At 44.4% G+C, this 124553-nt stretch overlaps 3 protein-coding genes across 10 annotated transcripts; 1 reads left to right on the top strand and 2 right to left on the bottom strand.

Moving 5' to 3' along the window:
* Positions 1–3520: 3520 nt before the first annotated feature.
* LOC143023039 (pumilio homolog 2-like) lies at positions 3521–80817 on the top strand (the record flags this gene model as incomplete). Of its 8 annotated transcripts, none has more annotated exon segments than XM_076181494.1 (15): positions 3521–3617; positions 53035–53112; positions 54771–54830; positions 56434–56630; positions 56741–56899; positions 58531–58627; positions 59645–59788; positions 60136–60625; positions 69057–69157; positions 69369–69584; positions 69939–70012; positions 71898–72066; positions 74924–75072; positions 75750–75918; positions 76126–80817. In XM_076181494.1, coding segments are annotated over 15 exon segments (2286 nt in total), but the record flags the coding sequence as incomplete, so codon positions are not given.
* A 2612-nt stretch (positions 80818–83429) lies between these two features.
* On the bottom strand, positions 83430–90530 carry LOC143023040 (uncharacterized). The gene is made up of 2 exons (XM_076181502.1): positions 90394–90530; positions 83430–89700 (listed from the first exon to the last, which is right to left on the bottom strand). Exon 2 carries the CDS (start codon positions 84673–84675, stop codon positions 83674–83676), a length of 1002 nt encoding a protein of 333 aa, XP_076037617.1. The 5' UTR covers positions 84676–89700; positions 90394–90530; the 3' UTR covers positions 83430–83673.
* Positions 90531–97668: 7138 nt separating this feature from the next.
* On the bottom strand, positions 97669–120079 carry LOC143023038 (uncharacterized protein F13E9.13, mitochondrial-like). The gene is made up of 5 exons (XM_076181491.1): positions 120074–120079; positions 114648–114847; positions 107502–107629; positions 105526–105646; positions 97669–98321 (listed from the first exon to the last, which is right to left on the bottom strand). Exons 1-5 carry the CDS (start codon positions 120077–120079, stop codon positions 98222–98224), a joined length of 555 nt encoding a protein of 184 aa, XP_076037606.1. The 3' UTR covers positions 97669–98221.
* Between the last annotated feature and the right edge of the window lie 4474 nt (positions 120080–124553).

The raw sequence follows: 124553 nt of genomic DNA, 5'->3' as shown, positions 1-124553 counted from the left end.
TTCATGGTCAGTTCGCTGAGATCTGTACTCCACCAAACTCCTCCAGAAATCATCCGTGACAGACAAGAATTAACAAAGGTCACCTACGCTCAGGTCACCACCCAGCACTATACCAACACAGAAGACGGCCTGGTAACAGATACCAATTACCCAAACACGGAACGCCCAATACAACGCTGCCTTTCACTCGCTCGCTCCAGACAGCAACACAAAATATCGTCCTGAAAGAGAGAACTGGGGAAATGAATTGATTGATTGGTTGATGGATTGGAATTAACTTGTCTTTACAGTTACAATATATTGCAATTACAGTGGAAATGTTTTTCGACAGGAGACCTTTAGGACATGACTGAGGCCGGGTGCAGTAAAATAAACAGTTGAACCGATTAACTGCAATGCATGATAGTATATTGTTCGTATTTAATTCTTCATAAAACTCGAACTGTATTGGTAATCACATCCGCATTATAAGCGATTGCTTCTGCGGTAGGTGAGCGTCTCCCAGAGTAACCTCTTCCTTTGTGTCAACTCGAATGGGCCCGGTGCTTATTCTGTACGAATCGCTGAGGCCCTCAAAGGCCAGAAGATGCATATATACTTCTCAACAACATTGAGGAATTTGAGACTTGACTCCAGTAATGGAGGACGATAGAGCTAAATGAAATGCTTCTGACCTCTGAAGGGTTAAAATGGAATCTTAAGACTCCCCTGTTCGTCTCTATTAGGACTGTCGGTGTGTTCAAAGGAAAGTGTGTAAGGTGGAGTTCCTTGGATGGGAGTGGGAATTAGGGAGGGAGGGAGTATGTGAAATAACTGTGAACACCGGAGGAGCCCCGCGTGCGTGATCGTGTGAAAGGGAGACGCGCACCTTGTATTCATCTGAAACGTCGAGTTTCTGAGGGTTTTGAATATTTGCTTAACGCCCTGCACCTAAAGCCGCATTCAAGCTTACGCCCCAGACCAAAAAATCGTATTCAAGGTTGGTCTTAGGAGCTAGACGACCGAGCTTCAATACACTTGTGGGTTCTTGTCGCCAACACTTGGCCCGTTTCCACCTCCTTTTCGCCCCGGATTCTCTCGTGTTTGTTGATACAGGAATTATAATTCCGGCGACGATGTCCGGGAAATCCTCATGTCCTGTCTCACCGCCACCCGTCCGTGCACTTGACACATCAGACACTTTTATTCGTTCTGCTATTATAAGTATTATGGAATAAATCGCTGGTGGTAGTGATGTCTTTTCAAGTAATTCCAGGCGTCGTGCTGAGAGTAACTATTGGTAAAGATCGCCCTTGGCATCCACCCGTCTATCGTGCTGCATCCAGTCATGATGCCATTCTCTCAGCAGATAATTTTATGCTCTTTCTGATATGCTTCGATTATCACACACTGTAGGTCTCTCCTCACTTCCTCTACCCTCCTGTTTTGTCTACGACGGTACTCGTTCCTGCGGGTTCTCGTTTGATTCTCCGCCACATGGTGCTAACACCATTATGAATATCGGGAAGGGGGATGGCTCTAAATATAGCAGAGGAAGCTTTTTTGCTCCTCAGGTTATGAGGCGGGAGAGAGAGAGAGAGCGTGGTAATGTTGAAAAGGGAAGGTGCTTCTTGGTGGGATTTTTTTAACACTATTTGGAAGTCGCGTTTCTTCATCGACAGAAAGTGATGTGCTGGGAGAGGTGTGCTAAACCGTGTTTCCTTCTTTTACCATGGGACCTATAAAGGGTTGGGACCGGAGTCAAAGAGCAGTTGTTATTGCATCTAAGCCGAAGTTGCATCCTGTCAGGAGTGAGCCAACGTTTTTGAGGATGTATTGCTAATTAGATTTGTAAGATTTACTGCAGTGTTAGTGGGGGTATGTGTTTGTGTGTGTGTGAGAGAGAGAGAGAGAAGCTTTGCCCAGTGCATATTTGATACGACGTTGATTGCGAGAAAGTGCGTGCAAAGTAGAACGTAAGCGACGGAGAGAGGAGTGGAGGAGGGGGAGTGAGTAGTGCGAGAGAATCGAAGTGAGTAGCAGCAGCAGGACCTCGAAGTGGATTTGCTTTCAATGTGGCACCGGTGAAGCGGTCGGTCGGTCCGTTCGTCTTGCTTCTCGCCATGGTTTTGATCACTTGACGCCGGGCTTTGGTCCGTGTCTGCCCGGCTATTGTGCGTCTGCTATCCCCTACCCCCCTCGCCTACGCGCCTCGAGTCTCCCATCGTGGCCATCTTGAGTGAAAACTTCTTGCACACGTTTCCGAAACCGTAGGGAGATTATCCGCCGAAGTGAATTAAAACCCATTGAAGTCTGAATACTTGTGATCAATGATGTGACGTAACCTGTGCTTGATTGCCTTCCAGATGACCAACCCACCAGTAAACTATGGGTATCAAAGTATGAGACGGCTGGACCGTGAACCTGCACGCTAGCGACTTCCAGTCCCGCAGTGCCTAAGTTATAACCTATCACATATCTAGTCAGTGTGCCTAAGAAAACACACACACTTCGTAGCGACAGCTCGTCTTTGGAAAAGGATGGCCTGATGCTCGTTCTTCAGGCAGTATCTCAGTGAAGCTTTGTGTGATCGGAAACTCTTGTTAAAAGTTGTGAATCAACGCGTAAACCCGGATCACCATTGACGCGGATGTGAAGTCACTCAGTGGTGTCGCGTTCTCCATGTGTCCTGATTTTTCCGGACTCTTCGTTCGTTGTCGCGTGTGTTCTTGTTGACCATCGTCGTTCGCGTTCGATCTCACGAGTGATGGCGTCCCATGGAACAGGGTAGCAGTGAGTGAATTATACGCTTGATTTAAGTGTCTCTGTTATGTTGTGATCGTCTCGAGTGGAGCCTATCTCCGTACCAGGAAAATGTACCGTTGTCAGTGAGAGGTCAGTCAGTGGTGGTGTGAGTGTGTTGACGTTTGGAACCCAACCACGCCCCTTATTCCCCCGGCAGGAGCACGCGAACAGAAGTGTGGTGGTTCTTGAGGCTGCCTCCGCGAGCCCTGCAAGGAATCTCTTGCTTTAGCCACGGCAGGAGGAGCAGCAGCAGCCGGCAGGTGTTGCGGCTGTGCGTGGGGGTTCCCGCCGGAGTTGCGTACATTGTAGTATTAATAGTTTTAATAGTAATAATAAACTCGTCACGATGAAGCTCAAAGAGAAAAGGTACAGTGTTCATCTGGACATCACCAAGTCCCTCATCGATTACGACGGTCTCAAGCTCAAGAAAATCTCTCGAAAGAGGAACGACGCAGCCTGGCTTGGGGTGCTTATGATGTTTTTATACATTTTAGTCTTAAGGATGGGCTTGGGGATGAAATACTCCTCTCATGGGTCGGAGGTGGTGCTATTTATTATTCAGTTGATTCGTGTGGGTTGGGGGAGAGGTTTTTATTAACATTACTCTCATGTCCATGTAGTTTAATGTTCGATACTGGTATTATTAAATTGTGTATTTGACTTGTGTGATTTGCATGCTTCTTTGAATATAGTACTTTACGTCCCTGACATGGATTTTTTCTGCGTTTTTTTGCAGCAGCTGTTTCGCAGCGCCCAGCAGACGCAGGGAGGTCCTGGCCCTCAGCAGGTGCAGCTCCTGACACAACAGCAATACCTGGCCGCCCAGCAGCAAGGTAAATGTTCCGCCAAGTTGCCCTGGACCAAAATCAACACATGGCTTATCCCTTTGTTACCTGTCTCCCTTTGTTACAAAAAAATCGTGGAATTTATGGTCACTGCTTGGACCATTGCTTGTTTGGTTCAGCATTGCAAAGCATTTAATAACTAGTAACTAGATATGGAAGTTGAAGAGACGAAATGAAATGATGGACTGAAATGGGCTTTGACAAGTCGAAACCCCTTTAGTCCTCATAGAATCGTATGACGTTAGCCAGAATAAACCGTATACTGTATGGCGTTGTATGGAAGGTGTTAAATAATACATCATTTGTAGGGGTGCTCGAAGACGAAAGCAGTTGACAAGCGCGCACGCACGCACGCACACACACACACACACACACACACACACACACACACACACACACACACACACACACACACACACACACACACACACACACACACAGACACACACACATATACGACTCGATGGCGTAGTGGTAACGTTCGCGGGCGCCACTACGGTGGTCCGAGTTCGAATCCCGCCAAGGGCTGAAATAATTTCAGTATCGCTGCCCTGCGAGTCGTTACTCCAACTCGGGCAGAGAGTTAGGGGTGTGTGTGCGTGTAAGGTCGCATTACCCATACGTTGGTCATATATGAGCTCTGAGCTCTCTTCCGGGAGGGAAATAGCTGTCGATCACGAGTCCAACACGTGATCCAAGACCATGTTGAATCACACGGACTCACAACAGGGCCTTCATTTCTCCTTTACGAATGGGTTATCCATTCAAGTGAAGTTTTGCAAAGTTGGTCTCGTGATTTTGTAAGACACGAAAAAATCAGTTTCAAGCATTGTTGTAGATATCAACCCACTCGCTGCGGCGCCCTATTTGTGGTGTTTGTTCTGGCTAATGACTGACGGTTTTATTCAGGTGAGGCGCTTTCTCCCGAGAGTTCACCACTCTGCTGAATAAAACAAATTAATAAATTCCATTAACTGAAAAAAAATCTGAAGTGCATTGTTGTGATAGATCTTGAGTGCATGTGTGTTCATTGTTGTCATTCAAATAGTTATTTCTTTATTTACATCACATGTCCGAAGTTTCAATCTGTGATGAATATTTTTGGGACATCGTATGTACTGCTCGCATATCCGTAGTTTTGTCCGAACTTGTGCCTTTCGTTGTATAGTTTAGTCTGTTCTAGAACGGGTTATCAGTATTCACGTCTTGGATTCGACCTCGATGTATGGGCCATAATTCCTCGTGGGAACACCCTTTATAAGACCGTTTGGCCTCATAGCACCTCGTGCAGGGCCAACTCGGAAGGGGATCACCTGGGGTCACCCTGCACGGGAGGGTCACCTGACACAGGGGCTACTGCCTGACACAGAACACCTGTACGGGTTCTTCACACACGAAGTAAACAACACGCAACCACACCCCTTGTACACGCACCCGAAGCGAGCGGAAGAATACCCAGTGTGTTCAAGGTCAACTCACCAGGCCGCCTCATAAGGAGTGTACCGTCGGCGGGCCTCCACTTAATGCATGGCCGCTGGTAGACCTTCGGATTACACACTCACACGATAGAATAGGAAGAGGTGCTTGTTTGTGCAAATCTTTCCCGCTTGTCTCGCTGCTAACCTGCGTCCCAGCGTCACCCTCGCCGTCGTTTTCAGGGATGGAATGGGTGGGAGTGGTTTCTATGCCTTTGTTTTTTGGCTACCTCCCGTGTAAGGGGGAAAAAGCCTTTGGTATATGTATTTATGTACAGTTTTCTTTCTATACCCATGACTTGGATTCGTTTTCCGCCTCCATGATCATGCAGTATGATTCCGCCGGCCTCCCTTTTCTTCCTCCTCCTCCTCCTCCTCCTCCTCCTCTTCCCGTCACCCCCGCTATGATATCACATTTGTGGCTGTTGCCCAGACTTGACCCCCAGTTTCCCTTTGTTGTCCCGCCCAGTGTCAAGTAACCCCCCCCTCCCCCCTCTTCTCACTGTGTCTGCAGCACATCGAACAGAGGATATGATTACCGGGAAGGAAAAGGAAGAACAGAGACCAAGATTTTCGTTGTAAGACCTAGATGTGTATGGGAGACACCTTTACAAACGAATTTATCTGTAATTCAGCGAAGCCGCAAAATCGGTATTCCTTATGATTTATCTTATTTCCCCCCGTTGTTCTAGTACATGTTTTCATTACACAAGTGATATGGAACTTGTCTCACTGAAAAGAAAATTGATAATGGAATACCTCCACTAAAGAGGCAAGTACTCAGATGCAAGGCATATAATACGACCCCAGGTGACAAGGAGCTTCAGAAGAAAGTGGCTTCTTCGCAGCCTCAGTGGCAGCCTCATCCGCCCTCACCCCATTAACGGGGGTGGGCGGGGGACGTGGGGGGGGGATAGGTGCCGTCCTCAGCGCCAAGTTCCGTATTAGCTAAGTGGCAACTCCCGGCGACGTGACGTCACTCACCATTTTGTTTTTACCACGGCGGGAACCGCTTGGTGTCGGTGATAAGGTGGTGGTGGTGGGGGTGGGCATTAGCGCCAAGACGCATTTGCATATCTGCGCTGAGTTATTTATGCTTCTGTGTTGATGACGACGGCGCTCCTAATGCGAGCGCTACGGCGCCGCCAGGGAGCAATCTCGGATCCTCCAAAGTGGGGTAGTGATGGGGAATCGGTATTTTCTCGGTCATAACCAGTGGTTCTGTCCTCGGGGACAATATCGCACCGGAGAAGGTGGTGGAGAGACTTAAGGCGGGCAGTCGAACAGAGTGATAGTAGAAGATCAGACCGATCTTTTGAGAGGAGACCGTTCTCCGAAAATGAAAGAATGCTGAGTGACTGGTCCGTAGGAGTGTTACTCGAGTCCTTAAGATATTAAATAACTATGCAGTCAATACCAAAGTGGGGTACCTGGAGAAGAGAGGGACGTTGTTGGTGTAGGTAAAGCACCACACCACCGACTCGATCCCCGCCAACGATCCCATGACTGAGGTCCTCCCACAGGTGTCAGGGAGCTCCTTTATCTCTCTTGAGAAACAAGCGAGCACTCCCTGCGAGGCGCTATGGGTCTGAAGAAGACACAAAACTCGAGGCAGGTGGGTATACACCCGGAGGAGCAGGGAAGGAAGGAAAGAAGGCGGGCGGGTTAGAGTAGCGGCATGGGCGGCTGCGGCCATAACTTTGGCTTTTGATGGCGCCAGGCTTTTCCCTAATGCATGATAGTGTTCCTCTCGTGGTGGCATAGCCATGGAATGGATGGTGATGGTGGCGGTGGTGGTGATGGTGGTAGTGGTGGTGATAGTGGCGCCTGTGGAGGTGGTTCAAAAAACCAGCACGGTAGGATTCAAGTTATGCAGTTCTCCTGATCAAGTTATTGATATTTTAGGCAGTATTGTTTATATATGAAAAAATACTGTTGATGGGCTATTGCGAGGTACCTGGAATGGTCATTAGATGTACATGGGATAATGTGGTTAGTAGTAGAACAGGTGGTGGTCTTGGGACACCGTTTTCCTTCGGTACATCCAGGTGGAAGCTCGCTGGCTGAGCGGATTAGGGCGTCGTTGCCTGCGGCGAAGGTTGAGGGGATGACGGTTCGAATCCTACCACCGGCGAAGTTGAACCAAGGGCATGGTGTATTAAATTCCACGCCACAAAGTCCTCTGTAAGGGGCACCGTCCAACCCTTCCGATTGGAGGAGTTTGTGACGTTAAACCACATCACATCCAGGCTCCTCCTGGCGGCAAGAGAAGGAGTGCTAACCAGGGTGGTAGGGTGAGGTTTTGTGGTGGTCACACCTGTGGTTGTCGCGGTTGTCCCCAGGTGGGCGCGGCCAGAAGGTGACCACTGTGATGATTATTCAAGGAAATAGTGTTGGTTTGGAATGAAACCCTGGAAACCCACGTAACTGTAATCTCATGACTTGGTTTCGGTTTAGGTTGAGGAATTAATTGTCTATTGATTAATTTTGTTGTAAAGTTATTATATTTGTTTTGTTGACTTTTTGTTATAAATTAAATTAGTTATTTATGTTAACTTCCGTTTGGATTTGCCTTAACCACATCAAGGCCACAAAGTACGAACCCCTCCTAGACATATTTCCTTATATCCTTGTGGAAGGCATAACAATAACAAGAAGGCGCTGAGTAGCTGCAACTAAAGTTTGCGCTTTTGCCATATTAGGCGCTTTAGGGACTTGAGGGCAGGTAACACTCACTGATAGGAATTAGACTCGAACCCGGGGCCAGGAGGCTGTGAGACCTGTATGCTTCCAATTGCGCCACCAACTGGTGCGACACTGGTGTGGTGGAAGTAATATTGGGGAGTATGGAGGGGGGGGGAGAGTGGCGACAATTCGGCCGCACGTCGGTGCATCATCTGGCTTGATGGAGCAAGGTTCACGGGTGAAGATTTGCGAGCCGCCACGTGGCACCGGTGCGCGTGCGCGGCCCGAAAGTGCGGGTTGCCTTCTGCGGATGGAACGTCGTAACTTCGTAGTTTGTAACCCTTTCCTCCTCCTCGTTCCTCCTTCAACTCCTCCCCCTCGTCCCTCCTCTTCGCCCTCCCTCGTTCTTCCTCCTCCTTGTTACTCCTCGTCCACCCTCGTTCCTCTTCGCCCTCCCTCGTTCCTCCTCCTCGTCCCCCTCGTACCTCGCATGTCTTCCTCGTCCTCGTCCCCACTCGTTTCTCCTCTTCGCCCTCCCTCATTCTTCGTTCTCCTCGTTCTTCCTCGTCCCTCTCTTTCCTCTCCTCCTCCTTATCCTCCTTCTCCCCTCCTCGTTCCTCCTCTTCTTCGTTCCTCCGACGTGGCAGTTATGTCGTCTCTCGGGCGAGCGAGCGAGGAGGAGGAGGAGGAGGAGGAGCTTACAAGGCCGTGAAATGTCGGCAAATTTTGACGATGGACCCTTGTGGCCTCACGGCTGGACTCGATGCAGAATTAGGTTTTACCTGTTCGCCCTTCAACACTGCGGCATACTTCTCATCGTTTGTTCTCGCTGACGCTAGACGGTCGTAGGCAGTCAGAGGTCGTCACACAGTTGAATGAAATAGTTCGACAGATGCCGTAGTAGACTGTGAGACCCGTAGAAGGGACGCCGGGAGGCCTGGACAAGGCACCTATGTGGGTCACACTCGAAGGAGCTACTGCCGACCCGCTTGAGGTGCAGGTGATACAGAGCTCCTCCTCGAAGGAGCAGGGCGGACCCGCTCGGTCGGCCCGGTGGTGACAGGGAGATGTGGTGCAACTGGATGTTGTGTATCGTCGGTGTTGCCGCGAGATGCAGCGGGAGGCCCAACAGAAGCCGTAAAAGGAGCTTTGGGAGACTAGGTTGAAGGCATGGTGGTGCAAGAGATCACACACACACACACACGAAACTCGGTGGTGCGGTTGATAGAGCACTGGACTGTCAATACGGAGGTGCCCCCAGTACCTGGTTCGAATCCTGCCCAGGGCCGAAATGATTTCGGTATCGCTGCGCTTCGGGTCGTTACTCCGACTCTCGTGGGCGGGGAGTTGTGTGTGTGTGTGTGTGTGTGTGTGTGTGTGTGTGTGTGTAAGGTCATAGCATTACCCACAGATCGGTCATACGAGCTCTGAGCTCTCTTCCGGGAGGGAAATAGCTGTCGATCATCAGTCCAACACGTGATCCAAAGACCAAGGTGAATCACACACATACATACATACATACATACAAACATATGCACATTCCGCTCAGGTGATGGTGTTGGTGGTGGTAGTAGTGGCGGCGGCGGTAGCGGTAGAGGTAGAGGTAGCAAAGTTGTTCCGAGGCCGGGCGAGATGAAAGGGAGATGACAAAGCCGCAAGGCGAGGAGGAACCATCGCACGAGGAAGTTCCTCATTACGGGCCGTGGCTTTCGAGGTGCTGTTGGTGCCGCCGCAGTCGCTTTACCTGAGTTCGACACTTCCCTTCCCTCACCAGCGTCTCGGGGGGGGGGGGTCTGCCACCACTTCCGACCTATCCACCTACCTACTTATCTACTTACTATCAACATACTCCCCTAACCTGACCTGACCTGATCTAACCTAACCTGACTTATCCTAATCTGACCTGACCTAACTTAACCTGACCGAACCTAACCTACCCAACCCACAATCAGCGCCCCCTACCTACTGGTCAGCCGACCTAATCACCTCTCTCCCTGCATCAATATATGGCACATGTCCATTAGACCACCTACTTTTTGACAAAATTAACGCTGACTACATTTCCAGTCAGGCGACCCTCCGCCAACGTACCTAACTTCGTAACTGCATGTCCTCTCTCTCTCTCTCTCTCTCTCTCTCTCTCTCTCTCTCTCTCTCTCTCTCTCTCTCTCTCTCTCTCTCTCTCTCTCGTCCCACTCTCTCTCTCGTCCCACTCTCGCGGTCGTCGACCCAACCACATACGTATCTACTGACCCATCTTCGTGTAGACCTACCTACCCGCATACCTCCCTATGTACCCGCCAACACATCTACCTACTAACCCAGCTACATGACCGTCGATCACTCAATGAATTAACTCCTTCCCCACGCCTAGTGAGATGATGATGAAGAACTCTAGTGATTATCAAAGTCGAAGTTGACGGGGAGTGTTCGCGAAGGCCAAACTCTGCATTTCCTCAGGGCCCGTCCATCCCAAGGGTGATCGGGGAGATGGACCTTCCCCTTTTCTACTTAATCTCCTCTCACTACTAGCTTACCTGCGTACCGAATTACTGACCTGTCTGCCTTGTTTTTTTCAGTGCAGACCTTGTTTCTTACATACCCACCTACCTGCCCCTATACCCGTCCATCAACTTACCTATCTACCTGCCTGTCTGTTTAGCCTTCTGTCATCTAACCAATCTTCATATTGACATACTGTTATCGACGCCCTACTATCGTTTACACTCTGGTATTCTCTCTCTCACTCTCTCTCTCTCTCTCTCTCTCTCTCTCTCTCTCTCTCTCTCTCTCTCTCTCTCTCTCATATTTCTACCAAGGTATTTCGTGTATAGAAAATTGTCACATAGTTTGCAACAAACGTGGCATTTGCAGTGGTGAAAGGCTACAGTACACGAACTGTAGACTTGGAAGGTGTAAATGTACTTTGGTTGTTTTCGTTACTTTTGTCTGCAAACGGTGACAATTTCGTTGTTTTTCTTTGTAAACTTGTCCCGTCGGTGTCCAGACTCTTCTTTCAATTGGGAAAGTCATAAATTCAGACGTCACAAATATTCAAGACAAAAACTTTTGAAAATATTGAAAAGACCTTCTGGTAATCATTGTCTGGATTTCGGAACTTTGTTCCAAATATGGGAGAGTTTCCGAATTTTATATGACCAATAGGAAAAACTTTGTAGATGGTGTTATTGTATAATATACCCTCTTTGAGTGCGTGAAGGTCTTTCTGTAGCTGAATAAAATCACATGGTGACAGCCAGAATGTTAAAGTGGAGCAGCACATTCAGAAGGATAATGTAATGTCGGGTGGTCTAGTTTGGACATACTCGTTCTCTATACGTAAATGTCTTTATGGAGATGGAAGTCGCGTATATAGAGGTAGTGGCAGCATTGCGGAACATTTTAGCGGTTTTCGCTTATGTTGTGGATGTTAGGAGGCTTGAGTGGCAGCAAAGGATGCAAGACTTCTGTTGGAGTTGTGTGATGGCTAAGGTGGGCGGGTGGGAGGAGAGGTCGTTCCTCCCGCTCCGTGTCCCTGTTGGGGGTTCAGTTTAGTCGGCAGATGATCGTTCGTGTTGCCAAGGAAACTCGTGTGCGTGTGATCTGGACGGAGCTCGCTGACCCGAAGAAAGGGTTTGATGAAAATGACGTGAAGGTAATTTTCTCTCTCTCTCTCTCTCTCTCTCTCTCTCTCTCTCTCTCTCTCTCTCTCTCTCTCTCTCTCACACACACACACACACACACACACACACACACACACACACACACACACAAATTAATGAAATAATAAAACCTTTTCCATTGCGACTTCCTAGATTAGGTTTTGACGAGTAATAGACGATTTTATTCAGGTGGGTTGGGTGGTGGTGTGTGGGGTGTGTGGACGTGGTGTCAGACGACCTCCATCGGTAGAAACCCACCTTCCCTCCCCCCCCCGGCTACCGCCTCCCCCCGTGCAGTGTAATAGGGGAAAAATTGTCCATAGTGAAGTGGACCTCAGCATGCTGAAGCTCCAGAGGACACTCCACATGTGGACCCCTCTCTCTCCTTCCCTCCCCCTTCCCTCTCCCACCTTCTCCCACTCTCCCTCTCCCCTCCCCCTCCCCTCTCTCTCCTTCTCCCCCTCTCTCTCTCCTTTTTATCTCTCTCTCTCTCTCTCTCTCTCTCTCTCTCTCTCTCTCTCTCTCTCTCTCTTTCTCTCGCGTCTACTCTTGCCTTTTGCGGTCAGCAGACAGTGAGATCCCATGGTGGGGTCAGAAAGCGGAAGGAATGCGTATATGGCGGATATGACGAAAAGCCTTGCAGGCGGGCACGGCGAGGCTGAGGGCGCACGTGTGGTGGTTATAGCGGAAACGTTTGTGACGGATATGATGAAAGCCTCTGTTGCTTGGCTGGAGCAGACAAAAGGAAGCCAGTGATCATTTTGCAAGCATTCCAGGATTGCAGCATTCCAGCATTGCTGAGCTGTGCGTGGGAAGGGGGGGGGCGGGGATGCACGCTGGAATGTAACGTTGCGGCCTCGTAGGGCGTCAAGAGGTGACGAAGTAAGGGAGCTCTCATGCTACGGAGTCCCACGAGCCCAACGCCTCGGGTGTCGGTGACGACACACAACAGGTGCGGGGAGTTGGGAAGGGAAGGTGGGTGGGGACGATAACGCGAGGGGAAAGAGGGGAGAGCTGGGTCAGGAAAGGATAATTGGGGTGCATGTGGTGGGAATGCATCCTGTAGCTAACTGTATCATAACAGTTTTGCTGTGGATTAGTTCCAGTAGATCTTAACCCTCTAGCTCCAGAAAACAAGACAGGTTCGCGATTATCTCTAAACCTTTTGATAAGGAGGGGGTTTCCTTCAACTGCAAAAATATGTAGTCTGGTAAATGAGAGAGAGAGAGAGAGAGAGAGAGAGTGAGTTACATCCTTCATGTGAACGGTTTTGAGGCTATGGTCGCAACCCGAAGACTTTCAAGAAGGAAAAAATACCGGACGAAGTCGATAACGAAGGAGGAATCCTGGATGGTTTCCACGCCACCAATGACACGCACGCCGCCGCCGCCGTCGCTCTGGCCTCGTTCTTGGTGTCGCCAAGACACGATCACTAGGATCTTCCGGGACCTGACACCCCCTGCCGGGAGGTATGGGGTGGGTGGGGCAGTCCTGAGTGTCGGGGAGTTTATGCAAGGGGATTGGGTACATGCACACACCACTTCTCTGTTGGAAACCCTTATGGAACTTGCAGTTGTTTTCTTCTTCTTCTTGTTCTTCTTCTCCCTCGTCTTTATCTTCTTCATCTTCTTCTTCGTCCATTTCTTCGTTGTCCTGTTTCCGGAGGAAAGTTTATCGCAGTGTTCGATCGCCGTATTTCAGATATTGAAACGTATTTAGCTCTGTATCATTTCAATAACCCAGCAAACCCCTCCTCCGCAAGGTTTTCTCTATATGCTGACTAGACTTGGCTTGTGTGCCTTCGTTGGCTAACAGGTCGTCGTCGTCGTCGTCTTTCCCTCTTTCCATCCAGTTAATCCCTTCAGTCCGCTTTACATTTTATTGGATTGATTGGTTTATTTATTTATTTATTTATTTATTTATTTATTATTAGGCACCCCACCCCACCCAGCTGATTAATAATCACCTGACGTTTCCCAGAACGAAGAGCTGTCTTCTCTTGGATACCTTTACAGAATCGGGTTGTGGTGAGGTCTCTCGGTCCTGGGCGGACTTATCTCAGCTGAATAAAATGGCCTGTCGACAGCTGAAATGAATAATGAGGCAAAACACAGCAAGCAGGAAATCCCTACCGATGGTTTTCCTGCAACTGAATAAAGTTGTCTGGTTATATTAGAGGATATATATATATATATATATATATATATATATATATATATATATATATATATATATATATATAAGTCGTAAAAAGGGGAATGGGCCTCTGATCTGTTTCCATGCGGAGTTGATGCATTTTATGGTCTTTTTATTCGTTTTAGTGATGTTGGCTTGATCATTACCTCGGACCCGTATGGGTATTGCCTGTACTAGTTTTATCCAGTCTTTAGTGTAGGGACTTTAGTGGCACCTCTACGGACCAGACTCAAGTAGCTTTATGATCAGGCTACTCCTTGTTCAAAAGAAAAAAAAGTGCTGATTTTACATTAAGCTTGTAGCATATATCCGTTCTGGTAATGTCAGAAAGGATAAATTGGGTTCTTCCCGATGTTTTCGTGAACTTACTAAGTTAGCGAGACTGTCGAGGAAACCTTGAGGGATAACCCTCCCCCCCTTCCTCCTTCAGTGTGTTCTCTGCCAGACAGATCTTGTCCGTCTTCGCCCAGCCATACCAGGGCACCATCGTGAAGATGAAGAGCCTACGGCAAGAGGCACTTAGCTTTACCCAGTGTGTTTGGGTAACCAGGACAAATGGCATCACTGGAAGTTGGGATTAAATCCGGCACTCACCACGCCATAACGAAGATGCCAGCGTTTGAATCCGTTGTGTCCAGTTTGGAGTCCACTCCTTCCACTCTCACCCACCCGCCGCGGGCGTGCTCCCCGGGCGTGCTCAGCCCGGTTCTCCTTTCCCTTCTGAGTCTCGCTGTCCACATGCTTCCATTCCCTTTAACCTCTGCTTTATCGCCACTGTTTCCGGGTTGGTTTGTTCCCTCCCGTGAGAACCTCAACCCCTCTTTTCCATGCTCTGCCCTCTCCTCCCCTTGGTCTACACCTCTAAGCTACTTTCTTACGATGTGGTTTCGTTTCAGTGCGAACACAGCTCAGGTAGCGTTACGCCCATATTTTTTTCAGTAACAGTTTGGTTCAGTTTGGTTTCCGTTCATAACTGACGCTTCGATTCAGAAACGGACACTATACCATCCCCCAGCTTCTTGGTGAGCAGGTGCGAGTGTTGGCGAGGCCTTGCACAGTTATCAGGAACATAAGTCTTCAGCAGCGGACGAATTGTCCAGGGTCAGTGTAGTCGCTGTATTGATGATGGCAAGATATTGGACAGCAGATGGCATCATGGTCAGATTTCCTTGACCCCAGTAGGGTATATACGTGCTCTCATCAGCGAACTGAATTGGCTGGCGTTATTGGTTGCGTGCTTGCTTACGTTTAGCATGTGCTGTGAGAATTGTGCGTGTGTGTATATGTGTGTACGTGTGTGCATTCACCTTTCACATTGGTCTTTGGATCACGTGTTGGACTCGTGATCGACAGCTATTTCCCTCCCGGAAGAGAGCTCAGGGCTCGTATGACCGATCTATGGGTAATGCTATGACCTTGCACACACACACACACACACACACACACACACACACACACACACACACACACACACACACACACACACACACACACACAACTCCCCGCCCACGAGAGTCGGAGTAACGACTCGAAGCGCAACGATACCGAAATAATTTCGGCCCTGGGCAGGGTTCGAACCAGGTGCTGACGCACCTCAGTGCTGACAGTCCAGTACTCTATCATCCGCGCCACAGAGTCGTGTGTGTGTGTGTGTGTGTGTGTGCATGTGTGTACGCGTGTACGTGGTCACTATAGCACGTTGTCAGGATCCCAATGTGTAACCATGGCGCGCGTGCCTCCTTTGATTGTGGATGATACGACTTCTTCGTGCCTGTCCTCGAGTTATCTTGATCCGGACTTTGTCCAACCGTGTCCACCGCACATGATTTGATTCTTGTCTCGTGTATTCAGTGTGTCCATGAAACGGGGCCCACATATCGGAGCAAGAGGATTCGGATTAGAAATAAATCGGAAGTGAAATTTCCACGGCCATCGACGTCGCCAATTGGTTCAGGAGCAACCCGTTTTCTTTTCGGTCACAGCAAACTGCAACGCAGTAACTAGCGAGTAACATCTAAAAGGAAGTAATCCTTCCGTAACCTTGGACATCCCTAACCTGCTCATCTATTCGCCCTTTTGCATTTGGCTTAGACTATAGGGTCCCTCTGGTGTAGGTGTACTCTCCTCCTCCTCCTCGTCCTCCTCCTCCTCCTCCTCCTCCTCCTCCTCCTCCTCCTCCTGCCGCCTTTTGGGGGGCGTGGTGCATCGCTCGCCCATCCTTACGACTCATTGGATGCCTGGAAATACGGTTGAAGCCTGGAAAAAATGTTTGTATTGAAATTGGATTTTGTGGAAGGTCTAAAAGGCAGCCTGGGCTGCCCACTGCTTATAGCCTCACGGTTGGGTGGGTGGCCGAGTTAGTAGAAGAAGTTTGTTGTTGCTGGTCGTCATCGTCGTCGTCCTTTCCCACACTCTTCATCCTCCTCCTCCTCTTCCTCTTCCTCCTCTTCCTACTCTACATCCATCCTCTTCGCTTGCTTGGTGTTTGGTATGCACAGTTCTACAACTGGACGCACGCGAGGTGCAGTTGCCACCAGGGTTGACTGCTGATTGTGGCGATGGGATGCGGCACAAAAGGGCGCGGTCGTATCGATGCAGGTATGGGGAGCTATTGGTAGGAGGCAGGCACACTGCGATTGTGTAAAACAAGACCTCGGGAGTTGTTCTCCAGTGGGCTTCCACCTGTTAAAAGGCCTCGTGTGCATTCGGGTAAATTGTCCTCTCTCACTCTCTCTCTCTCTCTTTCGTCTCTCTCTCTCTCTCTCTCTCTCTCTCTCTCTCTCTCTCTCTCTCTCTCTCTCTCACCCTCTCTCACCTCTCCCCTTTCTCGCTCTGTTTCGTCTCTCCTTTCCCCCCTCTCTCCCACCCTCTCCCCCTCTCTCTCCTTTCCCCCCTCTCTCCCACCCTCTCCCCCTCTCTCTCCTTTCCCCCCTCTCTTCCTCCCCGCTCTCTCCCCCCCACTCCCTCTCCCTCTTTCTCCCTTTTCCCTCTCTCCCTCTTTCTTTCCCTCTCTCTCCCTCTCCGTCCCCCTCCCTTCCTTTCTCCCTCCCTCTCCTTCCCTCCTCTCCCTCACTTTGTTCCTCTCTCTCTCTCTCTCTCTCTCTCTCTCTCTGAAATGTGAAAACGCGAAGAAATGTGCGTTGATAGTTGATTTGGTCTTGTCCCGCACAGTACGTAGACTCGTGCTACGTGATGTGTGCATATCTACCGGTACGTGTGTTGGTGTATGTACGTTTAAATCCAGATTGCACGGTTATATGAATATTTGTACGTGTATTGTATGTTTAAAAATGCGTGTGCATTTGTGTGTGTGCGTGTGTGCCTGTGCGTGCGTTTCACATTCGTCAAAACTGCTGATTGAAATCGTCGTGTAATAGTCAGAATAAAATACTGAAGGGGTCTTCATCGTGGCTCGGGTTTTATCGGGGTAATCATGACCCTCCAATCTAAATTAAATCGTTTGCCGTTAGACAGAATGCAATTTCTAAAGGGAGCCGCATCGTATCGAAGGTTATGCTGTTTTTTGTTCCAAGAACATAGGCCTCCGCTGTGAATTACAGGATTGTTCGAGAGTACGATTTACTCAAAAAAGAGGGAAACCCATCCTGATTTTTTATTATTATTATCAGTATTCGTGTAGTCCATTGACCTTACCCATTTTTCGTTTTTTATCATATATTTTTTAGTGGTTTAATCATAAGTATCGTCACGCGATTTAATTTAGCCCGGGGAGGTGGGTCTAAATTCATCGTACATTTGGGTTAAATGTAATTCCCTGCTTCTTAAGCCTTTGAAACGGGGAACATTGGAAGGTTAAAGCCTTGAGCGACTCTGGGTGTTCCATTGTACTGCTCCGACTTTTTTGTTCGGCTTTGTGTACACAGGCCACAATGTCCTAATTAAGTAGAAGCTTTGGCTCTGTCCTCCAGCGCTACACGTGCCTTTTTTTTTTTTTTAATATTTAATGTCTTAGTATTGGTGTTTTCGATATCCCTTCTCGCTTCCTTTGCTCCGTACATACATACATACATACATATATGAAGTATACACACGCTCAAACATGCATATATACAAATGTACGTAAACTAAAGGTCCCTCTTCCATTTATAAGAGAGTTTCCCAGCCAAGAAGACTTACACACATCCTACAACCAATGAGCAATTTGTTGTCACTCTTATCTTAGCTCCTTGTGGATGAAGGGTCATCCCAGTCCCCACTGCTGGGGTCAGAAGCAGTGCAGCAAAACACAGTTTCCTTTAGTAAATTGGAGAAAAGGCTGGTATTGTGTGGCGTAGTGTCTCGACCTGCCCGGTGTGGGGGCTGACCCTTGGCAGAATCAGACAGTTCAGCGTTCAATTGAACAAAGAGTGTACTTGATGAGGCGGCTTTAACACAGGCTGTGCGGCTCTCTCTCTCTCCCTCCCTTTCTCCCTTCCTCTCTCCCTTCCTCTCTCTCTCCCTCTCTCCCTCCCTCTATCCTTCTCTCCCTCCCTTCCACCCTCCCTCTCCCTCCTCTCTCTCCCACTCTCTCCCCTCTCTCTCCCCTCTCTCTCTCTCCCCTCTCTCTCCTCTCTCTCCCCCTCTCTCTCTCTCTCTCCCCTCTCTCTCTCTCTCCCCTCTCTCTCTCTCCCCTCTCTCTCTCTCTCCCCTCTCTCTCTCCCCTCTCTCTCTCTCTCTCCCCTCTCTCTCTCTCTCTCCCCTCTCTCCCTCTCTCTCCCTCTCTCGCTCTCTCTCTCTCTCTCTCTCTCTCTCTCTCTCTCTCTCTCTCTCTCTCTCTCTCTCTGTGTGTGTGTGTGTGTATCTCTTCTCTCTCTCACTCACTCACACACATGCACACGCAAACATACCCTCTCCCCGCTGAATGAAATCACTTGCCGGAAGGGGGTTTCCGGGTTGTTTTTGAGGTGGGGGGGCGGCGGGTATTAAGGTGGCAGCGGCGGCCGTTGACTGGAGGGATGGAAAGTCGGGCTTTTCCGCGTATTAGCGAAGCCCTCCTTCGCTCGGCCTTGATTACATTTTCATGGTTGTGCAAGATAGATGAACGTTGATGATATTAGTCAGCTGCTTATACTCCGGGGGGCGGCTCCTTCCCCCAAAGTCAGGGAGATTATCATGCAGATTGCCTGCCGCCAGCCTTTTTTAGGCGCGAGGCTAGTGGGTGCGCATGAAATGGTAACCGCGGTAATCAGCTTGCAGGGTCGGATCCGTGTTAGTTGTGATACACTGATACACTGACAATAATACAATAGAGTAATTATATGAGTAATACGCCTAGTCTAAGTTTGACAGTGATACCCTGACAATAATGCAATATAGTAATTATATGAGTGATATGCCTAGTCTTAAGTTTATGTGTGTGTGTGTGTGTGTGTGTGGCTGAGCATCGCCAACCTTCGTCTGCAGTAGAAGCCCCACTCTCGGTTCTTACTTAAACTCAATCTTTTGAGAATTTAGTTCATGTAGGAGTGTTCAAGTCCTTTTTTTCAGTTCTGTCAAGTGTTCTTACATTAGCCAGAATAAAATGTTTTCACGTGGAGACGATTCTCAAAGGTCTAGTGTATCCTTCGTTATTTTTCCCTCCTCCTCCTTCTTCTTTTTTCTCTTCTTCGTTGTCATTTCTTCCTCGTCTGCCTCCTCTTCTCCATCTTTTTAATGATTCCATGAGCGCTGGTATTAGATATGACATTGCGTCAGTCAGAGGAACATTAAAAGGCCGGAAAGTAAGCAACCCCTTCCTTAAAAATTTCGTTAAATTTAAATTAATTTATTCAAATTTAAACGTTGGTTCGGTTCAGTCTGCTTCATTGTAGTCGCCAACTCAAAAGTTTCATTTATTGAAATAATGCTAATATTGTAATTCTGTATTTTTAATTGACTTTTAACTTGTGCTATCCGTTGGTCTGTCCACCTGAAGTCTCTCCTTCATCAACTCTGTGACTTCAACTCTGCGGTGCGATAGTACTCCTGAGGATAGAAACGCTGGAGGTTGCTACGTGTATGCGTGTGTGTATATGCATTTACTTGTCACTACAAATTACTCAGGATTCGAACTTCTCGCAGTCGAACATGCAGCTGACGAATTTAGCCTGACGAGAGGCATGAAGGAAAGGAAAAAGGGCCACCGGGTAGGGAAGGAGGAGGGACCATCTGAACGACGTAATCGCCAGCAGCGTTTCCTCCTCCTCCTCCTCCTCCTCCTCCTCCTCCTCCTCCTCCTCCCCCCCCTGCGCACCGGCGTATATTGTGTATGCGGAATGTAATACTAATATAGGTGTAGGTGAAGCCGGTTGGTGGTTTAATTTCTAGGCCGACTGGCGCCACATATCCGGATCAATATTATTATTGTTGTTATTATTTTTTTTTTTGGGGGGGGGAGGGCGCTAGGTTGACACAGAGTCGCCACCTGGGAAACTAACACACACACACACACACACACACTCTCTCTCTCTCTCTCTCTCTCTCTCTCTCTATATATATATATATATATATATATATATATATATATATATATACCACATATTATCCCTGTGTATGGCACGCAAACGTCTTTACTGTTACTTGTTTATGCTTTTCAGTTTTCCTTTATGCAATATCTTCGTATCGTTCACCGCACCCTTCCTATATCGGCTCTCTGTTGATTTTGTAGGAAGGATTTTACATCCTCCTAGCCCACCTCCCCCAACCCCAACCCTCCATTTAGGAATCTTTCTTTGGTCCCCTTGCGTCGGCATTTTTGTTTCTCTTCCAAATGTTTTCTTTGATTAGTGTCATCGTATTGGATTGTAACCCGGGCCCGGTCGTGATCCTTCTCGCTTCCTCCACCGTCCCCACCTTTCCATCTCCCGACTTGTCTTTCCCGTCCTCGTCCGCCTAGGTCCTGTTCACACTAGCGGTTACAAGTGTTGTGGTTCAGTTACAGTGAAAGTCAGTGGAGGCATTCACACACAACCGTGCATTTTCTTTCTTATTTATGCGGTACCGCCGCGGTTTCCGCGCAGTTCAAACCGCTAGTGTGAACAGGGCATTACTCTTCCAGGTCGCCCTCGACTTTGGTTCTCGGTATTCGAGCTCGCCATGTTAGTGCTGACTGACCCAGTACCTGGGAAGGTCCCCCCCCCCCCTTGCACGTTCTTTCTCATCTTTGGTTGGGGGGCGACTCGCTTTTCAATCAGAAACGACGAAGGTGGTGTCGATAACGTGATAAACATTTCTTACTGAATGGGCTATTATACTGGGCTGTTTTTCCTCCCACTTCCTACCTCCAACCTCTGTTTGAATAATTAGAATAGGACTTTGCTAACAGAAATCCTCTAAGAACATTTCAACAGTATTATGTCTAACATTCGTATGGTTTACAGTCTCGTAGTTCATCATTGGGCTTTGCTATATATGACGGAAAGATTATTTGATATTTGGAGATTTGAACAATAAAATATTTAAACCGAAGTCGTTTTTACTTAAACGGACTCTTAACAGTCGGCGCTGGAACCCCGTGGAAGCTCACTTTGGTAATTCCTTGACGGAAACTCCACCTTTTCATGATGGCCGCAATAATCCCCATCACTGTTGCGTCTTTATTTCCAAGGTAATTATTCTATTGAACTTTGTGTGTGTGTGTGTCTCCCCTTGGTGACACAGTGTAGAAGCAGCAGCAGCCCAAACGACAAACATGGAGTTACATGTAATATAGATTCCACTATTTTTGTGAAACGTCACTCCCCTTTTCTCTGAGATTACTTTTTGCAAGTCTCATGTTCTGCCCCGGTTTTCTTTAACCGAGAGGCTCTGGAACTTTCTTCTCCCTCATGCTTTTCCACGCGTATTACTTCGAGTCATCACATGGGGTTTTCAAGACTTTTTAGGTTGTTCTTAGAAATGTGTAAATAATAATAACACTAATAATGAAAATTATAAAAATTCCTATTACCCTATCCCACCGCCACCTACTATCACCCACCATCACGTTTATCTTCATCCGGTACTCGGTTGTGCCTCTTATCCAGCATTCAATTGCCTTTGGCTCTCCCGTTCTTTTCTCTCGTTTTTATTTTCCGTTTGGTCTTCTCCAGGACAGTTTTCTCACCCTCGGTGCCCTGCAGCACAGGTGCCGCCAACTCTCGCACACGATCTCTCTCTCTCTCTCTCTCTCTCTCTCCTCTCTCTCATCTCCCTCCTTCCCTCCCTCCCCACCCCCTCTTCGTTCCCCAATCCTTTTCCCTCTCTCCCTTCCATCCGTTCTCCCCTCTCCTTTCCCCATCCTCTCTCTCTCTCTCCCTTTCCCTGCCTCAATCTATCAATCTTTTTCTCATTCTCTTTCTTTCTCTTTCTGTCCTTTGGTCCTTTACTTCACTACTCTGACGTAGGCGAAGGGCACGTTCCTGCTTTGATGGCTGGGACTGCTCAGGCATGGCATTCTGGGCCTCCGGGCCTGCCTGGCCTGACGCCTGGCTTCCCTTCCTCCTCCTCCTCCTCCTCTTCCTACTCCTACTTCTACTCCTCCTCCAAACGATGTCTCCCCGTCCCTCCCCTTGCCGTTTCCACCTCTTCAACCCTCCTTCCACCTTTATCTCCCTCTGCCCTTCCCTCCAACCCCCTCCTCTTCCCTTCATCCCTTCCCCCCTCCCTTCCCCTCCTCTCCCTTGAGGCCACCTTGCAGGTTCTCCTTGCCCTCCGCCCTTGCCGATACTCGCGTCCCTGCCGCCTCTCGTCAGGATGGTAGTCTACTTTCCCATTGTCTTTGATTGAGTTGTCACTGTGTGCCTCCCTCTTCCCTCCTTCATCACTCCTCCTTCTCACCTTTCTCCTAGACAGGAAGTTTTATGACCAGCTGCCGTTCTTTTGCGCGCACGCGTGTGTGTGTATGTATGTGTATGATTCTCCCCAGTTTGCTTCGAGGCAAGGCCTTATATGATTGGACCAAACTTTGTATATCTCTGATGAAATCTAGCTTTCACCTCCTCCATATATGTGAATTTTGTGCAAGTTGGCTGAGGGAAGATTGATGAATTCCCTCTTGGAGGAAATTCAACAAAGGAGCAGTGCTGGGTCATGTGGACCCATCTTAGTGCTCGTGTCGAGGACCGAATGGTTCTCTTATGTTAGAAACGACGGCTCCTTCTCAGGAATCCCCAGAGGCGGACAGGGACTCCTTCGTCTCCGTGTACCTGGCCATTTTAGTAACACTGCGTCCCTCGCAGACCATCTCCAGCGGCCATGCGCCTCATGTGGGTAGGTGCAACAGCCAAGATTTAAATCTTTACTCGGGTTTTTTATGCATTAACGCCAAGTGAATGACCCATTGTAGCAAGAGAGAGAGAGAGAGAGAGAGAGAGAGAGAGAGAGAGAGAGAGAGAGAGAGAGAGAGAGAGAGAGCAAAAGTGGACGAACAGGGTCATCAGCTCGGTAGACGTTCATATTACCATTGGGAAATTAGCTTTACTATTTGACCCGCACACGTACAGGTACGAGGGCAGTCACAATCACTGGCAGTGTTTGTTCTCTCCGTTTGAACTGTGTAATACTTGCCTCAACGATGAGATTTGTGTTTTAATTCCTGAATCATGGTCCCGTTTGCGACGTCCTGGGAAGGGAGCCCTCACGTCGTTAGGATGGTCTGTTCGAGCCATGTACATGTGTAAATATACATGTGCATACACGTTCATATATGTACATGTATGTACTCAACTCCAGTGCTGCCTTTGACCCTGCTCGTCTCACAGAAGAGGTCACACGCACAACTGAATGGAAGGCGGCAGTCAGAATAGAGGTGAAAGGGCCACTCGGCACGTAAGGTAAAAGGTGCCAAGCCGCCGGAAGGATAACGGGGGCAGACCATCATCGATGTGGGAGAAAGGCGCTGCGTCACTTCATTCTCCTGAAGGAGGAGGAGGAGGAGAAGGAGGGTTTGGGATTGACTCCCTCTCGCTGACCGGTTATCGGGAGCGAGGAGGAGGAGGGGGTAGGGGTAGAGGGCGGTTGATGGAGCTAGGGATGAAAGGATGGCAGAGAATCAGGGACAGTGAGGGAGGTGTAAATTAAAAGCAGATACATAGACTGCTAGGTTCAAGTGTGTGTGTGTGATTCACCATGATCTTGGACCACGTGTTGGACTCGTGATCGACAGCTATTACCTCCCGGAAGAGAGCTCAGAGCTCATATATGACCGGTCTGTGGGTGATACTATGACCTTATACGCGCGCGCACACACACACACACACCCAACCGCCCACGAGAGTTGGAGTAATAACTCGCAGCGCAGCGATACTGAAATTATTTCAGTACTGGGCGGGATTCAAATTCAGACTTCCGTAGTGGCGGCCGCAAACGCTACCACACAGCGCCGTCGAGTCGTGTGTGTGCGTGTGTGTGTGTGTGTGTGTGTGTGTGTGTGTGTGTGTGTGTGTGTGTGTGTGTGTGTCCTCTCTCTCTCTCTCTCTCTCTCTGTGTGTGTGTGTGGCTTCAGGTTCTGGTGAAAGTGTGAGGTGTGGTGGCTGCTGCAGGGGGAAAGTTGGCTGATTTGTGTTGTGGATTTTGAAAGAGAGAAAAAATAATTTGTGTTGCGTCTTGAGGTTTCAGTCTGGGTTGCAACAATAGTTTCGTAAGCTGTTGTGATTTATTATAAATCATGTATTATTTACTTAATTAATTCGTTTATTCTTTTAATGAATAGAGGTAGATTGATTTCAGATACTATTTGTAATTTCTTTTGAACGCAATATTTTCCTAAAATCATCTGAGGTCAGTCAGACGAAAATCCAGTGTACAACAAAGAATTCCCAATTGTTCCAAATTGGGTTTCTGGTGTGTTATGAACTTCATCATATATTTGAGAGGCGTTTTGGTTAAATGGTGACATTTTGTATCCTGTTATTTGAGGAGAATAAGTAGAATTGGAACCCTGAGCCAATTCTGGATGCTTAGGAATTGTTATCTTGTGAAGGTTGGGCTTTCGGTGGGATGGCCGGAGAGCTTGTGGGTTGGTAACTTCAGGAGGACGGCGGCTGTAGTGCCCGTGGTATCAGATCGTCGTAATAAGTGCCGGGGGACTTGCCTTGCGTAAGGGGCTTTCCCTCTGCTGAATAAGATCGCCTGGCGGCGGTCACGATAACGGTGTATGGGTCATATGTCACCGGGGGAAAGGTAGAAGTGGAGGAAAGGGGGTACGCCGTATTTTTGGTAAACAGTCTTTTGAGTTAGCTAGCAAGTAAGCAGGGAAATTAATTCCGAAGAAGGCTGTGAGAGTCTGTGTGTGTGTGTGTGTGTGTAGGTGAAAGTGGATTCTAGTTGCGGAAGGAGTTGGCATTGTTGGAAAGTGGAAGTCGGTGTGGTGGTGTTTGTTTAGGTAGGGGGCGTTCGGGAAGAGAGTAGAACTTATGTTGATGCAAGGCGGGCAGGTTTGTATGAGAACAAGAAAGGTTGGCCAGGATAGAAGTGTGGCGAGAGAGGGCGGGGAGATCAGAGAGAAAACGCGAAGGGGGCGGGGGATTTCGGGGGGGGGGCTGTTGCGACGTCAGTGTCGTTGGTATACATTTGTGAGGGTGCAGAAGTCGTTAGGGTTATTTTGCGCTGTCAATAGGAGTTTCTCTCAGTTGGTTTTTTGACCACAAGTCTTTCAGTTTTCCCCGGTGTTTGGCGCCAATCACGGGAAATGGCTCTGAAGAGGGCGTAAGGATTGAAGGAAAGTACCTCGTAGAAAAAGAAATTAATTAAGAAAAGGATTCGAGTTAGTGACTTGAAAGAATTGGATCATGCACGTTAAACAAAGGATAATTTATTTCACGAGATATTGCATGATGTTAATGTCATTATTTGATGATGTTGTACTGACGGATTAATGGACTTGGTAAACGAGTAGTTAGCGTGAGATGGATGAGCATAGATGGGAGTGTCTGGTGTGGAGTTCATTTCTGGTAAATGTCACTGGGGAGTGAATGGAGGAGTTCGCGGGAGTGAAAGCAAAGTTCAGGCAAGACCGAGCGACACTGGCCGAGGATGGCGCAAGTGAAGAGGGCTGCGCAGGTGCGCGTTCGGGCGAAAGGCGCAGGTTGGTCGTGGAGCCGTCAATGATTCCAATCGTAGTCGTGCCAACTACTGTAATCGGTTTTGTTAGAAAGAGTTTGTTGAAGATATTCGTGAAGATGATAAATTGAGATGTGCGGGGGAGTACGAAACTGGGGGGAGGGTTTCCATGGTGCTCTCATCCCCCCATCCTCCCCGTCCCCCTTCTTCCATTCCCCACAGATGTGCAGATGTGCTAATTCCAGTTGTAATTACCCAATTGCGGTAAACAGGAAAGAAGCAACAGTCTCCAGTTATCACACACAGCTTAAAATTCACATATGGTTCCAGCTATGGAGTGGGCGAGGGTGTGAATGGGCATGCTTATGTTGGGGCCTTGTGTTTGGGGGTCCATTAACCCCCCTCCTCCTCCTCCCTTCCCCCATCCTCGTCTTCATCATTGTGTTGCAAGGGCTTCACCCCGGCGTAGTGCTGACAGACTGACCTTTCGTAGTTCCGATTCGGCACCTTTCTGGGTGGGAGTGCCAGTCCTCCTAGCAATAGCCTCTCACCCTCTCACCCTTCCCATATCCTTCCTCAGACTCATCCTGCCCCAAGTCCACATGTGTTTCTGTCTGATGAATCAGTCCTCTGGCGATGCACGCCCGCATCTGGGAACAGGGTGGAATTTACCGGGGACTCTTTCCTGACCAAGTTTGCCCTTTGGGCGAATTGGTTGTGGTAATGGTATGGCACCAGGATTTGTTTGTGGCAACGTCAAGAGTTCTCTAGGCGTGTCTTGAACCCCGTGGTGGTCCGAGGACACCTCGCGGCTGAGCCACATTATCTCTTGACATCTAGACTGAAATAACATGGAAACCAGTTGGAATGGGGGTGGGAGGAATTCGTAAACGGGAATGAGATGTATGGTTTTACCCATTGCCGGACAGTAGGCATCTCCCCCCCCCTCCAGGCTGATTTAAATCGTTTTACGACACACAGAAAAAATGCTTGTTTGGTAAGAGGTGACGTGGAGGTTTCTCTGTACAAGGTTTGCTGTGTGCCGGCATCCATGCATTGGAGTTGTATTCAACACATCTTCAAAACTATGACGTCATTTGTTCGATATGGGTTTTAGATGTTCTTGTCCATAGGGTCGTGCTTCGGGCTGATAGGGTCCCGATCCCTTGAAGCCCCCTTCAGTCCGGGGTCGGCTTGGAAGCTGCAGAAAATTGCCTCTTGTAGGTATGACGCCATTTTGAAAGGGGTAAACAGTTTTACGACCGCGAGCAAGAATGAGCTGCATAATTCATCCAGGAAGTAAAAGTTGGGGAGGGAGAGGGGGGGGGAGCTCATGTAACGACCAGCAGCTGCAGTGGTTGTAAGAGTGAAAGTGGGAAATGCAACAGCAGCAGCAGCAGCCTAAGGTGTGGAGTAGTCTGTGTGTCAGCTGTTTGTGGAGCTGTCATTTGGCCTTTCGAGCAAACCGCCTCCGGAGTGACGGTGAGCTGTGGAGATTCGCCCCAAACGGATGATGGGGGAATGTGAAAGGGTTATCACATTGGGCTATTTTCCTACCAACCTCCGATGTATGAGCAATACCGTCCACTCTCAGAACTTTTTCATTCGCCGTTAAATCACAAATTGACAAAAAAAAAAAAAAAAAAAATCATAACAAAAATACATAGAATGTCATTTTGTATGCTGGAGACAAATTATTTTTCTCCAGCATACAGAAACACATAGAATGTCATTTTGTATGCTGGAAACAAATTATTTCCCTCCAGCATATCAGTTTCCTTCCAGAAAACCGCGAGCGGCTGCACATTTGCTCCAACAGTCCGAGAAAAATTAGCATAGTGTGATACCACCTTCACCCGGAATTATGACCAGCTGAGGTAGACGGCCAGCTGAATGTGGAACAATCACCAGCTGGAATAACCGTCGGTGGGAAACGTCTAGGTGGTGCACCAGATGGCTTCAGTAGACATGCAGCTGGCTGGAGAGCTCGTTAAGTATTTCAGGCTAGATGATCTGAAGGGAGTCGGGTAGGGGTGGGATCAGCCAGACATACTTGTTCATACAATACATCTGCGCATGCGTGCTAGTAAAGGTCGTTTAAATATTGGCCCCCGTGCAGGTCGAATTGCTGGAACGGAAAGTGGAAAAATACAATTCTTTGTTGAACTCGTTGCCTTTTTTTCAGTTTTAAAATATTCATTCCCTTTTTGGATGAGATTCATAGTGGGGAATTTTCCAGCGCCATTTTTATTCCCCCATTCCGTATCATGGGTGTTTCTGTTGGAGAAGCACATTCCAAGGCACTCCTCCCCCACCCCCCTCCGTCCCCCACCTCTCCCTCTCCCTCCCCCACCTCTCTCTCCCTCCCTCTCTCTGTCTCCCTCCCTTTCTCTCCCCCTCCCTCCCTCTCTCCCTCCCCACCTCTCTCTCTCTCTCTCTCTCTCTCTCTCTCTCTCTCTCTCACCGATTTTATCATCTTTATCAAATGGCAGAGTATTTCATTCATCTCAGGAGTGGACCCCGATCCGAAGAGGTCACGTCTTGTCGAGTGTTAGCCAGAACAAGATGTACAAATATTACCACTCAGGGAAGTATGATAAGTTACATCACAGGAACGTTGCCGAAATAAAGATGTACTACTCAGCTGTTTGGATTTCCATTATTGGGATTGTGGGGGTGGGAGTGGTGGCCGTTCACAGCAGCAAGGTGTTACTGGACACTAGACCGACCGGACCTCCTCAAGGAAGTGGTGAGGAGAGAGGGGGAGAGAGGAGAAAGCGACGGATGACTCCAGTGTTCGATTCCTTCGGATTGGATGTCAGGCAGACTTGTGGCGTGGAAATGGCTAACGATGCACAGGCAGAGCGAGAGCAAATGTCCAATACTCCCTCCCCTTCCCCCCCCCCCTCTCTCTCTCTCTCTCTCTCTCTCTCTCTCTCTCTCTCTCTCTCTCTCTCTCTCTCTCTCTCTCTCTCTCTCTCTCTCTCTCTCTGTGTGTGTGTGTGTGTGTTGTGATTCCTTAACCTCTCGTTTTACCTCTTCCTCTTGACTTCCCTTGCCCCATTCTCGTTCTCTTTTGACTTCGTCGGTACTTCCCTGACTACTTGTGTGTATTCGAGGAAACTCCCCCTCCCCCCCTGCCGTGACTGGAGGTACAGTTGGTGTGTGAAAAGTTCGTCTTCCCACACAGTCCATTGATCCATCGCCTTGTGGAGTTTTTTTCCAGCTGAATAGAATTGCCGGTCGCGAGCCAGATGCCTATCCTGAAAGGCGACGATATTCCACAACTAGTTAGCAAGCTGACAAATGTTGGGAGTTTAATTTCATCATGTTAAATCGATTATTAAGGCTCTTTAGCTGTTAGGAGTTTGATTACGATATTGGATGTAGTATGTTAGAGAGCCACCGTGCGATGTGATGGCTGTCATTTGTTCTCATTGGCTACATGCCCATAAAACGGCCCCTTGCTTTGCTTTGGATGTTTTATATTTGTTTTATTATTATTATTATTATTTTAGGTCATACCAGACAATTTTATTTTGCTGGGAGGATTGAAACTTGAGTTATTTAATTCACCTTCGTGTATTGGGGAAGGAAGGGGTTCCTCTTGGATCAGCAGGATACCACGGTGGCACCCTCGCTATGACAGTGTTCTGGTATACTGCCACACGATTTTATTCAGCTTGGACAAGACGTACTCTTCATATTTGCAAGACTTGTTCCTTGTGTAGAATATATATATGTATTTATATATTGATAAAATAAACTTTTTATCCCACAGTCGGAGAAAAGAAGACACTAATGTCGAACGTTCTGACCCAGAACGTTCGACATTAGTGTCTTCTTTTCTCCGAGTGTGGGATAAAAAGTTTATATATATATATATATATATTTAAATATATACATATATATATATATATATTCCGTTCTGCATTAAATTTATAGTCGCTGACAACCATCCTACACAAAGACCTACCCCCCCCCTCCTGAAGTCGTTGCTGATTGGCCGAAGTTATATTTGTTATCTTGTATTAAGTTAACATAAAAATTGACGCAATATCGTATCGCTGTGTGGCAATCTGCAAATATATCGGGATGGGAAAATAAACCATGAGAACGTGGAGAGGGAAGGGTTTGGTAAGGAGGAGGTGTGGCTTGTAGACGGTCGTGCTGGCGGTGACTAAAAGGACAATACCAAATGCGCCGCGTAACCAGTTATCCCCCAACAAGCTAGCCATATAAGGTGGCGATCGGGATCAGTACAGAGCCCGTGAGTTGCCAGTCCCGGGTAGACGGTAGATAGCCTGGACAGCGTATTATATTAGGGCGAATCCGTGCTTGGTGGTGGTGCCTGTCCGTTTGCCTGAAGTATCGAGACCACAGTTCCCAATGGCATAGAGAATGGACGGGCGGTGACTTCTGGCTCGTACGCAGAGGGCTGTTGTACTTTGTTCAGTTGTACTTTATGCCCCCCACCCACTTTTTTTTTTTTTTTTTACCACTGGGGCCTCCTAAATTTTGTAGCCTACAGTACATTCTGAAGCATGTGTCGGCAGCGGCGGTGGTAGCTCGCTTTGCCACGAGCATCAGGCCTGTGATCCCGCGGAACTGGTGAAGTGTTCCAAACTCTGTCCAATTTTCCGAGCTTGGCAACCCCCGGAGGCTGTGAGTAAACTCGACCGTGCGCAGGCAACCCGTCATCTGTTTTGGGAGGGGGTGGGTGGTGCTGCGAGCTTGTTGCTCACAGGCGGCAGGAGTCAGGATAGCGGAACAGACAAGACACAAACACAGCTTTGAGGCAACCGGGATCGGGTAGCGTAGGTTGTATAGGGCAATAGTTCCTCTCGTGTATCCCCATATTTTATGTATTGCTGTTCCTTAGCATCCTGGAGGTCATTTGAGGAAGTGGAACAGAGGAGAAACAAACACAGCTTGGAGGCGATCGAGTCGGGATGATGGGGTCGTATAGGGCAAATACTTCTCTTCCTTCGTGTATCCCCATACTTTATGTATTGCTGTTCTTTAGCTTCCTTGAGGTCACATCACCACTGAATAGATTTTTCGGGTGCACAGACCCCAGGTGGAGAACTAGTGGTATAGGGGTTCGTTTGGATATTACGAAGAGAGACACATCGAAGTTGTTACTGATGACATGCCTTTACCAGAAGAAACCATGTTTTATACGAAGGGAGGCTTCGGGCTGCATGTCAGATTTATGCTTTAATGCCTTGAGGGTAGGGCGAGGAGCAGCAGCAACCTGGGCAGAGTGGAAAGGAAAGGAAAGATACAAGGTGAGGTGACAACAAAAGAAACTGCGAACAGACAAACATCGAGTGAAGAGAGATGATAAGGGAAGAATGACGGAAACGAATCGAAAGCATAGACAAATTAAGAAAGCCCTCCCTATCTCTCTCTCTCTCTCTCTCTTCTATATATATATATATATATATATATATATATATATATATATATATATATATAGAGAGAGAGAGAGAGAGAGAGAGAGAGAGAGGTTGTTTGTTGATCGCTCTCGTGGCAACCGTCTTGTTCTCTGGCACCTTTGACCCACACTCCGCCAGCACAAAGGACTCGAACCGGGTTCTGGATCCCGCTTAATGAAGGCGGAAATATATACAGAATGAAGTGGAGTGCCTCATTGTTTAATACTGGCACACGTTTCCAAAGGACCGAACTGTAGTTTACCAACGCTTCTATCCTTTGTTTCCAAAAGAAATGTTGTAAAAGGCTTATTGTATCGGTGGGGGCGTTTGGCTTTGTACTTGCTGTACACAAATGTGCCCTACGCAGCGCATTGTGAAAGTGACCTGGTATGACATTAACGTGTTCAAGGACCACTGAACAACCGAGAATCCCTGGCGGTAACTTCCCCTCTGGTGGCCAACGAGAACAGTGTCTCATAACCTAGGGTGCTGAAATCAGTTTTGGGGGGAGCTGGGAAGTGAATAATGCGCTATAGTATTTAACTTCACTTTCCTTTATCCTTCTAGTAATAAGATATTCACCATAGTAAAGGGAATGCTAAACTACCTAGACCTGACTACTACAGGGGTGCCCTTAGGGTCGGGAAAGATTAAGAAAAACTGCTCAAGAATCAAGAGCCCCGTTGAGTACCCTGAGAACGAAAGTCCTCCATCCTTGGAGACCCGTTGCAAGATAGGAGGACCCGCGGCGGTGTTCCCCCTCGGCGGGAGACCGGAGGCCTCGAAGATCGTTCGCCGTCTCATTGACCCGCTCACCACGCTCGAGTGAACTTTCCTTGGCAGCATCTTCAAGTGGAAGTAATGGGACAAAGAAAGGCACAGTTTAAATTCCCACTCTTTTCCTGTTCCCTCTCTCTCGTTTATTCTTTGTTCATCATTCCTTCTCTTTCATTCTTCTCTCTCTCTCTCTCTCTCTCTCTCTCTCACACACACACACACACACACACACACACACACACACACACACACACATATTCTCTCTCTCTCTCTTATTATTATTATTATTATCATTATTATTGTAATAATAATAAATAATAATAATAATAATAATAACCACCCTAAGGTCGCTTGGAGTCATAGGTGCTACTGGTCAGAGAGGGCCTTGGGGATGTTGCTTGGTGTTTGCTCGCCATGGAGAAACAGTACATGTTTATATCATGCTGAGGAAAATGTTGCTCTGTTTCTTGAAAAGTGCGTCATCGACTAAACGCCTTCATCCTTCGTGGGGATGAAGATGTCTTTTCCTTCTGTAGGTATAATGACCACATAAGTACAGTCATTGCTGTATGGGAAAGAGAGAGTGAGAGACTTTTTGTGTCACCCCTACGGACCAGATTCATACTGCATTCTTTTATGATTGGGAACTATTATCCACTCAAAAGAGAGCTATCAATTTCAATTTACTGTGTCCTTCTGTTCCACCACTCTCCTTAAATATATCGGCGCAGTGTTGTCCTCAAGAATAGAAGCGTTGGTTATCGATGACGAAATAATACGTTCCAGTGTTTTCGACCCTGATTGGCCTGTGATACTAAGAGCTACTTGTTTTCATCATAATTGTGATTAGCCGAGGTGGCTTCGTCTTCGATCCTTTTACTTGTTCATTTATATATTTAATATGGTTATTATTTTATTATTTTTTTCCTGCTTTCCTACTTCTCTAGATGGTGGTTGCATGTCCTTACCCCTCCACTTGAACCACCACCATCTCCCTTACCACCACTTCCACTTTCATCACCACCATCGTTGTGGCCGCGATCTGGGATTGGGTCTCTCCTGTCGTTCCCATTGTAGAATGCTCGTGTAGAGCACTGTACACGTTTCCCCCTGGTCTCTTGCTTACCCACGAGTGCCTCAGCACCCAGTTGAGAGTCCGAGTGGGGTGGGAATCTTTGATGGGGAGTTAGTGTGATGTTTGCTCCACGGGGGGGAAGGGGGAAGGGGTAGGCGGGGGGAGTGTTGGTCGCTCTGCCGCCCTGGCACAAAACTGCCCGTGTGTTGGCACCCCAAGATAATAAACAACAAACATGAAAGCAGTATGCATACAACCCTATTAGGGATTGTTTTGCATATAAAAAGATAGAACGAGGGGGTGGTGGTGGGAGGAGCTGTTCACATGCTTGCTGGCGTGTTTAGGTGTGCAGGCGTGTGTAGATTCCGTGTTTTGTTGCGTGTCTGACTCGCGCTACGTTGTCTGGCCGGGCCCTACACGCCTCATTGTTTTGCAAGTGGTTGTTCCGGGTTTGGCCGTGCTGTCATTCCATCAGCATCGGATGGCTGGCACTGCCAGAGAGCGAAGCAGAGGCACGGGGGGCGAGAGGGGGGGGGTAGGGCGTGGTGTGCGCACCTCCTCCCTGGGAGTGGGTGGGACCAGGGGGGAGGGGGGCACGGTATGGTCCGCAGTGTTCCACTCCCGACCTGCATATTGCAGACCTTCTTAGTGATGGCGGGATGTTGCAGACATAATTTTCCACACCAGGAGTAGAGCCGTCTGGCTGATGTATTCTTGTCAAGTGTTGGTGCCGCTTGGAACGAGATTTGAAGGCGTTGCTCCTCCTTACCCCCCCCTCCCCCCGGCACCTTCCTCCCTCAGAGTGAGTGGAATGAGAAGGGTAGAAACCTGTTCCCTTTCTTTTGTAGGGTGGCGTTGACCTACAGATTGAACTCCTCCAGAGTTGAAATTTCGTGTATTTTTTCTCATAATTTGTACCTTCAATGCTCACGTATGCATACATGTATAACCTCATACCACGGGCTGAATACCCGCATAGAGCCCAGGGTAGAAGCAGCAAGTGGCCACCATTAGATTAAAATCTGTTTAACTTTAATCTGGTATCAGGAGAGTTTTGTTATCGTTTCAATCTTAGATTTATAGTGTATGATTGCAGATAATCTGAGCAACGAATTCTTTCAATCTGTCTTTTTGGAGAGCAAAAGCGCACAGCCCAACACTTTAAAAGAGAAAAAATCAGCTCTTGTTATAACAGTAACAGCGTAATCAAAATAGAATTTTCCTCGCTTTCATCCCGGCGAGTAAAATGCATCGGGAATATATACGGTGTATTTTGCTGTTGAACCTTCAGACCCAGGCTCTTGTTGTTGCACAACAAGAACAACAGCAGCAGCAACAAGAGGGGAAATGAATTTAGATTTTTATGCTGCTAATTAGGACGGTTTTATTCAGTTGAGCGTAGGTCCCCGGCTTGAACGAGACCATGGTTGGTCGATACCCAGCCCAGACCGTAGTTTGACCTCCAAAAGAATAAGATCAAGTGGCGTTTGGCGCGAAGTTCCCATTGCTTTACCGAAAGGTCTTCAACAACGAATCACAAAGATTGCGCAATACACCTCCTGACACTTTTATTTGCTCTGGCAAATCCCAATAGATTCTGTGCAGCTGAGGACAACCCTGTGCTGAAGGGGTTGTTACACACACACACACAGACACACACACACACACACACACACACACACACACACACACACACACACACACACACACACACACACATATATATATATATATATATATATATATATATATATATATATATATATATATATTAATATCTGGGGAGCAGATTCTCTTGCATGCATGCATATATATATATATATATATATATATATATATATATATACATATATATACACACACGCGCGCCCGTGCGCGCGCGTCCTGGGGTCTAGTTTTTTCTCATCCGAAGCGTCGCACGGTGAAAAGTCAACGCTGGTTGGTTAGTTTGGTCTCTGCCACTTTCATCGCAAATGTCAAGAATTTCACTTCAGGAACCATGGTGATGTGACGTGCACACTGAGGTTGGGAATTGGTGCCTTTCGACCGGTTGCTGCCACTGCACTGTGAAACGTGGACAGTGCACTGGTCTGCGTCAAGATGTTCCTGGCAACATTCCAAGGCAGATGAAAGGTAGACCAGGCTACCACAAATGTAGACCTTTATGAAAATCCATACAAACACGCATTAACACTGCATATTTCAATACAGGTTCGATAAACACACCTCGGGAGGTCAGTATATAATACTATGTAACTGCAGAATTCAAGCTTAATATTGTTAAAACTATCCTGATTATGTTGCCGATGGCTGCTCCATCAGGCAGGAGGGAGGGATTTTGAAGATAATTTGATTTTTGGCGACGGTGATGTGATTAAGTAATTATATTGAACTCTTGCGATTTCCACCTTGCGACCTTTAAAGAAGAAGAATTGGGAACGCACGGGGGTGTTGCACGTGTCAGGACTCTTGGAAATCATCTTTGGCTCTTTTCCATTCGCTTGTTTGCAAGTCCGATATTGTTGGAAGATCCGCCTCTACATTTCCTTATTTTTCTCAAAGTTAATGTGCTAATTTTACTTTGCACACCTGTTCAGTTGTTCATTTTATCTTTGTAAATCTTGCGTCGTTAAATTAAGTATTTTGTTAGCAATCACTGGCGCTTCTATCCATGGGTATAATATAGCACCCAAGAGGTGGAGTCCTAGAGGAAGAAAGGGGAGCTGGAAGGTAACATGACGGAGAGATACCAGTAGAAGATAAAAGTGATTATATAAACAGATGGAGTAAACCTGAGAGACAGAAATGGCTTGAGAAAGAGAGTAGGAAATGTGTGTGCAGAATGAAACGGCAATGCAGGATTATTGGTCCTTCAGTGTCCTGTTAGTCAATTGTGGACGAGGGTGGGGGAGGGAGTCGGGGGCAAGGACGCCATTGTGGCTCCTGCCTTGCCCTCGGTCGCTCTCGCACGCCGCGCGCACTTCAGTTGCTGGGCAGACCCAATAAGGAATGCGGCGTTGCCCATGAGAAGCTTCGTGAACGCTTTACATACGTTGTTCTGGCTGCTTAAGGATCTACTCTGAAGGAAGGGTGATGTGACAGCCGGGCCGGGTCACGCCATAACATGTCTTGAGAATTACGCCACGGTTCGGCTGCGGTCTGCATAGGTATCAGAATCACTCAGTAAAAGGGACCCTTGCTGCTGGCTGCAGGTCGTCAGTTCTTTTAGGGGATAAAAAAAAAAAAGTGGTTTTAACCTTTGTCTACCGTGTGACCTTGTGCACTCCAGTCATCTACCTGGAATTTTTCCCCCCAAATATTGCTCTGGTCCCTCTTCTTCCTCCTACTCCTCCTCCTCACCACCACCCACGTTCTCATCCAGAACAACATCGTAATCATTCTGGTCTTTTAACCCGCAGACATCTTGACACACGTTTACTTGTGGGTTGTCAATTGTTACATATTCAACGTTATCTTCGTTATATATTCATAATACGAATGCATTAGTCTTTATTCGTATTGGCATGGGTCCCATTTCTTGTGCCCTCCTCCCTCGTTGGGTTATGTGTGCCTTGCACTCCGCCCTTGTGTGTTGGCCCGGGGTTCTTCGACCAGAGGTCCTGTTGCCCCATGAGGACTGACGCCATGACGAACTGGCTGGTGCAGACTTGTCATTGGGTCACGTGGTGACCAGGCCCTCTTAGCATCATCATCATCCAATTCCTTGGAAGCTACATTGCCTTGATTAGATAACAGGGGAGAGAGATACACGGCAGTGCAGTGTAGACGAAAAATAAGATATTGATGCAATGGGAGTGCAAAATTTATCCAGAAGCAAAGTATTTGTAGTCCATGCCGTCCATGCAAAAACTAAAGGAATAAATGAATATATCAATAAATGAAAATTGCCGGAGGCAACCAGAATGAAATAATCCTCGACTCTCGGTGGGGCCTCATTCTTGGCGAAAAGAGGTTAAGTGGTTGGCTCTTAACTAGAATATGTGCCCGACACCAGACACCGAATTGGGGTGAACTAGAAAGATGGTTTTGGTAACGGGGCTATATGTGGGACAGCAAACTAAAAAATATTAATTGAGACGGATCACGGAGACTGTCTTATTTTATTTATTTATTTATTTACTTATTATTTTTTCTTCTAAAAGAATGATCTATCAGAACTGAGGGAATAAAGAACGAAACACGACAGACATGCGTCTGGCAGAGACGCCGCGGTGTGCAACAAGTGCTGCTGTGACGTCATGGTGTGGTTGACCACTGTTGATGGAGTGAGGTTGAAGGTGGTGTCGACTCACTGGTGGCGCGGGTCGTCCATGAGGAGGAGGAAGAGGAGGAGGACGAGGAGGACACGGCCATCTGGTAGTGTGGTCTGCGAAGTAGTCTGACAACAGACGACGAGGCCACTCGGGACAGAGGAGACGAGTGAGTGCCTTGGTTGCATACATGTCATTAATGAGTTGCTCCATCCCGTTTTATGGCTTTTCTCGTATGGTTCGCGGATTTTATTTTGGTTATGTGGCCGTAAAGGGTGTCGTGCATTTTATGTTTATGTAAATGGCGCTATGGTGTTTATTGTATGTGAAGTGAAAGAAGTAGACGTTTAGGGTGCAACAGCAGTATTGTAGTGATATACTCGTACATTCTCTTGACATATATTTATAACGTACGTATGTGTGGTGTGTGTGTGTGTGTGTTTGTGTTTACCTAGTTGTATTTTACGGGAACAGCTGTTCGTAGTGACCCGTCTTTGTATCTTTCACCATCAAGTTTGTTCTTAAATTCTTGTATAGTTTTTGCACTCACTGTTTCCTCATCCAATTTATTCCAGATATCCACCACTCTGGGAAACTGTTCTTTTTCGGATCTCTTCCATAACTATCCTTTTTAAGTTTCTTTTCATGTCCTCTTGTTTTTATTTTATCCCACTTTAATAAATCATCTTTATCGAGGACTTCCATCCCTTTCATAATTCTGTAGATGATCAGTAGATCTCCTCTTTCACTTCTTTGTTCCAGGGTTGGTAGTTCGAGTTTGGACAATCTTTGTTCGTATGTCAGTTTGGAGAGTGTTGGTGCCATCTTTGTCGTTGCTCTTTGAATTCTTTCTAATTTCTTTATATTCTTTTTAGCAGTGGGTTTCCATAGTGTCGCAGCAGCGTACTCCAATCTTGGTCTTATCAATGTAACTAATATTTTCTTTACCATTTCATTATCCAAGTAGCCAAAGGCCATTTTCATTGATCTTAGTAAATTGAAGGTTTCTCCGACTATTTTGTTGATATGTTTGGTGCCATGTCATTGCTGATAATTACTCCTAGGTCCCTTTCCGAGTTAACTTTTTTTAACTTCCTTTGTACCAATTTTATGTTGTCCCGATATTCTATTTTTACTTTTTCCAAATTCCATTATAATACATTTCTTGATGTTGAAGTTCTATTCTCACTTTTGACTCCATTCCCAGACTTTATCCAGGTCTTTTTGTAGTGATTTACAATCTTCCTTTGTACTTACTCTCTTTAGTAGTTTTGTATCATCTGCAAAGTTCATATAACATTCCACACCTTCATCCATGTCATTTATATATATGGCAAACATTATCGGAGCCAATATAGAACCTTGTGGGACTTCACTTATCATTTCTTCCCAGGTCGAGTTCTTGTCTCTAAGTACCATCCTCATTTTTCTTCCGTTCAAGAAATCTTCCTTCCATTCCAATAACTTTCCTAGTACTCAACCTATTATTTCAGATTTTCTTAGCTTTTTGTGTGGTATTTTGTCAAATACTTTTTGTAGATCTAAGGCACAATCTGCCCATCCGTCCCTTTCTTGCATTATACCTATTAGCCTAGAGTTAAAACAAATCAAGGGGCACATAATCTTCCATGTCTAAATCCAAATTGCTTTAGATTTGCATATTATTCTCTTCCAAATAATCCATTTACTTTTGATAACTTTTTCACATATTTTTGCTATTGTGCTTGTAAGGGAGACCGGTCTATAGTTAGTTGTATTTTCCTTGTCCCCTCCTTTATATATTGGTACAATATTTGCATTTTTCCAATCTTGTGTTACTTTTCCTGCTTCAAGAATTCAATTATCTTGTGTATTTTGTCCGTTAGTTCATCTATACATTCTTTTGATATCCAATTTGCAATTCCATCTGGCCCGCGTGTGTGTGTGTGTGTGTGTGTGTGTGTGTGAGGGAGCATGTGAAGGGAGTGAAGAGGGAGATAAGGGTCCTGAATCATTTATGGCTGATTGTACAAGCTAGTTTCTTTGGGACCTTTGTTGCTCGCGTGGGAAGATGGTTCCGTCTTTTCCCTCCTTTTCTCATAAATTTGTCCGTCGTTTCCAGACGTAAGGTAGGTGGTGGATGGATGAGCGATCACATTTTGTAAGAAGGGGTACTCTGGCCAAAGGGGGGAAGACGGCATAAATGCACGAATGTGGGAATGCGTATATTACCATATATAAATTAATTGTATATTTGTAGTTCGGGGATTAGCTTCCATAACTTATGAGAAAAAGTCAGTTACTGCGGTTAAAGGAGGTTGGGATAAAATTTCCTCACCACACCGACATTTCCTGACGATCAAGAAGCCCTTTGGGTCATTGTGAACACCTAACACCTCAGGGGGCTTGGGAGTGGGCAAAGGTACCCGTGGTTCGAATCCAGAACCCTGGACCGTTATCTCTTGCTGGTTTTGCTTTCATAACATACCGCTGCCTCTTGGGTATGTGCATACATGTGCTTGCCCTACCTTATTAGTTCCCGTGTATCTCTCTCCCTCTCACACACGCGCGCGCGCACACATACACAACTTCGATTTCCATCTCTTTCTCTGACATCTGACTAAGGTTTGGTTCTTATTTTCCTTGAATGCCTTGAATATCTTTGCAGTCCACAGTCCATCCTCCCCCTTTGTTATTTTCTAATCATTTCCTTTACTTGCCTTTTTCCTCGTACTTTTTGTTCCACTGTCAGAGCACTCACAGAATTAGGTTTATTCCCATCCCCCCCTTCTTTCCACTATTATTCGACCAACCTCTCTTGTGCGCGTCCAACGCACATGATTAAGAAATAAAGTGAGGGAATTCTATATGTGTGTGTATATATATTGTATCACGTACTGGACTCGTGATCGACAGTTATTTTCCTCCCGGTTGAGAGCTCCAAAGCTCATATGGACCATCTATGGGATTTCTGCGACCTTAAACACACACACACACACACACACACACATACACACACACACACACACACACACACACACACACACACACACACACACACACACACACACACACAAGCGCGCGCGCGCGCACCAGTCCCGTGCTCAGGGAAGAGGGTGACGGCTCCCAGTGTTCTGTTGCTCAGCGAGGGACCGATCTCGGGGCCGCTGACTTCGGAGTCCATGACGCTCCCAATACATCAGTATGATGGCAATTTCTTTCGGCAGCTCACCCACCCACACGTCTTTGTATTGTTCTGTTTGTCTAAATTGCCCTTGTCATGGTTCCTTTCAGTCTGTAAAGGATCACTTCTAGTGTATAATGCTTTGTCGTCCGGTAGATGCCTACTTACTCCATTTACACCTGACTTTCTTGACTAAGATATTACCCACTGGTATCACGATTTAGTTTGTTAGTATGTAGTGCCGGCTTGTGGAGTACAGTGCCATGCCGTGCCAGAGTGCCACACTTTTTTCAAGTGGGCACTTCAACACACCTCACCTAAGAGCCATTGAAGGTCAAGCTAGCCAGAACTACGGCTGCAGTGAAGGGCCTATTGTGTGTAGGTGAATCACGATGGTCATGGATCACGTGCTGGACTTTGAACAATAGGTATTACCTCTCGGATGAGAGCTCTAGCTTAAATGACTCGATCTATGAGTACTGTTTTGATCTTTGCGCGCGCGCACACACACACACACACACACACACACACACACACACACACACACACCCCAATTCTGTTCAAATGTTAAGGTGACTGCTTGCAGTGTTGTGATACTTTTCAGGTCCTGTTAGGGATCGATATTGGTAACTTGTATGTTTTTTGTGTTTTTAGGGGGTTTCTGTTCCGTACTGGGGTCAGCCGGACAAATTTCGTATCTAATGAAGTCTTGTTAAGACCAGCTCAAGCTTCAATGTGTTATTGCAGAAGAACATTAGATTCTGTTTAAGGCCGTGATGCTCTTGAGCGTTGACTAAACTCGAGAAATTCAGGGTCCGTTATTTGCATGGATGTTGTCTCGTTACTTTGCCTTCGACCCGAACATTGTGGCGGGGTCAGGAATGACCCATCGTCCACGAAGTACCGAGGTGGGATGGGCGTTGATAGGGTTTTAATGTGTTATGTAGTGGATGTGTAATTTAACTTTATTATTTATGTGTGTATATCTGTATGTGTGTGATCGTCCTGTACACAAAGTTGATTCACGTACATACATTATAACTCGTGTTCAGCTGGTCGTGAATTGGGAAATGTAAACAGTGTTCGTGGGTCAGCGGCTAGTATGGCCAGCTGTGGCTTTCGTGGTGGAGAGTTCGGGGGTGAGTTCGAGGTGACTGGCCAGTGGCAACGCGACGACGTTGCTCAAGGAGCGGCCCTCGCCTCGGAGGTCCAAGTGACGAGGTTCGTTAGGGCGCATCGGGGTCCTAATGGAGTTTGTGTGTCGAACGGGCAGGTTGGGGTGGGGGAGGACCAAGGGGAGAGATGGAGTGGCACTGGAGGAGGGGGAGGGGATAGGAGTAGAGGGGAGCATTCTAAGGGGACGATGGCCTAAGGGGGAAGGGTGATGAGAGTTAAGAGACGAGTCGGGGTTGGGTCGCAAAGTTTGGTTGGATAGTTGCAAGGACAGGCGAGGCAACTGCCGGAGACGGACAAGGGGACGAAGAAAGAGAGACGAGGAGAAAGTGCGAGAGAGAGAGAGGAGGAAGGGAAGGGAAGGATAAAAACGAGGGGAAATGTTAGCGATGGTGTGTTCGTCAAAGTGGCATTGTGAGTGGAATATAAGGTGTACAGATGAGTACGAGCTGGAGACGAGGAGGGAAACGTGACGGTTGGAGTCGACCTCGACAGACTAGGAGTATCGGATGTTGCGAAGCTGGAGTGAGCAAGGAAGGCAGTGGAAGGAGATGATGGATGATGCGGCTGGCCCTCCTGACCGCTGGCTAGACTTGCTAAATCGGCAGTGCAGCAGCCTCCCCCACCCCACATCTCTCTCACCGGCAGCAGCAGCGTTTGTTAGGGGGGGGGGGCGCACGCGCACGCACACACTCACTCACTCACTCACTCACTCACTCACTCACTCACTCCCACTTCACCTCCCACCTCACCTCCCACAGTAACACTCGGGCTCGATTCTCCTGGAACTTGACCTCGCCTGCTCGCTTCCAAATTTATTTGCATTGCTGCCCGCGTTTTGTATACAGCCCCAAAGACTCCAGTCCAGGAGCCTTCTTTCTTATGGTGCCATTAAAGATTTGGCCCCTGGAATGCGACGTAGGAAGTGGATGCTATGCAGTGGCGCCATAAGAAGGCTGGGGGAGGAAGAAAAATTTGTTCATGATTTCAATGAGAGCTGTAATCTTAAGCAGACTTAGAAGTGACCCAAATAAGTGGCATTTGCTGTCACTGCTGGATGGGTGGGCCATTGTCGGAGGACCACGTTAGGACACGAGGGTGACCTGCGAGGACCATTCTGCCCGAGATCGAGTGATGTGCGTGTCTTGCGTGCGCACACTTGAAGTGACCTAAGGGCCATGGAGTCACCTTGTGGGCTGGACCTATCTCTCGAGGGCCAACCTCACCCTCCACCCCAGTACCACAGGTCTTGTTTCGTATGGGCACTGTTGAGATGAGAAACGCCGTTTCCAGGGAATTAAGTAAAGGTAAATGAATATTATTTGGAAAGGAATAACAATATCAGCAGTGCCAATCTAGTCTGTGCCGCCTCTCAGATTGTAGTTCTGCTGCGGTAGAGGGCCGGGTTACTCGGAATCGCCCGTTGCAAACATGGATTTATGTAGTTCATTTGAAAGCAAATTACTACGTGGGACTCCGTCCCATCATGATTTATTAGGAGAAACACGATGACCAGTCACGGTGGATTGTGTGTTTGTGTCATCAGGATTGCGCGCCAGTCCTGACAGATGTCATCAGTAAATCCTGAGAAGAGCAAGTTGCGTATAACGAGTCCACAGGAGGCAGCAAGTTGTGGGCGTGGGAGTGGGAGGGGCGTAATCCTTTCGTCCTTGGGACAGATTCCTCCTGTAGCCATACGATTTTGTTCAGCCGAGGGGCGGCCCTTTAGGTGACACAAGTCGGAGGTCCTATGGAACTGCTGCGAAGATGTTAAAGGCGTTGCGAAAGAACTGCAGTAGCTGGGCCGCATCGGGGGGCACTTCGAGCGGGGCCGAACTGTCTCATAGCCCGGCGTCTGCCCTCGTTAAGACTCGACCTCCGACATGAGACCTCGTTAACGCGCGCAGCCTTCGGATAATCAAGGGTTAATGAAATCTTCTCCGAGCAGCAGCAGCAGCAGCGGCCGAACTCCAACACTCCCTTTGCCGTTCCTCCTCCTTCCTCCACCATCACGTCGCTCCAACGACGACAGATAATGCTCCAGCAGCGCCACGTTTCTCATACACACTCATTTACAACTTTACAACCCTGGGTGACATCTGTGCCCCGTTCCTTGTCAACAATCTCGCGCGTCTTTCCTGTGGATGGTGTCTTCTATGTCGCTTCGTTACAGCTTCCTCCCTTATGGCACTGTACTATGCCCTTCTGTCCCGTTGGAAGTCCACCTGTTCACCCCCATCAGTGTTAGTATATCTTCACTCCAGCACCTGTGCCCTTCTAACAGCTCGCTTGCCCTCAGCCCCGCAGTGCACAGCACTTCTGCCTCGCCATTAATATAAGAGAGTACCTCCAACCAGCCTTCCGAGGAACAGAACCGAGCCTCTTCTGAAACACATTACCTCCTGCCTCTCCAACAACGACACACAATCTCCCGGACCACATGCCTCCTCCTCCTCCTCCTCCTGCTCCTCTTCCGGTGAAATACCAGCAGCTTTCGCCTCTCCTACAACTGCCTCGTTCATCGCCCGCCTCTTCCCTCCATACTCAGCCACTCCTGCCCAGCAAGAGTAGAGTAGTGGTACCTTGCTTCTTCCCATCCTCGACACCCCACAATGGTCATGTATTCAGTTTTGTTTTACCCAGTGGAAGGCAGCTTTGTTCGGTTGAGGGGCGCTTTCAGGCTGGGACTAGCTGTCGCTCGACCGAGGCAAAGATTGAAGTGCTGGCAAACTGAAGTCCATAACAACAACGGCCCAGAGTCTTCTGGCATTACAACAGAAAGTTTAAAGCGCTTGTAAACTGTAGTTCATGGTAACAGCGATCCAAGTCCGCATGTAACTGAATGAAATCTTCTGGGATTAGAATGAAAGTCTTAAAGAAACACGTGACCATATCGTGTTGTAGTTGGAACTTCTATCCTCGAGGGCAGTGGTTCTTAATCCTTGGGTCGCGACCCAAAACTGGGTCGCCAAGCCATTTGAATGGGTCACCAAGGATTTGTGGACTTATTATTTCCTCAATATTCCTTTTCAAAATATTATCAAAGTATTAATCCTGATTGTAGAGCTCCTAAGTCATTATTGTCTAAGGTTAAGCCAAACACTGAGACATTGACGATTTAATTGAGGTGAAAAAACTACCAACATCTACTTTTGCCTTTTAAGTGTTTATGGAGGTAAGGGTCGCCATGTATCTGGACAGGATTTCGGGTCGCAGCCATAAAAGGTTAAGAACCACCGCTCCAGGGTTTCCAGTCTTTCTTCTGTATGAACTTCGTTGTTATGGATTCTCTCTCAACCCTCATCCTCACACTAAGGAATCTCCTCTTGCAACAACATTGCCCTGTCTTGTATAAGTTATGCCTTCCCTGTGCGAACACATCTTCATTCCCTTTCTCATCTCTCTCTCTCTCACACACACGCATCGACAACCGGGTTTTTTCTCAACTGATTAGAATCACTTGACGGCATCTGGAGAATGTTTACAGAACGATCGTCGGCGTCTATGGGCTAATCAAAGGAAGTGGCGCTGCTGCTGCTGCTGTTCCTGTGTTTCAGGAAACAACCTTTCGAAGTGAGATCGGCGACGGTGGCTCAAGCCACGAAGACCGTGACGCCACTGTCTGTCTGTCCACGACTCTTCCTTTCTCGTCTCGCCGAGAAGAGAAAGGGATGCAACAGCAAACCAACGTGATGTCAATTTTAACGTAATTACCTTGTACACGTATTGTGTGGGTCATTCGTAATGGCGGGTTGCACCGCCGAGGCAGATGATATGAAGAAATCGAAAAGGGTGATGTGTTTACACTGTCATGGCCATTTTTGACTGTACACAGTATTGGGAGCAGGAAATAAACTAAGAACACCAAACAGGTTTAGAGACCCAGTCAAGACAAGTGTTAACTGAAGGAGTGGGGAATCGAGATGAAGAAATCGCACAACCGGTGTGGATGCAATAAGTATGAAAGTGAGTAGGTATAAGCACACAATGCGGCTCTTCGGAGGGCAAACAGCTTTCGGTATTGCAGCAGCTACTCGAGTGTCCGACGGTATCTCGTATTTCGCCAGGGGTCGAGACACGAAAGAGAGAGAGAGAGAAAGAGAAAGAGAGAAAAGAGAACGAAGAAGAGAAGTGTGGGTCACGCGGAGATCGTAGAAAGATAATCAAGTGAAGGAGGAGGAACATCGGTGAGGTCACCTGTCCCGGCCGTCATCTGTCGACGAGGAAGATGGCTCTTCCCGCTTCTGGGACAGCTGCTCCTCGAAGCTTCAGTCGTGCCAGCCAGACCAAACCAACCACTATTTCCGCGCCACCCTCTCATCCAACGTTTCCTTCAACCTGTACTGTCTTCCATAACATTTGGCTCCTCCCCGCAACTGCATTCTCGTCTGTTCCCCCATCTCCCCTCTCCTGGCATCTCTTGCCCTCCTTCTCCTCTCCTCTCGTTCACTTTACGCCTGGTCCCGTGCCTCCTTCCGTTAGTGAGCATGCCGGGAGTCAATAGTATGGAAATGATAGCATTTTGCATGTCAATAGCGCATCTCTTAAGGCTGTAAAGGCGTCATGACTTGCCGTGGTTGTCAAATTTGGGTACGAGGGTGGACCGCGGTGGAGAGGATTAACATGATTTTTTTTTATATAAGTATTTAGGATTTAATACTATGTGTGTAATGAGGACTGTTTCTGGGTCAATTGGTGGACCGCGGTGGAGAGGATTAATATGATTTTTATTTTTATTTTTATTTTTATTTAGGATGTAATACTATGTGTGTAATGAGGACTGTTTCTGGGTCAATTAGAACCACTGGTGGAGCCACAGAGTCATTTTAACAGGGTTTGTTGCTCGGGTTTAGACATATTACTTCGGATGTGCTACGTCATTTAACACGTCGTCCAACTTCACCCAAGGATTTCTTTGGATTTATGCTCCTCAAACTGAACTGCGAGTTTAAGAACTGACTGAATGTAGTTTATGGTTTCCTTTCTGTTTATACAAAGGGAATGGGGTCGAGATGCTTTGCAGTTATGGGATAGAAGAAAAGGGTATTTACATAGTTCAGCGTACTGTAGGCCCCAAGACCAGGCTTTCTTTTTTTCGTGATTTACCACGAAGTTTGCACGTCTGTGGAGATGGATGGGTAAAGGTGGCGGATGGATGGGTAACGATGTGGTGGTGGTGGTGGTGGTGTCAGTGCTGGCAAACTGAAGTCCATAACAACAACGGCCCAGAGTCTTCTGGCATTACAACAGAAAGTTTAAAGCGCTTGTAAACTGTAGTTCATGGTAACAGCGATCCAAGTCCGCATGTAACTGAATGAAATCTTCTGGGATTAGAATGAAAGTCTTAAAGAAACACGTGACCATATCGTGTTGTAGTTGGAACTTCTATCCTCGAGGGCAGTGGTTCTTAATCCTTGGGTCGCGACCCAAAACTGGGTCGCCAAGCCATTTGAATGGGTCACCAAGGATTTGTGGACTTATTATTTCCTCAATATTCCTTTTCAAAATATTATCAAAGTATTAATCCTGATTGTAGAGCTCCTAAGTCATTATTGTCTAAGGTTAAGCCAAACACTGAGACATTGACGATTTAATTGAGGTGAAAAAACTACCAACATCTACTTTTGCCTTTTAAGTGTTTATGGAGGTAAGGGTCGCCATGTATCTGTACAGGATTTCGGGTCGCAGCCATAAAAGGTTAAGAAACACCGCTCCAGGGTTTCCAGTCTTTCTTCTGTATGAACTTCGTTGTTATGGATTCTCTCTCAACCCTCATCCTCACACTAAGGAATCTCCTCTTGCAACAACATTGCCCTGTCTTGTATAAGTTATGCCTTCCCTGTGCGAACACATCTTCATTCCCTTTCTCATCTCTCTCTCTCTCACACACACGCATCGACAACCGGGTTTTTTCTCAACTGATTAGAATCACTTGACGGCATCTGGAGAATGTTTACAGAACGATCGTCGGCGTCTATGGGCTAATCAAAGGAAGTGGCGCTGCTGCTGCTGCTGTTCCTGTGTTTCAGGAAACAACCTTTCGAAGTGAGATCGGCGACGGTGGCTCAAGCCACGAAGACCGTGACGCCACTGTCTGTCTGTCCACGACTCTTCCTTTCTCGTCTCGCCGAGAAGAGAAAGGGATGCAACAGCAAACCAACGTGATGTCAATTTTAACGTAATTACCTTGTACACGTATTGTGTGGGTCATTCGTAATGGCGGGTTGCACCGCCGAGGCAGATGATATGAAGAAATCGAAAAGGGTGATGTGTTTACACTGTCATGGCCATTTTTGACTGTACACAGTATTGGGAGCAGGAAATAAACTAAGAACACCAAACAGGTTTAGAGACCCAGTCAAGACAAGTGTTAACTGAAGGAGTGGGGAATCGAGATGAAGAAATCGCACAACCGGTGTGGATGCAATAAGTATGAAAGTGAGTAGGTATAAGCACACAATGCGGCTCTTCGGAGGGCAAACAGCTTTCGGTATTGCAGCAGCTACTCGAGTGTCCGACGGTATCTCGTATTTCGCCAGGGGTCGAGACACGAAAGAGAGAGAGAGAGAAAGAGAAAGAGAGAAAAGAGAACGAAGAAGAGAAGTGTGGGTCACGCGGAGATCGTAGAAAGATAATCAAGTGAAGGAGGAGGAACATCGGTGAGGTCACCTGTCCCGGCCGTCATCTGTCGACGAGGAAGATGGCTCTTCCCGCTTCTGGGACAGCTGCTCCTCGAAGCTTCAGTCGTGCCAGCCAGACCAAACCAACCACTAGTTCCGCGCCACCCTCTCATCCAACGTTTCCTTCAACCTGTACTGTCTTCCATAACATTTGGCTCCTCCCCGCAACTGCATTCTCGTCTGTTCCCCCATCTCCCCTCTCCTGGCATCTCTTGCCCTCCTTCTCCTCTCCTCTCGTTCACTTTACGCCTGGTCCCGTGCCTCCTTCCGTTAGTGAGCATGCCGGGAGTCAATAGTATGGAAATGATAGCATTTTGCATGTCAATAGCGCATCTCTTAAGGCTGTAAAGGCGTCATGACTTGCCGTGGTTGTCAAATTTGGGTACGAGGGTGGACCGCGGTGGAGAGGATTAACATGATTTTTTTTTATATAAGTATTTAGGATTTAATACTATGTGTGTAATGAGGACTGTTTCTGGGTCAATTGGTGGACCGCGGTGGAGAGGATTAATATGATTTTTATTTTTATTTTTATTTTTATTTAGGATGTAATACTATGTGTGTAATGAGGACTGTTTCTGGGTCAATTAGAACCACTGGTGGAGCCACAGAGTCATTTTAACAGGGTTTGTTGCTCGGGTTTAGACATATTACTTCGGATGTGCTACGTCATTTAACACGTCGTCCAACTTCACCCAAGGATTTCTTTGGATTTATGCTCCTCAAACTGAACTGCGAGTTTAAGAACTGACTGAATGTAGTTTATGGTTTCCTTTCTGTTTATACAAAGGGAATGGGGTCGAGATGCTTTGCAGTTATGGGATAGAAGAAAAGGGTATTTACATAGTTCAGCGTACTGTAGGCCCCAAGACCAGGCTTTCTTTTTTTCGTGATTTACCACGAAGTTTGCACGTCTGTGGAGATGGATGGGTAACGATGTTGGTGGTGGTGGTGGTGGTGTCAGTGGTGGTTGGATGGTTAGGTGGTTGGTTTGTTGGTTGGTTGGAGTGATGGTAGAGGTGTGGTGGTGATGGAAAAGTGATGGTAGTTGATGTTGAAGGCTGGGAACCAATAAAAGCAGTGCCGGCCGGCGGGGTGTAGGGGACAGGAAAAACCAGTTGACAGATAATTTTGGGCCAGTGCTCCGGTGTTAAAGTACGAGTATTCCTGCCATAAACGACTAAGTCCCCTCGGACCCAAGAAGGCGGCGCGCTATCTGGAACAGTCCTAAAGGCCTTTCATGAGGCCCTAAACAAGTTGAACGTGGGAGGGAGAGAAGGCGTCTGGGCCTGGAGGCAAAATTGTTGCGGAGTTGGATGAGAACGGGGGAGGAGGGACAGGGAGGATCGTGTTATCTCTAAGAGGAACGTTACCGCCCCCCTGCAGGTTAAGGAGTGCACCAGCTGCGAGGGAAGACCTCCCAATGGGCCTCCGCCCGCCTTGCAGCAGGTCTTCGAGAAGGTTCTTGAGTGTCCATGTTAATCAAGACCAATGGACTCCTCTTTGAACACCTGACTACTCCTCCTGTTCCTCTCTCTTTAATCCTGTCCTGCCTCTTTTAACACTGGAGTTATAGTCACGTCATGTGAATGCACGTCCACTCTCCCTATTTTGTCTATCTAGAGCTCTAGCGCTAGTTCTAGTCGTCCCTCCCGCGCACAAACTCATCTGGAGCGCCCAGCCATTGCCCCTTCCCTCGAGGTTGCGGTGATGCCGAAGACCCTCCCCCTTGCTGCTCACAACTGCATTAGAACCCCTGATAAATGGCGTATATTCTGCGTACTTTTATTAACAGAGTATGGTAGGATGGACTATGGCTATTGAAAAGTCATTATACAGTAGAAGCAGTGGATATGACTACCAAGTTTGAGTTACACTAGATGGTTTCGAAATGGTGCGAGGAAGACGAGGTATTATCACTCTCCGCTCTGGCTGGTACTTTTCTTATTACGGTTTCTGCCAGGTTATTTCATACGTGTCCGTGGCACCACTCTCCACCCTCAGGGCAGCGAAGACGGGAAGAAGTAACCCACCCTTACGGGGAGGGGGGGGGGCAATTTTCCTCTTATGTGAATCCGACTTGTCAGGTTAAATGTTCGTTAGTATTGCGTAGTGACTTGCGTCTCCCCACCCTCGTCTTCGTGGTACAGTTAACAACCACAATGCACTTTAATTCTAAGCCATCAAAGGCCGACATGCAGAAATTGAAATGTGGTACTGCCAAGGACTCGAACCCGGCATCCTCGTGACAAGTGCGGCAGTGACTTGCTAACTAGGCTATCAAGAGAGGCCTGTGTGTTGTGGGTGGGAAGGAGTAGGGGAGCGATATATCTGTGCAAGACTCCTTTCGCTTTCACGCGAGGGGCCAGGCCTGCGTGTCGGACCATGGCCGCCCACAACACGCTCTCCGAGGCTCACTAGAATGCTCTGCACATCATGGTGCCAATTAGCGGGTGCACCTGCACTCTTATCCGTCCGCACAGTCGCTGCCAAAAGTTTTAAGCCACTGCTATTCTCACCATGTTGAATATATTTCCAAACCGAAGAAAGTATCTGTTACTCCAAGGAAACTACATGGAAAATGTGAAAGTAGCAACGAGTATTATTTTTGCATTGTGAAAACAGGAGGAGTGTCTTTTTTTTTTTTTTTTTTAGCGCGACTGTACCTTGCAAGCGTCTGTTTGTAAACATGTCGGGTGCAATGTTTTGTAGCTTGGCCTGTGTACTGCAGGTAACCAAAATAGCCCTCCTCCCCCCCCCCACACACACACAGTGTGGGCAAGTTTCCTGTTGAGAGTGCCACGGATAAAGGAGTCTGGAAAGTTAGTAGGCACATAGGGTGTTTCTCACACACACACACACACACACACACACACACACACACACACACACACACACACACACACACACACACACACACACACACACACACACACACACACACACACACACACACACACACATATATATATATGTGTGTGTGTGTGTGTGTGTACATTATACTGTACCATTCCGTAATTTAGAAAACTCCGAGACTTAGGTCTGACAGATACGAAGTCCGTAGTTTACAGTGAAATGTGATGGGGCCAGCCCAGAAGCAAGCCCAGCCCTTCCCTTGCATTGTTTAGATTATGAGCCTAATGACTTCTTGATCTGTGAATCTGTAAGATTTTGTGTGTGTGTTGGGGGCGGGGTCCCGGTACATGGCCTGGCGGTGCAAGCAGGGGACATGCGGGTGGGTTGGGAGGTGGGTGTGCTAAGAGGGGCCACCCATTCCAATGAGAGAATGATGGGCGGCGACAGTGGACGGCGTAGTTGCACTCCGGGGTTTTGTTGGAACTGAAAGGGCGATGGTTGGAGGGGGGGGGAGGTTTCCCTCGCAGCCTCCCCCCCCCCCACACCACCACCACCTTAGCCCCTCTCAGGACGACTCCTTCGTAGAGCGACCCCCCTCGTAGTTCCTGGCAGGCACTTCAGGACTACCAGAAGTCAGGAAAAGTACCTTTATGGCTAGATTAATACTGTGTAAGTAAGTGTGCAGTATCATCGTGGTAGCTGAAGCTGTTGTCTGTGTGAGCTGTTCTTGTTGGGCGTCGTCTAAATGGACGAAGTTGCCTCGAAGCTGTTACATCACTACAGTCGCTGCGTGCATTCGAAGCGCAGCATTTTTCGAAAAGAGAGCCTCCTGCGTTTATTTGTAGCGTGACGAAATTGCGAAATAACGGGAGTAAACATGATTCGCAGCACGGCTGGGCTTGTATTGTTAGTCCGGCGGGAGAAAAAAAGGGATGTATCTGTCAGGGCAAGTCCGCAGTACACCGCCGACGTGAAAAATGGCCCTGGTCCTTGCACTGACGAATGGCTCTGTCAGGACTGTTGCGCGCTGCCCAGTCAAGAGCCGGCAAGGTCACGGCCGTTACGGGGCCGTTACGGGCCCGTTGCGGCTGTTACGGGCGTTGTAAGGGATACGGGCAGGTTCTAGTGTTAGTGGTGTTGGTTCCAAAAGGCTGAGTGGTTCAGCGCAATCTTCATCTGCACTCAGTCTAGTGTGATTATTCTTTGAAGTGGTTTGCTTGTATTTGATGGTCTGTGGTGATGGGTTTTGGTGTGGGTCCTCCAAGTTGGCCGAGTCATCGTGGAAAGTCCCCGCGGTGGCTGGGAAACTGGGATGAACCCCCGCCTACTGTGGCTTGGAAATATCCACATAATTTCCATTGACTCTCGTTAGCACATGCACTTGATTCAATTCGTTTTATATTTGTCAGGGCAGCTTGGTGTATTTGTTACTCTGCGACTCGTAAGGGTCTTTCCTCCTTGTAATCTTCTTCATTCCACGTGGATAGAGGAAGAGAGAAAAGGGTGAAAACGCACACAAACATTTACTGGACATGTTTAGCCTATTTGTGGCTACACTTAAGTTATGCTGTTCGAATTTTTGTTTCCACATTTAAATGTACAAAAAAAGGTCATTGTTTACGTTGCTCAAGCGGCAAGTGTAAAGGGGGCATTTAGACGGTCAAACGGTTTGACAAACCCGGTTTGTCAAACAAGTGTTTGAAGTGATGTTTGACCGTGTGAATGGGGTATTTGGTTGTCAAACACGTTCGACAAACGTGTTTGACGACCAAATATCCCATTCACACGGTCAAACATCACTTCAAACTCATGTCTGACAAACCGGGTTTGTCATACTGTTTGACCGTGTAAATGGCCCTTAAGGTTTTCGCCGCACAATTGGGGTTAGAGGTAGTCACTCGATGACAAAGCTCTCCTTCTTGTCCCCTTGCAGGACTCCCTCCCCCGGCAGCCTTCAGCGCCCCCTACGTGATCAACGCCCAGGAGCCTTACGTCGGAACACTCATCACTGGTAAGTTCGACCTTGAAGTTTGAGTACTACCTCCCTGTTTGCAGGGACGCCCGTTAGAGGGACAGATCGCAAGGTAGTGGGGAAATACTTCGTGAAGGATAAGGTCGGAAGGTGATGACGACGCCGGTTCATACTTTAGGTGGCTGGGGAGGGAGGAAGGGTACGCCCTTTGTGGGTACGCCCTTTGTGGGTGCAGTTGAAAGGTGGTAAGGGAGGGACACTACAGGAGCTTGGAGGATCTGCTTATGTTATAACGATAAACATCGTGATGATGCTAAACCGGGGACCCCCTCCCTCCCCCCACCTTTTGCCCAACTCGGGCTCTGGTTGCTCGTCACGTCTAACGAGGTGTTACGTGCGGACAGCAATTCACCTCATCAGAGGTTAGTGCCGTGGCATTATCCAATCAGAGTAGTGCGGCGGGTTGGTGAACTGAGCCGTTTTGGCATTATCAGGCATAATAGACTTGAGTACGGTGGGCGGGTTGGGTGAAGTGTCGCTGACTGGACTCTGCACTGAGGAACTTGCCTGAATGCCATGACCAACGTGAAGTATAGGGGAGTGGGTAACTCGACTGGAGTGGTAGAGAAAAAGTGGGAGTTGTAGTTCGGAGTGAGTAGTGTGCAGTTTGTAATCAGGTAAGGTAGTTCCTCAGGGAGGTATGGTGTCATCCAGGAGGTCTGTGCGACACTGAAGAAAGGTTGTGACCTGAGTTTAGACAAGCGGGTTTTGCGGTGAAGAGATATTAGTGGAAGAGGGTGGGGGGAGGGAATAGGACTCCAGGAGGTCTGTGCGGCACTGAAGAGAGGTAGTAGAAGTCCACTGAAGGGGGGCTTGTGCTTCAGTACATGGGTGTGGGCGAGGGAAGGAGGTCCAATGGGTTGGACGCTCACTGGGCAGGGTACGCCTGGATAATTTTTGCAGTCATTGTCATCAGCTCGGATTTGCCTTGCGCCGAGGTGACGTCACACCAGGCGCCGCGCTCCGACTCCCCAGACATGGTGCAACCCGGTTTGATATGTGGAGAACGCGGCGCAGGTTTCAGGGTTTCGTCATCTTATTGTGTGGCGTATCTGTCCTCTCGTGGAAAAGACACTCACAGTGAGGACGGTGGCAGTAGTGTGAGGCATAGATGGCATATCCGAGGTACTGGCTTCGTCAGTGAAGGAGTGAGGGTTGTTGGGGGCGGGAGTGTTCCAGTCAGATGGGGTAGCAAGTATTAGGTGAATCGATGTAGAAACGGTACGGCTTTGGATTTTATTCTTAACTCTTAAGGTGGTTGGTAGGTCGACGTCGTCCCCCTCATTAGTGTGACGACATGACGTCACCTGAGGCGAACGACGTATAAAGGTTGAGAGCAGCAGCAGCAAGATGGGAACTTAATAAAGAAAAAAAAAAAAAAAGGTGTCGATGACTCGTTGCCAGCTTGCCTGAATACTGAATGTTCTTTTTGACTCCCCCACCTCCTCTTGCCCTCCTTTTTTTTGCACTACTACTTGACCCCCCTTGCCGTCTGCTGTTTGCTGCTGCCTGTCTAACGCCGCCTGTCACCTCCCCTGTCGCCACCTGTCCGTCCCGCCCCGTCCGCTGCTCGTGCACGCACCTGTGCAGCAAGAACACCTCTCGGTCTGCAAAACTATGGTGCGTTTCTTTTTCAGGGCTGAAATACCAGGCGCCACCCCATCGGCCGACAAGCTCAGGAGAACCCATGTCTGCATGTATGGACGCGTGTCTGTTTACTTGTGTGCTTGCGTGTATGAATAGTATTCAGTGTCCTTCGGTGGATGCCATAAGGACTCCTTGCACCGTTTGGGCCCGATAGTGAAGGGCACAAGAACACTGCATGCCCCTTCTGTAATATCATATATTTAACGGGGAAATGTTGGGCATAATGTGGTTTTCATTGATGAGAAGGGAAAAAAACGAGGCAGAAGCGTCTTGCAGCGTTCCATGCCACATTCGTCGATCCAGCGGTGCTGGGAGAAATCAGGGCACCCGATTAGTGAACTTGAGAACTCCTCGTGGATGGATGAGCTGCTACCATAGGTTGAGACGAATAGAAGAGACGAACATCATTTGTAAGGCAGAGGAAAGAATATTCGTGTTTGACAGGATGCATGCGTATGCTTGTGTGTGTGTGAAAGAGAGTTGATACTATTGCGAGGGATGTTTCTGACCTTGCTGTTGTGAACAATGAATGAAGAACGGTTGGGAGCTATCAAAGGGATTTCAGGTTAGGGTTATGAGGTTATAAAGACCGTGTTGGATGCATGAAGGGCAATGGTACGACTAATATTCCATCAGCCTTAGTGGACTGAGCGATGTGCACCACACTTCGTTCTAGATCGCTTGTAATATATATATATATATATATATATATATATATATATATATATATATATATATATATATACACACACACACACACACACACACACACACACACACACACACACACACACACATTCCATTTTCTCCTTGAAAGAACGATTTCGTTTCCCTCGGAGAGAAATTACTTCAAAAAAGTCCTATGTAATTAGTCTACCAAGGCCCTGAAGCGACGTAACTAGAATGCATCTCAGGTTGTAACGGAGATTTTCGTGTGAAATAAAATTGGTGTCTGATAGGTGACTTTCGCGAGTGTGTGTGTTTGTGTGAGAGAGAGAGAGAGTGTGAGAGTGAGTGAGAGAGAGAGCGAGAGCGAACGGGATGTGTAGTGAAGAACGTTCAAAGAGTCTGAGCGGACTCTCGAGCGGTGAAAGCACGAACGTGTTTTCTGGAGTTCATGTGAATACCTGGAAACTGAGCGTGGCATTAAGACATGCCAGGCGTTTCAGCGTGAATGACAGAGAGAGAGAGAGAGAGAGAGAGAGAGAGAGAGGGGGGGGGGAGGCTTGTGGGCTTAGGATGAGAACTCAAAAACTGTAATCGTGAGGCCATAGGAAGGTAGATGTATGTTGCTGTTGGTCGCGAATAGGTGTGTCACGACTGTTACAGTGAACGTTTCTGTGTGAGTAGAACGCGTTAGGTTCTAATTGGCGACAGTAGCGTCACTTTTAGGGAACGTCCGAGACCTTGTGAACAAATGTTTGAGGAGAGAGAGAGTCTCGTTGGAGTGAAAGCGAAGTGGAAGTAAGGGGAGTCTGTGAAATGTCAGAGAGCCTTGCATGGGGAACTGAGAGAGAGAACCGGGAGCAAGCGAGTCCAAGCGAGGAGTGGAATGTGTGTTTTTGTTTGGAAGGGAAAGGATATGGGTGTAGGGGGTTAGGGGAGAGAAGCGTCTCGCAAGTTTGTACTGAAGAAGACGTGTGATATACGCAGGTCCTACGGCAGTGATACCCCAATACTATGGCGTACACTGGGGAGTGTACCCCGCCAACATCATCCAGCAGCAGGGACCCACGGCCGGAGGGCAGCCGCAGCGTCGGCCCATGTCGCCCACCCAAACCTCCGAAGTCAGCAACCAGAGCAACGGTAACATCGCGGGCAACCTGCAGGGACAGCTTTCACAGTACCAGGTACGTATTTGACTCTTCCTCCTGCACTTGGTAAAATAGAAAGAAATGTTATGAATATATTGTCGCTATCTGTAGGCATGCTTTAACCGGAGACCTTCTGGGTATCGCAGGTGATACCGGCTTACTACGACCAGAACGGAGCTGTGGTGATGCGGGGAGTAGGCAATGGTGCCCCTGTTCGCCTTGTGTCGCCGGCGCCAGTCATAATAAACGGCGCCAACGGGGCACAGGCTGCCGCGGCAAACAACATGAGACTCCTGGGCAGCCAGGTGAGAGGCTCGCGATGAACGCGACTTGGAAGAAAATTTACACACACACACACACACGCGCGAGCGCGACTCGATGGCTCGGTTGGTAGATTTCCCGGCTGCCACTACGGAGGTCCGGGTTCGAATCCCGCCCAGGGCTGAAATAATTTCAGTATCGCTGAGCTGCGAGTCGTTGCTCCAACTCTCTGAGCTCTCTTCCGGGAGGGAAATAGCTGTCGATCACGAGTCCAACACGTGATCCAAGACCATAGTGAATCACACACACTCACTCTCAACGGTGCAGTGGTAGCATTCGCAACTGCTGCTACAGAGGTCCGAGTTCGAACCCCGCCCAGGGCTGAAATAATTTCAGTATAGCTGTGCGGCGAGTCGTTACTCCAACTCTCGTAGGCGGGGAGTTGTGTGTGTGTGTGCGTGTAAGGTCAAGCATTACCCATAGATCGGTCATATATGAGCTCCTAGCTCTAATCGGGAGGGTAATAGCTGTCGATCACGAGTCCAACACGTGATCCAAGACTATGGTGAATCTCTCTCTCTCCCATGTACTTTCTCTTATAATCTCAGGAAATATCTTTTCATCTCTCTGCCTTTTTCTCTGTCTATCTCATTTTCTATTTCTCTCATGTAACAAGGATCAACAATGGGTACCTGGAAGTTGTGGTCTTGCAAGATGGACATCAAAGAGAATCGTTTCCCTGTTGTACATCTTCAAAACCCATGAACACCCTGGGGCTGGCACTCTGTCTTCAGATTGAGTCCAGGATCTCTCTGTCAGCCTGGTCTATGTTTCCTCCTCCTCCTCCTCCTCCTCCTCCTCTCCTACAGCTAGTGACAGAACCAAACCTACACTAATACACCAGAAACCACAGTCCAGTGTTTTTCCCAGAAAGGTTTGTGAGGGTACCTAAGGATCATTTCCAGCTGCTGTGGGTTTCCAATCAGTGAAACTTGAGGCAATGGTTGTCCCATGCAGCATTCATTTATTAGAAATTGGAGATAAATATCTCCATATGGACAACTAAAAAGCTAATCACTTCATCCCTGGACTATCCTGCATTTGCCTACCCTCCATTAATCTCTTCTGTAGCATCTCCATCCCTTTGGCACAATATTCACCTCAAGGATAGAAGCATTAATTATTGGGGACAAATTACAAATTCATTATTATTGCCATATGGAACTCTCTCTCTCTCTCTCTCTCTCTCTCTCTCTCTCTCTCTCTCTCTCTCTCTCTCTCTCTCTCTCTCTCTCTCTCTCTTCTCTCTCCTCTCTCTCTCTCTCTCTCTCTCTCTCTCTCTCTCTCTCTCTCTCACTTTCTTCACAATCCTGTAGCCTGTAATCATCTCACGACGCCTTTTCCCAGATAACTGATCTTGCATTCCCATAAGCAATATTGTTACATTTATGAAATAAGTATAGAGAGGATATGTCATTTTTTTTATTTGACATGCAATTCTCATTTTGCTTCCCTCACTCACAGTGAAGGAAAGTTTGATAATTAGGCTATGTAATATTGACTTGTGTTCAATTTGTATTTTTCTTTCAAATTTTATTTAATGAATGCAAATCCTTAAAGATTTTCATGTTGATATTACTTCACTGTCTAATGATTTTTTCTTCCGTACCTGTAGGCTCCACAGATTGGCACACCTCCTGCATCATTGTACAATAGCAGCCAGACTCCCAGCCTCAACAGCTCTCAGACTTTCACAGGGAACACCCTTGCAGGTATAGTATGAGTGCCTGTCCTCTCCATGTTGCCCCCTGTTATCATCATTCAGTGTCACATACCCTCTCCATCTCTTCCTCCTCCTCCCCCCATTCCCCCTCCACCCATGCTGCTTATACTGACAGTGTTACATTTCCCACTTAAGATATCCTCTCCCTTGTACATTTATTTCCCATATGCTGCTTTCTTTTGCCTTGCCCCCCTCCCATTTCTTTCTTTCCTCTCTCTTTCCTTCTTTCCTTCCTCTCTCCTTCCCTCCTTACTTCTCTCTTTGATCTCTCTCTTGATTTCTCTCTTTTACTCACTCCCTCTCTCCAAAGAATCTTCTGGAACAGATTTGCCTTGGTACTTTCATCCTTTCCAGTTGTCCCCATTTGGCTTCCTATTTCACTTATTTCCCACTTATGGAATGGATTGTGGACTAATAAATACTACTTGGCCAAGTACTAATTAAAACTATTTGTGTATGGGTTGGACTAACATGTGTATGGGTTACAAGTAAGACAGTTTTGATGAAAATATATTAACGGTACTTTTTCTTATTAAGAAGTTTGTTTTACTTTTGATATTTGAGTAGGAGCTGGTGTGGTGCCTAAACTGTGCATGGGTTGTTTGTGTATGTTCGCCATGTCACTAGCCCGCTGCCATGAGCATAACCTGGCCAGTGGGAGACGCACAGCAAAGACTACAGGAGGCTGACTGCTGCCCCCTGGGTGATTGCAATGGGACAGAATGAGGGATGCTCAACAATATTGAATTCTCAGAGGCTAATTAAAGTCATTTCTTGCTTGCTGGGGTGCATGCACAAGGATTGCAGCATTTCAATTTTGTACATGCACTCGGTAGACACAAGTAACTGAAATGTATTATCTTCACAGTTGAAATGGTGGGGGTGGGGTGCAAAAGGAAGATAGTGTTTTCCGTCCCTCATTGTGCCTCCTTGGGTCTGTGGCAGCTTCCCTTCTGTGTTTGCATTTAGATAATTATAGTGTGTGGTCCTGTTCTCATTGTTGCAGATTCCCTCACGCAAGGTCTGCAGACTTCCAATGCACTAACAGGCAACAGCAACTACTCGTTGGGTCTGCAAACCAGTAGTCTAGGTTTTGGCAATAGCACACTGGGCACGATTGGATCCCCTGCTATTGGCAATCTAGGTGGTGGTAAGTTGCCGTCCTACTCCCCTTAATCCTTACTGCCCCTTAACAGCTATTGCAATGGCCATTAATGGGTGGTGCTGCATTTGTATGGGTAGTCTGGGTGGTTTGCGGACCCTTGACATTGGTGGGGACATGTTGGTGCTGCCACTGCTCTCACCAGGTGTAGCCTTGTTGGATGGTTTGCACTTCTGTATAGATTAGTCTAATGTTGCAGTCCAGGTATTCAATGCTTTATTCAACTAATATTCTAAGCAGTAAAGGAATCAAGTATGTGTTGTATATGTGATAGTGAGATAATGAAATGTTATTTGCCAGAAGAGGTGAGAGACGTTACTTCCGCTTTGTCACAGGTTTGGGTGGGAGCAGTATGAACCGGAGAGACTCCCTGGATCGAACATCTTCAGTCTTGTCTCCGCTTTCACAAGACTTCAGAGGTGGGAAGTGGAATGCAGGTAACTATGGAGCCTTAGGTACAGTCACAGCATCACCAGGACCCATTGGTCTGACGTCAGGGAGCCTGACGCCGCCCCCGAGCTTGAGCACATCAACAGCTTTACCCATTGGCGCCCTTATGTCAGGCAATCGGGTCATCTCCGCTGCTCCGGGAGCAGAAGCAAAGTTCCGCAATGGATCTACAAATGGCATGTTCAATACAACTGGAGGATCCACCTCTGCATCCTCTTCTTTGTTCCCTCCTCTCAAGCGAAATCTTAGCCTGGACAAGTGCACAGGGCGTTCCCGACTCTTGGAGGACTTCCGGAACAATCGCTTCCCCAACTTGCAGCTGCGTGACCTCGCCAATCATATTGTTGAATTTAGCCAGGACCAGCATGGATCCAGGTATGTAATGACAATGTTGTGCATTTTATGTATGTTTTGATGGAGGAAAGCAAACAGACTTTCTTAAAACTGTTTAATTAGTGTGACATTTGTGGGAAGAAGGGGCTGGTGATAGGAACCACATACAAAAGACTTTGGAGAGATCCATCTCCTCATCATCCATCTTCAAAACCTATTAGTACCCTTACCCCTATCAAATTTGTCTGTTTTCTCCAGCTTTCATGTTAGGAGAGCTAACAAGACACCTCATTCCTCCTCCTCCCTCTTCCTTCTCTCTTGTATAGTGTATTGACTGCATAAGTTTTGTGCAGTTGTTACTTTAAGGACTTAGTGACAACACTACAGACCAGTCATGCATTATTATTATTATTATTATTATTATTTTATAATAATAATAATGATAATCTCTATATACAGGGGTGGGGGGTGGGCCACTGATTATTGCGAACAAAATGCAAAAATTCCTCCTCTTACCCTCTCTCCTTCACCTCTACCTCCCTCTCCTTCCTTTCTCCCTTTCCCCCTCCCCATCACCTCTACCCCCCTTCCCTCCCCTTTCCCTTCTTTCCATCCTCTTCACCTCCTCCTCCTCTTCCTACTATTCCTTGTTCCTCCCTTCCTCACTCTTCTCTCCTTTCTCCTCCCTCCTCCTTTCGTATGTGGGTGTTGACTGCATAAATTTGACACAATCATTCTTTTAAGGACTTAAGTGATACCCCTGTATACCTTAGTCATTTGAGTGGAGATTAATGTCCACTCAAGAAAGAGAGCTGTTCATGTAGCTAATTTTTAAATGACTTAATGAATGGCAGCAAAATCTGAATTGTAGATTAGATTCTAGAATGTAAGCCTTGAATAAGTTTATCAATCTCTATGCCAAGAGCTTTTTCCCCCTTATAAAGGAGGTACCCAAGTCATAGGCACATACCTTCTACCACCCTTTCCCCCTCTCATCTTAGCTTCTCATGGATGATGGGTCATCCCTGTATTCTTCCCATTGCCCTGGGTCGGAAGCAATGTAGCAAGACAAAGTACATCCAGAGCAAGGCCAGTTCATTTAATCGGAGACCCCCACTCTCCTTCCCCTCATGAAGAAAAAGAGAAGACGGGGAGTAAACCCTTTGGGCTGTATCAAAATATCATTCACACATAAGCACTCCTTACCCACCCATCCCCCACCCCTACCTTCCATATATAACAGTATCATCTATACACAGCCACTCTCCACTCATCCCTATCTCCTGCCTTCTCCCATTCTTGCTCAACAGACCTTCTCTTTCTCAATAACCCCTTCACCCTATCCATCCATCTCATCCTTGGTCATCCTTTCAAGTTCACTCCCTTCCATACCTCTGTTACTAATTTTTCTTCACTCATGCTTTCCATGTGTCCATGTCCACACCTTCCACTTCTGCCTTCCACACCTCTGTCACTATTCTTTCTTCACTCGATCTTTTCATGTGTCCAAACCATCCCAATACTCTTTTGTCAACCCTATCTCCCAATTCCCTTTCCACTCCTGTTCTCCTCCTCACCTCGTTTCTCACTCTATCCAGCCTCATAATCCCTATCATACTTCTCAGGTACCTCATCTCAAACACATTCAAACTTCTCTATTCCTCTCTTATATTCCACATTTCTGCCCCATACAACCTCCTCTTAGCATCCATTCCCAAATGTCTATTTCTCATTACACTTTTTAATCCCCCAAAGCATTTACTCGCTTCTCTCAATCTACATTTTCCTCCGCCTCCACTCCCTTTCTCGCCACATTTGCACCCAAGTATCTAAATCCATCCTTTCTTCAGTCTCTCTCCTGTAATACTCACTTCCAGTCTGTTGCCACTTTCTCCCATTGTAGATCTCATCACCTTACTTTTACCCATATTTATCTTCAATTTCCTTCTTTCACGCACCTTCCTAAACTCTGTCACTAACTTCCTCAATCCCTTCTCTGATCCTGCTTCAACTACAGTGTCATCAGCAAACAACAACTGGCTTATCACTTTTCTTTAAACATCTCCAATCCCCGACCTACCACCCTTGCATTAACCTCTTGCACCAACCCATCCATGTATAAATTGAACAGCCAGGGCAACATACATCCCTGATGAAATCCCACATTTACCTTAAACTACTCACTCTCTCCATTTCTAATCCTAACACAAGGTCTACTACTCTTGTAAAAACTCTTGACTGCTCTTAATAGCTTTTCTCCTATCCCATATATCTGCAATACTTCCCACAGTGCCATCCTGTTTACCCTGTCATAAGCCTTTTCCAAATCCATAAAACCCCAAAAAGCATCCTTACTGTTTTCTTAAGCTTTCTCACATATGTCTTGTTACAAAAATCTGATCTATGCAACCCCTACCTGTCCTAAACCCGTATTGTTCCTCACCACTTACTCCCTCTGTTCCTCTCCTAATCCTCTCGTAAACCTTCTCAACTACACTTAAAAAACTGATCCCTCTGAAACTACTACACTCACACTTGCCCCCCTTTCCTTTGTAAAGTGGAAATATACAGGCACTCCTCCAGTCCTCCAGCACTCTTCCCTGTTTTAAAAGATTAAATAACTTCACCAGCCAGTCCACCATCACTGTACCTCCTTTCTTCAGACATTCTGCATGGCATCCATCCAACCCAGGTGCCTTTCCTGCTCTTATCATCTTAACAACTGCCTTCAATTCATATTTTCTTATTTCTCCTCCATTTTCCTCACTCATCATGATCATTTTCATAGTGCTTCCCACTGCAACTACCTTTTCCCTCCCTATCCTCCTTCACATTTAACAACTCCCTAAAATACTCTGCCCATCTTCCTCTTACAGCCTTCTTTTCCATTATCATCACTCCATCTGCACCTTTTACCTTTTCTTCTCTGCTTGATTCACCTCTTCCTCTCTTAATTTCTTTCCAAAATATTTTTTTATTACTTTAAAAATTTTCTGTCATACTCTTACCCATTTCACATCTGCCCTCCTCTTTGCCTTCTTTATCTTATGCTTTACTTTTTCATTGTACCTCTCATGTGATTCATCCTATTTTGTAACCAATCTGTGAAAGCTCTCTTCTCTTCTACAAACTTCTTTGCTTCCTCGTCCCACCATTCTCTACCCTTCCTTCTATTTCCTTCCATCCTCCTTGTTCCACCTTGTGACTCCCTCCTTGAACTATCCTCATTCCTCCTGCACTCCTAGTTCTACTCTATCCTTCACTCCCTCCCACTCCTCTCTCAGCTTCTTCTTATACTCCTTTTCTTTCTCATTTAAGCAGTTCATTTTAAGCACCTTCGTACCTTCTGTCCTTTTACTCTTTCTCCATCTATCCACTCTCAACTTACCTTCCACCAAAAATTGATCTGATATTCCCCCACTCTCTTACCTTAGAACATGTACATCCTTAACTCTTCCTACTATACTTCTGGTTACCACTATATAGTCCATTCGCTCTACCACCCTTTCCCATGTGTACTTATGTTTGACTTTCTTCCTAAACACTGTATTTGCTATCATCAACTCTCTATACACATCTCCACCATCAACACTCCACTATGATTTTTTCCTGGAACTCCACACTTCCCAACCACTCCATCTATTGGTTCATTTCCTACCCTGCTATTATTAAGGTCTCTCAATACCACTACATTGACATTTCTCCCTAATTCCTCTATGCACTCATTTAAATCCATCCAAAAAGCCTCCTTTTCCTCTACACTCTTCTCACTACCAGGCCCGTATGCACTTAAAAAAGCCCACATCTCCCTTCCCAGTTTCACCTTCATCCACATTAACCTTGAAGAAACCTCCTTCCACTCCACTACACACTTACCTATCTCTTTACTTACTAGTATAGCCATTCCTTCTCTCCCTTGTCTTTTCTTCACTCCTGAGAACCTCCCAACTACACTCCCAAACTCACACTTGCCCCTCCCTTTCAACTTGGTTTCACTTAATGCCAACACATCAATCTTTCTTTGCACAAACATACTGCCTATCTCTTCCCATTTACTCTCATCTGTGCCACATCCATGCATATTAAAAGACCCAAACATTAGGGTACTGGTTGGAAAACTTCTAGACCCTCTTATGACTATACTTTTTTTTAGGAATGTCCCCTTTGGGGTTACAGAGAGAAGGATGCCTAGTCCTATCCCTGTCCCATTTTTTGTTGCCTTGTATGACTTAAGTGGGAAGACTTGGTGGCTTTATTCTTTTCCCCCACCACAGGATTAGGTGAAGAAAGAAAATATTCAGAGAAATGGTACAGTACAGTAACAAGGGGTGGGGGACAGTATAACAGAGGGACAGTCTAGCTATTAATGGATTTTATTCATATGTGAGATTAGACTTCGGATCAAATGGAATCTCATTAATTACATCAAGACTCATGTAAGGAGTTTATCCCTCATTTGAATAAAATAATGTAATACCCAGAGTGAAATAGAAGAAGTAAATACCCAGAGTAAAATAGAAGAAGTATCAATGTAGCAAATAGATTGTTTATACACTTAATAATCTGGTCCCTTTAAATTAAAGAATTTATTCAAGCCAATGTCATACAATTCTATGCAGTTGAAATGTGAACAATAATTAGAAGGGGCAGTAATTACACTTCAGTATCAGTTGTTCTTCAGCAGAATAAAAGTGTACACACATTTGGTAGACCAAAAATATGAAGAGGTGCTCAACATTAAGGGGAAAAATCTATTAAGATTGGTCTTAAATATCCATTTTGAGCTTAACTTAATTTTGTACCAAGAACAAAACTAGCAGAAATAGAAAATAGATGAATAGGAAATGAGAAAAGCAAGAAAAAACAGCAGAAAACATCTTGTGTATTTCTGAATCTTAATAAAATAGATGTATACAGTTTGACAACTCCAAGTATACAAATGTCAGTACTTCATGTTCCATAATACTGATTGACTAATTAAACTAATCCCTTATATATTCATAATACTAACAATGCCATAGATTGAATCTAAATCAATTTTTATAACTTTAATGATCAGGAAAGGATTCCAAATACTAGACTGAAAGGAATATATATAGTACATGTAAATAAAACATAAGACAATTCAGGGCTATGCCAAGAAGATTATGTATCACACTCTAAACAACAAATTTTTGCACTATAGAAATACAGAAATATTTTTGAGGACTTCTACCAGTAACCCTGTCTTACACATAGTGGATCCACACTGTACTTAAACTAACAACTAAATAGAATATCCATATTTCCAAACACTGTTAGCATAGCCAACAGTTAAGGGAAATGATGCTCAGCCTTCATGGGCTGGGTGAAACTTGGTCACTGAGAAAGTTGTTGTGGCCAGTCCGAAGTTCCCAGGCCTAGCCAGCCAAACAACAACAGCAGAAACAGGTATGCAACTGCTAAAATCCCAGGGAAGGGTGAAATAATGTCAACATACACAGACCAAATAGCTGGATACTGAAGTACGAACTGGAATGTGGGAACAGTGAGAAAAAATATATATAAATATTGAAACGTGACTCTTGTCACTTTGCTTTTACCCACATTTACCTATGACTTTCTCCTATTGCATACCTTCCCAAACTCCATCACTAGCTCCCTTAAGCCCCCTCTGATCCTGCCACAAGTGCAGTGTCATCAGCAAACAACAACTGGCTTACCTCCCACTTTTCTCCATTTTCTTTAAACATCATCACTCCTCTGCCCATTATCCTTGCCTTCACCATCCATGTACTGTACACATTGAACAGCCATGGTGACATGACACATCCCTGACATAGTCCCACTTTTACCACAAACCCACTCTATTTCCCATTCTAACAAAGGCTCAACTACTCTCGTAAAAGCTCTTGACTGCCCGTAACAGCTTTCCCCAGTCCCATATATCTGCAAAACTTCCCACAGTGCCTTCCTGTCTATCCTATCATAAGCCTTTTCCAAATCCATAAAGGCCCAAAAAACATCCTTACCTTTACCCAAAGCTTTCTCACATTCTGCCTTACCACAAGAATTTGATCCATGCAACCCCTACATTTCCCAAACTCACACTATTCCTCACCAATCCCTCCCTCTACTCCTCTTCTAATCTTCTAAATCAAAACCCTACCATAAACCTTCAGTTATCAAAGAATGCTGCTCGACTGTGCTGTCAAGATATCACTGAAGTCCATAAAGTATTGACTCCATAAAACTTGAGCAGTCATTGCCCCCATACAGGTAGATTTGACCATATTATAAGGCATCTGTAACAACAATTACCCGCAAAGTGAGGTGGCTTGACATGAGAAAGCATCCTCACCTTTTTTACTCCTTCCCATTTAAAATATGCGAAGATTTTATAAGGCAATAATTGAAAACAAGTAACTGAATTGATCAATGTTTTGTATACTTTGGGAGGTTATAATATTGCATGATTGAAATGAGGATGTTATAGAGGCCTGGAAAAAATGGGGTGGGAAATCACAGGTAACTAAATTTTCATATACTTTATATCAAATGTGAATGGAGAATGGTTGTGTATGGATGATGCTGTGATGCATAAAAGGGAGTGGTTAGTGGATGGGGGATGAGGAGTATCTGTGAAAAAATAATTTGACACAGCCCGAAGGGATTTCTACCCGTCTTCTCTTTTTCTGCATGAGGGGACAGAGAGATGGGGTTACTGATTTAATGAAGCAGCCTTGCTGTGGATGTGCTGTGTCTTACAACACTGCTTCTGACCCAGGGCAGTGGGCGAGATGTAGGGATGACCTGTCATCCAGGAGGAGCCAAGATAAGAGGGAGGGAGGGGAGTGGAGTATGTGAGGATGGAATGGGTGGGAGCGGATTTTATGCCTTTGCTTTTTGGCTCCCTCCCTTGTAAGAGGGATAAGTCTTTGGTATATATATGTATATTAAATATACTGCATATTATTATTATTAAATGTATATACTACTGTGTGAGGTATTGCAGATATATGGGATAGGAGGAAAGGTGTTAAGAGCAGTCAAGAGTTTTTATGAGAGTAGTAGAGCCTATGTTAGAATTAGAAATGGAGAGAGTGAGTGGTTAGAGGTGAAGGTGGGACTTCGCCAGGGTTGTCTCATGTTGCCTTGGCTGTTCAATTTATATGTGGATGTGGTGGTGTGAGAGGTAAATGCAATGGTAATGGGACAGGAATTGGAGATGGTTAAAGAAAATGAAGAAAAATTGGAGATAAGCCAGTTGTTTGCTGACAACACTGTACTTACAGCAGGATCAGAGGGATTAAGGATGTTAGTGACAGAGTTTGGGAAGGTGTGTGAAAAAAGGAAGTTGAAGAAAACATGTGTAAAAGTAAGGTGATGAAATGTACAAGGGGAGAAGATGGAAGCAAATTAGAAGTGAGTATTAAGGGAAAGAGACTGGAGGAAGTGGATAGTTTTAGATACTTGGGTGAGAATGTGGCAGGAAAAGGAGTGGAGGTAGAATGTAGATTGAGAGATGCAAGGAAATGCTTTGGGGGATTAAAAAAATGTAATGAGAAGTAGACATTTGGGAATGGATGGTAAGAGGAGTTTGTATGAAGAAGTGATTGTGCCAACAGTACTGTATGGGGCAGAAATGTGGAACATGAGAGAGGAAGAGTTTAAATGTGTTTGACATGAAATACCTGAGAAGCATGGTAGGGGTTCCTAGGGTGGGTATAGTGAGAAACAAGGATGAGAGTGGATGTGGAAAGGAAGTTGGGAGATAGGGTTGATGAAAGAGTATTGGGATGGTTTGGACACGTGGAAAGAATGAGTGAAGGAAGATTAATAAAAGAGGTGTGGAAGGCAGAGGTGGAGTGAACTTGAGGGGGCAACCAAGGATGAGATGGATGGATGGGATAAAAGGGGTATTGGGAAATAGGGGAATGTATGTTGAGGAAGTAAGAGAGAAGACAGAAGATGGGGTGAGTGAAGAACAGTTGTGTATGGATGATGCTGTGATGCATGGAAGGGGCTGGGGGTGGGTAAGGGAGTATGTGTGAATGATATTTTGATGCAACTTGAAGGGATTTCTCCCTTCTCTTTGTCTGCATGAGGGGATGGAGAGAGGAGGGGGGGGGTCACCAATTAAATGAAGCTGCCTTGCTATGGAAGTGCTGTGTCTTGCTACGTTGCTTCCAATCCAGGGCAGTGGGCGATATGCAGGGATGACCCATCATCCAGGAGGAGCCAAGAAAAGAGGGAGGTGTGTGGTGAATGGGAGTGGAGTGTGTGGGGATGAAATGGATGGGAGTGGATGCCTTTGACTTTGGCTACCTCCATTGTAATGGGGAAAAAGCCCTTAGTATATGTAAGTACTATTTATCAAATCATTAGCCTTTCATCCACAAGGAGCCAAGAGATTTTTAAAAGGGAAACTAATGGCTGGCTGCTTTTTATATAGATGGAGATATATCATGGGATTATTTTATTTACTTTACAGATTCATCCAGCAGAAGTTAGAAAAGGCTACACCTGCCGAAAAACAAATGGTATTTAGTGAAATATTACAGGCAGCATATTCCCTCATGACAGATGTTTTTGGTGAGTTTATCTCTTTTCAAGATAATGTTGTGTGCAATCCCTGTCATACTTAATTTGAAATAGATGTTCACTGCAGTGTTTCTAATATTTTATACTTACACAAGATATTTTTGCTGCTTGAAATCTTAGAGTTGTTCAAATGTATTCTAACTTTGTTGTGGTGTGTGATTTTTCAATTGTAGTACTTAAGAATGTTCTTTAATTTTTTCAGGAAACTATGTGATTCAGAAGTTTTTCGAATTTGGAACACCAGAACAGAAAACTGTATTGGCCAACAAAATCCGTGGGCATGTATTGCCGCTTGCTCTCCAGATGTATGGCTGCAGGGTCATTCAAAAGGCTTTAGAGTGCATCTCACCCGAACAACAGAAAGAGATTGTTCGGGAACTAGATGGTCATGTATTAAAGTGTGTCAAGGACCAAAATGGTGAGTTAGGTTTTCTTTTTATGTGCTTGGCATTAGTCATGAGGTTGTTAATTAACCTTTGAATAATAATGGAATTAAAACCACTTTATCATTAAAAGTAGGATGTGCCAGTGTTTTGTACATTTGAGGGTTTATTTTGAGATAGATTTTAAAAGTTAGTGATGCCAAAATGTACATTACTGTACAGTAGTTGTGGTTTGACCCTATCAATTGGAGACATGGTATGATAGTTTGACCTTACTCCTATATTGTGGCACTGCATTTCACACCTAAGATATATGAAGAAATTTAATGGTTGCATGAGCAATGCATTTTTTAAACAAGATGAGTAATAATTTTTATTTTGTTTTGCAGGCAATCACGTAGTTCAGAAGTGCATTGAAAGTGTAGATCCCATGGCTCTGCAATTCATTATCAATGCATTCCAGGTAAAGTCACTTTTTGTAGTAAATTTGTATATTCAATATACATACATACATATACCAAAGGCTTTTTCCCCCTACACGGGGGGGTAGCCAAAAAGAAAAAGGCATAGAAACCACTCCCACCCATTCCAAACCACTCCCACCCATTCAATATAATTATATGTAAAATAATATATACATACATACACCAAAGGGTTTTTCCCCCTTACAAGGGAGGTAGCCAAAAAGAAAAAAGGCATAAAAACCATCCCCACCCATTCCAACCCCAATACACTCCACTCCCCTCCACCCTCTACCCTCCCTCTTACCTTGGCACCTCCTGGATGATGGGTCATCCCTGCATCTTGTCCACTGCCCTAGGTCAGAAGAAGTGTCAGCACATCCACAGCTAGGCAGCACTCCAGTCCTATGTCCATCTGCACCTTTTGCCTTCTGTGTACCCTGTTTGCCCAAATCTACTCATTTCACTTCATTCAAAAAAATATATATATATTTTTTTTATTCTTTTAAAAATTCTTAAAACACCTACTCTTATGGTCCTGTCCAGGGGCTGTTGCCAGTTTTTGGGAGGCTACAGGTCTTTTGCAAGAGAGACCAGGGCCAGAAGATTGATTCATTGATTAACCTCTTCAATACATGTCAAATACTTGCGTGCACATCAGGTTGCATGATGTACAATGATGCATCACAGTACACACATTACAAAATATGAAGTTACTGCTGTTATACTCATTCTCCTCCACCCTGAATAGATATGTCACAGAAAATGTGATCAAGCCTGTTCACAGAATGTGGGGGGTCACTCAACTACAACAAAATGAATATAATCAGGAAGCTGATGCTGCCATTTTTGTATATCCCACTTGTAGCTCAAGACACATACATAGGCGTCATTGTATTCAAGAGATTAAGCAGACAAGAACACCACTTTGAGCTACATTATTTCTTCATCCATTTACAACCACCCATCATTCACACCTATCATTTGCATCTTCATCCTGGCTTCACAGACTTCTCTCTTCATTTGATAGTACATACATACATATACCAAGGCTTTTTTCCCCTTACAAGGGAGGTAGCCAAAAAGGAAAAGGCATAAAATCATTCCTACCCATTTCATCCCTGAATACATTCCACACCCCTCCACCCTCCCTCTCATCTTAGCACCTCCTGGATGACGGGTCATTCCTGCACCTTGTCCACTGCCCTGGGTCAGAAGCAGTGTCGCAAGACACAGCACATCCACAGCAAGGCCGCTTCATTAAATTGGTGACCCCCCCTCTCCAACCCCCATGCATAAAGGAGAAGACGGGGAGAAATCTCTTCGGGCTGCGTCAAAATTTGCTCACACATACTACCTCACCCCCCATCCCCCCTTCCATTCCACCTCATGCATCACAACATTATCCATATACAACCATTCTCCATTCACCCCTGTCTTTTGTCCTCTTCCGTCCTTCCTCAACAGTCATTCCCCTCTTCCCCAAAGCCCCCTTCACCCCATCCATCCACCTCATCCTAGGATGTCCCTTCATGTTTATTCCCTCCACATATGCCTTCCATACCTCTTTTACCAGTCTTTCTTCACTCATTCTTTCCATGTGTCCAAACCATCCTAATACTCTTTCATCAACCCTATCTCCCAGCTCCCTTTTCACCCCTGTTCTCCTCCTCACCTCCTCATTTCTCACTCTATCCAGCCTAGTAACCCCTATCATACTTCTCAGACACCTCATCTCAAACACATTCAAACTCCTCCTCTCTTCCTCTCTTATGTTCCATGTTTCTGCCCCATACAGTGCTGTTGGCACAATCACTCCTTCATATATAATGAATATACAAAAAGTTTTTATGATTGCAAAGCTCATTCTCTCTTTTGGTTTCACAGGGACAGGTCTTTACGTTATCTACGCACCCATATGGATGTCGAGTGATCCAACGTATTCTGGAACACTGTACCATGGAACAGACTACACCCATCTTGGAGGAATTGCATCAGCACACTGAACAGCTTTTGCAAGATCAGTATGGCAACTATGTTATCCAACATGTCCTAGGTGAGTACTTTCATGCCCATTTGTGGCACTAAGGTGAAATGACATATTTACTCCTTTAGTTTATAAACTTCTATGTTTTTATGGAGGAAGGGATAGGGAGTGGATATATGTGAATGATATTTTGATGCATCTGAAGGGATTTCTCCTTTCTTCTCTTTTTCTGCGCAAGGGAACAGGGAGGGTGGTTGCTCTAGGGGACGCCCCGCCCCCAGATTTAAGAAAAAAAAAAAAAAAAAAAATTGTTTTATTGCATAAATACATAGTAGGGATCTTGCTCCAGATGCTGGTAAAGCGTTTTTATCGTACCGCCATTTTTAAAGGGTTTAAAGGGCCTACCCTCCCTCCCCCCGGCAGCCACATGCTGCGCACGACCATTGTTTACATACGTTTTGACCATATTGTACTCTATTTTTTTTTTTTGCGTTTGATGCACTCATAAAATTTTCTCTTACATCCGGCATGCACGTGAGTATGTGGTGTGAGGAAGTTCAGCCTGCACGACTGGCAGTGGCCTGAGCCTTACAAAGTAAAGGACATGTACACGTTAGCTTGCCGCGTTCACTAATTTGCCGTGTGAAATTCGCATCTATTTTTCAGTGAAGAGATATTTGAAGATATTAGTCATGCCTAAGCTATCCAAACAAAAGGCACACTTGCAGAAGATAAGAACGTCTACATTAGCAACTCAAGGGGAGAAAGAAAGAACCCCAGCATCAACTTTGTTATCACCACCTCCGCCACCACCACTAGTACTCCCTCCAGCAGCTCTCTCCCTGCCATCTACTCGTACATCCACATCCTCAGCACCTGATCCTCTGTCCTCTACACCTATATCAGACACGTTGTCTCTACGCAAACAACTGTTTGCTAACAAGTGGCTACAAGGATGCCTCCTTGTTGCAACACCTTGGATTTAAAGTCTCAAACCTCACAGCGATGTCCCTGATGCAGCAAGAGCCTGTTCCAACACCAGAAAGGAAACCCAAGAAAAGAAAGAGAGCTGAATCCCAGCAATCAGACTACCTTGCTGGGTCATTCTAGACCAAGAACTCACTTTGAGTGAATAATATCCTACACTGTAGGAGGGTACAAAGTGCCTGAGTTACTTGAAAGATGCAAAATCATCATGAAAATACAATGGAACCTGTTTTCAATGGGTCTTAGGAGGTCCAATGTAAAATTTAGTCAAACTAAGGGAAAAAAAAAACTTTAACACTCGTTTCTGAAAAATGTAAGTTTTTGATACACAAAGTCTATCTCCTCCCTCAATTTTCAACCGATTTTTGCATATGAGGTCTCTATTAATAGCTAGATAAATGACAAAAAATGAAATAGAGAGTTTTTTTGCATATGTTAAATAGAAATTTTTTAATAACGTGTCAGTCAAAATTTTGCGTTTTTTTCGATAATTTTTTTATATTTTTTTCCCTCGGCGTTAAACAAAGATATTAAAAAAAACTTTCTATTTTGTTTTTTTATATATGTAGAAGATTCTTTTGCTGTAAAATGGAAGACATCGAATAAAAATTGTAAGAGGAGATAGGATTTGAAAGAAGCCCAAAAATATGGTATTTTTTACGTTTTTTATTAAAAAATAAAAAACTACTAGTCAGATCTGAATAAAACTCAAGCTGTGAAGGTTTCCTCAGACGTAGATATCACACAGAAAAAATCAGCAAGATCCTTCAGAATTTTTTTTTTTTTTTTTTTGGGGGGGGGGGGGGTCCCCTTAAATGAAGCAGCCTTGCTCTGGATATAAGAACATAAGAAAGGAGACTGCAAGAGACCATAAGGCTTATGTCAGGCAGTTCCATGTCCATTACAACCTATCATCCCTATCCATAAATCTATCTAAGCTCTTAAAACAACCAATAGTTTCATTACTCACTACATGGTTACTAAATCTATTCCATTTGTTGACCACTCAGTTGGTAAACCAGATCTTGCCTATTTCATTCTTAAATGTTTTTCTAGAGCATATAAATTAAAGTGCCTAAGCTTGTCCTTGTAAGGTAAATTTCTAAGCCCATGTATCATTTTATATAAATAGTCATTAGATCTCCTCTTTCTCTTCTTTGTTCCAGAGCTGGGGGATAGGGCTAATGTAAGAATACTGGAATGGTTTGGGCACATGGAAAGAATGAGTGAAGTAAGATTAGTAAAAGAGGTGTGGAAGGCAGACATGGATGGAGTGAACTTGAGGGGATGACAAAGGATGAGATGGATGGATGGGGTGAAAGGGGTGTTGAGAAAGGGGAATGTCTATTGAGCAAGGAAGGGAGAAGGCAGGAGATAGGGGTGAGTGGAGAATGGTTGTGTATAGATGATACTGTGATGCAAGGGGGAGAGGATTGGGGGCATTAGTTAGTGGTTGTGTGTAAGTTTTTTTTTTTATGAGGGGATGGAGAGGAGTGGTTGCTGATTAAGTGATGTGGCCTTGCTGTGGATGTACTGTGTCTTGCTGCATTGCATCTGACCCAGGGCAGTGGGTGGGATAGAGGGATGACCCGTAGTCCATGAGGAGTTAAGATGAGAGGGAGGAAAGGGTGTGGAATGGGTGGGAATGCAATGGGAGCATGTATATGTCTTGTGACCTGGCTACCTCCCTGGTAAGGGGAAAAGCCCTTTGTATATAGACAGACTACTATTATTACTTGTTATTATCATTGTTGTTATGATAAGCATTATTATTATTACACACACATTAGTCATCAATTGCTATATAGCATTTGCTTACAAGGTATACAAATATGAGAATGTTTGCCTATGTTATGTAGAAAAAATGGCACTGATGAAAACAAGTAATTATTTTCGAACATCTGGTCATGACATTAATCAATTTAACTTTAATTTCTAGAGCATGGAAAGCCTGAAGACAAGAGCAAGATTGTTGGAGTGGTCCAAGGGGCAGTCCTCAACCTCTCTCAGCACAAGTTTGCCTCAAATGTGGTTGAAAAGTGTGTCACTCATGCTACTCGTTCAGAAAGGGCTATGCTAATTGAAGAGGTAAGCATAAAATACCCAACATGTAGAATTTTTATGTATGATTGATAATTTAATGATTAGTATGGCATCTGGTATATCTTTGACAGTTTAGTGCTCTTGGTTCCTGTTTGTATGCAAGCATTGTGGCAAGGGACCTTTTGTTCCCAAGGTGATGAAATGGGAGGGGTTGCATCATTCTTTCATCTATTCAGAGTCTCCCTCCACTCTCTCCCATCTTTTGCAGTCTCTCTTGTTTGTCAGCCATTCCACATCCATCCAAAATCCCTTTCACCCCATCAATTCACACTTTTATTCACTGTCACATGCAACCCCAGCTTTGCAAGCTTCACATTCTGGCACAATGACCATTCACTAGGAGCAGAACTAAAGAAATGGTGGTTAAGTCTGTTAAATTAAGCTAAAAGTCCTTGTGGGCAGGAAGTTGAACAAACAGAAATGTATATGGGTGGCAGAATGAGTTGAAGAAGAATGTACCATGAGAAGGGTGCACTGGGGATGAACTGGCAGTATTGTTGGGGAAGAAATAGGTGCAGTTTTCCCATGGTTGAAATCGGAAGGGTTGAAAGGGATGATTATGATGAGAATAAGTTGGATGAAAATGTTCTTTGCTTTGCAGGTAACAGTTTATTTAATGGAGAGAAAAGTTTTATCTTCATGAATCTCAGTGTCTCTTGCAGGTGTGCAGATACAATGATGGTCCCCACAGTTCACTCCTCATGCTCATGAAAGATCAGTATGCTAATTACGTCGTTCAGAAGATGATAGATGTTGCAGAACCAGCACAACGCAAGATGCTGGTACACAAAATACGACCCCACTTCTCCACACTCCGCAAGTACACATATGGTTAGTAACTGTTTATTTTGTAGAGGAAAACTGGCTCATATATTTACATTTGAACCTGTATGTACTTCTTACTTAAATATAATTATTTAACTGCATAAAAAAGGCATCTCTGTATTTGTATTCAGTTTATTGGGTTTTGTATTGAGGAAGAAACTTGTTTGCTAGTCAAGAAATAAATTCTCAAAGCTTCCATTCTTATGATTACAGGGAAGCACATCTTGGCCAAACTGGAGAAATTTTTTCTGAAGAATTCTCCAGAGACAATTGGGCCCAACATGCCAACTCCGCTGTAAACGACTCACAACGACAAACCACGAACGACCACCATGAATGGGGAACGATGTGCCTACACCCCAGTCAGTGTATTTGCTTTGATTTGATCCCCACAGCAGCAGCAGAAGTTCCAAACAGTACAAGACGCATGCAGCTGAATCCCCCACCCCACCCCCAGCGCCATACTCGTTAATTTTGTTCCTCCTTGACCGTCGGCCCAGAGTCTGAAGTCACCGCCAATTTGACTGGAGTGCCAAGTAGTGGTAGTTTGGCTGAAGTCCCCTGCAACAGTGTTGTAGAACTGCTCATCAAGAGTCGGCAGGAGTTTGATCTTGTCACATTTGACTTATTTGATTTTATTGGAGGAAGGCCGAAATTAAGATAGTTATGTTTTCTTTATTTAATTTTTCTTTTCTTTTTTACATAGCTGGAAGTATGCAAGGCATGAAAAGTCTGACGTGAACCTTAGGATTTTTACCCTGAGTAAAAATATCTGAGGAATGATTTGACAAAGGTCCTTCAATCTGCATACAAATTTTTATTACTCTTTGATGCCAATTTTAGGCCTGCAGTAGGTTGATATATACAGAGGGAAAAAATTCTTTTAAGGATGTATTGTAGATTATAACAAATTACTTATGTAAGGTGAAGAAGCATAAGGTGGCATGACACGAGGCGAAGATAACACCTGTCGCCCCTCCAGCTTCCACTTGAAAAAAGTTATGCATTTATTAGTTTCGCATGTATCCCTTACATGAAATATTATGGTCATGATTCATATCCTTACAATTATTATTATAATTATTATAATTATTATTATTATTATTATTGCTGTTTTTGATTTTGATGTGTGACCTACTCGCATGTAGTCCATTTGCTACTTGCTCTTACGTAGTGTAGAGGAGCATGTTACTCTATTTCCTGGCTTTGCCTTCTTGCATGATTTTTGCTGTAGTAAGCTTTTTCCTTGTATATTATTACACTATATATATATATATATACATATATATATATATTCATATATATATTATGCATTCACCACCACTCTTACCACATGCCCATCTGAGATTCGCTGTGTGCCACGTTGCTTAGCCCATTTATCCCCTTTGCTCGCATCAAGTTCCGTGTGGCCGCCACCGCGCAGCTGCACCGCGCCTTGACAGCTGGCAGGGCGGCGTTGTGGCTGTGTGCGGTGCCGGTGCTGTGTACACTGAGGGAAGAATGGGACCTTGCCCAACGTCCACTTCATGGGTCCAAGGGGCCCCATTTGAATTTGTAAAATTTGTTGTACATTGTATTAATGGATATATATAAAGGACATTTGAATCTGTAATATCTGTACTATGGGGCATTACTGTAAATCTGTACAGCTGAATATTCTATTTTCATACTTGTTTGTGTGTTTGTAATATGTGTGTTACTTTCCATCTGCCGGCACCGTCCCGGTTCCCTCGCCCACCCTGTGCCAGCACTAGGCGTGGCCCTCCAGCAGCAGCGAAAGGTGGTGGTACTGAGGCTGGATGAGGTGTGAGGAGCGGCCAGGTGGTCGGGTCTGTATCTGCTGATAGCTGGAAAGGGTCACGCCCACAGAGTGGTTGCAGGGGTTCGGGCTGCCCGGGTTTGTACATACCATCAACACCTGTGTCCCTCCATCAGACACAGATGGTCCCGTGGATTAGGCAGTCACAGCTGCATGACGCCCCTCCAGTGGGTAGCAGGGAAAGGAGGAGGGTATGGGACGCCCCTCATGATGCCCATGGTTGGAGGAAGAGAGGAGGAGGAGGAGAATGGAGTGATGATGGGGGGAGCAGAAGTAAGGTTTGTTCCTTGTCTTCTGTAATAATGCCCCCCCCCATTCCTTCCACTCCCTCTCACTCATGAAAACCAATCATTCATTGTCAGCAGAAACTACTCCTCCACTACCACCACCACTACCACTATCACTACCACCACCACTACCACCACGACCACCATTGCTCTGTCCCCCCCCATGCTTATTGTAGGTGTGGGGGTGCCTTCAGCAAGGGGGAAGGGCTCCCTGTTAATCAAGCCAGTGCTGCATGCCAGCGCAACCTCCTGCTGGTGGAGCAGGGCGGAGGAGCGCTGGCGTGGACTGGGCCCCTCACCCCCTTGCTGGTTGTTGTACTTGTACCTTTGTATCTTTGTATCCCATCTTGCAGCCACACAGGCGGCACAGGCCACGTGTTGATACTGTAGAGTCCCTGCCCTCGCCAAAAGTCCCAACTTGGTCAAATTGTAAATTGTGTGAATATTATAAACTTTTGTGAAGATGCCAGTCTACTGGCTTGTACTGTAAACAGTTTTGTAAGAAATTAGTGTACAGAAAATACTGATGTGTACATTTGGAACAGAGTCTGTTTTTGTAAACGCCATATTGTACAGAGCACCTGGTGATAGATTTGAGCTGTGTTATCTACTGTATAGCAAATTGTACATATCCATACTGGAGAAAGATCTTAGACCGGCCTGTGCCCCCCTGCGTGGCCTTAGTGTATATTGCGCATGTAGATGTACTTTTCTTGTATACTGTATTTTGTACATGTATTATTGATATTGAGCTAACACTTGTGTAAAATTACTATCTTGATCTCACCAATTTTACGGGGAAGGTGTGGAGACCTTTGCATAAATTCTCCTGTTTAGTTGTGCTCTGCTTGCCTGGCCAGCCACTTCGGTTTAGGGGTTGCTGTCTTGTCTAGTTTATGATTATTATTATCATAGCCATCTAGTTTTTATCCCCAAGGTTTGTTCATTTCTTATTAGTTGAGTTAATTGGATTCCCACTTCTCCGTAGATAAAAGCTCTCTTGTCCCGAATTGACCACTTCCATGGCTGGATGTCCAAAGGTTGGTCAGCAGCAACCACCCTCACCATGTTTCCGCCTGCCATAGGTTAAGACAGATGGCAGAAATCCAGCAAGAACATTCTGTACAGGCTGAAGAAGTGTGCCATACCCATCAGGCCACCAGCATGGAGTTTTAAACACAAATTAACAGAGGTCATGGTACTGCTGCCAAGAAGATGGCCAGCCATGTGCACTCTTTTACAATAGCGACAGCAGGAGTGTAGTAGTAAAACAGCTGTGGAGGTGGTTGGTAGTCGGGAGTTGTACATGTGTGTACATTTTTCACCTTTTGACTTTGTGCAGCCGTGGAAAGACGGTCACTTGACCCTTTTTTGGCCCACAGTTCTTGTTGCTCCTTAAGAACGTGTTTTGTGTTCAGTGTCAGTCTTATCCACCATTGCTCCTGTATTCCTTTTTCTGGTGATTGCTTACTAAATGAAGTGTTTGCACCATGTCTGTTGCTAGTAGCCGCTAAATACAAGATTCCGTGTACTTTGTTTGTAGCCTAATGGTGGGGGGTGGGTGGGACCTGCACTTGCAGCTGGGGCTTGTGGAGAAGGGGGTGATCTTAAGAGGGTACAAACAGGTTGTCAAAATTGTCATTATAAACCTACCTGGTTCTAATTTAGGGTATTATAATATATTGTAAGAAGCTCCACAGCCCCATGTCACCGCTGCATATTGGAAACAAGTCTGGTTGAGGAATACGGAGTACACAAGGTTTCAGCCAGCCCGCCCCCCCACATGTTTAAATCAATAGCCTTGTATTGATAACACTTAATCCGGTACCCCGACCCCAGAGAAAACAACCCGTCACCACACCACATTGGGGATGTGCCGCAGCGGCCACCATCACCACCACCACTACCACAACCACCACTGCTATAACCACCACCATCACCACTACAACCACTACAACTGCTACTGCCACCAGAATATCACCAGTTGATCACATCACCACTGTTGCACAAACAGCCCTTCCAACACCATATACACATCATACCGTGACACATCAACACTATACCATGAACAGATCGCTGAACAACTGTCAACACTACACATCCCCAAAATACACCACCAGCACTACACCACAATAACTAGTAATACTGCAATCATTACCACCAACAACCACTATAATCACTACCACCGCCATAACACCCAGATGACCGCACTTCTACCACTCTCCATATAAAAAAAAGTTTCTTTAAGTGCCAACTCCAAATTGAACCTAATGTTAACATGATCACCCCATCTGTGAAGACATTAGCTTGTACTGCTTGGAGGACATCACCACCACCACAAAATCTGGACATACACCAAGACTGACAAAGTATGGTGGTGGGGCAGGAACCTGAGGTGTGAGGGCTGGTGGTTGCAGTGCGGAGCAGCAGCAGGTGCTGAGGGTGTGGCAGGCCAAGATGTGGACAGAGGAAGACGGAAAAGCCCCCATCCTGGTACATACATAAAACGATGGGGTTGGGGCGTGAGAGTCCAGAGGGTGACGGTTTAATCGGGCGCAACCTCTTAAGACCAAGTGACACAACGTCAACCTATGGGCACATTTTTGGGCTTTTAGGGGCGTGTAAGTCTCGTCGTCTGTAGTAAGAAGCGCAAAAGGGGTCGACGCTGTGTATCGTGTGTTCGCCCGTCCCCATCTCTCAGCTTCATGTAGGTTTCACCACTTATTATTATCAGTTCTGTGATGTACATGCTGTATATTATGTACTGTTCTACTCCAGTAATAAACTTTCTGTAATGTCGAGCTTGTATTTAATCCTTTTTAAGCTTGTGCCATTTTTTTTGTTAAGAATGACAAGACCTTAAGCACTTTGGAGCAGCAAAGTGTCTACATATCTATTTGTATATCATATACCAAGGGCTTCTTTTTCCTTGTAAGTAGACCTGGGGCTGTTATGAAAATTTTCACTTTTGTTGCACCCCTTGTACAACATGGGTTTGATGATTTTTTCTTTTTGTTTGGGCCCTAAGATGTTTAAATTCAGATCACTAACCAAAATTTTAGGGTCCATTCTATGAAAAATGTGTGTTTATAACATGTAAGGATCTAAAAAAAGTGTGATATAAATGAAAAGCAGTAAATTGGGAAAAAAATGTACACTTTTGGATGGAACTTCACAAAAGTTGGCACAATACTGGTAAATGCACCAGAGTACATGATTACAACAGAAATATCATACATATTTTTACTTACGATATTCATGCAACTTCTGTTGTTAAAATAGATGGAAATTTAAGATTTCAGAATGACATTAATTCCCTCTCATATAGAATAAATATTTTGATTTCTCTGAAGTTATCACCATCTATTAACATTACACTGAAAGTTAAATGAAAAAGATAGCATGCATATTAAGTACTGTATAGATAATTTTGCATTGGTACTCGTACAAGACGAACCAATTGTTTGCTGATGATGCTGTGCATGTAGTAGGATCAGAGGAATGATTAAAGAAGTTGGTCGCGAAGTTTGGGAAGGTGTAAAAAAGAAGGAAGTTGAAGATAAATATGGGTAAAAGTAAGGTGATGAGATGTACAAGAGAAGGGACAGGTTATGCACAAAGAGATAGGAGAGGTACATAGGATGAGGCAATACCCTAAAGAAAAAAAATATAGACTACTAAAAATCAAACTAAGGTCTCAAATGATAGCAGAAGTACTATCAAAAACTGGCACATAGCAAAAATGATAAAAATATGGAGAAATATAAAAAAAGGAAATGTAATAAACAAAAAAGGAAGAGAAAGGAAAATATTAAAAAACATATACCAACATGACATGAATTCAGGACTAAACGAATTAAATGACTATCAGGCAGTAGAGAAACCAGACATAATGGGAATTGTGGAGACAAAATTAAAAAGTCCACTACCACCTAATACTGTGGGACAAGGTCTATACATCCATTGGATGAAAAATAGAAAGGAGAAACAGGGTGGAGTCATGTTTTTTACTATGGCTTAAATGTAATAAAGATAACAGAAGGAAAAAATAATGTGGAATTGATTATGATAAAAGTTGAAAACAGTGACATTAAAAGTCTTGGGTAGAGAGTGATCATTCCAAAATATTGGAAGGCACAAAGAATATATTAACTGAATTACTGAGGAAACATAGTAATTATGGGTGAATTTAACTCAAAAGAAATACATACATATACCAAGGCTTTTTCCCTCTTACAAGGGAGTTAGCCAAAAAGAAAAAGATTTAAAATTATTCCCACCCATTCCATGCCTAAATACACTCCACTCCCCTCCATCTTAGCACCTGGATGACGGGTCATCCCTGCACCTTGTCCACTGCCCTGGGTCAGAGGCAGTGTCGCAAGTCACAGCACATCCACACCAGGCCGCTTCATTAAATCGGCGACCCCACCTCTCCTTCCCCCCATGCACAAAAGGAGAAGATGGGGAGAAATCCCTTTGGGCTGTGTCAAATTTTGCTCACACATACTCCCCCAGCCCCTATCCCCCCACCCATTCCACCTCATGCATCACATCATCATCCATATACAACCATTCTCCATTCACCCCTGTCTTTTATCCTCTCCTGTCCTTCCTCAACTGTCATTCCCCTCTTCCCCATCCATCCATCTCATCCTAGGAGGTCCCCTCATGTTCACTCCCTCCACATCTGCCTTCCATATCTCTTTTACCAGTCTTTCTTCACTCATTCTTTCCATGTGTCCAAACCATCCTAATACTCTTTCATCAACCCTATCTCCCAGCTCCCTTTCCACCCCTGTTCTCCTCCTCACCTCCTCATTTCTCACTCTATCTAGCCTAGTAACCCCCATAATACTTCTCAGACACCTCATCTCAAACACATTCAAACTCCTTCTCTCTTCCTCTCTTATGTTCCATGTTTCTGCCCCATACAGTGCTGTTGGCACAATTACTCCTTCATAAAACTTGATGCGGAGAGATACAAAGACGGGTCACCACGAGCATAGCTCCCCTCCCGTATATTACAACTAGGTAAATACAGTCTCATCTTAGCATCCATTCCCAAATGTCTATTCCTCATTACACTTTTTAATCCACCAAGGCATTTACTCGCTTCTCTCAATCTACATTCTACCTCCACCCCGACTCCACCTTTTCCTGCCACATTTGCACCCAAGTATCTAAAACTATCCACTTCCTCCAGTCACTCTCCCTTAATGCTCACTTCCATTCAAAAGAAATATAAACATTAATTTGTTGAAAAGGAGAGAGCAGAAGCAGTAGCTTATAAAATGCTCTCCCTTAATAGTTTATATATAAGTATTTACAATATTTTTTCACAGAAAAGTAAATTTTATCACAAAGATAGTAATAGTAATTGTATATACAATTTTTTTTTGTATCCAGTAGGAGCAGCCAATATTTACAATTTATATTGATATAAGGTGTAGATATACAGATAGTGGGTGAGTACATGTGAGTGATGAAGCTTGGAAAAGATGGGGAAAAAAAAAAAAAAAAAAGAGTACATACATATACCAAAGGCCCTTTTCCCCCTTACAAGGGAGGTAGCCAACAAAAAAACAAGTGGCAGATATACAGGGTGACCACAAAAACACTCCTTGATTTTATTATGTGAGATATGGGTTGATATCATAGGCACTTGATGTGTGCCCCTCTTGTTGCCCGGCAAATATCAAGGCGATAATCAAGCTCCATCAAGACTTTCTGCAGCATATCTGGCGTAATTGCCCGTAGAGCTTCGGTGACACGTTCCCGCAGTTCATCAATGGTCTTGGGCAAGGGAGGTATGTAAACTTTGTCTTTGACATATCCCCAGAAGAAAAAGTCACACACAGTTAGGTCTGGTGATCCTGGCCATTTGCAAAACACTTGGTCGTGTTGTCCAGCACAGCCAATCCATCGATTTGGTAGGTTTGTGTTGAGAAATGCGTGTACATTGAGAGACCAGTGTGGTGGTGCTCCATCCTGCTGAAAAATGTAGCCATCACCTTCAGCAGCTTGTAGTCTTGGCAGCAACCAGTTCTGTAACATTTCTAGGTAGGTTTGGCCAGTAATGGATGGTCCTTCAAAGAAAAATGGCCCATACACAGACCTCTCTGTTACTGCACAAAACACATTCACTTTGGGAGAGTCACTGTCAAATTCAAGATTAGCATGAGGATACTGGGTCCCCCATATTCTCACATTGTGTCTGTTCACCTTTCCATTTAGGTGGAAGGTTGCTTCATCACTGAAGATGATCTTTGACAGCAGACCAGGATCATTTTCCATTGACTCCTGGAGACTGTGGCAAAATTCAAAGCGCATTTCTTTGTCTTTCGGGTATAACTTTTGGACCAGTTGCAGCCTATAAGGGGTAAACCTCAAGCGTTTGTGTAAGACTTTGCATACTGTGCTTTGTGGAAGTTTTAACTCTTGGCTACATCTGCGTGTCGACTTCTTGGGGCTGCGAACAAAAGCATCTCTGACCTTGTCAACAACTTCCTCTGACACTGCTGGGCAGATGAAATGTCCTTTTCTCTGATCACAGATGCACCCCCTCGGAATGAAATCATTGTACCACTTTAAAATGGACTTGTTAGTAGGTAGGTGGATTGTTATGATGAATGTGTCTGAACGAACGCTGCACATTTGTAACACTGTTTTGCCAAACTCCAACACACACAATGGAGTGGGGTGTACGCCATCTTAGATAAGACTGCCACCTAGCGGGTAAGGTAGAAATTGCGAACTGGAAAAAAAGAGAAACAAAAATGCAGTAGTTTATGCAACTTTGGACACCAAACTTGTAAGATTCGGAACTCAATATGTTATATTATTAATGATTTAAATCAAGGAGTGTTTTTGTGGTCACCCTGTATATCAAACTAAGAAATGAATATGTAAAAATACGCAGGGAAGAAAAGAGATTATATGAAAAAGACATATAATAGAAAAATGCAAGGACCAACCTTAACTATTCTACAGGTATGCGAATGGTAAACTAAAAGTTAACAAAAAATAGTGAAATTGCATAAAGGGAATGATGAATAGATGTAGAAATGGCTGAAATTATGAACAATCTTAAACCTGTATTCACAACTGAAAGTACACAAAATTGGGAGGAAGGACTGAAAGATTCACCCCCCCCCCCATGAAAGAAATAACTGTGACATAGAAGGAAATAAGGGACCAAATAAAAAAAACCTTGACATCAGAAAATCACGCAGTCCAGATGGAATTGCAAATTGGATATTAAAAGACTGTATAGATGAACTAACACAAAATACATACATACATACATATACCAAGGCCCTTTACCCCCTTACCAGGGGGGTAGCCAAAAAGGACAAGGCACAAAAACATTCCCACCCATTTCATCCCCGAAAACACTCCACACCCCTCCACCCTCCCTCCCATCTTAGCACCTCCTAGATGACGGGTCATCCCTGCACCCTGTCCACTGCCCTGGGTCAAAAGCAGTGTCGCAGGACACAGCACATCCACAGCAAGGCCGCTTCATTAAATCGGCGACCCCCCTCTCCGTCCCCCCATATAAAGGAGAGGATGGGGAGAAATCCCTTCGGGCTGCGTCAAAAATTTTTGCTCACACACACTACCTCACTCCCATTCCCCCGTCCAATCCACCTCATGCATCACAACATATCACACAAAATACAAAAGATAATTGATTACTCAAAGACAGAAAAGTACCAGAAGACTGGAAAAATGCAAATATTATAGCAAAATATAAAGGAGGGACAAGGAATATCCACCTAACTATAGATCTGTTTCCCTTACAAGCACAACAGCAAAAATCTGTGAAAAAGTTATCAAAAGTAGATGGATTAAACATCTGGAAGAAAATAATATACTGAATCCAATAAAGTAAAAAAAGGATAGTTATAGAAGAGATCTGAAAAAGAATAATTTCCCACACAGAGTGTTAGATATCTGGAACAAATTGAATGAGGCAACATTGTGAGCAAAAACTATACAAGAATTTAAGAACAAACTAGATGCTGAAAGATACAAAAATGGGTCACTACGAGCATAGCTGTCTTCTTGTATAATACAACTACGTAGGTAAAATGCATTCAAACTTCTCTCTTCTCATATGTTCCATGTTTCTACCCCATACAGTGCTGTTGCCACAATCACTCCTTCAATCTCCTCTTAGCATCCATTCCCAAACATCTATTTCTCATTACACTTTTTAATCCAACAAGGCATTAACTTGCTTCTCTCAATCTACATTCTACCTCCACTTCTCCCTTTCCCTACGACATTCACACACCTTCAATTTGCTACCACTTTCTCCCCATGTGCATCTAATCTCCTTACTTTTACCCACATATATCTTCAACTTCCTTCTTTCACACACCTTCCCAAACTCTGTCACTATCTTAATCTTTCCTCTGATCCTGCAACCACAAGTATCTAAAACTATCCACTTTCTCCAGCCTTTATCCTTTAATACTTGTTTCCAGATTGCTGCCATCCTCTCCCCATGTACATCTCATCACCTTCTACCCACATTTATCTTCACCTTTCTCCTACTGCACACCTTCCCAAGCTCCATCACTAACTTCCTTAATCCCCCCTCAGATCCTGCCACAAGTGCAGTGTTCTCAGCAAACAACTGACTTATCTCTCACTTTTCTCCATTTTCTTTAACCATCTCCAGTCCCCTGTCCATTACCCTTGCATTTACTTCCAACACCCCTCATCATGTACATATTGAATAGCCATGGCGATATGACATCCCTGGTGAAGTCCCACCTTTACCTCATACCACTTGCCCTCTCCATTTCTAATTCTAACACAGGTTCTAGTACTCTCATAAAAATGCTTGACTGCCCTTAACAGCTTTCCTCTGATCCCATATATCTGCAAAACCTCCACAATTGCCCTCTCCATTTCTAATTCTAACACAGGCTCTAGTACTCTCATAAAAATGCTTGACTGCCATTAACAGCTTTCCTCTGATCCCATATATCTGCAAAACCTCCCAAATTGCCCTCCTGTCTACCCTACCATAAGCCTTCTCCAAATCCATAAAGGCCCAAAAAGCATCCTTAACCTTTGCTAAAGCTTTCTCACATATCTGTCTTACCACAAAAAAAATGATCCATGCAACCTTTACCTTTTCTAAACCCACTCTGTTCCTCTTCTAATCCTCTCAATCAAAACCCTCCCATATTCCCAACTATACTCAACAAACTGATCCCTCTGAAATTACTACACTCACATTTGTCCTCTTTTCCCTTGTAAAGCAGAACCATACATGTCCTCCAGCACTCTACCCTCCTTTAGACAAACATTAAACAACCTCACCAACCAGTTCACCATCATTGTACCTCCCTTTTTTCAGACATTCTGCCTGACATTATCAAACTCGGGTCAATTTTTTCTCCTCCATTTTCCTCAAAGAACCATAAGGCACTTGAAAGCCATGTTGAAAAATACAATAGGGACTCATCTGTCTTATAGCTGAGAGAAGATGCTGCTCTCCTCTCAAAATGTACCAGTAATAGTACATAAAAAAGAAATTCCAAAATAAAGGAGGAACCTATCCAAAGTGATAGGATCTTTATCTACCCAATCTGAATGAAACAATGACTCCAAGGCATCAAAAGCAATCTTGTTGGCCTGGGCCTGAGCATGCATATAGTAAAGAGTGCCAATTGGGAGATAAGGACATCAACTAATTGTACAAATATTGTAATTAAATAATACATTCAGTAATGAAATTAACGTCCCACAAAACCTATGATAATTATACAATGGGGGAAAATATACAGTTCCTAATTGAGCAGTATGTAAGTATAATACACAATAATTGTACAACGCTTTTTTACAATGTACCACATCATTACATACAGCATATCCAGTACTAGGTTTAGACTAAATAATATAGCATATACATTCTCTGTCAGAGTAGAATACAACATTGAGTACCACAGTAACATACCTTAAAAGTTATGCAATAATAAATGAAACCAAATTAATGATAAAAAACTGCTACTGCAGAAGTTCCTTAGATTTTTCAATTATTGAAAATAATGATTATTTAATACCTTAACACCAAAAGATAAATAAACAAGTACAATAATCAAAGATGTTGCTCATATGATTTTTGAGTTACAATAATGCTAAGGTTTAAGAAAACAATACCAAGGTCACATTTTGTAAAAGTACGAATACTGAACAATAACACATGTAATAATGACATATCAAAGTAAGTTTATTCTTAAGAGGATATGCAATTATAAAAGAAATATGATTTCATTGTGGAGTTCTGGATATTTGTATATATAGACAAAATAAAGTCTGCCAGTCTTTATCAACATAACTTTGTACATTTCAGATCTATAGAACCCCTGTCATCGTTCAGGTTGCCAGATTTTAAGCAGCAACATTAAAATACCTACTAGTGATATGAAATAAAAAGTACATATTCTTGTTACTTATTTGTCCTTTCTAGTTTTATATAAATTACTAAAGAATCTTTTGCAATACCTGCTGTAGGGAAGAATACCCTACAACTTAGGCTAAACTGATCAGAATACAACCATTTGTTAAATCTGGTATGCTAAAACTTGGGCTGTAATTGAAAATATCCAATTTATGCAGCTCTGATGATTTGAAAAATTCAGCTGTTCACCAATCCTACTGAGTACCCCAGGTCCTGGTTTATCTATGGGAGGAGCTAGTACAAGGTCGCCAAAATTCGGACAAAAATGGGAGAAATTTATAACCTTGTGCAGCCTTACATAAATTTTGCTATCTTAGAACCCCCCTCAGTCACTGTGAAAATTGCATAGCATCGATATTTCAAAAGATAATTGAGGTTTTATATGCATAACAAACTATGCTAAACTATGATAGCACACTATATTTAGCATATTCACATTGTTTATAAATAGTAGCCGATACTTTGTCCTTTTATTCCCTTTTTCAACTAATGAGAAAATATAAATTTAAAAGCATATGATACAGTTATGAGTGCCCATTATAAATACATTGATAAGCGTGATTTCCTACTGTAAACTCCTTGATCTTTACGCATCAGTGACCATAAGTCATTATAGCACTGTCCCATCTTCCTTGGTATTTTTTCTCCATTGCAGCAATGTCCTGACAGAATTTCTCACCATGTTCTTTACTCATTCCTCCCAAGTTTTCACAAAAAAAAAAAAAAAAAAAAATCCAAATGTGAATGCAAAAAGTACACATTTAATGATATTCTACATCCTAAGTTCTTATAACTTTCCAAATGTTTTACTATGAGCTGTTTGTAGTTTGGGTCTTTATTGTTACCAAGGAATATAACTATACCTCAAAATGCACACCATGCCTTTCTTTTGACATCACTCATTGCATTTTCAAGTTGTGCTGACTTCAACATTTTCCTTACTTGTGGACCAGTAAATATGCCACACTAAACTTTGGCCTCTGATAGTTTTAGAAAGAGTAGACGAATCTCTTGAAATGCTTTTCCATCATGATCTAATGCTTTCACAAACTCTTTGACTAAACCAAGCATTATATGAAGTGGGGGTAGCAACACTGGCAGGATCTATAATATGCTGTCTAATAGCACTGAGCTTTCCTGGCTTCAAGTCATCTTGAGGGGGCCACTCCACTCTCTGGTAGTGTTCATTATCAGGCCAACTGTCCCAAAGACAAAGAAACATTAATACTTGGTGTACACACCCTGTAATCCATGTAAGAAGGCAAACATTTTAAAATCACCAAAGAAATGTCGCCAGATAAACATATAAATAAAATAGTCAGAGAAACATACAATTTGTTGAGATCAATAAAGATGGCCTTTAAATACCTGGATAAGGAAATGATTAAGAAAATATTACAAACACTGATAAGGCCAAAACTAGAATATGCAGTGCTCATATGGTCGCCCAGCACAAAAAAAGAATATAAGAAAATTAGAAAGAATACAAAGAGCAATGACAAAGATGGCCCCAACACTTTCAAACCTGACATATGAACAAAGACTGGCTGAACTGGAATTACCAACACTGGAACAAAGAAGAGAACGAGGGGATCTATTAACCATCTACAGAATTATGAAAGGAAAAGAACTTATTAAAGGGGGGTAGAGGAAAAACAAGACATGCGATGAAACTCAAAAAGGATAACTGCAGAAGAGACCTGAAAAAGAACAGCTTCCCACACAGAGTGATAGATATATGGAACAAATTGGATGAAAAAAATAGTGTGTGCAAACACAAGAATTTAAGAACAAATTTGATCTTGTGAGATACAAAAATGGGTCACCACGAGCATAGCTCCCCTTCCCATATAGTACAACTAGGTAAATACAAACATCCCATTTAAACTCACCATAGTTTACCTTCTTGAGAAGCCTTTTTACATTGTCATATTCTTCCTTCATCTGTATCAAGTATCCTATAGGCAGGGATGGATACTGATTCCCATTATGTAGTAAAACAGCTTTGAGGCTTTTTGTAGAACTATCTATGAGTAGTCACCATTGTCCAGTTATGATCAATTCCAATAGCTGTAAATAAGCCATTAATATCTTCACAGAAGCAGAGATCATCATTTATGTTAAAGTACGAGTATACTTTGAATTCCTCATGGCGCTTCCTGTATACTGTTGATCTACAGTACTCCCCCAACAGGTTCCATTCACTCAGTCTGGATGCTAACAGCTCAGCTCCTGACAAAGTGAAGCCCAAGTCCCTTATGAGCTCATTTAGTTCATGATGATTTGGAAAGTGTGGGGTGGTACTCAGTCTTGGCTCAAAAATTGTATCCATTTCCTCATTGTCACAACATTCCCACTCTCCTGATGAAACCCCCACCATATCCTCTACCTGAAAAAATGTATTTATCAGTTGGAACATAAATATAAATTGTATGTGTAATTGCATTACAAGAAAACATAGGTAGATGTTTGGAAGATTTCAATATTGATTTTGTTACATTTTCTGGTGGCAGTGGAACCAGTGCAATCATGTGGCACAGGTGCAATAAAGGATAAATTGCTGGAATATGAAAGGGATTTTCTTCCCTTAGCTTTTTTGTACTTATATGTCAATAATGTAAAAGTAGCAATCATTGGGATTATCTTTTATTTATTTATTTATTTTTAGCTCTAGCCAAACTCTCGACACAGCAAATGGCATTGCTTCTCTTGCACCTATCAGCCATGGATCTAAATTTGTTCGACAACTTCCACACATCACATGAGGGGCCCATGGTTTTTCTTGGTCACATATACTCATTCCAAAATGCTCTATAAGCAATCCAGTGCTTTGCACCTTTCACAGTTTTTTATGATATACATCAGCATAGAAACCACACACATAACAGAATGAACCTGGTGAATTCCTGCATCCTCTTGTAGCCATGTTCAAGAAAATTGTAAGCGACAATTGTGTGTTTTCCGTACCCCGTACACTTATTCATTAGTATAATTTTCTTTATCACTAAAACGGTTGATGGTAGAAGAAAAGCAAGTACATATTTAGAACCAGCACCAATTTTTGCATGAGAAACAATAAAAAACAAGAGAAAAATTTTGTGAAAAATTGTTACCCAGTGATATTGGCTGAATTCTTAACGGGCTTTTTCTAAACTCTTCCCACAATACACTAGGTAGACTCAATAGATGGCATTGTTATTTACATTTACACACCAATGTGAGGATGATGCGAGGAGTCTGGACCCAAGGGCCTGTGTGTGGTGGCCATCCAAAGTGGAGCCTTTTCTCCGATTTTTCACATTTCCGCCTCTGATGCCCGTGTTGTTGGCCTTAGCAGTGTCCAAGTGGGCTTCTTCTTGTTTTCCTACTCCATCTCTGCTTAGTGGTAACCTGACTTGAGATCCAGCATGTAAAGCCACTGTACTCCTGTCAGCGTTTTGTCGATCCTATAGGTAATGGATACGAGTCTTTCACAGTCACTGCATTCAGGGCCTGGTAGTCGATGCAGAACCATTTGGTACCATCTTTCTTCGTTACTAGTACCACCGGCAATGACCAGGGACTGTCAGATTTCTCCACTAAACCCAAAGTTACCATCTCTTACACAGTTCATTCCATGTCCGCACGTTTTGCTGTAGGAACTCTCCTCGGTGGATGTTTGATCGGCAGGCTGTTGTTGGTGTTGATTGAGTGATCTACTAACGACGTATAGCTGACATCCATGTCTCCACTGCTGAATATGTCCGAGAACTGGGACAGGAGATGACACAACAACTCAGTCTCTTCCTCAGGCATGTGTCCTTCTTCTGTGCTAGATCCCTCAGGTGTTCCGGCAGTTCCTTCACAGTTGTTACAGCTTCATTCGACTGTCCACCACTCGCATCCCTTATCGGCTGTGGCTGATTTCCTTGGCTTCTGCAGACTCCTGTTGTCTTGCCCAGTTTTTATAGCATGCATTGAACTCTACCTCCATCCAGGGGGTCTGCTAACTGTGGCTGACTTACCTGTTCTGCGTCACCTAGGATGATCAAGTGTACCTCTTCATCGTCCACCTTCAGCTTCCTACTCCCAAAGATGATGATCGCCTCACTCTCCATCAGGTAATCCAGGCCCAGTAGACAAGGCTCCTCTGTACTGACCACGTAGAATGGCAGCTGTTCCTTTACAATGCCCATGCCAATACTAACCTGCACTGGATCCTTGAGTAGCATACAGTGCCTAGTAACACCACCTCTTGCGGCCCTGGGGATGCTAGCTGGGTCTTGGGCCCCGTATCCAGCCCAATAGGTTTTCCCGCTTACTCCAGTCTTGGCTTGCTGGCAAGCACCCGTCCTATGCCCATACTGACCACAGTTCCAACAGCATAGCAGGAACATAGGTGGATCCAGTCTCTCTAGAAAACGCGTCCTTCATACCCCTCCTGTGTACTACCTGGCCCCACCAATAGCACTTTCCTCTGAAGTATTCAGGGCTAGGTCTCTGTGCTTTAGTGGTCTTCTTCACCTGTGCCTGATGAACCTTAGCCTCTTGACGAAGGGGCACAGGCGCCTGCAACATAATGGTGGTGCGCAGGAACGCCTCGAACTCCTTGACTCTCACCAGTGTCATCTGGACATCCACTGGGTGCTCCTACTTTACATAAATCTGGAGCTGTTGATCTAGTAGGGCATCCATGAAGTGGTCTCGAGCAAGTGTAACCACCATGTCCTCTGCAGCTGTGGGGTATGCTTGCTTCACCAGCAACTCGACGTCCTGTGCTAGCTGTGGCAGGGGTTCTTCTCGCACCCTTACTCTGCCCTTCAGTCGCGCTCGGTAAACCTCAGCAAGGTGGTATTAGCCAGACCGACGTTAGTGAGCACTCTCATATGACGTACATTGTCCCTAAGTCAAGTGGCCCAACACCTGTATGGTTGACCCTCTTAGGTGCGACACTAATTGCACTATTCCCTCCTCGTCGTTCTGTCTTGAGCATCCGCCAATGGCACAAACTCATATTGTCATATCATCAAAAGTGTATTAAAAATCTGAAAATAAGGAACATTTATGTGACGACATCTTGACAGGTTGTGAGAGAGGCAGAGGGGAAAACACAAATAGAACGAGAGTTTATTCTTTAACTAGTTTCGCACTAGCCTCTTCTGAAGAAGCACCATAGTACGAAACTAGTTAAAGAATAAACTCTCGTTCTATTTGTGTGTTTTCCCCTCTGCCTCTCTCAGAATATTAATGTATGAAATTAACGGACCATTAACGGAAGTTGCCTATTTAATAGAATTTCGTTAGTCCGTTAATGATATTCAAAATTAACTTTAGAGTTAACCTGTTAATGAAAAATTTAAATCCGTTGATTAATGGGTTCACGGACTGGTGCCCAGCTCTGTAAATAAAAGTATGTTCCTAACAAATTCGGTTGGCAATTAAGAAAATTTCTACAAGAATCATAGAATGTAGGTACGGGCACAATTTTTTTTTTTTAACTCTTAAATTATTGTTGCATATGAAAGGCGATTTTATTAGAAACAAAATGCTTTTTAATTTTTTGAAATAGCTCGAAAAATAAGTGAGATACAATTTTTTTAAATTATTTTTTTAGCCCGCATTTTTGGCTGGACTTCACCATAGCAAAATGTTAGAATTAAGGGTGGTCATTTCGGTAAAGAAATACACATTAACTCTAAACCACTGGTCCAATTTGATTAAAATTCGGAATACTTGGGTTTTAAGGATCAACAAATCACATGAGTATGTCAAAAATAATGCAAGACATCTCCATCATACCATATTTGCCTTTTCATGGCAACCATGAAGTTGTCAATTTTCAGATTATCATAAATAAAATCCAAACCCCTGGCCCAACTGACATGCAACTTGGCATGTCTAGGTTTTATGGGTCAATAAAACACCTGAGCATGTCAATGACATTGCAGGACCTTCTTCTGACACCATTCTTACAAACATCTATCACGTTGCCATGGCAACTGTTGTCAATTTAGAAATAATCAATAAAATCCAAACCGCTGGCCCAACTGACATGCAACTTGGCATGTACAGGTTTTATGGGTCCAAAAATATCCTGAGCATGTCAAAAACAATGCAGGACTTTCCTCTTACACCGTTCTTACTGACACCTATCACGTTGCCATGGCAATGATATGCTGAATAGGCATCTAAGCTTCAAGAAACTTAGATTGCACAACTGTGCTATTACCAACGATTTCAAAGTTGCTCATATCCGGTAGAATAGAGGCTAATAAACAACATTATTACATTAAATATTATATGATTTAGTTTCTTGGCTTTACACTTTTACTCGGAAAACTAATTTGCCAAGGCTAATATAAAAAATTGCGTTGAAATCGGCAAGAATGAGTAGTTTTGAAGAACTGGGCCTAAACTTGTTTAACATAATTTTAATACCCTGCGAATGTGCTGAACGCTCCAAGCATTCAAACTAAGCCAAACAAAAATCAAAATCCAATGGGGCGCAAAAGATGGCGATAGCGGCGCCGTGCATGGTTTCCCGCGTGACTATATGCCTACATGTGATGACCCTAAGCTCAAACATCAAGTGATCAACGATCTTAAGCTTCTCATTTCCGGGAGAAAATAGGTTGATATACATGTGTATCTAAATTAAAATAATGTTTATTGATGCCTTACCTTAATATTTTTACTTGGAAAACTATGTTGCCGAGTTTGATAATCAAATTTCCGTTTAAATCGCTGAAAAATTGTTTCTATTTTAAGAATTGGGCATGCACTTGCAAAACAACAAGAGGTAATTTGAATATCTTGCGCATGCACTGAACGCGGCAAGCATTCAAACCAACCTAAACAAAGGCTAGTGGGCCGCAAAAAATGGCGATGTAAACAGTACATGGTCGACAGTGGCGCCGCGCATGGATTCACCCGTACCTAGGCACTGCTTTTTATTCGCTTGGCAGTGAAACTCGCCACAGACAACACATGAAACAGCGAAGCTCTAAAACACAGCAGAATCAAATTTGCCTTTATTAAATTATACATAGTAAAAACTCAGGCCTACTTTATTGGTAATGTACTCTTCACTAAACCTGTTGTAAGTAGTCAAATTTGGTATCAAGTGGAAGAATCAATAGACTCACGGATAGAATATCATTGGGAAGACACGTTTCGGCCAGTATTGAGTATAGGTACGTGTCGTTAACAGTCGTTTTAATCTATAGATAATTATTCTATGGTATGAACTGATTTTTACTACTAGGGTTAGACTAATAGTGGTAACGAAAAGACAATACAAAAGAAATAATTAATATACAAATTACAAAGTATTTCTTGTAATAAGCCGATTTATTGTTTCCTCTCCTTCACCCATCACTGTTTCTTCATCTCCCCTTCCTCTTCTTTGTTTATTTTTATTATTCCACCTTATTCTCCTTTCCAATGCCATCTTTTCCCGCCTATACTTCTCGCATGTCGGTCCGTGTGGTCTATCCATTTGATCACTATTAACACCATGTGAAAACGGAGCTTTGATTACAAGGCGTCGCTTGTCACTAATAAAGGCTATATAATGTTTATTTTGATAGGCTTGTCAACAACGGCCAATTTCTATCCATTTACCTTCTCTGTCCAGAAGTATAAAACGATCATATTCGTCTCCCAACGTCAATCTTGATGCATTGTGGGAAAGCCAATGTTCTATGAACTTGCAGTTTTTTATTCTTGGACTAGTGCATTATGTCAAAGAGACTTACCTTTCCAAAATTATTTATGTGAAAATATGGCCAGTGACTTTCCTTTTTTTTCTTTTTTTTCCTCGCCAAAAACTATGACTCCTCTTCATATGACTATCCATTCACATGGTTAGTTATGGCGAGTCAATGTTGTTTATAATTTATCTATTTTCTGGGATGTGGGAGGAAAAACGATGGGGGGGAAGGATGGGAATGGCGGGAAGGATAAGGTAGTACAGTAGGAGGAGGAAGAGCAGAAAGAGGGAAGCAGGAGGAGGAGGAGGTGGGGGAAAGAAGGAGAAGGAGGGGGAGCAGAAGGAAGAGGAGGATGAGGACGAAGAGGGGGAGCAGGAGGTCGAACAGGAGGAGAGGAAGAGGAAGAAGGGGAGGAGAAAGAGGAGGGGGGAGCAGGATGGTGAAGGGGAGCTGGAGCAGGAGCAGGGAGAACAAGAGGGGAAGAGGAAGGAGGAGCAGGGAGAGGACTAGGAGGGGGAGCAGGGGAAGGGAGCAGAAGAACAAGGAAGGAATGAGGAAGGAGGAGGTAAAAATAATGGGGAGGGGGAAGGATGGGAGGGAGAGGGAAGGACGATGAATACTTGGGGTTGTAGTAAAAGGAGAAGAGGGGAGAGGTGGAGGAGGAGGAGGAATGGGGCTGAAGAGGAAGAAGACTATTTGGGGAGGAGGAGGATGAAGAAAGAGGAAAATGGGGGAGGGGGAGGGAGAGGAGGAGGAGAGGGAGCATGAAAAAAGAGGAGAAATAGAGTGAGGAAAAGGAAGAGCATGGGAAAGGATGAGTGAGTGAAGAATAGGAGTTGGAATGTGAGGAGAGGGAGCTGGGGATGAGTAGAGGAGGAGGGGTGGAAATGGGAGGAGTTAGAATGGGAGGGATAAGGAAGAGGAGGAATGGGAAAGATAAGGAAGGGGAGGAATGAGAGAAGATGGAGGTAAAGAAGTATGGAGGAAAAGAAGATGGAGGAAAAGAAGTATGTTTCTGTCATACTATACATGAGTATATGTCTAGTCCAGGTGTGTTTTAATTGTTTTTAAGTTGTACTCAATCACTATGGTTCTGGTGGGCATCATACTCCCAGGTCCTCTTACGCCTCAACATTGTAGAAGAAAAATAATATATGGGAGAGCCCTAGTCCCCACACTCCATCCCACTTAGTTGGTTTCTATAACACAAATGGGATCACAGTGACAGCATTTTTCTCTGCCAAACCACAGGGGGACTAGAAAAGTAATATGTATAATCTAAACTGGTATGGAATTGGTTCAAGAGAACAACATAAAGGACAGTTGTATGAAAGCAACATCAATCCTTCATGAGTAGAGATCTAACTCTAGCATAAACGAATATGTGTCTCTGATCCATTGATGTGTTCCCAAAACCCAGTCCTTAAAGTACTGAATGCATGTCAGCATACAGTCAATACCCTAGTATGAGGTTTATCTAATATTTTTGTATGGAAGGTGGTGACTCAATTCTAGGGCACAATGAATGTAAAATATGGATAGATGAATAATGAAACAAAGGAAAAGATAATAAGTGGTTTATACATACATATACCAAGGCTTTTTCCCCCTTACAAGGGAGGTAGCCAAAAAGAAAAAGGCATAAAATCATTCCCACCCATTCCATCCCTAAATACACTCCACTCCCCTCCACCGTCCCTCCCATCTTAGCACCTCCTGGATGACGGGTCATCCCTGCACCTTGTCCACTGCCCTGGGTCAGAGGCAGTGTCACAAGGCACAGCACATCCACAGCAAGGCCGCTTCATTAAATCAACCCACCCCCCTCCGTCCCCCCATGTGGTTTATATTACTGATAAATGTATTAATAGCAAATTGTAAATAAGTGTTTCTAAATCATGTTTTTCCAAGTGCTTTTAAATATCCTTCATATCACACAGAACATGGCAGAGCTATGTTAAAATATAAAACCTTGTAATAAAATCTAAACTCTGTTAAGTTAGAAACATGATATTCCTTCCTTCCAAAGTTACTTGAGATGTAAATCTGAAGAAATAGTTCTTGCCCTGAAGTTCTGAACATGTTCAACAAAGATCTTGACACGGTTGAAGTCTAATTCTGCAATCCACCTGCCAAAAGAATTTACCAAATTAAATTCCTGTATTAATCGAGTTACTTTTGGCTACCCCCCTGGTAAGGGGGAAAAAAGCCTTGGTATATGTATGTATGTATGTAATTGAGTTACAATACATATCAGAATCACTTTCACATTTTGCAATCCCACACCAGTCACCCACACCCTATCCCTTTTACAGGCATAAACGTCATTTGGCGGAACTTTCCATGGCTCTCACGGCCACACCCTTTTTATCTTTGAGTTTTTTTACGTTTTGGGTCATTTTGGTCACCTCCACCGATTTACCCGCTATCACACCCACGGGTCCGGCAAGGCCTGGCATGCCCTCCACTGCAATCCCACACCAGTCACCCACACCCTATCCCTTTTACAGGCATAAACGTCATTTGGCGGAACTTTCCATGGCTCTCACGGCCACACCCTTGGTCTCACCATTCCGCTGTCAACGGTCATGTGCAGCCTATCCCACTCTCTACTTGTGGCAAAACTTTGGACCGAATCGCTCACCTTCGGATTTCCCCCCAAATTCCATGGGGTACCCCCTTTGAGTTTTTTTTACCTTTTGGGTCATTTTCGTCACCTCCACCGATTTACCCGCTATCACACCCACGGGTCCGGCAAGGCCTGGCATGCCCTCCACTGCAATCCCACACCAGTCACCCACAACCTACCCCTTTTACAGGCATAAACGTCATTTGGCGGAAATTTCCATGGCTCTCACGGCCACACCCTTGGTCTCACCATTCCGCACTCTACTGTCATCAGCACCCGATCCCACTATCTACTTGTGGCAAAACTTTGGACCGAATCGCTCACCTTCGGGTTTCCCCAAATTCCATGGTGTACCCGCTTTGAGTTTTATTACGTTTTGTGTCTTGTTCTTACGTTCGACCGATTTACCCGCTATCACACCCACGGGTCCGGCAAGGCCTGGCATGCCCTCCACTGCAATCCCACACCAGTCACCCACACCCTATCCCTTTTACAGGCATAAACGTCATTTGGCGGAACTTTCCATGGCTCTCACGGCCACACCCTTGGTCTCACCATTCCGCTGTCAACGGTCATGTGCAGCCTATCCCACTCTCTACTTGTGGCAAAACTTTGGACCGAATCGCTCACCTTCGGATTTCCCCCCCAAATTCCATGGGGTACCCCCTTTGAGTTTTTTTACGCTTTGGGTCATTTTGGTCACCTCCACCGATTTACCCGCTATCACACCCACGGGTCCGGCAAGGCCTGGCATGCCCTCCACTGCAATCCCACACCAGTCACCCACACCCTATCCCTTTTACAGGCATAAACGTCATTTGGCGGAACTTTCCATGGCTCTCACGGCCACACCCTTGGTCTCACCATTCCGCTGTCAACGGTCATGTGCAGCCTATCCCACTCTCTACTTGTGGCAAAACTTTGGACCGAATCGCTCACCTTCGGATTTCCCCCCAAATTCCATGGGGTACCCCCTTTGAGTTTTTTTACGTTTTGGGTCATTTTCGTCACCTCCACCGATTTACCCGCTATCACACCCACAGGTCCGGCAAGGCCTGGCATGCCCTCCACTGCAATCCCACACCAGTCACCCACACCCTATCCCTTTTACAGGCATAAACGTCATTTGGCGGAACTTTCCATGGCTCTCACGGCCACACCCTTGGTCTCACCATTCCGCTGTCAACGGTCATGTGCAGCCTATCCCACTCTCTACTTGTGGCAAAACTTTGGACCGAATCGCTCACCTTCGGATTTCCCCCCAAATTCCATGGGGTACCCCCTTTGAGTTTTTTTACGTTTTGGGTCATTTTCGTCACCTCCACCGATTTACCCGCTATCACACCCACGGGTCCGGCAAGGCCTGGCATGCCCTCCACTGCAATCCCACACCAGTCACCCACACCCTATCCCTTTTACAGGCATAAACGTCCTTTTGCGGTACTTTCCATGGCTCTCACGGCCACACCCTTGGTCTCACCATTCCGCTGTCAACGGTCATGTGCAGCCTATCCAACTCTCTACTTGTGGCAAAACTTTGGACCGAATCACTCACCTTCGGATTTCCCCCCAAATTCCATGGGGTACCCCCTTTGAGTTTCTTTACGTTTTGGGTCATTTTGTTCATCTCCACCGATTTACCCGCTATCACATCCACGGGTCCGGCAAGGCCTGACATGCCCTCGACTGCAATCCCACACCAGTCACCCACACCCTATCCCTTTTACAGGCATAAACGTCATTTGGCGGAACTTTCCATGGCTCTCACGGCCACACCCTTGGTCTCACCATTCCGCTGTCAACGGTCATGTGCAGCCTATCCCACTCTCTACTTGTGGCAAAACTTTGGACCGAATCGCTCACCTTCGGATTTCCCCCCAAATTCCATGGGGTACCCCCTTTGAGTTTTTTTACGTTTTGGGTCATTTTCGTCACCTCCACCGATTTACCCGCTATCACACCCACGGGTCCGGCAAGGCCTGGCATGCCCTCCACTGCAATCCCACACCAGTCACCCACACCCTATCCCTTTTACAGGCATAAACGTCATTTGGCGGAACTTTCCATGGCTCTCACGGCCACACCCTTGGTCTCACCATTCCGCTGTCAACGGTCATGTGCAGCCTATCCCACTCTCTACTTGTGGCAAAACTTTGGACCGAATCGCTCACCTTCGGATTTCCCCCCAAATTCCATGGGGTACCCCCTTTGAGTTTTTTTACGTTTTGGGTCATTTTCGTCACCTCCACCGATTTACCCGCTATCACACCCACGGGTCCGGCAAGGCCTGGCATGCCCTCCACTGCAATCCCACACCAGTCACCCACACCCTATCCCTTTTACAGGCATAAACGTCATTTGGCGGAACTTTCCATGGCTCTCACGGCCACACCCTTGGTCTCACCATTCCGCTGTCAACGGTCATGTGCAGCCTATCCCACTCTCTACTTGTGGCAAAACTTTGGACCGAATCGCTCACCTTCGGATTTCCCCCCAAATTCCATGGGGTACCCCCTTTGAGTTTCTTTACGTTTTGGGTCATTTTGTTCACCTCCACCGATTTACCCGCTATCACACCCACGGGTCCGGTAAGGCCTGGCATGCCCTGGACTGCAATCCCACACCAGTCACCCACACCCTATCCCTTTTACAGGCATAAACGTCATTTGGCGGAACTTTCCATGGCTCTCACGTTTTGGGTCATTTTCGTCACCTCCACCGATTTACCCGCTATCACACCCACGGGTCCGGCAAGGCCTGGCATGCCCTCCACTGCAATCCCACACCAGTCACCCACACCCTATCCCTTTTACAGGCATAAACGTCATTTGGCGGAACTTTCCATGGCTCTCACGGCCACACCCTTGGTCTCACCATTCCGCTGTCAACGGTCATGTGCAGCCTATCCCACTCTCTACTTGTGGCAAAACTTTGGACCGAATCGCTCACCTTCGGATTTCCCCCCAAATTCCATGGGGTACCCCCTTTGAGTTTTTTTACGTTTTGGGTCATTTTGGTCACCTCCACCGATTTACCCGCTATCACACCCACGGGTCCGGCAAGGCCTGGCATGCCCTCCACTGCAATCCCACACCAGTCACCCACACCCTATCCCTTTTACAGGCATAAACGTCATTTGGCGGAACTTTCCATGGCTCTCACGGCCACACCCTTGGTCTCACCATTCCGCTGTCAACGGTCATGTGCAGCCTATCCCACTCTCTACTTGTGGCAAAACTTTGGACCGAATCGCTCACCTTCGGATTTCCCCCCAAATTCCATGGGGTACCCCCTTTGAGTTTTTTTACGTTTTGGGTCATTTTCGTCACCTCCACCGATTTACCCGCTATCACACCCACGGGTCCGGCAAGGCCTGGCATGCCCTCCACTGCAATCCCACACCAGTCACCCACACCCTATCCCTTTTACAGGCATAAACGTCATTTGGCGGAACTTTCCATGGCTCTCACGGCCACACCCTTGGTCTCACCATTCCGCTGTCTATGTTAGAGTAAAATTTCTATTCATAAAGGATTGATGATATTTTGTATTAATGCAATCACTCCTTTGTACTGTTCCCTTGAATCGATTCTTCACCACTTCTAAGACTACTTTGTCATTATCTGATCCTATTGTAATGGAGAAGAGTGCCACCACTGTATTCTCATGTGGATTGTAGAAGGCAACTAAATGAGATGGAATGAAGGAACTCGGGATCTCCCATTCTTTTTCTCCTGGTCATGGAAAAAGAGGATTTGGGAGGGTTCCAACCAAAGCCCTAGCAACTGGGTGTGGTACAGATGAAAGTAAAAGGGAAGAGAATAGTATGTTTTGTAAGAAGAGAGATGAATGTGTTAGCACCAAGTGAAACAAAATTGAAAGAGAAGTGGGGAGTTTGAGTTTGGAAGTCTAGCGGGTAGGGTGTCAAGAGTGATGATGGGGCAAGGGAGGGAAGGGATGACTCCTTTGGTATAGGCAAGTGCTTTGTGAAGTATCTTTCAGTAGAATGTGGGCAAAGGTGAAATTGGGATGGGAAATATGGACTTTTGTGAGAATATGCAGTCCTGGTAGTGAGAAAAGTGAAAGGAGAGAGAGGATTTTTTATGTGTTTAAATGAATGTGTAGAGGGTTTTGGGAGGAATAAAAATGTGGTGTGTTGGTGGATCTCAATGCTAGAAAAAGAGTTACCTTGATAAGTAATCAGGAGATACAAGGTAACAGGTAAGAACTATATCACAGAGATGTTAGAGATGTGTTCAGAAAGGGAAATGATAGGAGTGAACACAGTGTTTAAGAAGAGAGACTGGCATGAGTACTATAAAAATGATTTAGGGTGGTGGATAGTAAGATGGTCAAAGTGTTAATGGGATATGTGTCTATCCAAAAGGAGAGACTTGAAAAGTTCTGATAACAAAAGTATATATGTACATATACCAAAGGTTTTTTCCCTCTTACAAGGAAGGTAGCAAAAAAACAAGAGGCAAAAAATTCACTCCCACCCATTCCATCCCCACATACTCCACTCCCATTCACCCCACTCCCTCCCTCTTCTTTTGGCTCCTCCTGGATGATGGGTCATCCCTGCATCTTGTCCACTGCCCTGGGTCAGAAGCAGTGTCACAAGACACAGCACATCCACAGCAAGGCCACTTCATTTAATCTGCTACCATCGCCCTCTCAGTACCCTCATGCAGAAAAAGAGAAGACAGGGATCCCTTTCGGCTACGTCAAATTATTTTTCACACGAGAACAAATTTTATGCTGAAAGATACAAAGATGGGTCACCACAATCATAGCTTCCTTCCCATATAATACTAGGTAAATACACACTCTCTCACCCCCCATCACCCACCCACTCCTTTTCATGCATCACAGCATCATCCACATACTACCATTCTCCATTCATCCCTATCTTTTGTCTTCTCCCATCCTTCCTCAATAGACATTCCCCTCTTTCCCAATACCCCTTTTACCCCATCCATTTCATCCTTGGCCAGCCCATCATGTTCACTCCTTCCACCTCTGCCTTCCACACCTTTTACTAGTCTTTCTTCACTCATTCTTTCCAGTGTCCAAACCATCCCAATACTCTTTCACCTACCCTATATCCCAACTCCCTTTCCACCCCTGTTCTCCTCCTCACCTCCTCATTTCTCACTTTATCCAACCTAGTAACCCCTATCATACTTCTCAGGCACCTCATCTCACATTCAAATTCCTTTCTTATGTTCCACATTTCTGCCCCATAATGTGCTGTCGGCACAATCACTCCTTCATACAATCTCCTCTTAGCATCCATTCCCAATTATCTATTTCTCAATACACTTTTTAATCCCCCATGGAAATTACTTGCTTCTCTCAATCTACATTCTAATTCCACCTCCACTCCTCCCTTTTCCACCACATTTACACCCAAGTATCTAATACTATCCACTTCCTCCAGTCTCTCTCCCTTAATATTCCTTACTTTTACCCACATTTATCATCAACTTCCTTCTTTTGCACAACTTCCCAAACTCTGTCACTAACTTCCTCAATCCCTCCTCTGATCCTGCTACAAGCAGAGTTGTCAGCAAACAACAACTGGCTTATCTCCCACTTTTCTCCATTTTCTTTAACCATCTCCTATCCCGACCCATTACCATTGCATTTACCTCTTGCACCACCCCATCCATGTATAAATTGAACAGCCAAGGTGACATAACAAATCCTTGGCGAAGTCCCATCTTTACCTCAAACCACTCACTCCATTTCTGATTCTAACAGACTCTACTACTCTCGTAAAAACTTTTGACTGCCCTTAACTGCCTTCCTCCTATCCCATATATCTCCAATACCTCCCACGGTGGCTTCCTGTCTACCCTGTCATAAACCTTTTCCAAATCCATAAAAGCCCAAACAGCATCCTTACCTTTTCCTAAAGCTTTCTCACATATCTGTCTTACCACAAAAATCTGATCCAAGTAACCCACACTGTTCCTCACCAATTACTCTCTCTGTTCTTCTCCTAATCCTCTCAATCAAAACCCCTCCCATAAGCCTTCTCAACTACACTTAACAAACTGATCCCTCTGGGACTACTAAACTCACACTTTTCCCTTTTTCCCTTGTAAAGTGAAACTATATAAGCACTCCTCTAATCCTCCGGCACTCTACCTCTCTAAACAGACATTAAAAGCCTCACCAGCCAGTCCACCATCACTGTACCTCCCTTTTTTAGACATTCTACATGACACCCATCTAACCCAGGTACCTTATCTGCTCTCATCATCTTAACAACTGCCTTCACTTCATCTTTCCTTATTTCTCCTCCATTTTCCTCATCATTGTGATTTCTTAGCACTTCCTGCTGCAACTACCTTTCCCACCCTATCCTCCTTTACATTTAGCAACTCCCTAAAATACTCTCCCCATCTTCCTCTTATTGCCTTCTCTTCCATTACCATCTCTCCATCTGCACCTTTTACCTTTTCTTCTCTACTTAATTCGCCTCCTCTTCCTCTCTCAATTTCTTTCCAAAACATCTTTTTATTACTTTCAAAACTTTCTGTCATATCTTACCTCATTAATTATGTGTACATATAATTATATACTGTATGTATACAAAATTATGTTTATAAATATATACAACTTCAAGATAAAGAGCATTTCAATATAATCAAAGTATGAAAAATTATCTACTTGGTGAAAGACTTGAAACTAACCTTCCACCAGCCTTAAAGTGTGAACCCACTATGAGACCATGGGCATCTGAAAACTTGTCCACATTATCAACAGTCACTCCAGATCCAACCAAGACTGGTAAACTCACTTGGGCAACCACATCTGTTTAATAAGAGAATATAAAAATATTTTGCACAAAGGAATTTTGAAATACATTAATCCTCTTTCCTGAAGTTGTTGTCTTTGCCCTATGTGCATAGGCTGTTGGGGTAACAGTCAATGCTAGGAATCAGAGGGATTCCAACCCACAACTAAGCTAATGTGAGACCAGCACAATTTGTCATGGGTTGGGAGTACCTACACTGACCCAATTTATTGACAAATTCTAGTCTTAGTACTTACGTATTAAGCTTTGGAACTGCCACCACAGTGAAGTTCACACTATATCTTGATTAATCACTGCTACAAAGACATACTCCACAGATTTTACTTTGACAAATAACAGACAATTTCATTCAACTTACAAAGTACCACTAGCAGATGGGTACAACCATTAACCCCTTGCTTCAAAGAAACACTGCATATTTTATCATAAAGAACACCAATGTTATTCAGCTGCAGAAATATTGAATGTGTCAATAATATCTGTTGCCCCATGCTTCACTAACTAGAATCACAGCCCCACAACAGCTGGCAACAGTTCTTGAGCACTTCCATTTAAGAAGAAACTTTGGACTGATGCCTATGTTACCTTAATGTAGAACTGTTTCTACATCACTGGCTGAGGCCCTGTCCACACTAGGCCTCATGTTGTGCCAACATGTTTGTGGTGGTGCTGATTGTAAGGTTGCCACTTGTGTAATTTCATCACTTCTTGTACATATATAAATTTGTATGGAATTAAAGTAAATACTGAGTGTCCATACTCAGTTCCATAATGTGCATAGATGTATATAATCAGACAGATGTTGGAGAAATAAGCATTATATTGTTGGCAATTGCCACAATTTGAATTCTAAGTGTAAAATATATTGTTGGCAACTGTCACCATTTTCTTCGTCACCTCCCCTGACGGAAACCATGAGTCACAGTGGCGACACAATAAAGACCAGAAGCCACAAATAGTTGATCTCCAACACCTCCAACCAATATAGAACAACACAAGATTACATTTTGGTGGCAGACAACTAGGATTCCACATGCTGAGAAGATACATCAGAGATCTACACTCTGGCCGAACATAGCCACCTCCTAATTCTACACTGAGCTTTGTCAAGTATCATATTATGGGGCAATGCTCTTCACTGCATCATCACGCATCATACTACCGGGCAACACTTTGCTACATCGTCCAGCATCCTACTACAAGAAAATCCACCTTTGCTGCATTGCTCCCACGAGAGACAGACTTCACTAAAAAGGCATCTAGAGGAGTGTGTGGAGTTGAGTGCTCTTTATCCTTTACGTGTAGTGACTAGCATGCCCAGCGACACAAGCTATCTCCCCCACACTGTGCAAGTTAGGTCATGTGACTGCTGCTCTGGGAAATGATTGGCCAAGACCCTGCGCTGCAACCCAAGCTACCCCAAGCATGGGTCGCCCAAGTCGGAGGTGCATCATTACACTTTGAGAAAGCACAAATGAGCATCACGAATGCAGAGATCACATCCTAGAGCAAGATAATTCCCTACTCCTCCCCTTTTTTTATCAACACTCAGTACGCTCCACCATGAGACATAAATAAGCCTCATAATACCATCCATTTCCTGAGCAAGCATGGCACCTATTTTGCCACCTATTCATCAAAACTTATACTCTCACTTCTTATGTGTTCAAACAAAAAACTCATCTCAGTTGATCATAAGCTTTATTAGTCAACTTGTGCTAGGGAAGAAGAGAATATTATCAATAATGCCAGTAGAAAAGCCCTAATCAATTTTGTATACTAGGAATGTTGTTTCATTGTTGGCTGACTATGCTTCAGGTTTACTTTGGTTATGCTTAAGAAACCACTTACTTCTAAGTTGGTTTTCATCAGCTTCACATCCAGTGGCATTGCCTGTAAGAATCACACCATCTGCTGAGAAGTAATCAGCTGCCTTTGCCATCTCTACAACATCTAAATCAGCAGTCAATGAGTGTGCACTGAAAATGTATCCAAAGTTCATTACTACAAGTTACTATATCAATGAACCAGAAATAACTTATATATATATATATATATATATATATATATATATATATACATATATATTATATATATATATATATACTGTATATACAGGTACTCCTCGTTTAACGACGACAATTGGGACCAGCGCGCCGTCGTTAACCGAATTGGTCGTTAAGCGAAAGTGTATACATATATGTACATGTACTGTATGTACAATGTTCAGCAATACATGTATCTTTATTTTCATGTATTTTCCCTCTTTTATACAGTACATTAAAGCTTTATTTACTGTTTATTTACGGTGGTTAGGTTAATAAAATTACCGTATATGACCAAATCCGTGTATGCTGACATTCCATATTGAATACCGGGGTATTTTTTTAGTTTTGACCATGGGTGCAATATAGCAATAGAAAATTAATTATTAATTTTGTAAATTATATTGTATCAACGTAATATGCAATTTTGTGGGCGGAAATGAAAGTAAAAATACCTTGCTACAAGAAAATATGCTAATGAACGAAGTCGGTAGCATAGGCCCAGGACACCATCTCGTTGTCTGCCAACGTCTCTCACGACGACGACAACAAGGAGGAGCCGGATGACATTTAATTTGCAGGTAATGATTTATTAAACACAGGTTAGGTTAGTTTAGTTTAGGTTAGACGAATTAATTTATCATCCTTTCATTTCTTCGACATCGGCATCTATCATAACAAACATGGTGTACCATTCGTCCGACATGACTTCGTTACTTACGAAATCTGTTTTAGCATTTTTCTTTTTTCATTTCCGCTCACAAAATTGCATATTATGTTGATACATTATAATTTACAAAATTAATAATTAATTTTCTATTGTTATATTGCGCCCATGGTCGAAACTAAAAATTTACCACTACCGGTATACACTGTACCCCAGGTAGTTTTTGCAGCTTGCAGGATGGTAATGTAGACCTAAGCTTCAGAACACTTTACCTCACAGCTAATATCCACCATACAAGTTCATTTATAATATCATACAAATTTGCCTCAGCCAACTTAATTATCGTACACGACGTCGTAACTTTGGGAGATTTACGTTAAACGACGTCATAAAGCCCGTCGTTACTCCGAATTGTCGTTAACCGAGTAGGTCGTTAAACGAGGAGTACCTGTACATACATACATATTCCAAAGGCTCTTTTCCCCCTTACACAGGAGGTAGCCAAAAGACAAAGGCACAGAAACCACTCCCACCCATTCCATCCCCTACATACTCCACTCCCCTCTACCTTCTTCCCTCTTATCTTGGTACCTCCTGGATGATGGGTCATCCCTGCATCTTGTCCACTGCCCTGGGTCAGAAGCAGTGTTGCAAGACACAGCACATCCACAGCAAGGCCATTTCATTGATTTGGCGACCCCCCCCCCTCCATCCCCTCATGCAGAAAAGGAGAAGACGGGGAGAAATAGATTTGCTAAGACAAATACATGGAGATGTTGGAAACATACAAATACATGAACATCATGGTTGAGATATGTGGACTATGTCATCGCAATTTTACAGTTCTGCTAGTGTGGAAAATAAATTGAGGAGACTCAATGGTGTCAACAAAGACATCCAGTTCACCATTGAGATAGAAAAAGAAGGCAAACTACCATTTCTTGATACATTGATTCACAGGACAAATGGTGAAGTAAAATTTGCAGTGTATAGTAAACCTACGAACAGAGATGATTTTGTCCATTATTTTTCAGGTCATAGCAAGAGGGTGAAAACAGGAGTTCTGATTGGTTTCTTCCTTCGAGCTTACAGAATTTGTAGTAGCGTGTATTTAGAAGATGAGCTCAATTATATTACAAAAATAATCAAAGAACCGAGATACCCTAGTGGCCTAATTTGCAGGATGAGGAACAAAGCCAAAGAAATCCACAATAGGACAAAAGCCCACAAATCCGAGAGTGAGAAGACATACACTTACATAACTGTTCCCAACGCACTTAACACTGAGAACATCGATCGGCTCCTAATGAAAGGTGGACTCAAAACAGCTAAAGTCTCCTCCAACAAAATAGCAAGAATTGTGAAAAGACAAGAAAAAAGTCCTATCAATGACCTAAGTGTGGTTTATGAGATTCCTTGTAAAGGGTGCTCAGCCTCCTATTTCAGTGAGCTGAGCCGAGGTTTAGACAAACGTATATCTGAACATAAAAATGACTTAAGAGCGCACAGGACGTCCAACACCTTAGTTCAGCATGCAGACAAATTTGGCCACCTTCCCCATTGGAAAGAGGCCAAAGTCCTCAGAAAGGGTCATGAAAAGAAAACAAGAAAAATGATTGAAGCTGGATATATAAACGTCAAAGAAAACACTAATGGAAGAGAGGGATTTATCTGCTTATCAAAGGTGGCAAGTGTCCTTATACTAGACTTGCTGAGACACCAGGCAAATGTTCACCTCCCGGATGCTGTGACCTGACCAGAGGCCCCTCAGGAATTATATAAAGTGTGACATGTAAAACCTTCTGTAGACAACTCTCTGAAGAAGACCAAAGTGGTCGTAACGTAAGAGTATAACCTATTCCGAGAGCATCTTCATTTTACTTCCACCACCCAAAATCTCTCTCATATATATATATATACAGTATATATATATATAATGTATATTTTATATATGTGTATTTTTTAATCTGTCATTCCCTACAAAGTTTGGTAGTAAGACATGGAAGAAAGAAATCTTCACTAACATTTCACTCATCCTTTTACAATTTCTACAACGGAAACTGCACTCATTTCTTATCTCCTTAGTGAGGTGTAATGTTTCACAATCTCAGAGATTGAAAAGTCCCAAAATACTTCTTTTAGATGTCTCTCTCTCTCTACATATATATATACACATGTGTATATATATATTATATATATGTATATACACATATATATGTGTGTGTGTGTGTATTTACCTAGTTGTATCTTATGGGAAGGGGAGCTATGCTCGTGATGTCCCACCTTTGTATTTCACAGTGTCTAGTTTACTCTTAAATTCATGTATAGTTTTTGCACACACTATTGTTTCATCCAGCTTTTTCCAAGTGTCAAAACAAGAGTGTGTGCAAAAACCATACATGTCCCCTTGGTTTTCTTCTGTACCACTTTTATAAGTCTTCTCTGTCAAGGACTTCCATGCCTTTCATGATTCTGGGTGTATTTACCTAGTTGTATTATATTTACCTAGTTGTAATATACGGGAGGGGAGCTATGCTCGTGGTGACCCGTCTTTGTATCTCTCCGCATCAAGTTTTATCTTAAAATCTTGTATAGTGTTAGCACATACTGTTTTGTTGTCTAATTTGTTCCATATATTTATCGCTCTGTGCGGGAAACTGTTCCTTTTCAAGTTTTTTCTATAACTATCCTTTTTCAATTTTTTTCCGTGTCCTCTTGTTTTACCGTTGTCCCACATTAATAGGTCGTTCCTGTCTAAAACTTCCATTACTTTCATTATTCTGTAGATAGTTAGCAAATCTCCTCTTTCTCTTCTTTGTTCCAGAGTTGGTAGTTTCAATTTGGATAGTCTTTGCTCATATGTTAGTTCGGCGAGTGTCGGTGCTAGTTTTGTTGTCGCTCTTTGTAATCTTTCTAGTTTCTTAATATTCTTTTTGGTACTGGGTGTCCAAAGTGATGCTGCGTACTCGAGTTTTGGTCTTATTAGTGTAGTAAGTATTTTCCTTATCATTTCTTCGTCCATATAGGTAAATGCCACTTTGATTGCTCTCAATAAGTTGTAGGTTTCTCCGAACATCTTGTTTATATGCTTATCTGGTTTCATGTCCTTTCCAATCATCACTCCAAGATCTTTTTCATAGTTTGTTTTATTTATTTTTTCTTCCCCAACTCTGTAATCTTTTGATATTCTATTTTTACTCTTTCCAAATTCCATTATGCTGCATTTCTTAATATTGAATTTTACTTCCCACTTTTGAGTCCAATTCCATATGGGAAAGGAGCTATGCTTGTATTGACCCATCTTTGTATCTTTCAGCATCAAGTTTGTTCTTAAATTCTTGAATAGTATTTGCACACACTGTTGCCTCATCCAATTTATTCCAGATATCCACCACTCTGTGTGGGAAGCTATTCTTTTTCAGATCTCTTCTATAACTATCCTTTTTGAGTTTCTTTTCATGTCCTCTTGTTTTTCTCTTGTCCCACTTTAATAAATCTACTCTATCTGGGCCTTCTATTCCTTTCATAATTATGTAGTCAGTAGATCTCTTCTTCCTCTTCTTTGTTCGAGGGTTGGTAATTCCAATTTAGACAATCTTTGTTCGTACGTCAACTTGGAGAATGTTGGTGCCATCTTTGTCGTTGCTCTTTGTGTTCTTTCTAATTTCTTTATATTCTTTTTAGCACTGGGTGGCCATTGTGTTGCAGCATACTCCAATCTTGGTCTTATCAGTGTAACTAATATTTTCTTTAGCATTTCTTCAATCAAATAGGCAAAAGCCACTTTCATCGACCTTAGTAAATTGAAGGTTTCTGTGACTATTTTATTGATATGCTTATCTGGTGACATGTCTTTGCTGATAATTACTCCTAGGTCCCTTTCCAAGCTCACTTTTTTTACTTCCTCACCAATTTCATAATTCCTCAATATTCTATTCTTACTTTTTCCAAACTCCATTACACTACATTTCTTGATGTTAAAGTACACTTCCCACTTTTGACTCCATTTCCAAATTTTATCTAGGTCTTTCTGTAGTGATTCACAATCTTCCTCTGTACTTACTTTCTTTAGTACTTTTGCATCATCTGCAAAGAAGTTCATATAACATTCTACACCTTCATCCATGTCATTTATATATATGGCAAACATGATCGGATCCAATACTGAACCTTGTGGGACACCACATAATTTCTTCCAAGGTCGAGTATTTGTTTCTTATTACTACCCTCATTTTTTTTCCCAGTCAAGAAGTCTTCCATCCATTCCAATAATTTTCCTTTAATACCACCTATTGATTCTATTTTTCTCAATAATTTTTTGTGTGATACTTTACCAAATGCTTTTTGTAGATCTAGAAAAGCACAATCCGCCCATCCATCCCTCTCTTGTATTATTTCTACTAGTCTTGAGTAGAATCAAATCAAGTTTGTGGCACATGGTCTTGCTTGTCTAAATCCAAATTGTGTTGGATTCAGTATATTTTTTTCTTCCAGATGTTTAACCCATCTACTTTCAATAACTTTTCACATAATTTCAGCCATATCTATACCCTCTGTATATTCTATGTTCCTTGACATATTTACTATTTCCTGTTTATTATCTAGTTTACCATTTACATATCTATAGAATAATTTACGTTGATCTTTACATTTGTCTATTGTGTTTCTCTCATAGTTTCTTTTTTCTTCCCTGCATATTTTTACATATTCATTTATTAGTTTGTTATTTCTTGTTATACAATTTCTTTAAAAGTCATTTTTTGGTTTCCCTGATCTACTTTTCATTGGTTTTTTATTTCTTGAAGATATGTCTCCTTTATGCTATCTCCAACTTTCTCTGTCACCTCTTGTATTTCTTTTTACTTCTCTTTTGAAAGCCTAATTTTTGTTAGCATCTTCATTTTTCATCCTTTTGTTTTAATTTTTTTACTATGTTCAATTCTTTTTTCTTAGGTCACTAAGCTCTCTGTTGGTTTCAGCATCCTGCTTTTTCAACTCATCTCTCCCCTAAGAACATAGACATCCAGAACTCTTCCTACTCTTCTTTTGGATATCACTACAGTCCATTAGTGTCTTATCAACCACCTTTCCAAACACACCCTTTCCTATGTGTACTTATCTTCAACATTCTTCTTAAAAAATATGTTAGCTAATATAAACTTTCTAAACACACCTCCACAATCAAATCTCCACTACAATTTTTACCTGGCACTCCAAACTTCCCTATAACTTCATCTACTGGCTGTATAATTACTACTGTGCAATTAATACTGCATAATAACATGCAGTCAGTACCTCAGTACAGATTTTCTGGTTATTTACAATTTCATATATACATATACCAAGGCTTTTTCCCCCTTACAAGTGAGGTAGCCAAAAAGAAAAAGGCATAAAATCATTCCCACCCATTCCATCCCTGAATACACTCCACACCCCTCCACCCTCCCTCTCAACTTAGCACCTCCTGGATGATGGGTCATCCCTGCTCCTTGTCCACTGCCCTGGGTCAGAAGCAGTGTCGTAAGACACAGCACATCCATAGCAAGGCCACTTCATACTTCACACCATTTATTCTTATCTTATATAGCAGCGACTACTGTGGTTTAGTATTTAAACTTTTCTGGATTTTTCCATTTGAGGATTTTCTCTAAATCTTTCATACATACATACATATACCAAGGCTTTTTCCCCCTTCCAAGGGAGGTAGCCAAAAAGGGAAAGGCATAAAAACACTCCCACCCATTTCATCCCTAAATACACTCCACACCCCTCCCACCCTCCCTCTCATCTGAGCACCTCCTGGATGATGGGTCATCCCTGCACCCTGCCCACCGCCCTGGGTCAGAAGCAGTGTCGCAAGACACAGCACATCCACAGCAAGGCCGCTTCATTTAATCGGCGACCCCCCCTCTCCGTCCCCCCTTGCATATAAACTTTCAGATTTTGGAATATTGGATAAAGGATTCTCAACTGTATTCACAAGAACGATAAGAAATGACTAACTTCTCAGCAGGTAGACAGTGCAAAGTAACCCAAAAAAACAAAATCACTAGGACAGAAATACTTCAATAGTCCCACAATTGGATGTATTTTGTCTCTATTGTTTATCCCTTGTTATGTGTGGGACCATATCTGGATCAATGGATATGAGAGTTCAAGGGATTTTGTATAAAATTCCATACCAATTACTCCCATGTGTTTTTCCATAAGAAGAATATTGGTTTTTGTCTAAAACACAACTATGTAAGTAGGTCAGTACATAACTATAACATAGGGGACACTCACCTATGTTTTTTCTTGATATCTGTAAATACAAGAACATCATCTGCTTCAATCATTTTCTGGTAACGAAGAAGAGGTCCTGCTGAGGCATTCATGAGCCCTTCATCAGCAATATGTGAGAACACAAAACATTCTGCACGAATAAACTGCAAGTTGCATGCTTTGCTTACAGCAAGAGCTTCCTTGTTTCCTCCTGTTAGTATCTACAAAAGAAAAAAAGTGATACTCAGGTTACAGTAAAACATATCAAGGATGTACATGAAAACATACATTTGTTACTTAATAAAACTTTGGCGTCACAGAATACTCTGCTACGCATAGGGGGTTAGCGTAACGAGTGCCCTCTTTTCTGGATTACGTAACGTAAACAACGCGGGGTTAAGGATCCACGGGGTACTCGTCGCTAACATTTATTGGCAATAGAAAACACGACTTTCTCATCTTCACACAACAGGTGCTGCCGTTGAAACCATGGCAGCACACAGTAATTGGGAGGAAGAGTAGAAGTAGAAGTAGTAGGAGATGAAAAACTGTAAACAAACCAGAGCAACGCTCGTTACTAACAGCTTTTATACAGAATTACAAATAATCTGAACATGAAATACGAGCAGCTTAAGGCTAAATTCATTATGACATACAAGAAACAATATACCAGATCTAAAACTAAATTCGGCTCAAAACTCACCGAGTAGGCCGCGAAGGGAGCGGGTATACAACTGAAGGCGTTTCAAACCACACTGGCTGGAGGCGTGACGTGACATCACACCACCGCAACAGGTTCTTACACACCTTCTTAAGTCTAATTCTTAAAGTGAACATTGTACAAATAATGAGATGCTATCTTGCAGCACAGCTTGCAGACAACTTACAACGATAGTATTCTTAAGCAGACGAAGCTTCTGCTCGCAGCATACTTAAATTAAACATTACGAAAAAACAAACTTGAAAACCTCTTCCGAGGGGAAACGAGCCTTACGACAAAAAGATATGTAAACATGGGGATACACGGACATATAAAAAAGCCCCGTTACCTCTCGTAACGGCACACTCCCTTCCTAATTTTCTAGGGGGGAAAATTACCAAATCTATTGACCTAGCAACACAAGCTCAGAAATGGGTCTTACATATTCATGGGCCTTGTTGTTTACCACAACTCTTACTTGGACCTTCCTGACTAAATCATCCTTGCCAGGGAATACTTTGTTTACAATACCCAAGGGCCACTGTCCTTGGGGACACTCTTGATTTTTTACCAACACTACATCATCCACCTTTACATTTGGAGAGGAATTGACCCACTTTCTTCTGGGTTGCAAAGAGGAAAGATACTCTTTCTTCCATCTCTTCCAGAATTCCTCAGCAAGGTGATGGACATGCTTCCATTGAGATTTGTATACTGCCTTAATATCTATCTCTTCAGGAAGAGTTACAGGAATATCAGTTTTCTGAGTGAGAAGGATGGACGGAGACAAAATGAAAGGACTACTAGGGTCCGAGGAAACAGGAACTAAAGGTCTGGAATTCACGATCTTACATACTTCTGCAAAGAAGGTTACTAACACCTCATGTGTTAATGCCTTGGGGTGATGGTTAGTCAGTATCACATTCATGATGTTGCGGACTATCCCCACCATACGCTCCCATGCTCCACCCATGTGAGAAGCATGAGGAGGGTTAAACAACCAAGTGCAACCTTGACTTGACAAGAAACTATTGACATCACCACCTTCATCGGTAATGGCAAGCAAGTTCAGTGCTTTGACAGCACCTACAAAGTTCGTGCCTCTGTCAGAACGCATCATCTTAACTGGGCCACGAATACAAATGAATCTCTTTAAGGCATTAATGAAGGAAGAAGTACTCAATTCTTCTACAGTCTCTATGTGGATAGCTCTGGAAACAAGACAGGTGAACAGAACGCCCCATCTTTTACTTTCGAGGAAGGAACTTCTAGTGCGCCGAGTTTTTATATGCCAGGGGCCAAAAAGGTCAACTCCTACATAGGAAAATGGCGGATTGGGAGTAAGTCTATCGACGGGTAAGTCTCCCATCTTCTGAACACACACCTTACCTCTTACCCTTTTACAGGTGACGCATTTGGAAATGACCTTAGAAATGGTACGTTTCCCTCCCAAAATCCAGAAACCACCTGTACGGACGGCTCCTTCTGTAATCACTCTCCCTTGGTGGTGCACTGTCTCATGGTAGTGACGGATCAACAACAAGCCTAAATGGGATTCCTTTGGAATAATAATAGGCCTTGCAAGCATACCCAGTATATCACCGCCTTGACTCAACCTGCCTCCTACACGAAGTAGGCCCTTCTGGTCTAAATAAGGAGACAGAGATGCAATGGGACTGGAAGGAGGTAAACAAACTTCACCTTGCAATTTAGTCATGGCAGACAAGAAATAATCCTTTTGGTATGTCTGAACAATGAAATCAGCTGCATCTTCTAGTTGATCGGGTGACTTATGTTTGTTGCACATATGCCAACCTGAACAACACTTGTTACCTTGTTTGAAAGAACGGGCTATATGCTTAAGGAGAGCTACCGCTCTTACAAGTCTCCTCCAACAGGAGAAATTAGAGAACCTCTGAGCTAATGACGCAATTGCAGGCTCTACATTGCTTTTGTTTGCACTAACAAGGGGTTCAGACTCAATTGTGTAGTCTGATACCTTTACTTCTTTATCTGTCTCAGGGCTTACAAGAGGAAAACTTCCACTGGTGGATACAACATCCTCAAATAAGCTTGAGGGACCTGACAACCAATCACTCTGATTTAGGTCGGTTATTTCGAGACCACGGGTAGCCAGGTCTGCTGGATTACAATCTGTAGGTACATAATGCCATTGGTTAGGTTCGGTGGACGACCTAATGTGGTCTACTCTGTTACTCACGTAGACATGAAATCTACGCCTTTCATTATGAATATAGCCCAAGACAATCATGCTGTCAGAATAGAAATGCCTTGCGTCTAAGGGTTTGTCCAAGCAATCCGAGATGGAATTGCTGAGATTAACTGCCATCACTGCAGCACACAACTCTAACCTGGGAATAGTATGACCATGGTTGGGAGCTACTTTAGCTTGTCCCCTCACAAAACACACCTGGTAGCTTTTGGTATCACTGAAAACCTTAAGATATGATACAGCTCCTACTGCTACTCTGGAAGCATCTGAAAAGGTATGAAGCTCTATCCTGTGAGCTTGAGACAAAGAAATACTAGCAAACTGACGATTGATGCTTATGTCCTTGAGGTCCCTTAAGGACGTTAGCCATCTGGACCATTTGGTATGGATCTTAGCTGGTATGGGTTCATCCCAACCACACTTTAGATTGGTTATCTCTCTTAGGAGTAGTTTTCCCACTATTATTACTGGAGCTAAGAATCCCATGGGGTCAAACAGACTATTTACAACAGACAGTATCCCTCTTTTTGTCGAAGGCTTGTCTGAATCCATGAACTTATAGACGAAAACGTCTCTTTGGATGTCCCATAAGAGGCCCAGGCTAGACTGCATAGGCATAGAGTCAGAAGTTAGGTTCAGCTCCTGAAGGTTATCAGCCAGCTCACTGGTGGCAAACTTTTCCAGCACTTCCTTACTGTTGGAAGTGATCTTGTGCAAGCGCAGGCGTCCTCCTTCTTGAAGTGCTGACTTAGAGTCTTGGATTAACTTGTAAGCAGTCTCCGCATCTGGCAGAGATGCTAACCCATCATCCACGTAGAAATTGTTCTCTATGAAATAGCGAACTTCAGGAGAGGCATCTTCTACAGACTTACGCAAGCCATAGGTGGCAATGGCGGGAGATGGCGTGTTCCCAAAAACGTGAACAGTCATTCTATACTCAATCAACCTTTCATCAGGGTCATTATTCTTGTACCAGAAGAATCTGAGATAATCTCTTTGCTCAGTCTTCACTTTGAAATTGTAGAACATCTGTTCTACATCAGCTGCCACTGCTACAGCTTCCTGACGGAAACGTAGAAGAATCCCGAGAATACTGTTTGTCATATCAGGACCTGACATCAGCATATCATTTAGGGAGAACTCTCTGGATTTGGCAGAAGAGTCGAACACAACCCTGATCTTGTCAGGTTTCTTAGGGTGGTACACCCCAAACAATGGAAGATACCAGCACTTCTGATCAGACTTCAATGGTGGTGCAACCTCAGCATGCCCACGATCTAACATCTTTTGCATGAAGGCCATCATATGCTGACGTTTTTCCGGCTTTGTGCTGAGGCTACGATGGAGAGACAGTGTGCGGTGCCACACAAAGTCTCTATTATTACTGGTGGCTACAACATTGGGACGGAAAGGCAGTGGCGCGACCCAATGACCACTTTGATCCTTGCGGAACTCTGAGTTCATAACATCCAAGAACTTCCTGTCTTCAATCGACAGGGCGGCCTTGTCATCATCTTTGGTTACCTTGAACAAATCATCCTTTACTTCAGAAACATGAATCTGGTTACCACATGGTGCGACTATAGAGGGACGTCTATCATGTACAAAGGATGTTTTGAAACTGCTAATGACAGGAGGCCTACAAGTGCCATGGAGACACACTTCCCCAATGATTGCCCAACCCAGACTGGTCTGTTGAGCTAGAGGGGCATTGACAGGTCCAATTCTCTGGTCAAAAATGTAATGAGCTGAAGGCACATCTCGACCAATGATGAGTAGAATCTCAGCTTCAGGAACCAGAGGTGGAATACATTCGGCCAGATCGGACAGATGGGGATAACCACGAGCTATGGCGGGGGTGGGTATCTCTTCTCTTACACTGGGAATGCTGTCGCATTCCACTAACTTAGGGATATGCACCTCTTGTGAGTTATGCCAAGACACGATGGTGTAATTTTTGGTGGTGCGCCCAGAAGCGCCCGTTACACCTGCACAGGTAGCTAGACGATATGAAACCCGTTTGCTCAGCTTGTCAAACAAATCGAAAAACTCAGACCTTGCTAAAGAGCAATTGCACTGATCGTCTAGGATGGCATAACACCACACTCCGAGCTCTGGTTTACTTTCAGGATAGACCTTTACCAAGAAGGTCTTGGCACAGGACTTACTCATGGAGGTGGGGTTACTGCATATCAAGGTACATTTGGAATTGACCGCAGCATCCTCCCCTCCCTGAGTCTTTAGTATGGGGGTAAGAACATTTGGAAGCGGCACTTGATTGACTACAGGGGAGCGAGGTGTTTTATCTTGAGCAACCTCCCTTCCATGCTGTGTAACCGCTTGAGTCGAACTCCTCTTCGACCTGGGTTCATCGTGATGTAAGGCAGTCACATGAGTATGGGCCTTACAGAGTTTGCAGAAAGTTCTCTCTTTGCAGCTGGAAGGAGGATGGTTACCTTTGCAACATCTGTTGCACATTCCTTTATCGTTTAGGAAAACCTTCCTCTCGCTCACTGACATGGTGCGAAAAGCCCTGCAGAAATCCAAATGGTGTACGTAGGCATCATGGTAGACGCAAAAATCTCCCTTTTCTGCCTTTCTTTGCTCGGTAGGACTAGCGGCGCCAACAGACCTGTCAGCGCCCATGGTCGACTTACTGCCACTGGACAACATGGTGTCAGTCTTCTTCACACGTACTTGAGGAAACTTAGAGGGAGGTGGCTTCTCTGGTTTCACAAAACCATCGGCTCCAAGGCTTTGATAAGAGAAACATGGATCATTCTCGACCCTTGCCATCTCCTTCACAAACTCAATGAAGAAGGAGAAAGGTGGGTACGGCACACCGTGAGCAGTCTTGTAGTTCATGGCTCTGCCAGTCCACGCTCTCTGTATACAGGGTGGAAGTTTTGCGACAATGGGATTGATGCCTGACGAGGCGTCATAATATGCAAACAGTGTACTGTATACAGGGTTAGCCTTCAAGGCTTCTATCTGGTACAGAATGTCACACAGGTCGTATAACCTTAAGGTGTCTCTAGGTGAAATCCTAGAGAAGTTGGCGAGCTTCTTTTTAATTGAAGTCTCAATGATCGAAGGGGCAGCAAACCTGTCATCCAAGCGCTCCCAAATTCTACTGCACGCCAGGTTTGGATTCTTGGCATTTGAGTTTCTGGTTGTACGGGCCCATTCTTTAGACTCAGGACCTAGGTACTTAACTAACAGGTCTATTTCCTCCTTACATGAGGTGCCTAACTCTTGCACGACTTCCTTGAAACTCTCTTTCCAAACAGCATAGTCTTCCGCAGTATCATCAAACGTAGACAGCCTGCTAAGAAGTAAATCCTTCCGCAAGAAGAACTTGCTCAAATCGGCAGAATTGGAGGTTGTCCCCAACCTAGGAGATGCACTCCGAGGAGGTTTTACTACAGGTGGTGACACATAAGAAACATGGTTAGCAACAGGTTGCTGCGCAGGTTGCACAGACCTCACCTTTACCTTTTCGATACGAGGTTCAAAACTGAATGGAACATTGTTAGCAGGCTGTGAGTTAACTCTGAAATCAGAACAGGGCTTGAAAACAGGGCTTTCAGGATTCAAGCCTACCAGATCCTTCTGACTAGCGGAAACATCGACTATACCACCCTGTTGCTCCACATATAGTTGGGTGCGGGTAGCGACTGTACCTTTTAATTGGTCCCAGTCACTGCATGTTTCCCAATCATCGTCAGGTCCTAAGTGCCTAAGTTCGGCTTCGGCTTCTTCCAACTCCTTTTGCTGTGTCATAACTTTGAACTTGGCCTGCATTTCAGCCTGCTCTTTCATAAGCTGACCCTCCTGTTCGGCAAACTTAACTCTGATACGAGCGGTCTCCACCTTGGCTCGTTGCTTCCTTGCAACACTAACACTGGTGCTACTGGAACGACCTGACCTAACCGACCTTCTTGAACTGCCCTTCATGGAAGGGGGCATACAAAACTCAGAGTGGTCGACGAGGGATAAAGGAACTTGATTGGACTTCGGGTCATCTTGTAAAAACGGTTCAGTGTGGTGTTCCTCTTCCGTGACTTCAACTGAGGAAGAGGAAGCATAGTTACTGATTACCTGACGAAAAGATGCCTGAAAATCCCTGTCTTCGTGCTTCACTGATTCAGCACGAGCCAGACTTTCTGAAGTACGTTCACGCATTAAGAATTCCAGGTGCCTTTTTACAGTATCCTGGTACACAGCGTGGGCCTCATACAACCAAGGACCATGATTCGGTTCTTCCAATAAGGCTTGTACTCCTTCTCTACTCGCCTTTACCCTCTCTTCATGCTGATCAGACGCTCTCTGAAAAGCCTCTTGCCCTTCAGCCGTGAGGACTCTGACCCTACCAGAGACGGGTCCTTCATCTATACTGTGGTTGGAAGACATATTGCCAAGCGAGAGAAACAGTGAGAGACAAGACAGTAATATGATAAAGAAGACAAGGAAAACTCGAACTTAATCGATAACCACGGAGTACGTTACCACACTCCTAACTATACGACTATTGAGGTAGACAACAACAGATTAAACCCTACATTTGGTTCAATCTAAAAATGCACATTAGTCGCATGCTTATATTAACATATGACAGGATTTAGGCAAGGTAGCTTGCCTTCAAAGGAAAAACACATGCTTAACTGCGACGTGGTGTTATGTAAACACTGTTGGGGCTTGGCAACCATACGTTGTTGCCACATCACACTCGCGCGCCGATACGATCACTAAGACTGCCACATCACACTCGCGCGCCGATACGATCACTACACTTTGGCTTGCGCTACACTACACTTTTACTTGCGCTACAAACCCAAGCACACACACGCAAACTTATGCCAGGAAGGCGACACATCAAGTTCATGTGGTGACGACGAGGGGAATCTAGACGTGGCAACGGCGTGCTCGTTTTTCATTTTGGCGTCACAGATTACTCTGCTACGCATAGGGGGTTAGCGTAACGAGTGCCCTCTTTTCTGGATTACGTAACGTAAACAACGCGGGGTTAAGGATCCACGGGGTACTCGTCGCTAACATTTATTGGCAATAGAAAACACGACTTTCTCATCTTCACACAACAGGTGCTGCCGTTGAAACCATGGCAGCACACAGTAATTGGGAGGAAGAGTAGAAGTAGAAGTAGTAGGAGATGAAAAACTGTAAACAAACCAGAGCAACGCTCGTTACTAACAGCTTTTATACAGAATTACAAATAATCTGAACATGAAATACGAGCAGCTTAAGGCTAAATTCATTATGACATACAAGAAACAATATACCAGATCTAAAACTAAATTCGGCTCAAAACTCACCGAGTAGGCCGCGAAGGGAGCGGGTATACAACTGAAGGCGTTTCAAACCACACTGGCTGGAGGCGTGACGTGACATCACACCACCGCAACAGGTTCTTACACACCTTCTTAAGTCTAATTCTTAAAGTGAACATTGTACAAATAATGAGATGCTATCTTGCAGCACAGCTTGCAGACAACTTACAACGATAGTATTCTTAAGCAGACGAAGCTTCTGCTCGCAGCATACTTAAATTAAACATTACGAAAAAACAAACTTGAAAACCTCTTCCGAGGGGAAACGAGCCTTACGACAAAAAGATATGTAAACATGGGGATACACGGACATATAAAAAAGCCCCGTTACCTCTCGTAACGGCACAAAAACCAAAAGTTCATAACACATGAATATTTCATTACCAGCAATGGTATACACATAAGCCAAAAGGCTGTCATGATCTGGTGTTGTTTCTGATTTACTGTATCAAACTTGGCCACAATTTGAACAGTTCTATCAATCCATTTGCCAGTGTGTATTTGCCTTACTTATCGGGTAATTTTTTTTCTTACGCTGGATATGAAATAAAGATGAAATGCAAACTATATATAACTACTTTTACTTATTCACAAATTATACAAAAATAATCTTACCCAATACAAGGGGTTTGAATGAGAGTGCAATTGTTGTGTTATAGTACACAACCCTCTTTTTATAGTACACAACCCTCTTTTTATATGTGGGGCACTTGCAAGTGCCAATGGCATAGGTTCCATTTTCTATATCTATAGGCCTACTCTATATCCCTATATACCTGGCTTCACATTCATTTCATTAGTCTATTTTTGTGTGAAGAAGATTTACAAATTACTACTAGCTACCTATCTGAATCTGGCTAATGATTAAATATATATGGTGATGGTACAACTTCCCTATGCCATCATTTTATACATGACTCTTAACCTCTGTTGCTTTTTAACCATTTCTTATATTCCTCTACCATACTCCACAGCATTTTATCCTCGAGAGGTCTGTAAATTAGTATCTATATTCTAGTTTATTTTTTATGGTCCTATATTTTATTATATAGCTTTGTGTAGCTTAACTGTGACCAAATCCAATTTAAATATATCATGGTGCCACAAGATATCAAGCAAAGGTAGTTACAACATAACATGACTCTCTACGGGATACATGGACGAACATTACCTAACACAACTTACATAAGCTACTGCGTGACATGAGACATCTCAACTATGTGACACATCACAACTATGTGACACATGCTACGTGACAAATCACTGACTCACATCTCCTTAACATCATGGATCAGGCATGGGACAGAAGATGTTTGCTTCTCTTTCAGTATGTGTTTCGTGTAATTCTGGGCATTAGCTACCACACTGATATCAGGAGAATTGCCTGGCCACTCCCAATACACTACTATTGTTATCACTCAACCATTTTTTTTTTTTTTTCATGGAACTGTGTACCTATCATTTTCATGAGCTACTCTATAGAAAGAATTTTAGTTTCTCTATACAGATGTTTTATTGAAGTAGCTTTGTTGCACCTGTTATTATTATTAATGCTTTATGTTGTATAATTTGCATGATGTCTAAGTTTGTTTTCCTGATTATTGGGAACTATGTTGTAGAAGCATAGCTAAGTACAGTTCTAATGA

This window comes from Oratosquilla oratoria, unplaced genomic scaffold, assembly GCF_046742065.1.
Source record: "Oratosquilla oratoria isolate Oo_2021 unplaced genomic scaffold, ASM4674206v1 SCAFFOLD286, whole genome shotgun sequence".
NCBI lineage: Eukaryota > Metazoa > Arthropoda > Malacostraca > Stomatopoda > Squillidae > Oratosquilla > Oratosquilla oratoria.
This window is presented reverse-complemented; position numbering and strand designations above follow the sequence as displayed.

Coding starts and splice junctions, on each gene's coding strand:
- LOC143023040 (XM_076181502.1), bottom strand. CDS start 84,675: ATGTGCAGCGTTCGTTCAGACACATTCATCATAACAATCCACCTACCT.
- LOC143023038 (XM_076181491.1), bottom strand. Junction 107,630..114,647: donor GATATCAAGAAAAAACATAG/GTGAGTGTCCCC, acceptor ATACATTTTCAG/TGCACACTCATTGACTGCTG. Junction 98,322..105,525: donor CACTTTAAGGCTGGTGGAAG/GTTAGTTTCAAG, acceptor TTCTTTTGGCAG/GTGGATTGCAGAATTAGACT.